The sequence below is a fragment of the Acinonyx jubatus genome, chromosome X (assembly GCF_027475565.1).
Source record: "Acinonyx jubatus isolate Ajub_Pintada_27869175 chromosome X, VMU_Ajub_asm_v1.0, whole genome shotgun sequence".
Classification (NCBI taxonomy): domain Eukaryota; kingdom Metazoa; phylum Chordata; class Mammalia; order Carnivora; family Felidae; genus Acinonyx; species Acinonyx jubatus.
This window is the reverse complement of record NC_069389.1, coordinates 39,193,322-39,337,500: the sequence shown is the minus strand read 5'-3', so window position 1 is coordinate 39,337,500 and position 144,179 is coordinate 39,193,322. Positions and strand designations below refer to the sequence as shown.

Here is a 144,179-nt window from a genome sequence, read left to right as displayed (position 1 = left end):
CGAAAAAGACACAACGAATGGAACCTCCATATTGTAAAGGGCTGTGAGGCCTGTGTGGGAAAGTGCCATACGAAACAACGAAAGGAAAAATAAGTTGCCTAGCATTGCCCAACCCCACACATACCTCTGTCCCCCTACTCCAGCCCGAAGTGATCGGAGATTATGGGGAAGCCACTGGGAAAATTATAGTAATTCCAATTACACTCTGCTTGATTCCAGTGTTCCTTCACGCCCCTGCTGGCCTAAAAATGGGAGTGAATAGACTCACTGTTAATTCTGCCGCCATCTTGGTCCTTGAAACGTGTTCATAGATCCTCCCTCCGTTCTGGTGAGCACCTGTAAAAAACACAGATTTTTTTTTTTTTCCAGTGATTACCCAGCTTGAGTCAGATTTTGGGCTTGCCTGTTCCCGCCAGCTGAGTGATGAGATGTTCCTGGAGGGGCTGCTCCCTCTACCCCAAGGTTCTCTCTGGGACAGAAGTGGCTCACTTTCCATCCTCTTCCCAGCGTATATTGTCTCGCTGACCCTATGTTTTACTTTGTTATGTAATTTTTGTTTTTCTTTTTTTAAAAATATTTTTAAGTTTATTAATTTATTTATTTTACAATTTTTAAAAATGTTTTTATTTATTTTTGAGAGAGAGAGAGAGAGAGAGAGAGAGACAGAGTCCGAGGCAGGCTCCAGGCTCTAAGCTATCAGCACAGAGCCCGATGCACGAACCGTGAGATCATGACCTGAGCCGAACGCAGACGACTGACCGACTGAGTCCTCCACGTGCCCCAGATTGCTGTATTTTTAATAGCTTTATTCTATTGAGTTATAATTCATATTAAATACGCTGCACGTATTTAAAGTACACATTTTGATAAGTTTTCGCGTATGTATAAACGTGTGAAGCCATCTTCACAGTCAAGATAACCAACATGTCCATCACCTCCAAAAATTTCCTCATGACCTTTTATAATCTCTCCCTCCCGTTCCTTATAGCTCTGCCTCCCCACACCCACTCCCAGACTGGGGAGACCAGGCACTATTCACTATTCCTGGCTCTGTAGGGACACTGGACACTGTTCTTTTCTGTATCTCTTGGGTGATTTTTTCCCCAGCCTCGTCTAGGTTCCTCATATGCTCATGTGGATTAGTAGTACTCTGTTCAGTACTCAAGGGGGACCTTCTGCCGCTCTACTGAGTTTTTTCTCTGTACGCTCTCTTCTCTATACACTGTCACCTCTAGTTGCCTTGATCTCCCCAGATTCTCAACTCTTTTACTTCAGCTCAAAGGGTCTTCTTCTCTCCTCTTTGGACTCCCCCTTCTGGCACTGTGACCGAGACACCTTCTCCAGGCAGTAAGCAGAAGCAATCACGGGACTCACCTCCCTCGTTTCTTATCTTTTAGGGGTCACTGTCTTTGCTATCCAACGCCTAGATAACCGTTTTGTAGATTTTGTCCAATTCCTTCTTTGTCCAATTCCAATTCCTTGTCCAACTGTTTTGTAGATTTTGTCCAATTCCTTCTTTGTTTAAGAGGAGAGGATACATCTTCTACCTGTTATTCCATCTTGACCAGAGGAGGAAGTTGCTCAGAGTGCTGCCAGCACAGAGCCCGAGACGGGGCTCAAACTCGCGAGGTCATGACCTGAGCCGAAGTCAGAGCTTAACTGATGGAGCCACCCAGGGGCCCCTGTAGAAAAATGGTTTTCATGGATTTAGTAAGCAGAGTTAGAAACCAAATTTAATCTCCCAGCTTCTTAGACTGTATTTAAGGGCAGGGGACATTAAGAAGATCAATATTCATTTTAACTGTGTTTGAAGGAAAAAGATGAGTTGGCTAAAAGATTAGAAGTGAATGAATGAATGAGGAGGTGTGATTTCTGGTTTCCTTTCCCTTTTCTCCATTTTCTTACTGTACCTTCCCTCCAATGTCAGCCCAGGCTCCTACTACTCAACCCATCCATCTACCCACTAATTCATTTATCAGATGCTATTGAGTAGTACCAAGGATAAAATGAATTACAAGACAGGGACCCTTTTGCAAAGCAGTAAGTGAATTGCAAGCACCTCCCTTCTACAGGGACCCTTTTACAAAGCACTCACGTAGAGCGGGTGAGAATTTCATTATTGCAGAGTGAACAAAATCCTGAGGCAACGTGAAGAGTAGAGTCATGACCTTCGGGTGGATCTGGGGAACCGGTCAAGGAAAGCCCTCTCCTGGGAGGACACATTTGAAATGGGTATTGAAGAATGAGTAGCATTTGGCTAGGCCAAGATGGGACGGGGGTGGCATTCGAGAGAGAGAGGGGGGTGACCGAGCCAGAGAAAGCGTGGAAAACGGGTTCGTTTTATTTTTAGGGCGGTGAAAAGCTGGCTACAGTCTGTGAGTACCGAGCCGAGGAGCCTGAGTTTTGATCTTCCAACAGCTTGAAGTTTCAGTTTCAGAGCAAGGAAGGTAGCATCCAAAAAAGGATAGGAGTCCCCGAACGCAGGCCGAGGGGATGTAGACTAGTCCGGGAGACATTCCTGCAAGAGACTCTGTAGTATATTGCACGCTAAGCATGAATAAGAGGGAGACATCGAAAACAAATAAATACACGCCTCTCCAATTTAGGAGAATTGACCATTATTGTGTCACTAGCTAAGACGGAGGAGACAGAAGGCAGGCGAGGCTTGAATTCTCGTTCAGCCTCGCGGAGTCTGGGGTGGCTAAGAACCATTCCGTGTGAAAAGTTAACAGCAGCCAGTTGGACCTTAAGAGAGGTCTGAGGGGCAATGGCATTATATCATAGTCAGAATGATCAAAATGGCTTTGACCATCATACATCAACGGACAAGAAAATAATCTGGCATTCTGGTTATCTGAAGAGTTTTGTACTTCAGATATCTATCAATCAAAAACATACATGCAGGTCCATTTCTGAGGATCTCAGTGCAGGGGATAAGATTCAGTGCAACCACCGGAACCAAAATTAACATACAGAAATCAGTTGCATTTCTATATGCTAATAACAAGCTTTCAGAAGGAGGAATTAAGAAAACGATCCCATTTACAATTACACCGGAAAGAAAAAAAATGCCTGGCGATACTTACTTTAATCGAGGAAGTGAAGGGCCTGTAGTCTGAAAATGATAAGACCTTGATAAAATAAACTGGAGGCAATGCCAGATGGGACCATGAGCTCCTGGATTGGAAGAATTAATAGTTTTAAAGTCTTCGTAGTGGCCAAAGCGATCTACAGATTCACTGCAATCCCCATCAAAATACCAACAGCACTGTCCGCAGAACTAGAACAAAGAATCCTAAAATCTGTATGGAACCACAAAAGACCCTGAGTAGCCAACGCAGTCCTGAAACAGAAGAACAGGGCTGGCTTCAAACTCTACTACAAAGCTATAGTAATCAAAACAATATGCACAGATCAAGAGAACAGGATAGCGAGCCCAGAAATAACCCCACACATATATGGCCGATTGATCAATGACACAGGAGGCAATGGAGAACAGACAATCTCTTCAATAAATGGTTAGGAAAACTGGACAGCTATGTGCAAAAGAATGAAACCGGACCTCTATCTTATACCCCATGCAAAACTTAATTCAAAATGGGCTGAAGACTTGAATGTGAGACACAAAGCTATGATAGTCCTAGGGGAAAAAAACAAAACAAAACAAAAACACAGGCAGTAAGCTCTTTGACATTGGTCCTAGAAAAAAAAAATTGGACCAGTCTCCTCAGGCAAGGATAACAAAAGCTAAAATAAATAAATGGGATTACATCGGACTAAAAGTCTTTGGCACGGTAAAGGAAACCATTAACCAAATGAAAAGGCAACCTACTGAATGATCACACGTCTGAAAAAGGGTTAATATCCAAAATATATAAAGAGCTTACACAACTTACTATAAAAAAAACCCAAACAACCTGATTCAAAACCGGGCAGAGGACTTGAACAGACATTTTTCCAAAGAAGAAACAGAGTTGGCTAATAGGTACATGAAAAGATGCTCACCATCACTAATCATCTGGGAAGTGCAAATCAAAGCCACAGTGAAATACCATCTCTCTCTCTCTCTCTCTCTCTCTCTCTTTCTCTTTCTCTCCTCTCTCCTTCTGACCCTCTCCCCCACTTGCATGTGTACCCTTTCTTTCTCAAGAAACAAAGACAGGTGTTGGCGAGGGTGTGGAGAAAAGGGAATCCTTGTACACTGTTGGAAGGAACGTAAATTGGTGCAGCCGCTACCGAAAACAGTATGGAGGTTCCTCAAAAAACTAAAAATAGAGCTACCCTAGGATCCGGCACTTCTGGGTATCTATCTGAAGAAAACATCAACACCAATTCAAAGAGATATATGCCACCACTGAGCTCGTTGCAGCATTATTTACAATAGTCAAGGCATGGAAACAACCAGGGCGCCTGGGTGGCTCAGTCCATTGAGCGTCTGACTCTTGGTTTCAGCTCTGGTCATGATCACAGGGTTTGTGAACTCGAGCCCCACGTGAGGCTGACAGTGCGGAGCCTGCTTGGGGGTCTCTTTCTCCCTCTCTCTGCCCCTTCCCTGCTTGTGCTGTCTCTCTCAAAATAAATAAACAAACATTAAAAAAAAAGACATGGAAACAACCTAAGTGTCCATCAATAGATGAATGGATAAAGGAGATGTGGCATATATATACACAATGGAATATTTCTGAGCCATAAGAGAATGAAATCTTGCCATTTGCAACAACATGGATGGACCTAGAGGGTATTATGCTAAGTGGAATAAATCAGAGAAAGAAAAGTACTTATATGTGGAATATATAAAAATTCACTTATACGTGGAATCTGAAAAAGAAAACAAATGAACAAACAGAAGAGAAACAGACTCGCAGATACAGGAAAGAAACTGTTCATTACCAGAGGAGGGAGGAGTTGGGGATGAGCAAAATAGGTGAAGGGAATTAAGAGGTACAAACCTCCGCTAATAAACTAAATAAGTCACAGGGATGTAATGTACAGCATAAGGAATATATCTCAATCTTGCAATAACTTTTATGGTGGCAGATGATAACTAGACTTATCGAGGAGATAACTTTGTAATTTATGAGAATATCAAATCACCATGATGTACACCTGAAACTTATAGGACATTGTATATCAATTATCCCTCAATAAAGTAGTTTCTTTCTTTCCTTTTTTTTAAAAAGTAAGCTCTACACCCAACATGGGGCTTGAATTCACTACCCCAAGGTCAAGAGTCATGTGCTCTACTGACTGAGCCAGCCAGGTGCCCCTGAATAAAATAATTTTTAATATTTCATTATTTTTATTTTTTTAATGTTTATGTTTGAGACAGACAGAGTGTGAGTTGGGGAGGGGCAGAGAGGGAGAGGGAGGCACAGAACCTGAAGCAGGCTCCAGGCTCTGAGCTGTCAGCACTGAGCCCGACGTGGGGCTCGAACCCACGAACGGTGAGATGATGACCTGAGCCGAAGTTGGACGCTCAACCGAGCCACCCAGGCGCCCCCTGAATAAAATAATTTTTAAAAACTGAATCCCTTCAACCAAGAAAAAAAAAATCTTCCATTAACATTCTCTCAGTGAGCAAAAGGACTTAAGGTATTCTTATTAGCCCTCATGAATTTTAGCATTTGATGTAGCATAATAATGTTCATCAACGAAAATGAAAAGATCAGCCACAAGGGATATATCATCACGGACTTTCTAAGCAGCGATCGCAGGAATAGAAAAGTCAGAAGGGAGGCTACAGGAGGCCCTCAGGAGTCAGCACTGAGCCCTTTTTCAAAAAAGTTGCTATTTTAAGGTCAGCTCGGATTTAGATATTTCTGCTACTGAATAAACAGGGGAACTCGGGTAGGCCTGAACCAGCTTCACACCCTCCACTGACTTCATCCACCGAGACACGTTCTAACCCGGCCATTTTATGAGACTGTGAAAGTGAGATCTATTTGAGGAAGAAGTGATTTGGTGTGACCTTCAAGCAGTGGAAAAGAAAACACTTGTCGCTTCAGGAGGACTTCCTCAGAGGAGGCTCTGCCTCAGACAGCAGAAAGCCACTGGAATTTCCCAGCCTCCTGAAATGTCAGAAATATTGGCTGTAAGGTTCCCATTCAGTTAGTCTGAAGCTCTTACCAAGCTCTTTCTGTCCTTAACTCTCATGGTCCAAAACGAGCATGTCATGAGGAGGTTCCTGGACACTCCCGTCTCCAAAGCTCCAAGAGGTGGGCGAAGAGAATGAAGAACCCAGGTTTCCTCAAGCTTAGGCTAGTCCCCCGGACGTGGCATGGCCCTATTACCCTATTCCAAAATCAGACATCCCACAGCAAAGTCACTCAGTCTTCAAACTGAGGCAAGATTTGGTGGTTTTGTGTCTTTCGGGGAAGTAGAACATCAAGAAACTTCTTGCTAGTCTAGTCCCACCTGGTATGAGTGATTCTTAGCCACGTCATAGATTCAAAATGGGCAAGACTCGCAAACAGGTACTTTTAAATACGTTCTCTTCTTCCTGTTACTGAAAGTAGCGTCAGCAGATATAAAATATGCGACAGTAAAGGCTCTTTGGGAACCTCTAGACTTGCGCACACGATCCCGAAAAGAGATCGTGCTGTCACCCATTCCAGAATAAGTGGAAGGTGTTTGATAAGGTAGAAGGTGATCTGCTAAGAGCTTAAAAACCTTTGGTAAGTGGAACCTGGCCTCGAATCCATGGCTTTCTGGCTTCAGGGAAAAGAATGCTTTAAAAAGATGGTGGGTGGGTAGCGATAAGACGTGAAAGATGCGCGGCTTATCGCTACCCATCCGCCATCTTTTACAATGACCGCTGACTGAAATGCACACAGTGCTCAATGGAGTAAAAGCCTTGAGTCATTTGTATCCAAATACACGCTGGGTGATGACGACTCACCTTAAGGATATGGTGCAAAAGGTTAGGGACCAAGAGTTTACACTCAAAAGTTCATCACCCTTGTCCCCAGCTGCTACTGATCCTTAATCTTCTACCACCAGTCACTCCCCAGCTTCCCTCCTCTTGGGGTCTATGGAAGAAAAACAAGTGCCTGCCACCAGGAAGTGAATTAATTAACGGAACCGGTTCCCTAGTTAATGTCAGGACCGTTGGTCTCCTCTATGGCAAGTAAGCAAAACCTCTATGGTTTTGCCTACTTCTTATGTGGCTATCTTTGGGGGATCCCTGATGAGCGATTGCCTTAGAAGTGGGTGTACCCCATAATACACTGCTTTTCGTGGGCACTTGCTTAGGTGTTGACTATGTGCCAGGTTTTGTGCTAAGCATTTAACGAACGTTATTCTTATAAAAAATCTCGAGAAGCAGGTACGCCTATTTTACAGATAAGAAAACAGAGTCCCTGAGGTTAAGCGACGAAACCAAGGTCCCCGAGACTCAAACCTAGGTCTGTGTGACTCCTCTGCCCTGTTCTTCCTGGACTTTGTTACATCTCCAAGCAGCCCTAATGATGTTTTTCTCCATATTTAAGGGTAAAACTATGACCCCTCCTCAAATAGCGTTTAAATGGTTTTCCACTCCTCCATTATCAGTGCTTGACTCAGTTTCTGTCGAGGCCAACTTGTGCCCTTGTTCACCTGGACCTGCCTTTTGCTCAAGCCAAGTTAAAACATTTCATATCCTCACATACCCCCCGCCCCCGCCACGCTTTCCAGTGTGTATTCTTTTGTAAGCGCAGAAAGAAGGGGATGGTGGGTAGAAGGAGCTGAAGGTTTCGAGGATCCTGTGTCAGACATGAGGCATGTCTGTGTATGACCCTAGAAGGCAAGAGGCCGTTCTCCCCATTTCTCCGTAGAATTAATACATCTTCAATGCCAAGAGTCAGAAGTGACTGTGATGCCTTCGCGGCCTCCACTGTGGCAGCTGTGGGGGCACGAGAGCAAAGCCTGGGCACATACCCCATGCTCGCAGAGGGGGCGGTGGCCCTCCACAGTGGGCACGACTGGGGGGCTTCCCCTTTTAGAGCACTGGCTAAAGGACAGAATGGAAGAATAAGAGAGGACAGTGCACGAGCACATGTAAAACACCCCTTAAGGTCCGAGAGGTGACCGAAATGACTAAGAGGGGAGACGGTTCTGGGGCTGAGGCCCAACGTCGTCTAGAGTCCTAAAAAATACATATAGGTGACCACCATTTTGTGATCTCGCCCCGATTTGTACCGTCCAGGTGGCGGGGCTTGGACAAGGCTGAGGTATCGTTCACTCATTTGGGAAACACGTATCAAATGCCTAATACGTGCCAGACATTGTGTCTGAGGGTCCAAAACAAAGAAGACCAGGTCCCCGCTCTCTGAGGACTTACGTCACGATGGCAAGTCTACTCCACAAGAGGTTTTGTGCTGCGTTTCTCTTCGACTTTTGCCCTAGGGTTGCCACCATGGCCACACAGATTGTGTTCTGCAGAGAGAATGTGACAGGAATTGTAACCCCTTGAATTGTGTATCACACGACCTCACGTGGCAGCCCGGTTGGCCCACGTAATCCCCAGCTGACATTTCTTCCCCTGCAACTTTGCCCTCCCACTCCTTCCAGACGCATCTCGGATCTGAATTCTCCTCTCCATCCTCGAATCCTCTCTTGACCACGACCCCCAAGGTGTTCCCCTCTCCTCAGGCCCCTTTTGGCATGTTCTTTCTGTGATGGAACCTGAAAAGGAAACAGGGCGTCCATGGGCACTTTCTCAGCCGTAAGGGTAGAAAATTTATCATATCCTTCTTCGTCCCTCCCTACAGGACTTGCACAGAATTGGAATTCAATAGGACAAAAGAAGAAAGTGTTATGTAAAACGAGAGACCTTTTAAAGAGTGAAAGATGCCAGCTGAAATAGAGTGTCTGTGACAAAAATCTTCAGTCAATACGTTTTTCAAATTCCTTCAGTTGTTGACTCTCAAATATTTATGCTAATGACAACCAGGAAAAGCACAGATTTTGGAAATGGACCAAACCCAGGGCTAATTCTAGCCAACTAATTCTTCTCACCAAACTTTCTGCAAGAACATCTAACAAGAAGAGGCTCAGACACCACGGACCCCCTGCAAGTGTCCCCTGGGGGAGTCAAACTTGATTTTTCTCAGGTTCGGACCATTAGTGGGAGGTCCAAAGTACGGTGATCTGAGGGTACAGGAGAAAGAGAGGAAGAAAAAAAAACCCACAAAGGACCTGACAATTAAAACATATAATTGATTGTGGATGCAGAGCTTGGATTTAGAAAGTTAGAAAAGATCAGTTAGAAGAGACCTTTAGAAAAGATCATTTAGAAATAAGGTTATTTCCCATTCATTACTCAAGTAATTTTATTCTTATAAAGAACAGCTGCTTTATCTACAGAAGACAGGAAGAAAGGAAGGGAGGGAGGGAAAAGAGGGAGAGAAAGAGAGGGAGAACGAAGGCAAGGGAGCAAGAGAACGAGAGAGAGAGAGAGAGAGAGAGAGAGAGAGAGAGAGAGCAAAGCAGTAGGGGGAAAGGAGGACTGAATCTCCAAACAGACCATGTTTGCCTTTTGGTATTTTATTCGAGCTCTGTGTGCTTTACTTGACATAAGAATCTGGAAGGTGCTGAAACTCTGACTAAGGGGATGGCCTTCCTGGGTCATTTAAACTTCCTTTCTCATTCATAACCTCAACCACAAGGTTCAACTGGCACCCTGTTCCTTTTTAATTTCATGACTAAAAAATGCACTGAAAACCATTACTCTAGCCAGGATGAGTGATATTTCCTCCAGATCGACTTTCTGACGAATAGCACATCCTAGACCAGGTAGCTGACTAAGTCCTTAGTCACAGAAACAGAAGTTTTTCATCTGAAGTCAGTATTTTTGTTCTCTGAGTTGGCCAGTCTGCCCCACCTGCTCTGGGACGCTGGAACCCCGTGAGTAAAGTAGAAACCTAACTTGAGGGGAGTGGGATACTCAGAGTAAAACCCCAGCATCCTGTACACTCTGAACGTAGCCCCACACAAGGACATTTAAGAAAGAAAATGCAAATAGGTTTGACGTAAACTAAGAATCAGTAGCCTCTGTGGTCTGACGCTAGGGAGTCTGGGAAGACCCTAATTTCACCCCCCCCCCCACAGGGCTGTGACCTTCTGAGGTTAAGGCTCTATCTGATCCCTCCTCAAAGGTCAAGTGATAAATGTTGTTAGTCACATCTGCGTGTGAATGTATAGCCTCAAAGAAGGTTTGGAGAGAAAGAGAAGGAGAGAACGAGAAGAAGGGTGTTGGTCAGTGGGTACACGTAGGGTTCTAGAGCAGAATCTTGGAGGGCCGGGTGCCTTTGGCAAAGTTATCTTGCTTCTTCTCTGAGCACCGTATGTATGCACACGGCAGCGATCCAATTCAGTGATTTTAACCCCCCTCTGCCCTTCCTTCCTTCCTTCCTTCCTTTCTTCCGTTCTCCCTTTCCTTCCCTTCTCTTCTGCAAGTATCCGTTGAGCCCCCACTATGGCTTTGTTGTAGGTATCGGGAATAAAACTGTCAACAAAATAGGCTAAGTCACCATTCCTGTGTTGCTCACGTTCTAGCGGGGGAAACAGAACCAGCAAATGGTCCTCCCTTTGCCTCGTTCTAACATGCATGAGTTTCAGTCACCGTGGTTTGGTTAATAACACTCCGCCAACAACCCAATTCAAATTTCGGTCACCGCCATGTATTAATTATGAGTTATTGCACAAGGTACAAATTTCACGGCCAGCTCTCCAGTCCACAAATTGCGACGATCCACAAACGACAGGTGCGTGTTATGGTCGGTGACCGGTCACGTCTCTCCTCTTCAGAAGCAACCGGTGACCGGTCACCGCTCATCTATTGTTCGGGTCACACAAAGGCAGTAAAGCGTGTAGCTCTAATGCCTTCTCATCTCCCAGTGGTGGAAAGGTACTACAGGCAAAAGAACTTAACTTTTATTCATTTTTTTTTTTTGAGATAGAGAACACGAGTGGGGGGGAGGGGCAGAAGGGGAGAGAGAGAAAATCCCAAGCAGGCTCCATGCTCAGTGTGGAGCCCAACATGGGGCTTGATCCCACAACCCTGGGATCAGGACTCGAGCCGAAATCAAGACTCGGATGCTCAACTGACAGAGCCGCCCAGGCGCCCTCCCCCCGCCAAGAATTTAACTTTTAAAGGACTTCTGCTGTTGGATAATGCTTTAGGTCACCCTGATTCTCTTGAATGAAAGTGTGAAAATTTGCCTTTTCTCACCCAACACAACTTCATCAGCCCATTCAACGGACCATGGAGTTATTTCAACTCTTAAACCCTATTGGATGGTCTTTCAGACAGGTTATCGATACTACAGCTTGGTGGCAACAGGCGGGGCAGGGGGGGAGGGAGAGAGAGGACAGGGAGGGAAGGAGGGCGAATTTCACGCAATTCCTTTAGCTGAGTTTTGAAAGAAATATGACATAAGGAATGTAATTGAAAGTATTCAAGAATACGGCAAGGAGCACGCACGCAGCATGTCAGGAGCCTTTACTGTGCTGTGTAAGTATATTTACAGGTTTCTAGTCAGAGGTAAATGGAGTTATAGACTTGCAGCCAGAGGAACTTAGCAAAGGCAAATACATGGGCACGCATGAAGAAAGGGCTGTGACGTGCGATGAGAACGATGACAATGTCCCGGAGGAAGGCACACCAGCGAAAAAATTCACATTTAGCGAATGCTTAGTGATTTTTCATGACATTGAAACTGCAAAGGGCAAACGGTTGGAAGTGGATCCAAACTTAGAAGGTACACCAAGGGATATAATTAATGTTGTCTCCATGTTAGGACAAAAACTTAGGAGTTTTACCATGAGAAGAAGGAGGCAAGCCCTGCCCAAACTACTCTTTATAAGTTTTTAAAGTGTAAAATGCGCATGCCATAAAATTTATCATTGTAATTATAAAAAAATTTTTTTAAAGTGTATTTATTTATTTTGAGAGAGAGAGAGAGAGACTGAGAGCGTGAGCGGGGGAAAGGGCAGAGAGAGAAGGAGAGAGAGAATCCCAAGCAGGCTCCAAGCTGTCAAGGCAGAGCCTGACAATGGGGCTCGAACCCACGGACCGTGAGATCATGACCTGAGCTAAAACCAAGAGTCGGACGCTTAGCTGACTGAGCCACCCAGGCGCCCCTTCTTTTTAAAGGCTGAATAATATTCCACTGTATGTGCAGACCACAGTTTGTTTATCCACCTTGGGTCATTTCCACCTTTTGGTTATTATGAATAATGCTACTATGAGTATTGCTGTGGAAATATCTGCTTCTAATTCTCCTTGGTGTGCACCCTGGATGTGGAAGTGGAATTGGGCCATAGGAAAATTCTATGCTTAGTTTTTTGAGGAACTGCTATGCTGTCTCCCTCGTGGCTCTCCCATTTTACACTCCTACCAACAATGCGCAAGAGTTCCGATTTCTCCACGCCCTCTCCAACACTTGTTATTTTCTATTTGTTTGGGTTTTTTTTTTTTTTTTGACAATAGCCCTCCTGACGGATTTGAAACGGTATCTGTTTGTGTGTTGATTTGTATTTCCACAATGGTTAGTGAAGTTGGGCATCTTGTCGTGCACCTTATGGCAATCTGTACATCTTCTTATGAGAAATACCCATCCAGCTGATAAGTTTTCTACCAAATAATGGAACATTTTCTTTTTAACATCTTTTTATTTATTTATGTATTTTCTTAAAAAATTTTTTTTCAACGTTTATTCATTTTTGAGAGACAGAGAGACAGAGCGCAAGCGGGGGAGGGGCAGAGAGAGAGAGGGAGACACAAGAGCCGAAGCAGGCTCCAGGCTCTGAGCTGTCAACACAGAGCCCAACATGGGCCTCGAACTCACGAACCGTGAGATCATGACCTGAGCCGAAGTTGGTGCTCAACCGACTGAGCCAGCCAGGCGCCCCTTAACATCTTTTTAAAATAAGCTCTACGCCGAACCTGGGGCTTGAACTCACGACCCCGAGGTCCAATCCCATGCTCTACCAACTGAGCCAGCCAGGTGCCCCAAGAATAAAACTCTGTTGTGCAAAGGGAAAAATTCTCAATACTATTAATGTGCAAAATTCTCAATATTATTCATGTGCAAAGGGTTTTAATTCTCAATATTATTGTTTTCAATCAACGTTCGTTTTGCAAGTTTTTTTTTTTTATTTTTAATTTTCCTATATGCGGATAACCAACAAGAGAAGAGCTTCTAATGGTTTGACCAAACCTTTTTAATGGTCATTCGTGGAGCAGTCATAATTTTCCTCATTTATTATTAAGGATGCTTTGCATGGTTTCAGCTCGCATGGCGGCTTTTATGGTCCCCCGCTATCATGCAAAATGCGGATTTCCTCTGGAGTGTTAGATTAGTGATAAGAAATAGGAGAATGAAGCAGGATGAGGGGCCAGAGAGAGGTGGCGTGTGATGGGAGAGTGGGCTATTTGTGCCAGTTGCCAGGAAATGCCGCTCCGGGAAAGTGAAATCTGAGCAAAAACAGACAGCGTTTTGATGAAGGATTAACGTACATTTTCTGCGAGTTGACCTTTCCAAAAAGATCTACGGAAATTTTTGTGAGACTTAGAAATTGTACACGCGCAGAGCTTTCTTGCACGCCTAGGAAAGCTCCGTATTGACACCAGTGTTTTAGTTTCACTTTCCTCTTTCTCATTTGTTTCAAAGAAAAGAGAAGTTTAAATGAGATTTGGTCATTCGAGGTTATGGTAGGAGAGAAGGGAACACGGTATCAGCCGTTCGGTGTTGTCCTTTTAAGAGATTTTTGTGTAACTGATAAAGGCAATTGAGTCCATCATTTCACTTGAAAACACAAAGTTTCGTATCTTAAAAAAGAAACCCCCATGATTGTTACTCTACTAAACTCGAAACGCCTGAAGAAGAACTTTTTTTTTTCTTTTTTTTGCGGTACCTTAAACCAGTCTGTTACTCAGTGTTTGGTTAGAAGGAAATCTGCAGTGTATGTTTCTTCTAGAATCTTCGTTTGATGTAGATAATTACTCTCAAATTAAGTGGTCTCTTCTACAAATATCAGCATCGCGTCTGTTTGGTTGGCTTCTATAGCAATCAATGATGGCAAAGCTCAAGCTAATGATAAATAAAACACATGTCCAGCCTCAGAAGTTGGGCAGCCCAGCTTCTCTTACAGGAATGGACCAAGAGGCCTACTTCTCACTTCTTCAGAGTAGCTCCAGGAAGGGACCTTGCTGTGTTTATTTTAGGGACACGTGAGAATCTACAGGGACCCGGAGAGGATCCGCTGTAATTTACCCAAGGACTCACGCCCACTTACATCCCGTTTCTGAGACGTTTGCTCCAGTGACAGGTTGAATTAAGTGATCTTTAAACCGAAGAGGCCACAACTCCACCTTTGAAACCCTCGCAGCTCTCGTTGTATTTAGTCGATGAATGAGTGCTGTGAGATGTTTTGTGCTTTCACAGAATTCCACTCACCGGGTAAACGGAAAGGTGCTCATCTGTGCCACACCCTTCACAGAAGAGACATGGTGCTAGCATATGGCACCTTTCTTTCTTTCTTTCTTTCTTTCTTTCTTTCTTTCTTAAATATAATTTATTGTCAAGTTAGCTAACATACAGTGTATACAGTGTGCTCTAAGTTTTGGGGGGTAGATTCCCGTGAATCATCGCTTACAGACAACACCCAGTTACAGCACATTTCTTTTTTTTTTTTTTCAACGTTTATTTATTTTTGGGACAGAGAGAGACAGAGCATGAACGGGGGAGGGGCAGAGAGAGAGGGAGACACAGAATCAGAAACAGGCTCCAGGCTCCGAACCATCAGCCCAGAGCCTGACACGGGTCTCGAACTCCCGGACCGCGAGATCGTGACCTGGCTGAAGTCGGACGCTTAACCGACTGCGCCACCCAGGCGCCCCTACAGCACATTTCTTTAGAAGAGAACTCTGGGGCGCCTGGGTGGCTCAGTCGGTTGGGCGCCAGACTTCGGCTCAGGTCATGATCTCACGTCTGTGGGTTCAAGCCCCACGTCGGACTCTGTGCTGACAGCTTGGAGCCTGGAGCCTGCTTCCGATCCTGTGTCTCCCTCTCTCTGTCTGCCCCTCCTCGACTCTCACTTTGTCTCACTCTGTCTCTCAAAAAATAAATAAATGTAAAAAAATTAAAAATAAACAAATAAATAAATAAAAGAACTCAGATACCTTTGCGTACAGCTAGAGTTAGTTTTTGATTTTGTCCTTTTTTCCCTTTGCACAACAGAGTCCTAGGACATTGGAAGTGACAACTACCAACCTGATGTCATAGAAGAAGTCAAACTAGGAGGAACGAGTGTGTAGGAGAAAAAGATTCTCTACAACATCTGAATGAATCAGTGCACAACCTTGCTCGCCAATTGAAGGAACCAAGTCATGAGGCCAACGGTCAGGCCAACTGTACGAGTTTCCTATTGCCACAAATTACCGCCAACTTAGTGGCCCCAAACAATACTAATGTCCCGTCTTATAGTTTGGGCGGTCAAAAGCCCCAAATCGGTCAAACTGGACTAAAGTTGAGGCATCAGCAGGGATGGTTTCCTTTGGGGGCTCAGAAGGCAGAATCTATTCCCTTGCCTCTTTTGGTGATTCTAGAGCTGCCTGCATTCCTCGGCTCATGGCCCCTTCCTCCATCTTCAAAGCCAGCAATGGTGGGATAAGTCCTATTCATATGAATTCACTCGGGCACTAACTCTCCTGCCTGTCTTATAAGGATGCTTGTGACTACATCGGACCCACCTGGATAATCCAGCATGATCTCCCTAACTCCAGATATTAAATTGAATCACATCTGCAGAACCCCTTTTGCCATGTAAGATACCATATTCATAGGTTCCCAGGATCGGGAGGGATGTGGACATCTCTGGGGGCTATCACACTACCCACCAAACTAGCCACACTACAAATTTCAGTGGGCTCTAGAGGATGGCAGTTTAGCAAGTAAACATTATGATTTCCTTTAAAGCATCAAGTTTAGGGGCACCATGGCTGGCTTGGTCAGGGGAACATGCAACTCTTGATCTCAGCATCGTGAGTTTGAACCCCACCTTGGGTGTAGACATTACTTAAAAATAAAATCTTTAACAAAAGGAAGTACCAAAATTGGGGCACTTTCTGGGGACTGCTGAGTTACCTTGGCTTCCTGTTATGCGTCCCCTTGTAGGGCCAATCTTGTTTTACATATGAGGAAACAGAAGCCCGAAAAGCAAAACGATTATCTCCAACAGCCCTCCGGTGGGAGCAAGGCAGGAGTAAATCTGGAACATGGGCTCTTGATGCCCGCCTGGCAAATTTCTCACCAGTCTCCAGTGCCTCTGTCAGGAAGTATGTCCTAAAGAAATGTTGGAGTGAGTCTGGCACCATGTTGGGTAGCATCGGGCAGGGTGGGGGTTGAGGTAGGTAAAGGAAGGGAAATGGCGTTCTACCCATTGGAACTGGACAAAGCCGCCATGCAGCAACTGTATTCCCAGGCACTGCTCTCCACTCTTACTTAGACTTTTAAAGAGTGTCCCTTTCATCGTACCTTCTAGACTTCAAGTTGGATGACGATACTAGGGGTGCTTCATTTTATGTATGTACATCAAGGTATTTGAAGCCACCTGGTTCCTTGGTATATAGCAGTGGAGTACAACATTTGAGAATTGGAACTAGTTCTGGGGTCAGACCCGGGGAGGCTCATGCCCCAGCTCTAGCATGAAGCAGTGGCTATGTGCCCACTGGAAATAGCACCAACCTCCTGAAACTAGATGTGACAAGAAGCTAACCCACAGAAAGTGGTTAGCGTGGTGCAAGGGTATAATGATGCTTACTGAGCTATTATTACTATTATTGCATCAGCTGGCCCCTGCCACCTCCCCAGCCTCGTCTCCCACCATTCTCTCCCCTCGTCCACAGTGTTCCGATCACACCGGCCTTCTTTCTGACCCTCAAGCAGGCTGTGAGAGTCTTTGCATTTGCTGCTCTTCTAACGTGGAACTCTTCCCCCAGATATTTACAAAGCTACCTGCATCTCATTGTTCAGGCCTTAGCTCAGATATTACATCCTAGAAAGTTCTTCTCTGACCACCCCAACTATAGTAGCTGTTTCCATCCTTCCCAGTCATACCCTGTACTACTGTTTTCTTTTATTCCGTTAGGTTTCGACCATGATTAAACTCTGAAATTGCCTTCCTTTCCCCCTCTCTGCCGTTCTCTTTCTCCATAGGCTTGATCATCATGAACATCATGTTCATTGATTTATATCCAGCACCTAGAACAGTGCCTGGAACATGACAGGGGTTTTAGTTGGCCAGCTGACCAACTGATAATAGACTACCATCAGAATACAGATCTTAGTTTAGCGTATGAATTTGAAATTTTTTTTTTCTAGAAGAATTTACCTCTTGGGATCCATGCCCCTCCCCCTGCCCCCACCTTGTTAATTTCACCCCCCCCTCTGATGTTTCTTCATCCCTTCCCAGCTCTTCCTCCTCTTCACCTCATTCCATCAGGGCCATAACGTGAGCTTCTCCTTCCTTCCAAGTACTTTAAAAAATTATGATACAGCACTCTTAAAGTCCGAGAAACTTACAAGACAAAAAAATGAATCATTACAAGGGAAACCCCACAGGCCATTGTCGGTTGATAAGGAGCCATTTTTGATCCCTTTACCTCCTTGATCTACAACACAAGTGCACAGTTGCTCATGGGCTCATGTAGGTCAAGGTCTTGCCCAAGTCTGTCTTGTTCCCAGTGTTTGACATGGTGACTTAAGCATACAACAAGCACTCAAAAATGCATGTGACATGAACGGGGTCTTCGCCTACCTATTCACAAAATCATTTGAAAGAAATGCAAATCAGTAACAATCAGGGAAGAATGCAAGAAACCTACCTTGGGTCCTGGCAGACCTCTTGACCCTTCTCAGAATGAGGCTGGGGCCAGCTGATCTACCAGTGGAGAGAGGGTCCAGTGAGTGGGGTGGATGAGTGCCCTGTTCCCAGACTCCGTCTTCTACGACTTGGGGCTTGGCAGAGCAACTGGGGTCCCCAGGTCACAGTCAAGAATTGTCAATAAGAACAGGCAATAATACATCTTGGTGTCTCTTTGAAAAGAGGAAGAGAAGCTCCATGGCGGTAGTCAAAAAACTTGGGGCCATAGAATTTCAAACTTGGAAGTGTCTTCAGAAGTCATCTGATCCATTTTCCCATATTCAATTAAATCACTAGCTTACAACAACCCAGTAGTGGAGCTGGGAATATAACTCAGGACTGACGCCCATTGCCTTATTGCGAGGAATGAGAAAAGAGACGGAACACGTAGGGCAATCGTCTCGTTCTCCATCATGATGTATGAAAACTCTCAGAGAACAAATATAAGGCTATGTAAATAGATAGGCACACCATTCTTTATTTCATACTATATACATATATATGTGTGTGTGTATATATATGTATATACACACATATATGTGTATATATATGTATATATATATATACACATATATACATAGCATTCATAAAAATTTCACCTTAACATAGCTGGAAAAGAGAAAAATGTTTAAGTTTCTAATCTCAAAATTCTTACCCTCAAAATAAATCCTTATTTACCATATGGCAAATGTTTATAGCGAATTAATATTCTGGGGGCTTTTTCACTCCAGTAAACAGTATTTTTTTAATGAGTGCTGGGGCTATACATTGTAATATACAAATTGGTACACATTCATACTTGGGGCTGCTATGGGGCAGCCTAGAGCACCTTTTGAAAGACAAAATATTACTGGCAATTATACCCTTTCTTCTCTTCATTCGTCCCTCTCCTCTCTTCTCTTCTGCTCCAAATTCGTCCTTTCCACAAACATCTCTTTAGAGACACAGGGAATGTTGTCACCCTGGGCAACGTATCAGCACTGATTTTTAGCTACCTACAAAACGTAAACTTTTGAAGACCACCTTGAGTAATGAGGGGTGCCTGAGTGGCTCACTCGGCTGAGCGTCCGACTTCGGCTCAGGTCATGATCTCACAGTTTGTGAGTTCGAGCCCCGCGTCAGGCTCTGTGTTGACGGCTCAGAGCCTGAAGCCTGTTTTGGATTCTGTGTCTCCCTCTCTCTCTGCCTCTCCCCTGCTGACACTCTGTCTCTCCCTCTCTCTCAAAAATAAATAAACATAAAAATTTTTTTTAAAAAAACCACCTTGAGTAATAAAACATTAGCTTTGCAAAGTTGCTGCACATTTCTTTCCTTCAAAATCTGAACATTTTAAGAAAAACTTTGAGACAAAAATGCTTAAAAAATCAATCCCCTCTTCATAAATCATGTATTTATTTTCCAGAGCTGTGGAGGGTGGGGGTGATGGCATTGTTTCTCTGTCTGGGTATTAATTTTCAGAATTTTCAGTGTGTCACTGTGTGTGTGTGTGTGTGTGTGTGTGTGTGTGTGTGTGTTTCTCCCGTTGGAAAAACAAAAGACGGGTTTCCTTGCCCACCATCGAAAAAAATATGACATATAACTAAATCCCTTCCTGGGAGCACAGACAACCAAAAGCAGGCAGCTTAGATCAGGGTGGTGAGGAAGTGTCGTCATTTCCAGAAGGAAGCATGAGTCATAGTGTGCGACATTTTGGGAAGCCTGAATCAGAGCTGTCGAGGAAGTCAGGTCTCAGACAGTTGAACTTAGAACCACAGTGTAATTCAATTTAACATCTTCAGTAGCTTGTCTTTCTCCAAGATGGCTGTTGACATAGATGTCCTGATGATTTCCCTTCCGGAACAAGAATAATGTAACAGATGAAGAATTCCACTAATCTACTTCTGAGGCAAACAGGTCTGGAAAATATAATTAATATATAACATTTAGAAAGGAGGAAAGAGAGCAGGTAAGAGAGGGAGAGAGGACACTGCTCTAAAATCTATTAATAAACGAAGAAGGGCCAAGTTTATATTGTTAGAAAAAAATTAATTATTATAGGTAAGCAAGCATTTTAACAAGCATCCTTTTCCTCTTTGAGCCAAAATGTACTCGAGAAAAAAAATCTTTCCACATATTCACATTTCATACTCTATAAGAATCTGATCTTTTTTGCAAAGACTTAATACCCAGAAAGGTTCCAGAATGCTAAAGAACACCCCATATAAGCATTCCAAAGATGATCGTGGGTGGGGTTTAGGATGAGAAGAAATGTTGCTCTTTGGGGCGGGGAGAGGAGTGGTCCTGGGTTGGGGTGAGAGCAAGCAAGCGAAGAAGTATAGAGACAGCAAGATGGGCTGCCTTTCCAAGATTGGTTTGGAACCATTACTAAGAGGTTTGGGGTACAATAAACAAGCGTTTTTAAATTAGAGGTGAAGAGCACAGAGTAATCTTGCTATGTTATGGTGTCAGGGTCCTGATGATTCAGAGGCCCAATAATATTAATTATAACATGCTTATAATCGAATAGATTTGGAGTGAATTCAGATAGACAATTTGGAGTTCTGCCCTGCTCCCAATCTCCGCCATTATCTCCTTGAGGCCTGAGAGCCGAGAAGGGCGTAACTTTAGTATGATAACTTCCTGTGGTTGGTTTCACTCTCAGCTAACCACTTAGCGGTCGCCAGCTGCTGTTAGGCCTGGGAAAATTTGCTTGGGGGCAATTACAGCTTCTAGCAACCCAATGAACATGAGCATAGATGGGAAAAGAAGAAAGAGAACATATGTTACACAATCTAGTAATTAGGACACACACACACACACACACACACACACACACACACACACACAAAGGCATGTGGCCCTGAGATCCATTTGGGATATCAAATGATGGCAAGAACACTAAACTTGATAGTAGCAGAAAACCTGTCCTCCTGATCTTCTCTATATATAGGTTGAAAAGAGACATTATTAATATCAGAACCTAAAAGACCTTTATAAAAGTTTCCCTCTGAGTCAGGCTTAAACTGGGCTGGTGTAATTAAATATTCTAGTGTGTGGATAGATAGATAGATAGACATCAATAGATAGATCTTCTTTATCCATTCATCCATCAATGGATACAATTTGACTTCTTCCTTTCTGATTTGGATGCCATTTATTTCTTTTTCTAGCTTATTTGCTCTATGATTTCCAGTACTGTGTTGAATAGCAACACAGTGGGCATCCTTGTCTTGTTCCTGATCTTACAGGAAAAGCTTTCAGTTTTCCACTAGTGAGTATGATGTTAACTGTGGTCTTGTCATATATGGCCTTTATTATGTTGGGGTACATCATTCCTTCTGTACCTAGTTTGCTGAGAGCTTTTATTATGAAAGGACATTGCATTTTATCAAACGCTTTTTCTGCATCTATTGAAATAATCATATGATTTTTATCCTTCATTCTGTGAATGTGGTATGTCATATTGAATGATTTATGGATGTTGAGACATTTTTGCATCCCAGGGATAAATTTCACTCGATCGTGGTGTATAATTCTTTTAATGTGCTGTTGAATTCACTTTGCTAATATATTTGTTGAGGACTTTTGCACCTATACTCATGAAAGATACTGCTGGCCTGTAATTTGCCTTTCTTGTAGTGTTCTTTTCATGTTTGGCTATCAGGGTAATGCTGGCTTTAGAGTGTTTCTTACTTTTCAATTTTTTAGGAAGAGTTTGAGAAGGATTCATATTAATCCTTCTTTAAATGGTTGGTAGAATTTACCAGCAAAGCCACTTGGTGTGAGTTTTACTTTATTGGGAGGTTTTTGATTACCGATTCAATCTCCTTAGTCATTATTGGTCTATTTCTTCATGATTCAGTCTTGGTAAATTGTATGTTTCTAGGAATTTATCTATGTCTTCTAGGTTATCCGATTAGTTGACATGTAATTATTCATAGTAGTCTCTTCTGATCCTTTGTATTTCTGTGGTGTCGGTTGTAATGTCACCTTTTTCATTTCTGATTAAAAATTTTTTTTTCAACGTTTATTTATTTTTGGGACAGAGAGAGAGAGACAGAGCATGAACGGGGGAGGGGCAGAGAGAGAGGGAGACACAGAATCGGAAACAGGCTCCAGGCTCCGAGCCATCAGCCCAGAGCCTGACGCAGGGCTTGAACTCACGGACCACGAGATCGTGACCTGGCTGAAGTCGGACGCTTAACCGACTGTGCCACCCAGGCGCCCCCTGATTTTAATATGTGTAACTCTTTTTTCTGAAGTCCAGCTGTGAGCCAGAGCTAGTAACTTTGCTGACATCTTCAATGACAATCTTTATCAGGCAAACTGGCCAAGATCAGGACTAGCAGCTGACCCAAAAGGCTCTGAGAGTGTGCTCTCTCAGTGAACCAAGGACTTATGAGCACACTTTACCTCCACTATCTTCCTCCAGTAGCACTCTTAGACATAGGTAACTTCCACCCTGCTCCATAGAAAGACCTGCTTTGGCCCTTCTCTAGCCCAGCCTCTGTCTATGTGATGACAAGTCCATGAATCCAAGGAGATGTGCCCATTCAGAGGCTTGATCCTTCTTTTAGATGAGGCTCTAGGTAGCTAGGACCCTGAGATTCCTTGCCCAGATGACCCCAAGCTGGCTTCTAGAACCCATGTAGTCCTCTTCCCTGGCTCTTTCTTCCTGAAGACAGATAAACCACAGGGGTGCTTCTCCTGAGGGTAGTGCTATAGATAGAGGTAGGACATGGAATCTGGAATGTCTTGTGTCTACATAGGTGTGTGCATGGTCCCTCACAGTGTATAGTTGTATTAGAGATGAGAAGAAAAGGACTGGCTACAGGCCTAAGACCTCACTGGTCCTTTTGTCCCAAATCCCACAAATGTTAAGGATGGATCCACTTTTTTCCATCCAAGGCTGAAAGCTAGGTTCATTGGAATCTCGCTCCATTCATAAGAATCTGATCTAAACCTCTGGTTTTGCTTCTCTCTGATCATAAGTTAATAGGTCGGGTCATAAGGTTGGTCACTGTCCATGGCTGGGCGAAGATAGTATCAAGGGTGCACGAGCTCCTGGTCAAAATGGATTTGGCTCTATCAAGAGACCTCGGCAAGGCCAAATGCAGCCTTGAGCTGCATTGACTGAAGTGAGCCATAGCGAAGCTTCTGCCTTGGTGGAAATTGCTTTCATGAGGATCCTTACACTAGGCCCCCAAACACCTTTCTTTTAACTCTTCAAGGGCAAGGGCTGTGTCTTAGCCTGTGTGGCGTCCCTTTCCCTTAGCATCACATCTAGGTCTCAGCAAATACACAACAAATGCATATTGAATCCTAGCGACTCTGCCTAGAAACTACCAAGTGGGACATTATCATGCTCACGTTAGCAGCAAAGAACAGGCTTCCCAGCTCTCAGGTAAAATGAAACAGAAGCTGTGGCCCCATTAACAGAGATACCATTCCTAGAGCACCTGTCAACCGTAACAGGCATTTGACAGAATATATGGAAGGAAAACCAATTCCAACATTAACAGATCTTTGTGATGGCTAGAGCTACAGCAATGCATTCAAGGAGGTCTCCATGGCACTTGTCATTAAGCCATGGTTCTCAAATTTTAGGGTTCATCAAAATTACCTGGAGGGTTTAAAAATTTTTTTTCAACGTGTATTCATTTTTTCGAGAGACAGAGACAGAGCACGAGCAGAGGAGGGGTGGAGAGAGAGGGAGACACAGAATCTGAAGCAGGCTCCAGGCTCTGAGCTGTCAGCCCAGAGCCCAATGCAGGGCTCCAACCCACCAACGGTGAGATCATGACCTGAGCCGAAGTTGGGAGCTTAACTGACTGAGCCACCCAGGCACCCCTGAAGGTTTTTTTTTCTTTTTTGAAAAAAAAACAAAAACAAGTATTCCTTGGCTGCTCTCCCAGAATATGTAATTCGGTAGCCTCTGGTGGGATCTGAAAATCTGCATTTCTAACAAGTTCCCGGGTGATGTTGATGGTGCTGGTCTGGACACCACACTTCAGAACCACTGTTTTAAACAAAAGAAGAAAGGTGCTTAAATTAGCAAATAAAGAGCTTAACACAAACCAGTGTGAGCTACAGAACAGTTTGGTAGATGACCCAAACCAGGATCGTGAAAGTAAAGGAGAATCCAGGTTGAACAAATGAGAGCCATTACACAAGGCTTAGGAACCAACTTCAAAGAGGCTCCTGCTGGCCAAAGGCTGGACAATTCGAGCTTCAAAATGGATAATAATTGCAATTGCAATCCATTAAGTACATCGAAATCCATTTGTTCTTAACATTTAAAAAAATTAATTGGTCACCACCAGGGCATAATAAAGAGAAAATAATCAGGCACTTATCCTGCTTTTCCTACGTGAACTCTCTCACTGAGTCACAGTTATAAATGAGAAGTAATGTCTCTTATAAAAGTATTTTAGCAAAAATAGGAAACAATAGAATTAGAAAATCACCATTTTACAGCCTCCAGTGAATTAGTGGATCCAGGCATTAAACGTCGACACTTGATAATATCATAATGGGAGAGACCATCAGATGTTATGAAATCTTACGAATGAAAGAACAGAGCACCCCCTTGCCAAAATGATTGACTATAATTCTGATTGAGCCTGTGGATCCAGCTGCCAATTCGCCTGAAGTACAAGGGACAGAGGAATATGCTGTATGTCATTACCACTGCACATGCAATTAACAAAATTCCAACCGGGACAGGAGCCTGGGTGGCTTAATCGGTTGAGCGACCGACTTCGGCTCAGGTCACGATCTCACGGTTCGTGGGTTCGAGACCTGTGTGGGGTTCTGGCCTGACAGCTCAGAGCCTGGAGCCTGCTTGAGATTCTGTGCCTCCCTCTCTCTGCCCCCCCCATAAATAAACATTAAAAAAATTCAAACTGTGGGAAATTCTGTAGGTCAAATGGTCCCAGTTCTTCAACAGGTAAATAAAAAAAAAGAAAGAGATGGAAAAGGAGATTGTTAATTAAGACTGCATTTTTCAATGGGTAAGATTAAACCAAAATACGTAGAAATGCACCGTTGGGTGAGAAGACTGTAAAGAGAGGTAAATCAGGATAGTGGTTGTTTTGTGGTGAAGGAAGGGGTTGGGATTGAAGGCAGGGAACTGAGAAGTTTCTAGAATGGCTAGCAAAGTTTTCTTTCTTGACCTGGGTGATGATTTCAAAGACCTAACTCCATTGTGTGGTGGGATTTTTTTGTATCCCTGTTTTATTTCACAATAAAAAAGTTTTTAAAAAGTCAATTACTATTGGAGACAAAGCAAAAGAGTGAGTACTGTTTGGGGATATGTCCCATGTGAAAATATTTACTTTATAGAGACCAAGATGCTTAAATATATTTTTTTACAGACCTAAGTCCACCTTGTCTTATGAGGTAGGTGGTGGAGAAGGATGAATCATAACCATTCAGGCCAAGCAGAGGGTTTCTTTCCGTTTTGTGCACTGTAGAAACTACTGGCAACATTAGAGCAAAATATCCTGACTTAATCTTTTATACTTGCAAGTAAATGATAAATAAATACGACTTCAGAAGACCAGGTATAGAGAGCTATAAAAACAAAACAAACTCTCGAGGTTGTGTTTCCAATTTGAGAAGGAAAATGTTGAATACTGGTTCGAGTTGCCATATTGTCAGCGAAGGGTATGTATTCTTTGTTGAGCCCCACTCGATACACACTTTGGGACCGCTGATTTGCCTCTGTGCTCTTGATGCTCTGGGAGTTTATCTGACTTTTTGTGCTGCCCAACAAGTTTAAGACAAGTGGATCAGCCCCTTGGTCTGATGGGCTCTAAATTTGGAGAGACCCTCCCACCTTGCTGTACCATCAGTCTTAGTATGGTCCACACACATCACAGAAGCTAAGAGTCTGTCAGTCAAAAATGAATGCCCTTCACGCTGGCCTCATTTCTAGTGTTCATAGAAGTTGACTCTCTTGGAAATATTGTCAAGACCATGCTTACAGAATTGTACCACATGATTCATGTCCTAAAATCATCTTGGTTTGTAGCGAAAGGGTAAAAACTCAGTATTTAACAACAGAAATAAAAGAAAAACTGAAGTCCCCAACATAAAACATGATGCACGCTCTGGGGCACCTGGGTGGCTCAGTCGGTTAAGTGTTCGACTTCAGCTTGGGTCATGATCTCACAGTCCGTGAGTTCGAGCCCTGCGTCGGGCTCTGTGCTGATGGCTCAGAGCCGGGAGCCTGCTTCGGATTCTGTGTCTCCCTCTCTCTCTGCCCCTCCCCTACTCATACTTTGTCTCTCTCTCTCTCTCTCTCTCTCAAAAATAAGCAAACATTTAAAAAATGGAAAAAATCTATGATGCACTCTCCTATGTGTTCTTTTCTGGAAGCATGGGCATAAATGCCTTAATGATTATAGCTAATGCTTATTGAAAGGCAAATATGTGGCCAGGTAATTCCAGGATGTTGTACATATATTAACCTATTTCACCTTCATCACAGCCCTATGAGGAAGCGACTATTCATCACCACGTTTCGCCGGTGAAGAAACTGAGACCCACAGAGGATGCATAAGCTGTCCAAGGTCACACATCCTCCCTGGCCCCTCTTCAGGCTCTTCATCAGGTGGCAGCCAGAGTGATTTTTCTAACAACAGAACACAAGCTATCAACGACTTCTGGCTACTTTTAAGGGCAAAGTCAAACCAAAGCCCTAAAATGGCTGCTGGTGCCCCTTATCTCTCAGCAGTATCTTTCAGCCACCCCTGCCTCCTCACTCTCTGTCCTTGAACAACTTCATTCACGTCCTTTAACATGTCCATCCCTCTTGCACCCCCACCCTTTCTCACCGGAACCCCTTTTCTCCATCTCCTTGGGTATCTAATGCCTGCTTTTTGTGGATATTCTCTCTACCTCGCCGCAAATACAAACCAGGTTAGGACCCTGTAGTGTGAACTCCCCTTACATATCTGATGCCCCTCGGTTCGTGTGACTGCTTGTTTCCTTATATGGGTTTCCTGCTAGATTGTAAGTTATGTGAGGTCGGGGACCTTGATTATCTTTTATCACTGTCCCTCCAAAATGGAGCCCCGTTTTCTGGTAAGTAGGAGGCACTGTATAAATATCTATTGGACTCTGCTTACGGTCAATGGGTTTTTGAGACTTGGGCCAGAAATGTTAAATTTGTGATGCAATCATAGAAACAAGAGCTTACTTGTGTCAAAAAGCTACACTACAAATTTGCTTCTGTCCAGATTCTACATGCAGGGCCAACATAGACCAGCCTGGGTTGTATGAGCTGGGCTAGGGATTCAAAGAAGAAAGTCCAGGATAAGGCAGAATAAAATGATCACTAGAATTTTCGTTTCTGTGTGTATCGGAGGGATGGACAAGAATTGGAAATCATGTACATCAGAATACTGACAGAGAAACGAATTCAATTGCTTTGCTGGTTCTGGGTCTGTTCAAGTTTTCTATTTATTCCTGCTTCAGTGTTGGTAATTTATCTGCTTCTAGGAACTTATTCATTTCTTCTAGGTCATCCAATTGGTTGGCATATAGTTTTTCACAATGTTCTCTTATAACTGTTTGTAAAATAGTGGCATAAAAACTAACCACTATATATATATATATATATATATATATATATATATATATATATACACACACACACAATGGAGTATATATATATATATATATATGTATATACACAATGGACACAATGGAGTATTACTCGGCAATCAAAAAGAATGAAATCTTGCCATTTGCAACTACGTGGATGGAACTGGAGGGTGTGATGCTAAGTGAAATTAGTCAGAGAAAGACAAAAATCATATGACTTCACTCATATGAGGACTCTAATAGACAAAACAGATGAACATAAGGGAAGGGACACAAAAATAATATGAAAACAGGGAGGGGGACAAAACAGAAGAGACTCATAAATATGGAGAACAAACTGAGGGTTACGGGAGGGGTTGTGGGAGGGGGGACGGGCTAAATGGGTAAGGGGCACTAAGGAATCTACTCCTGAAATCATTGTTTCACTATATCTTATGTAATTTGAATGTAAATTTTAAAAAATTAGAAAATTAAAGAAATAAAAACTAACCACAGAAGAACGGGGGAAGGATCTTGATAAGAAAGAAGATGATGGGCGTAGGGAGAAGGAATGGCATAAACTAAGGTTTGGGGACAAGAAAAGGTGTAACTTGTCCAGGGATGCAGGAAAGCTTCATAAACTGTAACGCAACTGAATTCTGAATGCTATAGCATTTTACTTAGCATCTCAGCACAAGACGGTGATCCAAGATGCAGACTAATTGTGCATTAACACACAGAGGTACTCATGGTAGACACCAACTCTGGATGACGAGCATCGAGTGGGTTCTGGTGTTCTCAAAATCAGTCCTGGTTTTACCGGGGAAAAGCTTGCATCAGCATTTATAGCGTCCTTGTCCATAAGAGAGGCAACCTGATTAAAGACAGTTGAGCAATTTCTTTGGTGGAGAAGGTGTCTTTAGTCTGAGGGACGCATGAATTTCAGACAAACTTGGCCCAATACCATGCAACCCCGGACTCATCAACGCCCTTTGTCTGGAGTCTATATTTTGCTTTGGCTATGGTCTGGCCTCCCATGGAGGGCTGCCTACAGGAAGAGAATACGCTGGTCAGGGAGGCTGAATAATCCCCATTCCTATGATTCTGATATCCAAAAGCACATTAATAAATCCCCTTCTTGCATACCCTGGGTTGATGAGAAGCTGTCTCGGAGAGACAAACCCACTTTCAGGAGGTTGTTGAGTCCGATTTCTGAGCTGCCAGTGATGAAGTTCAGTCCTCCCACTGCACTGGTGATCCAAGGCACTGAATAAAGGCCCGGTGTTGTCGTGGCTAGGCGTGCTGACCCTCGAGCTGATGGCCCAGTTCTGCCATCGTGGTAGCAACTTCCCCCAGGTCTCAGCTTTCTCGTCTGTGAAATGGGGATAATGACAGAACCTCCCACACAGGATCGTCGCGAGGATTGGTAAGTTAATGACAATGAAACCCTGGCGTCCAAGAGTGTAAGCTATTTGTATTGTTCAGCCAGATCATTGAAAACGGCAGCGTGCCCCCATCTATATATTATTAGCAGGTGTGGGGATAAATATTTCCAGCAGTCATGCTCTGGCTTTCTTGGAGGTAATAAGGTAAAATAGGATGCCTACACCTAAGCATAATTTTTGGAGCCGAGAAAGATGGGGGGGGGGGCGGGGAAAGAGGCATAAGCACTGGGCAGAAATAAGAGTCCTCTCGCTCAAAACATGTGTAGAGCTGATCCCATATTCTTGCTCTGAGCGATGCCATCTGCTTTGGGCGCAAGGACGGGGAGGTGCGTAAGACGGGAATAACGGCGTAATGGCAACAGGAAGCCTGGCCACCCCCAGCATCTCATTTGTGTTCTACACACCCTTTTTTTTCACAGTGGTCTTCCTTTTTCCTCCAGGACAGCCGGCGTCCTCAAGCTTTCTCACCCCTGCGCAGTTTATCAGAACTCCTTCTCAGCTGCGGAACTTACAGCCTCACCCACACTGGGGAATATATGGCGAATAAGCCGCCCGTGGTGGCTTTGCCAAAAAGCGTGCCTTAAAAAAAGTGATGATTTGCTTTTGTGTTTCTTTTTTTTTTTTTTTAATTTTTTTTTCAACGTTTATTTATTTTTGGGACAGAGAGAGACAGAGCATGAACGGGGGAGGGGCAGAGAGAGAGGGAGACACAGAATCGGAAACAGGCTCCAGGCTCTGAGCCGTCAGCCCAGAGCCCGATGCGGGGCTCGAACTCACGGACCGCGAGATCGTGACCTGGCTGAAGTCGGACGCTTAACCGACTGCGCCACCCAGGCGCCCCTGCTTTTGTGTTTCGATATGTTGATAATTTCAGATGTACAGAAAAGTTGCAACAATACAGCCTATGCTTGGAGTCACCGATTGTTTACGTTCTGCCTCATTTGCTTTCTTCTTCTCCTTCTCCCCTCCTCCTCCTCCCCCTCCTCTTTCTCCCCCTCCCTTCCTTCTCTTCCTCCTCCTCCCCCTCCTCCTCCTCTTCCTCCTCTTTCTCTTCCTTCTCTTCCTTCTCCTCCTTCTCCCCCTCCTCCTCTTCCTTCTCTTCCTTCTCCCCCTCATCTTCCTCCTTCTCTCCCTCCTCCTCCTCTCTCTCTCTCTCTCTCTCTCTCTCTCTAGCTTATTTGTTAATTTTGGGGGGAAACATTTGAGAGTAAGTTGGTGACATAAACCCCTTTTCCAAATACTTCAGCGTGCATTTCCTAAGAACACAGACACGTTCTTACGTACCCATGGCACAGCGACAAGAATCGGGAAATTTAACGCCGATACAGTGCTATTGTCTAATCCCTGCTCCGCATTCAGATTTCACCATTGTCCCGATGTGCTTTAGAGCTATTTTGTCTCTGCTGACCCAGAATTCGATTCAGGATCATGCATTGCCTTTGGTTGTCATGTAACCCCAACCTCCCTTAAACTGGAACAGTCTGTCAGCATTTCCTTGTCTCTTTTGGCCTTAGCATTTTTGCAGAGTACAAACTATTTTGTAGAATGTCCCTCGGCTTGGCTCCAGCTGGTGTTGCCACGTGATCAGATCCTCTGAAAGGACCACCACAGAAGTGAGGTTGCGCTTTCCCAGTGCATCATAGCAGGAGGCACACAGCGTTATTCTGTCATAATATCGGTGATGTTAAATTTGATCCCTTTGTTTAAAAGGGTGTCTGCTGGGCTTCTCCATCATATAATTATTATTTTCCCATGGTAATTAATAAGTGCTGTGGGGAGATTCTGTGAAACAATGTAAATATGTTCTTCATCCAATTTCTACTCATGAGATTTAGCATCTGTTGATGATTTTCTAACTCCATTATGCCTTCCACATTTATTGGTTGACATTCTACTCTCAGGGAAAGCTTTCCCCTTTCCCCCTGTTTATTGACAACAGTATACATTCCTAAGACTTTATTATATTCGTTGGATGAGAATCTATTACTGTAGTTATTTATTTTAATCTCAAATTATCCAAGATTTTACCAGTGGGAGCTCCTCCAAGCTGGGTTCTGTGACGTCCCCTCTATTCTTCGAGAACTTCCTTATTTTCCAGCATAACAAGATATTTCAGGATCATCTTCTGGTTTCTATGCCGCAGCCCTGGAATCACACATTTCTCCAAGGAACCCAGGTTCCGTCGAATGGAGAATGGTATTTAGAAAACAAGATATGGCACTAGACATATTCGTTGTTCCTGATGTGTCCGCGTTTCTAGAGCCTCTCAGAGAATAGAGCTAAGACATATAGGCATGTACGTGGACATCCAGGCACACGCACGGACACACACATATGTACACAGAAGATTGAGATTTGGGCTTAAGCCAAAAGGATGAAGCATTAGTTCAAATTTTGTTCTGTACCACGGTGAATGGAAGACGGCATTTTAAGGAGCAAGACGAGCCTTTTGCACCTGGGAAGGAGTTGGAGGCAAGCGTGACAAATGGAGGCTTTGTCTTTGGAAGTAGGAAGAAGGGAAGGAAGGGCAGGCGCCTGTAAAACTCACGGAGCCTAAAGTTAGAAATCTGATCTCAAAGGACGAAGAAAAACGTGGAGGGATGGTATGGAAATATTTTAGAAACAAGACTGTGCTGCCATCGGAGCGAAGCTGCTGATGAGTTGAAGAAGCCACCTGTGTAGAAGTGAGGTCACATTTCTCCTGAGATAGGAGATCACGTATCTTCGTGTGTGTTTATTATTTTCTTTGATTACCTGAGGACAAGTGGTCACTGTGTGTTGCTCAACCCTGTACCCCTGAAGCACTTACTACATTATGGTTGTTCAAGAAATGTCTGCTAAAAGTTTCTTACTTTGATTTCCATGGAATGTCTAAAGTGTCCTTAATTGGCATGCATCACTTTTTTCTTTAATGTTTATTTTTGATAAACAGATGGACGGAGACAGAGCATGAATGGGGAAGGAGCAGAGAGAGAGGGAGACACAGAATCCAAAACAGGCTCCAGGCTCTGAGCTTTCAACACAGAGCCCGTTGCGGGTTTGGAACTCACGAACTGCGAGATCATGACTTGAGCCGAAGTTGGCGCTTAACAGACTGAGCCACCCAGGCGCCCCCGGCCTGTATAACTTTTGAAGCGACAATTGTAATTTAATTTTATTAGAAACCTTTAGTTTTGTTAATGACAATATATCTAGGAAAAAGAATGATTATAATATCTTAGACCCATGGGCTGCCTTTGGAAAAAGAAACGCACTGAGTGAGATAAATATTAAGTTCTACACTCAAACACCTTCCCACTGGGGCACCTGGGTGGCTCAGTAAGTTGAGCATCCGACTTTTAATTTCAGCTCAGTTGATGATCCCAGGGTTGTAGGGTGAAGCCCTGCACTGGGCTCTGGGCTGAGTATGGAGCCGGCTTAAGATTCCCTCTCTCCCTCTGCCCCTCAACTCCACTGGTGTGCTCTCTCTCTCTCTAAAACAAAAACAAAAACAAACACAAACAACAACAACAAACCCATTTTCCCACTTAAAAATAGTCCAGTTGCAGAGAGAGGCTGCCATGCGATCATCATGCAAGCTGCACAGTGGAAGTCAATGTCATCTGCCCAGTAGCTCATAACTGCACGATCTTGGATAGATTCCATGACCTCTGGAACTCAACTTCCTTTTCTGTAAAATGGAAGCAACAATACCTGACTACTATAGCCTGAATGTGGCTCCCCAAAATTCATACATTGAAATCCTGCTGCCCATGTTGATGGTATTAGGAGGCGGGGTCTTTGGGAGGTGCATAGTTCATGAGAGTGGAGCCCTCATGAAGGAGAGTAGTGCCTTAGAAAGATTTTATTTTTAAGTAATCTCTGCACCCAATGCGGGGCTCAAACTTACAACCCTGAGATTAGGAGCTGCATGTTCTACTGACTGAGTCAGTCTGGTGCCCCAAGAGTAGTGCCTTATAAAAGAGACCCAAAAGAGATCCCTAGCCCCTTCCCTGTGAAGACACAGGAAAAAGGAGTTTGCTATGAAATAGAAAGAAAGGTCTCATCAGAATGTGACCATGCTGGAGCCTTGATCTTGGACTTCCAGTCTCAGAACGGTGAGGTATAAATCTCTGTTGTTTATTTTTTATTTTTTTTTTAATTTTTTTAAGCTTATTTTTTGAGAGACAGAGAGAGACAGAACATGAGCAGGGGAGGGGCAGAGAGAGAGAGAGAGAGAGAGAGAGTCACAGAGTCCGAAGCAGGCTCCAGGTTCTGAGCTGGCAGCACAGAGCCTGATGTGGGGCTTGAACTTGTGAACTGCAAGATCATGACCTGAGCCAAAGTCAGATGCTTAACCAACCAAGCCACCCAGGCACCCCTAAATCTCTGTTGTTTAAAAGCTACCCGGCCAGTGCAGTGTTTTGTCATAGCAACTTGGCAGATTGAGACATACTGATTTATAGGGTAGTTATGGGAATTAAGTGGGCTAATGTGTGCTGGAGATATTGCATGTCTCTTAACGTCCTCCAGGTTCAGTTGGAAGGGGTGCTGAAGGCGATGGGAGGAAAAGGTAGGGGGTAGATTCTTGGGATGGGCTTGGCCATTGCAAAGGAAACTTGCCCGACTATACAGATGTCCCTAGACATGTTGGAGTCTGTATTTTTCATGTTAGAGGGAATTAGTTTTCTAGGGCTGCCATTGTAAAGTGTCACAAACTAGGTTGTTCAGAATAAAAGAAATGTATTGGCTCACAGTTCTGGAATCCAGAAGTCTGAAATCAAGGTATTGGCAGTGCAATGATCCCTTTGAAGGCTCTAGGAAAGGATCTGTCCCAAGTTTTTCTCCTAGCTTCTGGTCACCGCAGACATTCCTTGGTTTGTAGAATGGGTATCTTCTCCCTTTGTCTCTTTATATTGGGCATGTCTGCCTCTGTGTCCCAATTTCCCATTTATGAAGACACTAGTAACATTGGATTAGGACCCACACTCAACATCTCTAAAGACCTAATTTTAAATAAAGTTACATTCTGAGGCATTAAGAGTTAACACTTTAACATCTATTTGTTGGAGGACACAATTCAACCCATAACAGAGGGGAAATGGAAAGTCAAGTCTGATCCAGGTGGCTGGATATTTAAGGCATTTGGAGGTGTGTTCTACATGAGAGAAAGGGTGAATGAAAGGAGGCATGCAAAGCAATAGGAAGCTTTCCATAGGGAAGATTCTTGCTGTCAATCCAACGTGCTGGATGAAAAATGGCCACAAATTCTCTGGCAGTTCTTTCATGGAGAAGTGAGGTCTGCTGCATCTTGGCTGAACTGTGATTGCTTTGACTAATAGAATATGGCAGAAGTGATGCTCTGTCACTTCCAGATGTAGCCTTTAAGAGGACTGACATTTTTTTTTGCTTCCTTCCTTTTGAAGCCGTGAGACATCAGTTAAGAAATCTGACTACCCTGAGGCTACCATGCTGTGAGGAAGCCCAAGCTAGCTTGTGGAGCGTTCATGTGAGAGGAGAGACATAGAGAACAGAAAGATAGTGACTCAGCTGGTCTCCCACCATTGTATCCACTAGATGTACAAATTGAGGGTCCAGACTTTATAGAGCCATAATAAGCTTCCTCTCTGTGTCCTGTCTGGATTCTTGACCCAGTATGAGCTATAACAATAAGTTGTTGTTTAAAGCCACATAAGTTGTGTTTAAAACAACATAAGTTGTTGTTCAAAGTCTGGAATAGTTTGCTGAGTAGGAATAGATAACTGGAGCAGCCAGTCATGGGATCTGAGAAATGGAAATATTCAGGGGCGCCTGGGTAGCTCAGTTAAGCGTCTAACTCGGTGTCGGCTCTCACGGTTTCACGAGTTCAAGTCCCGCAATGGGCTGTCAGCACAGAGCCTGTTTGGAATTCTCTCTCTCTCTCCCTCTCTCTCTGTCCCTCCCCGACTCACACTTTCTCTGTCTCTCTCATAATAAGTAAATAAACTTAAAAAAAGTGTTTTAAAAGAGAGATGGAGATATTCAGTGGATGTGAAAGTAAAGATGGGGGGGTCTGGACGTTGTTTTTTGAAGAAAGGGTCCTGACAGTGTGAGTTTCTCTTTGGCCTATGGACTGGGAGGCAAGTCCTCGCTGCTCAAAGCTGGAAGGGTGTGGGTGGAGGGATGGAGGGATGTCTACTGGGCTGGGAAATGGAAGGCTGGGGGGTTTCCTGGGACAGGAGGGGGATGCAGACCTTACTCTTGCACTTCAGGGAAAATAGAAGGAAGGAGATCTAATGGTGCCCCAGAAACACATGCAGAGGGATGGTTCTTCAGCCTGTCGTTCAAGCTGTCTTTAACCTGGCACCCACCTGCCTTTTCTACATTGCTCTCCAGGGTTGTTTTCATGCTTGCCGTGTTTTCTGTATATGACACCCACTTCCTTACTTTGATGCTTTCTCTCAAAATGGAATTTTTTCCCCCCCAGCATCACACGTCTGGACCTTGGATTCCTACAAGAGGCCCTTGGAATGCCACATGAAGATCGTCTCTGATCCCTCAGCGTGGAGGTAACCATATACTTTCTGAACTTCTAGGATGCGTTGTCTATACACTGTATGGATAAGAAAGTCTTGCCTTGTCCTTCCTTAGAGCCCAGAGACTTGGAAACAGACCTCATATCACTTCTGAGACTGCTCAAATGCTATGACCCTCACATCAATCCAAGGTCAAATAAACCCTCAGAACATTTTATCGAGTTGGTGGTGGGAAGTAAATGTCCCGACATTTAAAAGGCCCTGATACTTTAAAAAATGGAAATATTTTAGAACTCAAACAACTCTCCCATGTCCATACAGCTAGGGAGGATAGTTATAGGATGCAAACCCAGGGTGTGGGGCTCCAGAGCCAATGCTCTGAAACTCTGTCCTGTCTATCCGGAAAATATCTTATTTTGACCGCGGATGATTAAATTAGCTGAACCAGTTAAAAGCGATCACGCCCATTATAAGTTCTATCTGGTTAACCTTGACTTTCATTCATTTGCAAACTATGTGCAAGATGGGTGGGATGGCTCTGCCCTCAAAGATATTATACTCGAATGTGCTTGCAGAGGCCCATGCTGAATCATAGTTCTAATTTCTGGTGTGGGAAAAAAAAAACCCTCATCTGATTCAACCTGCTTTACTGCAGCTGTTAACAGCTTGCCTATCTCTGAAAATTGGCTGTGTCCATTTTTCCTCTTTGGAGACCCTCTAGACTACCCGGTTTGAGATGCCTGGACCCTATCTCAAGTCTCTCTGCATCACTGTTATTATTGAGGGGTATGGCTGGAAGCAAAAGAGAGACCAGGTAGAGGCTTTAATCTTTCCACAAAACCCATCTGGGGTAGGAGCTCCGCGTCCAGGGGGGAAAGGGAAGATGGAGGTAGACAAGAGCAAGTACAGGTGAGAAGATCAAAGAAAGAGCAGCAAAAACAAATGATTGAAGAAGGGAGCCCAATGAAAGAAAGATTAGAGATGGAGAAAAAATGGAAATAAAACAAAGTAGAGGGTAAGTAAAGCGCTTTGGAAATCAAATGAGAAGACTGAAAGGTAAGCCGACAGGCAACAACAACAACATTGAGAGTCAAGCGTGGTTTATTCATAGCAGTGTTGCCCAAATGTAACTGTCCATTTATTCACTATCTTGACTTCGTGAGATAATGTGCTTGCATCATCCCCAAAATGTTTGCACTTAGATGAATGGATCCTCCCTACAAAATGTTTCCATGTCTCTGGATTTGACTATTCTAGGCACCTCATATAGGTGGAATCATACAGTACTTGTCTTTTTGTGTCCAGGTTATTCACTTCGGATGATATCTTCAAGGTTCATACACATTTTCACATGTAGCACAATTTTATTCCTTTTTTAAAAGTTTTTTTAATGTTTATGTATTTCTGAGACAGAGAGAGACAGAGCATGCGTGGGGGAGGGGCAGAGAGAGAGGGAGACACAGAATCCGAAGCAGGCTCCGGGCTCTGGGCCATCAGCACAGAGCCCGACGCGGGGCTTGAACTCACGGACCGTGAGATCATGACCTGAGCTGAAGTTGGTCGCTCAACCGACTGAGCCACCCAGGCGTCCCACAATTTTATTCCTTTTTAAGGCTTCACGATATTTCATGTATGTATAGACCACATGTTGTGTATCTATTCATCCAGTCACGTACACTTGAGTTGTTTCCACTTTTTGGCTGTTGTCAGTAATGCTGCTGTGAACGTTGCTCTACAGGATGGCTTTCTGCCCTAGTGAAGTGGTAACTTTTAAACTTAGGAAAGAGATGCAAAGTGGGCTTTTAGGAAGCTTTGGTTCTAGAACATTGAAGCTAACTTGGCTTGGGTAAATGAGCCATCTGTGGAATCCAGCCTATTATCAGAGCTTCCTTCACATTTGGGTTTGGAAGCAAAATGCTAGTTCATAATCAAGTTTTACTGAGTCTCACTTTGCAAGTGTTTTTGTTTCTATCTTCTGAGGTCCTTGCAAGGATGAAAGACAGATGGGTTGAAACAATGTCCTTGGATCTCTAGCCCAACACCATCGTATCATGCCTTTGTCATATTCCATCGTAGCCCCAACTGCAGGGTCTTTCTGGAGCCAATAACTGCCCTTCTAGAAAGAAAAAGATGATTTTGACATCTACTCTAATATGTATTTTTTCGTAGAAAACAATGGATTGGACCCCGGCCCACCAAATTGGAATTGTGCGTCTACCAGATTTGGCCATTGTTGTGGGGAAAGGTTCTTTATTGGTGTGTGGGGTTTTCTTGTTGTTGTTGTTGTTCCCAGCGTTTCCCAGGATTTGGGTAGTTTATTCAAAAGTAAGGTGGGCCACTCATAATCTAGAGAGCTCCTGTTGAAGTGAATTTTCAAATTTCATCCATCCATAACAACATAGGAGTGATTCTCTCTTAGGTTGAATTGGGTCTCCCTTCCCGGTACCGCTGCAAATTCTTATGTTGAGGTCTTAACCCCCAGGGGACATCTGACTTTCACCTGGCCAGAGCTATCAGGAGCACCCAGCGCTTGAGGATTCTCAAACATGAGCTTGTATCTCTATGTTTATTGGAAAACGCCTAGCCTGCGCCTTCTCTTAAAAATTTTAATATTCTGTGTGACACAGTAAGAAATACGCACAAAGCACGTCTGTCCACTAACATGTGATAGTTGTCTGAAGAACAAGTAGTTGTACAATTGAGTCGTGAGCTGAACTAGCTGCCTTTTTCATGGAGGACCATTTTCACTTGAACAAATAACTGAGAGACAAATCACGGTTATTCGGACTTGGGTATTTGGCAGATACATTTTTTTTTTTTTGACAATGAACAAAGTGAGTCTGTTATTTCAAGGAAAACAACTGACGGTGTTTGTTGCCAAAGATAAAATTCCAACTTTCAAGAGAAAATTAAAATTTTGGAAAGCTTACATCCATCACCATGTGCCTGGCAGCTTCCCAAACTTTAAAGACGTTTGCTGTTGAGATTAGTGTTGATATTAACAAATACGATTTAAAAGTTTTTGTGTCATGAAATGTGTCAACATTTGGAATATCTGCATAACTTGGTGAACCAATATCTTCTAAATGACCAGTTCATAGTTTTCTAAAAGTATGCACGGGGGGAAAAAATGTATTCCACGTGCGAGACGTCCCGACGAATTTTAATGTGATAGAGAATGAAAAGCTCACTGACGGGGGTCTCGGATTCCATGTTGCAACGAACCTTTACAGGACTCTACACTTTGTTGCATTTTGGTGTAGTATCTAAAACAGCTATGAACATACTCCCTCCCTTTTCTAACTACATGTCTGCGTGAGCTGGATTTTGTTCATATGTATGCTTCTATCAAAACAACATATTGCAACAGCTAGAATGCAGAAGCAAATATGAGAACCCATCTGTCTTCTATTAAGCCAGATGATAAAGAGATTTGAAAACAAAATAATGCCACTCTTCTCACTGATCTTCTTGGTTTGGGAAGAGAAAAAAAAGTTATTTTTCACGAAAATATTTTACTCGTGTTAAATTGTAAAACGGGTATTGTTGTTATTTCAAAGATGATTTCTAAATAGATATTTACAATATTTCTCGGCTCTAATTTTTAATATGGTAAGAGTCAACAGATATAACCCACATAAGCCAAGGCTCATTGGGGTCCTAAATAATTTTTCGACCCTGTCAGGGGATTCTGGGCTCCAAAAATTTAAGAGGTGTTGGCCTAGGTGACCCAGGACAATGGTTCCCAAAGTAAGGTCAGGGAACTCTTTGTATCAGAGCCATCTGGGTAGCTTGTTATAAAATGCAGATTCCTGGGTCTTGTCCCAGATTGAATTGGGCTTCTTAAAGGGCCAACCTGTATTTGTTTTCACATATTGACCTTTCCAAACAAAACGAAACTTGGGTTGAATCAAGTTAGTGTGGCCAGTTTTTCCAAGATCCTATACAACCAAACTGAACACAATACTTGTTCGACCGGAATTCCAAACCTCAGGACTTAACGGCCACCCTTGTGCAAAGGCAGTGATGGGAATTCATTAGAATAATATTTTCTGCAGAGATGACTTAGATATGGAGAGAGAGTGACATATGGCAGTGGCATGCATTTGACACATTTTCTCCAGCTTGTTGTGGAGCCAAATATGTATTCCTTTTCCTTCTTTCTGTTCCAGTATTGAAGCCAACCACTGTGGTGGCCATTTGAGATGAGACGGGGCGGGGTGGGGGGGATGTGCAATGAGGCCGAGTTAAGCCCAGAAGAGTGGATCTTGGCAACTAAGACACACAGAAGCCAAGCTAAGGAATGTGTTTTTCTGAAAAGCCACATCTGGACCCCTGGTTAACATCCCGACTAATCTTTTGCCTCAGACAACAGGACAACCACAGAAAAACACAGAATATGGAGATTGGTCCACTCCTTTGATTTGTCACATAGAGTAAGTAACATGAATCCAAAGCACTTTGGCCATAGTCATGAAGAAGCGTGTGCATGTGTTGGAAGCTTCAATATTCAACTGGGAAACATGTTTTCTTGTAATCTGCTTCCTGGATCAAACCCAATCTCTTCCTTTATGAACTCTCAAAACAGACAACGCAGCAGGCTCTTGTCATTGGAATAGCCAAGCAACGGTACCGGCTAGAAGCTAGGGCCTGAAGGTCTGTTGTTGGTCCATGGTACAGGATTTCTCTTGCTTTTTTCAATGACCGTTTTTGTTATTGCACTGGAGCATGTTTACAGGGCAAAGCTTCTGACATGTGATTCTATCACACTCGATTCACTTGTCCTTTTCCTTTGTCTTACTCATGGATGTTTATCTCCCAGTCCTTCCTCGACCCTACACTCCTGTCCCTGCGTAGACCTCTAAAGTTGGTTTCATTCTGATCAAGGTTTCTCCTCTCAAAGTTCGCCTGCGTCCTGCACAGCACAAAGCGTAAGAGGTTCGGTTGGCTTTATTTTTTCCATAAAGCAAAAAATGTGGCTGGCAAGTCACTTACGTGTTACAGACGCAAGGGACGTGGGCAGGGAACATTGATTTGAGCGAAGAAATCCAGAAAATGGAGTCCATAGCGGCCAAACGTGTTGGAAAGATGAATTAGACTCGTGCAAGTTTAGGATGCGGGTCAGTATAACAGGCTGCGTTTGTGGGTTATTATCATAGTGCTTGCTTCTCCTTTAATACAGTATCCCCTCTGTACTGGCGGGGCTGCTGGCCAGAGAATGATATCTCTGGCTGCTCATGGCTTCCTCCTGCCTTCCCACCCTTGTTACCCCTCCTCTGAGAGGTGCTGTGTGGCCATCCCCCATGCCTCACCACTGCAGAACTGCCTCTGAGCTCCAGAACAGCTTTCCTTCTTCCCTCCAGGTTAAACTTTTACTTAAGGACAATCTCTTCTGGGCCGGACGTTTGTTATGTGTTACTTGACTTGATTCTCACCGCAATCCCATTAGTAGCCCCTTTCTGCAAGTAAGGAAAAGTGAGGTTACGACACCTAGTGAATATCAAAGAATTCTGGGTGTTCATTCCACTGGACGACCCTATCCACACCCACCTGGACACCTTCCCCTTTTCTCATCCCCGAAGTGGATGCAATGAGCTAGCATGATCTAAGCAGCTAGTGAGTGATGAGTTCTCAATGTGCTCCCCACAAGGGTGACTTTGCATTTTTTTTAAATTTAAATTTAAGTTAGTTAGCATACAGCCTAGTGTGTTCTGTGGCTTCAGAAGTAAAACCCAGTGATTCTTCTCGTACATACGACACCCAGTGCTCATCCCCCAGAGTGCCCTCCTTAATGCCCATGATCCATTTAACCCATCTCCCCGCCCACCTCCCCTCCATCCAGCCTCAGTTTGTTCTCTGTATTTAAGAGTCTCTTATTAATGAAGCAGCAAAAAGAGATATCAAGGAATCGATCCCATTTACAACTGCACCAAAAACCATAAGGTACTGAGCAACAAATCTAACCAAAGAGGTAGAAGGTCTCCACACGGAAAGCGACAGAAAGCTTATTAAAGAAATAGAAGAAGACATGAAACAATGGAAAAACATTCCATGCTCCTGGATAGGAAGAACACATATTGTTAAAATGTCGATGCTACCCAAAGCAATGTACACATTCAGTGCAATCCTTATCAAAGTAACACCAGCATTCTTCCCAGAGCTAGAACAAACGATCCTAAAATTTGTATGGAACCAGAAAAGACCCGGAACAAGCAAAGTAATGTTTAAAAAGAAAACCAAAGCTGGAGACATCACAATTCCGGACTTTAAGCTGTATTACAAAGCTGTAATCATCAAGACTGTATGGTATTGGCACAAAAACAGACACATAGATCAATGGGATGGAATAGAGGCCCCAGAATTGGACCCACAAACGTAAGGCCAACTAATCTTTGACAAAGCAGGAAGAGCATCCAATGGAAAACAGACAGTCTCTTCAGCAAATGGCGCTGGGAACACCGGACAGCGACATGCAGAAGAATGAACTTGGACCACTTTCTTAGACCGTACGCAAGAATAAACTCAAGATGGATGAAAGACCTCAATGTGAGACAGGAAACCATCCAAACGGAGAAAACAGGCAGAAGCATCGTTGACCTCAGCCGCAGCAACTTCGTACTTGACACGACTCCAGAGACAAGGGAAATAAAAGCAAAAATGAACCCTCGGGACCTCATCAAGACAACAAGCTTCTGCACAATGACGGAAACAATCAGCAAAACTAAAAGACGTCAGACGGAATGGGTGGCTTTGCACCTTGAAAGAAAGGTCGTAGAGCTGGGAAAGACTGCTGCAGACTTCCGGGGGAGTAGCATATGGTAGGGCACACGTTTGGGGTCCGAAGAAACCTCTCCGGGAAACTGAAGTTGTACCATATAGCGGACGGTCCCAATCCTTGGTCCGTGGCTGGCAAACATTTTATTTGACCCACACGGTGTTTTTAAAAACTTGAATATCTGCCAACATCTCAAAACTAGGCGATTCAACCGAGAAAGCTAGCTTTGTACTTTCTCCTGAAAAATCGGAGGACCTAACATCACCGTATCCATATTCTTCGGTGACAGCAACCTCCTGGAGCTGCCTTCCGGTGAGATCCAAGCTCTCCTGTCATCCCAAGCCCTACAGGTTTTCTGGTCTATTTTGCTCACGTCTGGGCTGCTGTAGGCATCTGAGTCGAAGGCCTCTGAAGTACATGACGGTCTCTTCTGCCCATGGGAGGGGCACCATCCTTGAAGGTTAAGTCTATGAAGAGACCTGGAGGCCAAAATACTGTTTGCTTTCTCTTCCATTTTCCTTCCAGAGAGCAGAGAATAAGTGCATCAGCCCTCATATTCCAAGGCTGGGAAATCTCTGACAAAATAAGGGCCCCGTGAAATAAAAAGCGCCCCAGACTTGTGGGCAGGGCTCTGCAGTCTGATGAGGCTGTGTTCTCATTAAGAGTCAGACCTTTGTCTCAATCATAATTAAGGTGCTGAGGCCACGGAGAGCTGGCAGCTAGCTACATTCACCACTACAATTTAGCTGAGAGAATTGAAAAGTATCCAGGCCCACGAAAATGGCCATAGGCCCATAAAACTCACAGGACCTTACCCACTTTTGTAGGCATTCTTTCTCCCCTAACTTGGTCTTCGCGATGTCCACTCATGGGGAAACCTACTCCCTCTGTTGATCCTTAACTAATCATAATGCATTTCCAATCGAGGGGGTCACCTAGGAAAAGTCATCAAAATTCATGCTATATTGTAATAATCACAACTGCAATTGTAGCTCAAATTCATCCAACTTCTAGTTTATATCCAGGCGCTGTGCTGAGCTCTTCTAATGCCATATCTCATTTGATCCTTGCAACGATCTCAGAACTAATCACCATTACTATTCCCTGTCTACAGATAAACAAACTGAGACCAAAGGGGTTGAGCCATTTGCCAAAGGTCGCACCGTTAACAAGTCTTGGAGTCAGAATTCAGGACCAATTACCAGGGATGGGTACCCTTCCCATGGGCAAAGACGGTCTCCATCTACACTATTAAGTTTGGAAATCTTTCATTAAAAACCCACACTAACTAGAGAAGACATGAGACCAGGCTAATTCTGTCGGCTTCCTTTCGGCAGCCAGTGCCTGATGCTTCTATCCTACTTTGTATTCTTCTTTGCACATGGCTGGTCATCGAGCCGCCAGAGTCCTGATCATATCTTGGAAATTTCTTTGAGCGCTTTTTGACTGAAGATCGCAAAAGCTGTTCCCATTCTTTTGCTCATTACCACTTGTGCTCAATTTGGCTCTGTGTTCAATCCCAGCGATCAAAGACCTCACCTCACTGCAAGTACACTTCGTTTTATATGCACCACATTAGGAAGCCTTTTCAATCAGAGTTTGATATGTGCTGAGAATTTAGGAGTGAGTGGGAGAACTTGAGCAGATCTGTTGAAGTCGAGACAGTACCGATGGTTTCCCCTTTAACGGGAAATGTCTTAAACTTTGTATCCGTGGAATATGGTGCTCGCATGTGCCTGGATAATTTTATGTCTCGGAGCGACGTAAACATGGCCATTATTCTACCAGCCACCATTCTTCTGTTTTATGCGGGACTTCATAGAATGGAGCAGTTCCATTCTCCTGTTCTCAGAAGGTTGTTATTTTTTTCTCCCCCGCCCAGAAGAAAAATATGGAGTGTGCTGAGTTATGTTTAGGTGGTAGCAAAGAACAAAGGTGCAAATGACAGTTTGAAAAATTTTGGTGTTGAGTGGGCAGCTCTAAAATGTCATAGAAATAAACTCAGTTAGATCTTTGGCTGGAAACCATCAAAATGGATTATCGCTGCTTAGGCTGGCTTCTTATAGCCTGAAACAACGTGGCACAGAAAATTGCTACCCCAAGCAGGGCTTGGGCAGGGTGAGTTTTGGGGATGGAGGAAAAAGAAACCTCTTTGTATATGGGCCAGAAGTTAAAAAGGAGACGGTGATAAAACCGAGACAGCACTTTTCTGTATCGAAGCACACACTTCACCTCTGAATTAGCAAGCAGGTGCCCTGAGCAGGTGGCCTGTGCGTCCACCATCAATCTCTATTGAGCTCTGCAAAGCGTGAGGGGAGCGTGAAGGGTGCCAGAAGGGCCAAGTTTCAGAGTGAGTTAAGGCATGCGGAAAGCACAAAGAACACAAAAAGGGCTCATTTAGTCATACACAAAAGAAATGCAAGGAAGGGAGCTGTTCACCAAAAGGGAGCAGGTCATGGGATAAAAGCAAAATGCCTCAACTTTTTTTTTTTTTTTTGCCTTCACAATTGAGAAAAAGGATCTTCAACCTCCCAAATATATAGTCAACAATACACGGAGGGACAAAAGCGTCAGAGAATTAGAGAGCTATAAAGAGCTCTTACCCAATAAAATGGATTTGAATTATACCCTGGACACTGAAAGAGGGTGTGAGAGGCTCCCGAAGAATGGGGATGGTCCTATGAGTCTAGTTCCCTGGGAAACAGACTCTGAGTCAGAGACTCACATTAGGGTGTGCCTTCAGGACCAACGCTGGTGAAGAAAGAGGGGAAGCAGAACAGGAAAGAGAGAGAGAAACTGAATGGAAATTCAGTTACAACAAAGACCTGGGTTGATCCCACGGTGGGCTCTGAGGCAAGAGAACCAGGTCTTTATAAACTCACTTCCACCAGTTGACAAATATGAAGATTAACCACCCCCTCCCCCCACCCAGGAGCGGGAGGTGGCCTTAGGAGAGGTGGCTTCTCTTTAGCAGGGGGCAGTGCCCAGAGAAGGATGCAGCTATAAGCTGTCAATAACCTAACTCCCAGAAGTTGGAGAAATGAGTTCCTTGGTCTTAATGGGGTATCCAGCCGTGGACCGTCAGAGTATCCCGATTTACGAAAGGAAGAGAAATTTAGATTCCAGAAACTATATACTGGTAGTCTTGATATTGTACCTCAACCAAATTGTAGAAGGATTATCAGATAGATGGTCTTGGGGCCTTTACAAAAGGAAGTGGGGACCACTAAGAACCTAGGTGGGATTGGGGTGCCTGGGTGGCTCAGTCGGTTGAGTGGCTGACTCTTGATTTTGGCTCGGGTCATGATCTCATGGTTCATGAGATCAAGCCCTGCATCGGGCTCCGTGCTGAGAGTGTGGTACGTGCTTGGGATTCTCTCTTTCTCATCCTATGCCCCTATCCCTCATGTTCTCTCTCTCTCTCTCTCTCACTCAAAATAAATAAACTAAAAAAAAAAAAGAGAGAACCTAGGTAGGATCATTGGGAACAGTGTTACATGCATGAATTTATTATTGTCCATCATGGTGACACCCTCCAGACTCCACTTAGCTTTGCCATTTTCAGCATTTTAAGTCAAATGCCTGGCAGAATACATATAAGACACATTTGTCAAATCTGCAGATGACCTAGAGTTTGAAGGCTAGCCAAACCCAAAACACGTATAACATATTTTTTTAAAACCGTGTCCAAAACATCAACAGAATGAAATTTAGGAAGAATGAATGTAAAGTAATTCCCTGAGGTCCAAAAGTGCAAGAAGGAACAGATTTGACATAACAGTAGCTCATAATGAAAGGTGACGTTGGCTTTCATATAATTTCAATCAGCGGCGTGACGTGATTGCCAAGAAGGTTAATGTGGTATTGGGATTCACCAAGAGAGATATGATGTCCAAAGCAATTGAAGTAAATCCCAATTTATCAGCAGCTCTATTAGAGAGAGTGCTCTATGAGAGATTAAGTATGTGATGTTTTTCATGTCTTTAGAGAGAGACCTTCTAAGATCATCACCATGGAGGCAGAAGCAAGGAACCTGCCTCAGAAGGAGTGGTGGCCTTGGAATCCCTGAAAGCAAACTTTCTTATCATGGTGGGACTGAGAACCTTAGAAAAAGGGTGCCAGATAGGCTTTAAGGTGGTGCCTATGATCCCAACCTTCTAGGATTCACACCTTTCTATGATCCCCTCCCCTTGAATGTAGGCAGGACCTGAGACTTCCCTCTAACTAATAGAACCCTAGCAAAGGTGATGGAATGCAATTCCTGTGGTTATATTTGGTTATATACCATTCCATCTTGCTAGCGGACTCACTCCCTTCCTCCGTTTCTGACTCTGGAGAAGCAAACCGCCATGTTGTTGGGGTGCCTAGGGAGAGAGCCACGCGGCCTTCAGGAACGGTGGGAAGTCTCTGGGAGTCCAGGGCTGCCTCCAGCTGGCAGCCAGCAAGAACCAAAGCCTGGAATGGATTCGGACAACTTGAGGGAGCCTCTCAATAATAACTGAGCCTTGACCAGCACCTTGATCTGAGCCTGACAGAGGATTCAGCTAAGTCAGGCTCAGACTCCTGACTGACCTCCATAAACTGATACCTTAAGCTGCTACACTCGTGGCAAATTTGCTTCGCTCAGCAATCAGTCAATAATACAGAAGGGAAGGCAGGGTGGAGGAAAGAAAGAGAGGTTGGGTTGGGGAGGCTGTGTTTGTGAGGTAACAGATGCCCGATCACGTGCCCATACTTGATCCAATCAGTGTGGCCACAGAAGGTGACACTCGGATTGATCAGGCCTGTGTCCTGTAACTACCCTGAACACAGAGTCTCAGAGGGCAGGTAGCGGACCCTGTTAATGCCTTTTCCCTCAGCCCATCTTTAGTCCACTGGTAGCTGAAGTTTTTCAACCTCAAATTCCTGAGCCTTTCTGCTTTTTTTTTTTTTTTGGCCTGAGAGCTTGCTCAGCCTTCCAGTAGGGCAAGCCAGAACTATTAGCCATGTCACACCCCCCCTCCCCGGGGCTACCTCCAGCTGCTGAGGGATGGGAGTCAACAGATAAATGCTGCGGCCTCCCTCGCCCTTGATGGAACAATTGTGAGGCATGTTTGACACAATTCCTGTGAGGGTCACAGTGGGATTGAGCAAACTACCCATTAACACACCCTTTATTGACTTTCCTCTCTTCCTGTCTCACGTGTGCTTCTGGGACCATCTCCCAAATCAACTACCTACACCCAAGTCCTTGTTTCACAGCCTGCATTTGGAGAAGCCCAAAGTAAGACAGAGGATCAAACCCACTGGCGTCACCTAAATTGACGGGAGGTGGTGTTGAAGAAAAGCAGAGAAAACGCATTCAGAGCAAACCTGAATACCAGATTTCATGGCAGGATTGATTTCAGGCATTTTGTTGACTTCTCTGTTCCTATTCCATAGGGAATGCCAGCATCAGTTTCCTGTACTTCTAACCCTGGCCATTCCCTTTACTGGAGAAGGCCACTGGTGACTAGAGAGGCCAAGTTAGAGTGTGGGATGGGTTGGAGAAAGCCCATTCTTTCACCTCAAAATACAAAAAGTCAAGATACAGGTTTAGTAGACAGTAGCTCAATGGTATCATCTTTTTATCCTTAAAGGTGAAATTTACAGTCAGTTTTCTGAGGTTGAGGCAAATTTTAACAAAGTGTGAAGATAATGTTATCTTGCGTACATATACATACAATCTTATTTTTAATGCTTATTTATTTGTTTTTGAGAGAGAGAGAGAGCACACACAAGCAGGGGAGGGGGCAGAGAGAGAGAGAGGATTGAGAGAGGGAGACACAGAATTCACAGCAGGCTCCCGGCTCCGAGCTGTCAGCACAGATCCCGCCCGATGCGGGGCTTGAACTCACAAGCTGTGAGATCATGACCTGAACCGAAGTCGGATGCTCAACTGACTGAGCCACCCAGGTGCCCCCAGAATATCTTATTTTGATGCCAATAACAAAATTTAGACAACATGTTCATGTTCCCTTGCTTTTATAAAATAATCCAGTGGGATTTAGAATTCAATACTCAGAAGACTGTACTGTTGATTACTAGGCATATTATAGGAGAGATAATATCCATTCTTGCCTTCTTTTACCTACTGGAACCCTGTATTAATGGAAGCAACTATGACCCTGGCTAAATGCTACCATCTGTTACAGATAGGGGCAGCCGATAAGGGGTGCTGATATAATTGGGAAATGTACCTTTCCCCCTCTTCCCCTTTCCTTCCTTTCTGATGTGAGATTGTTGGAGCTCTAGAACCATCTCTAATGATGAGAGAGTCTTAAAGGGAGCCGTGTGTTAGGATGAGTTACAGCCATGTGTTAGAGTCAAGGGACTAAAGGGACGTCGGTCTCTGACATCTGTAGACCCGTTATACCAGTTCTAGAGAGCTTATCATCACACTATAATGTGGGCAAGAAATCGGTGTTGCATCTAAAACATTGTTAGTTGGCTTCCGTGGTACCTTCAACCAACCTTGATCCTAGCTGCTACATATACCCGCACATAAAGTCAGAAGACAACAGTTGAAAGGCTAGTTTAAAATTATCAAGAGGGAAGATGGTTCATTAATATCAGCGATGGGTATGCTTGCACAATGCAAGAATAGTTCCACTGCAAACCGAATTATGATGTGCACAAACATATCCCCAAACATAGGCACAGTTGGATAACCCCGTTGTTTGGGAGTATGGTCGAATTCAACAGCAGGATGTTGAGAAAGGGGACCTGTTCTGGACAAAATATGTGTCCCCTCCAAATTCATATGTTGAAGCCCTGGCCCTCAGTGTGATGGCATTCAAAGGTGGGGTCTTTGGCGGGTCATTAGGGTTGGTTGAGGTCATGAGGGTGGGCCCCTCATGATGGGATTCATGCCTTTGGAAGAGACCAGAGTCAGTTCTTTCTCCTTCTGCCATGAAAGGACACAGCAAGAAGGCAGCTTTCAGTAAGCCAGGAAGGGACTTTCATAGGAACTGATCTGCCAGCACCTCGACCTTGGACTTCCCATCCTCCGAAACTGTGAGAAAATAAATGTCTGTTAGTTAAGCCGCCCAGTCTGTGGTCGGGTATAGCAGCCTGAGTTACACCACAAGAATGTGTGTGTTTTCAATTTTTCCCTTCCCCTTGATTATCCGAGACTCAGAGATCTTATATAGCTTCATGTAAACTCAAATATCTCTTTTAACCCCGTCCCTTTCAAAACGAGAGAGCCAAAGTAGCCCCCTCCAGTCCCTCTGTTACCAAGTTGCGCAAACCTTTTTTTGAAACACGGCAGATTTATCTTCTCTTTCTTGTGTCTTCTCCTCACATATCAAACCAGCTCTCACCACTTCACTTGGGAGAGTCCACTACCCCCTCACTGAACCTCCCTGTCTACGGTCTCCCCTTCCTTCAGTTAATTCTATGCCTTTCTCCTGTGCCAACGATCCTCACAAAACCCTACTTTTGCCCAGCGACTTCCCTTTCAGAGCACCTCCGACGGTCTTCAGTGGGCTAATCAACCCACCACCGTGGGTCCTGCTTTTCCCCAGCTCTAAATTTTATTCTTTCGCGTTCGACTGTGCCCAGAGAAAGCGTTTACATCAATCTTTACTGTTTCAATGGGCTCATTCATCAGTCTCAATAACGGATCCATCAGATTTAGCTGCCCCACTGCACACTCAGGCATTGGTTTGACTTGCAAACAGGCAGAGGCAGGTTGAGACAGAAAGCAAGGACAAGGAACGGAAGCAGTGTGTGCAAGGACTGCCGCGTCCACAGGGAAATGGGATTCACCACCTTGCCTTTGATCGTGCTTTGCCGACCCGGTGCTCCTTTCTTCTCTCCGACCATTCAAATTCTGTGACATCCACCCAGAGGAGTCAAGTCCCCCTCCTCTCTCTATGACTGTTGGAGGCATTTGGCTGGGGATTTTGTTTTATTTTCCAGCTTATTATATAGCCTGGTTTGGCAGTAGCATTGTCTGAGATATGCAAGGCCCATCTCTCCCAAATAATGTTTCCAAATAATGAGAACTAGTGGTATGTTGCCGTAGATAGATAGTAGATGATAGATAGATAGATAGAGAGAGAGATGATAGATAGATAGATGATAGATGGATGATAGATGATAGATAGATGATAGATAGATAGATGATAGATAGATAGATAGATAGATGATAGATTGATAGATGATAGATAGATAGATAGATAGATGATAGATAGATGATAGATTGATAGATAGATGATAGATAGATAGATAGATAGATAGATAGATGATAGATTGATAGATGATAGATAGATAGATGATAGATAGATAGATAGATAGATAGATGATAGATTGATAGATGATAGATGATAGATACATAGATGATAGATATAGATATAGATATATAGATACACATATACATATACATATATTATCACAACAGGGCTTGGCATATAGAAAGTACCAAAGAGATTGACTGAGATTATCTGAATGTAGACAAGATATATTTAACATATATAAATATGTACAGTTGAGAAAATTTTCTTCAATATAACAAATATTCTCTTCAATACAAGTAAATTTGATTTGTATAATATTTTACTAATAAAATTGAACATTCTGTAGTCATTAAAGCTCATTAAAGTCATTAAAGCTATACACACCCCGGAGGCACCTGAGTGGCTCAGTTGGTTGAGCGTCCGACTTCGGCTCGGGTCATGATCTTACAGTTCGTGAGTTCGAGCCCCACGTCAGACTCTGTGGTGACAGCTCGGAGCCTGGAGCCTGCTTCGGATTCTGTGTCTCCCTCTCTCTCTCTGTTCCTCCCCCACTCACGCTCTCTCTCTCTCTCTCAAAAATAAATGAAGATTAAAAACTAAAAAAAAATATGTAGACACCCCAATTCTTTAAATCGGCAGAAATTACATTCAACATGTTTCTCACCGTTAGATTGACAGGGACTTAGGGACTTTGATCACATAGATTTCTTTTTCATGAAAATTTACTATATATACACCAGCAGAGCAATTTCAACCAGGATGGTTAATCAGATCATGAAAATAGGCTCGTTATGTAGTTATGACAGTTCAGTGGTACTCATTAAGATCAGATTCCGCCTATAATATTACATTTTATAACATCAACACATTTTCTCTGCACAACAGAGAAATACAACGTCTGTGAAAGCATATTCCATGGACTGATGATGTTAATGGGTCTTACGTTTAAAAAAGAGGTTCCTTAGTCCAACAAGCTCGGGAAAGCTTAACTGACATCTCGGTGCCTTTTAGATAGTAATGTGCTTTTTGAGTCTCCAAAAAGAAATACGTAGCTACGCCAGCTATCCAAGAACAGGCATCAGACGTGTGGATAATGAAGTCATCTGAGACGCCCCAGCTCTAGCAAACGTCATGTGGAGAAGAATCCAGGAACTCGACCAACAGGTAGAGCCGTGACAGCTTTCTCCAGCCATTCAATCTACTCTAGCTAAGACCTTAGTTATTGTGGAGCAGAGGCGAGACCGTCCCACCGTGCCCTGTCTGAATTCCTGGCCCCAAAGGCTGTGAGATGAATACAGTTGCTGTTTTGTGACACTAAGGTGTAGGCTAATTTGGTAGGCAGCAGCAGATTCCTGGGCAGTTTTGGTGACATGAGTACAAACGTGAGGTTTACCTTGATATTTGGCATAAAATGGATGTTCACTAACATGAGTTTCTTTCCTTTTTTTCCTCCAGAAGCCTTCCATCATGTGGCCCACATGCCCATGGTTGAGTCTATTCTTATGTAGGTCGTGATGCTGAAAGAGAATAAAGGTGACGACAGGACAAAAGTCAAGATTCCAGATACTGAAAACACTGAAAATGTAGATATCCGTGGGGGTGAATATCTGGGCGAAAGAAGGTCTGTCTTAAGATTGACCGGCGCTCGGTCATTCTCCACAAGGAATGTAAATTGTCCTCCTCTACTTTCTGGTGTATTTGCAGTGATTTTTAAATATGTCTGCAAATTTTTTGACTCTCACCACATTGAGAGGTTGGATCTAGATCCCCACCCATTGAAAATGGGTGGGATTTTGTGACTGGGTTGACCAAACAGACTATGACAGAATTAATGTTATGTGACTCTCAAGGCTAGTCATAAAGACGATTCAGTTTCTACCTTGTGAGCTGGAATATTTGCTCTTTTTTTAATGTTTGTTATTTTTGAGGGAGAGAGAGAGAGAGAGACAGAGGGAGAGAGAGAGAGAACGTGAGCAGGGGAGGGGCAGAGAGAGAAGGAGACACAGAATCCGGATCAGGCTCCAAGCTCCGAGCTGTCAGCACAGAGCCCAATGCGGGACTCAAACCCATGAACCGTGAGATCATGACCCGAACGGAAGTTGGACGCTTAACCAACTGAGCCACCCAGGAGCCCCTGGAGTATTTGCTGCTGAAGCTTTCGGCAACCATCAAGCAGTCTGATAGTTACAACAAAATCCGAAGTAGCCCATGTAGAGAGACCACATGGAGAGTCCCAGAGACTCCTGGAAGAGAGATACCTGAACAGCCCCCGCTGTTTCCAATCCAGTCATTGCCCGGCTGCAACCACATGAGAAAACCAGAGCCAGAACCATTCTGATGAGTTCTTTCCCAACTCTCCTCTAAATTCCCGTCAAACAGAAACCATTAGCAATAATAAAATAATTGTTCCCTTAGGCGGCTAACTTTTGTGGTGGCATGGGCTAATAGCCAATTGGAACTGTATCCTTTCGGGGCGCCTGGGTGGCTCAGTCGGTTGGGCGTCCGACTTCGGCTCAGGTCACGATCTCACGGCCCGTGGGTTCGAGCCCCACGTCGAGCCTGGAGCCTGTTTTGGATTCTGCATCTCCCTCTTTCTCTGACCCTCCCCTGTTCATGCTCTCTCTCTGTCTCAAAAATAAATAAATGTTAAAAAAAATTAAAAAAAAAAAGAAACTATCCTTTCAAATACATTAGTAAAGTGTTAGACTCTTGTTAAATTATGATCACCAGGTGGTGCCCATTTTCCTTTGTGTGTGTGTGGTTCTATTAAATTTGGTACTTTTTTTTTTCTAACCACTCAACTATCTGTGGGCAAATGATATATTTACCCGAGGGCGGAAAGCCTCCATTCGTTAAGCTAACTCAAACTGCAAAAAACAGTTCTGACCTATGAAATAAAAAGTTACGGTGCAGGGGTGCCTGGGTGGCTTGGTCGGTTAAGCATCTGACTCTTTTTTTGCGGTTTTTTTTTTTTAAATTTTTGAGAGAGAGAGAGAGAGTGAGAGCGTGCATGTGAGAGATGGGTAGGGGCAGAGAGAGCAGAGGGCAGTGGGTCTGAGGCGCCCCTGATTCTTGGTTTCAGCTGAGGTCCTGATCTCACGTGGGATCGAGGGATCAAGCCCCCACTCTGGGCTCAGTGCCGACAGTACGGAGCCTGCTTGGGGTTCTCTCTCTCTCTCTCTCTCTCTGCGCCTTTCTTGCTCACCAACACGCGTGTGCTTTCCCTTCCTCTCTCTCTCTCTCTCACACAATAAATAAATCAGCCTGAAAAAAGTTCAAGCACATAATTGCTTTTTACATTTTCAAACACTCCAATCATTCTGTCTTCCAGTGGGCGCATACTTCCCCTGGGTATTAAGATTTCTGGCAGACCAGAGTCCAGAGTTTGTGGACACAAGAAAAAGCACTGAGGACGGTGTTACTCAGACTTCTTTTCTTTGATTCCTATTCAGGAGGACATGAATAAAAGGACTATTTTTACTCCTCTCTGGGCCATCTTTTATCAGTCTACTATGTATGGCGAGTGAGACGTGAATATTTTAGAGGGGAAGAAATTTCAAGGAAGGATGCACAAACTCTTAAGGGCTCAGCTAACACACATCTCCCCTCTTACTATCACATTGAAAACTGCATAGCTTCTCCATAACACTAATCACTGTTTGGCTCATTTGGCAGGGACCCCAAGTCCACAGCCTTGGCAAAACTCAGATTTTTAATTGCTCCTGAGCTGTACTTCCCAATGTGCCTCTCCGCTTTCCACATGATTGAAAGTGAAAAGACCGGCTGGCTTCTTTACCTGTTTTCACAGAAAATCACCTCCCAACTACGATGACCAAGAGTTCAGCAACTTTGCTGTAGATCTGAAAGGCCGTGGAGGGTTGTGAAGTCACAGAGGACAAGGTGTTCTTTCTCTCCTCTGGCTCTCACCCTCTTTCTCCTTATGTCGCTAGATCATCTTCTCTCCTTTTCACATGTACTGGTTTCTTCTCACCCAAAAGCCCTTTTGGATTTTAATTTTTGAAAGTATGCCTTAAAAACTATAAATCGAGGGGCGCCTGGGTGGCTCAGTCAGTTAGGCGTCCGACTTCGGCTCAGGCCATGAGCTCACGGTCCGTGAGTTCGAGCCCCATGTCGGGCTCTGTGCTGACAACTCGGAGCCTGGAGCCTGCTTCAGATTCTATGTCTCCCTCTCTCTCTGCCCCTTCCCCACTCGGGTTCTGTTTCTCTCTCTGTCTCTCAAAACTAAATAAACATTAAAAAAAAATTAAAACTATAAATCCAACTACAAACTAAAACTTTTGGCATCTGGAGAGAAATATATAGCCTTAAATGCTTAAGCTGAAAAAGAAGAAAAGAAAAATAATTAACGGGATAAGCATCCGACTTAATAGAGGGTTTATAAAACCAATAGTGAATTCTTTGAAAAGACTCATATATGTGCAAACTTGTGGTAAGATTGATCAAGAAAAAAAGCAAAAATACAAAAATACTAAGAATGACAAAGGATACAGGGGTGCCTGGGTGACTCAGTCGATTAAGCACCTGACTCTTGATTTCAGCTCAGATCATGATCTTATGATTTCTGAGTTCGAGCCCCACATCAGGCTCCGCACTGACAGTGTGGAGCCTGCTTGGGATTCTCTCTCTCCCTCCCTCTCTGCCCCTTTCTCTCTCTCTGTCTTTCTCTTTCTTTCTCTCAAATTAAATAAATTAAATAAAAACTTTGAAAAAAAGAATGAGAAAGGATACAGGAATTAAAAAGAAATTTGTCCAGGAACCCATGGGGGAGGGGAAGGAAAAAAAAGAGAAGAGAGAGGTTAGAGTGGGAGGGAGCCAAAGCACAAGAGACTCTTAAAAACTGAGAACAAACTGAGGGCTGATGGGGGTGGGAGGGAGGGGAGGGTGGGTGATGGGTATTGAGGAGGGCACCTTTTGGGATGAGCACTGGGTGTTGTATGGCAACCAATTTGACCATAAATTTCATATATTTAGAACAAAACAAAACAAAACAAAATCAGGAAATTATTCTGAATAAAGTATGCATTTTAATTAATAAAAAAAAGAACTTTGTCCATATGCTAAAAATTTCAGGCAAAAAATTAAAAATATGACCCAGCAATAGCACTGCTAGGAATTTACCCAAGGGATACAGGAGTGCTGAGGCATAGGGGCACTTGGACCCCAATGTTTATAGCAACACTCTCAACAATAGCCAAATTATGGAAAGAGCCTAAATGTCCATCAACTGATGAGTGGATAAAGAAATTGTGGTTTATATACACAATGGAGTACTACGTGGCAATGAGAAAGAACGAAATCTGGCCCTTTGTAGCCACGTGGATGGAACTGGAGAGTGTGATGCTAAGTGAAATAAGCCATACAGAGAAAGACAGACACCATATGTTTTCACTCTTATGTGGATCCTGAGAAACTTAACAGAAGACCATGGGGGAGGGGAAGGAAAAAAAAGAGAGGGAGGGGGCCAAATCATAAGAGACTCTTAAAAACCAGGAACAAACTGAGGGTTGATGGGGGGGTGGGTGATGGGTATTGAGGAGGGCACCTGTTGGGATGAGCACTGGGTGTTGTATGGAAACCAGTCAGACAATAAATTTCCTATTGAAAAAATAAATAAAAATATGTACAAGAAAATTGCAGGAAAATGCTCAAATCCCTAGAAAAATATAAAATTAACTCAAGATGAAATAAAGTGTCTAAAATACTACTTTAAAAACTCCTTTCACAAGGAGGACACGTACAAAGAACATACACATTTCTATAAGTGATTCCAGAGGGGAATTGCCCAACTCTTTTTATGAGACCAGCATAAGCTGGATGTCAAAACCCACCTTCGACACTATGAGAAAGGAGAATCATAGGCTATCTGAATGATTGATGTAATGCAAAATACTAAATCAAATACTACCCAATAGGACAGTGTAATGTAAAATAAAAGTAATACATCATGACAATATTGGGTTTATCCCGGCAATGGAAGCTTGGATGAAATAGAAAATCATCTGAATACACGCAAATGTGTTTAATGAACTATTAAACAATTCTGAGCAAGATTCATACTTAATGTAAGAACGGTAAAAGCGTTTCCTTAAAGAGCAGGAACAAAAGACAATGGACTGTGTTATCAGAAGTTCTATATCTACAATTGTCATAATGAGCACAGTAAGGAGAGAAATCAAAGATGCGAGGGCTCAAAAACAAGAAATAGTAAACTGCTGTTTTTCAAGAGTGAGATTACTGTCTCTATCGAAAACCCAATTTATTAGAATTTGTAAAAAGTTGAGCCCGATGCGGGGGAGGGGGGAGTCGTATTCAAGAATGGATTGCCCTCGACAATAGTTTGTTAATGGATAAACAATATAAAAAGGTGCGAATGGTGACATCCAAAGCATAAACAGGTGGAGACTCAAAGGGTAGAGTGATCCAAGTTAAGTTGCTATCAGCTTAAAATAAGCCATTATGTCTATAAACAGTGTTATGTAAGCTGCACGGGAACCAAAAAGAGAAAGGCTACAGTAGATACACAGAAGATAAAGAGAAGGGAACTAAAGCATATCACTACAAAAAATCAATTCACAGGAGCGCCTGGGTGGCTCAGTCGGTTGAGCGGTGACTTCGGCTCCCGTCGGGACCTCACGGGGTTCGTGAGTTCGAGCCCCATGTCTGGCTCTGCGCTGACAGCTCGGAGCCTGGCGCCTGCTTCGGGTTCCCTGTCTCCCTCTCTCTCTGCCCCTCCCCCATTTGCGCTCTGTCTCTCTCTCTCTCAAAAATAAAAGAAACGTTACAAGATTTTTAAAAAATCAAGTCACAAAAGAAGACATGAAGAGAGGAAGAAAAGAAAAAGCAGGCAGGGAATAATGAATAAGTGGCATTAATAAGTCCTTACCTATCAATAATTACTTTAAATGCACATAAATGGCTTCAGTTGTCCAAACAAAAGACAAAACTCAGCTATATACTGCCTACAAGAGACTCGCTTCTGTTCTAAGGACACATTTGTTAACATATCTGAAGGGAGAAATCAGCAGCGGTACCACAGTGTAAGACTTCAGTACCTCACTTTCAACAACGAATGAATCTTCCAGAGAGAAAAGCAATGCAAAGATGTTGGACGTGAACTGTACGTTAAACCGGAAGGACCTAACACATACACGGAACATTCCATCCAACGGCAACAGGTACACGCTCTTCTCAGAAGCACACATGAAGTATTTGCCAGGATAGGTCATGTTACATCACAAAACAAGCCTTAGCAAATTTGAGAAGATTAAAATCACGCCAAGTATCTTGTCTGACCACAATAATGTAAAGCTAGACATAAGGAGCAGGAGGAAGATAAGACAATTGATAAAGATGTGGAAGTTAAACACCACGCCCCTAAACAGCCAATGGACCAGGGAAGAAATCAAAAAGAGAATAAAAAAACATCTTGAAAGAAGTGATCACGGAAACAGAGCATACCAATACTTACGGGATGTAGCAAAAGCAGTTCTAAGAAGGAGACTTATAGTGATAAACACCTACATTAGGAAAAAAGAAAGATCTCAAATCAATAACCTAACGTTACACCTCAAGGAACTAGAAAAAAACTAGAAAAAACTAAGCCCAAAGTTAGCAGAAGGTAGGAAATAACAAAGATCAGAGCAGAAATAAATGAAATGGAGACCAGAGGACAATAAAAAAAAAAAAAAAAAAAGATTAACAACATGAAGGGCTTTTTAAAAAAAAACAAAAAAACCACAAACCAAATTGACAATGCTCCAGCTAGACTAATTAAAAAAGGGAGAGGACTCCAACATATAAAATCATAAATGAAAGAGGAGAGATTACAACTAAAATAAATGTGTGTGTCTATAATTAACCAAATCGAGGGTTTCCGGGCCATTGCTTTGTTGTTATAAATTTGTATTAGATTAAGAATCATTTTAGAAACGAGCAGAGCCAATGTAGCAAGAAGTCAGCACCTGAGAAGGCAGTTGGGATCACTGGATGGGCTGAGGGCCAAGAAAAGGACAATCCTCCCTGTGAAAAGAAACCTTAACCTCTCATTCCTTAACGACCCCCTAGGCCCCCCCCCAGGCCAGTCCCTGAAACAGCTACTCCCCAAAAAAACCCCAGGCCTGATCCCCACCTGTCTTGTCAACAGACCTTAGACCAACCCCTAGCAAAACCCGCAACTGCAAATCCCATTGGAGGGCAACGCATTCCGATGCACCTGCAACTTTTTACTCCTTGGAATTCTTGCCACTGACCCCTCTCTTGATCGATAGTACTATTTTTATCCCCACTGGCCACTCTCTTGATCAATAGTACTATTTTTATCCCCAGCAGCAGGCCAAAGTTCCCTAAAGGTTCTACCTTATAGATTCCCTTATGCGGGCACTTCCTTGAATTCTGACAGTATTAAATTTTCGCTAATTCTTCAAACTCTTTCTTCCTGACATCACGTCCCCATGATTTTTCTCCTACTTCTGTGTAGGAGGGGCATCCTCCTCTGGAGGCCCATCAATAGACTTTCTCAAGACTCTGTTTGTTTGAGGCCCCTTTTCCCTCTCTCTCTCTCTCTCTCTGTAACTCTTCCTATGAGGCAAAGTCATCCACATCCAAGGATGATTGTTATTTTTTTAAACATTTATTTTTATTTTGGAGAGAGAGAGAGCACAAGTGGGGAAGGGGCAGAGGGAGATTGAGAGAGAGAGAGAATCTCAAGCAGTCTCCACCCTCAGCACGGAGCCCGATGCAGGGCTCGATCCCATGACCCTGGGATCACGACCTGTGCCGAAATCAAGAGTTGGACCCTCAAGCTCCTGAGCCACCCAAGTGCCCCCACAGGTGATTATTAAAAACGGTATAACCCAATCCCAAATCTCCCCTTTGAGATTCAGACCAGTGCATCCAACGTCAGACACCCCAATTCAACAGGTCCACGTTGGACTTTATGCTTTGTCTCCAATGTCTGATGCTCTCTTAGTGCCCCTTACTGTTTTGATTTTTTCCAGTAGGCTCCATGCTGGGTGTGTCAAAGCTCAGGTCAAACTTCATTTCCTGAAGGAAGCCAGGTAGAAATGCTTTTCTACCCGCACCAGAGTACAGGCCAAAGGAGGCCTCCAGGGCAGGAAAGGAAGGCATTTGTAGAACCTTGTTTTCTCATTCTTCCCTACATCTGTTTTATATATTGGTAACTTGGGAGCTCTATTTTCCAAAACTCCCTGCATCTCCTCATATCGCCACAAGGTCACTGCCGTGTTTCCCTGGGAAACACGGGTCCATGGTTTTGCATCATGGCCAACTTGGCAGTTGACAACTGACTCAACTTTGAGATATAAAGGACAAAAAAATCCATCCTTCCCTTGTCCCCATTGATCTTGAGATCAAGGAGCTGTTATTCTTATTAGGCACTAAGGAGCAGAAACCAAGAACTTCCCTTTTTCAGCCCGGATGGACACAGATCTCCAACAGTTCAAGATTGGGTCTAAATTTAGAATTGCTAACGTTGGAGTGTTTGCTTAGTCCGACAAGTACGCTATTCTCCTGAGTCTAATATTTAAAGCCTACCTATTTGTTTTTCCCATTCACGAATCGCTACAGACTGTGACTGCTAGTCAGCTGGGAGTTCTAATCGTAACCCTTAAAAATGCTCAAGTCATTCTGACTTGGACCCTCTTCACCCAAAGACATAACCAACCTATTTTACTTTAGCAAAACGTACTTATCATTTTCCCCATGCGAGTCTGTCTTACATGTCTCCTGGTTTCTCCCCAGAATTTAGTAGTGAAACTGCCATTTATGGGAACACATTTTGCTAGTTGTCCCAATTTGGAAGAGTCACAGGAGCCGCATTGCTAAATTGTGATGACACATTGGGCTGTGGCTGAACTGCCCCAAACAGGAAAATATAAACTGTAACAATCTACTCCAGAAATGGGAGAATGGGCCACCTCCTTAGATTTGATTAGATATTAATCATGTCAATCATTTAGGGGCCCCCGTCCATTTTTCAATCATTTAGGCACCCCCCCCCCGTTTTTGCCAGCTTTCTGGAGATGTAATTGACATATGACGTTGTGTGAGTTTAAGGTGTACAATGTCGTGATTTTATATATGTATATATTGCAAAATGATTATCACGATAAGGTGAATTACCTCACCTCCATCACCTCACATAGTTCTAATTTGTGTGTGTGTGTGGTGGGAACTTTTACATTCTGCTTCATTAGCGACTTCCAAATACACAATACGGTATTGTTGTCATGCTGTCCATTACATCCCCTGAACTTAATCACCTTATAACTAGACGTTTGTACCTTTGACTACTTTCATCCATTTCCCCCACTCTACACTCCTTGCCTCTGGCAACCGCCAATCTGTCCTCTGTTTCTAGGAGTTCAAGTGTTTTAGGTTCCACGTATATGTAAGATCATACAGTATTGGTCTGTCTCTGTCTGATTTATTTCTGATTTAGTTCTCTGATTTCTTTAGCATGACGCCCTCAAGTTTCATCCACGCTTTTGCAAATGGCAAGATTTCATGAGTTTTTTTTATGGCTGAATATAAATACGAAGAGTATATCCAGGGGCGCCTGGGTGGCTCAGTCGGTTGAGCGTCCGACTTCGGCCCAGGTCATGATCTTGCAGTTCGTGAGTTCAAGCCCCGCGTTGGGCTCTGTGCTGATGGCTCGGAGCCTGGAGCCTGCTTCGGAGTCTGCGTCTCCCTCTCTCTGTGCCCCTCCCCCGCTCACACTCTGTCTCTCAAAAATAAATGTTTAAAAAAATTTAAAAATGAATATATATATATATATATATATATATATATAGTCTTTATCCATTCATCCAGTGATTGATGGACACTCAGTTTGTTTTCATGTCTTGGCTTTTGTAAATAATGCTGCTATGAATATGAGTTTGCAGATATCTCTTTGATATGATGATTTCATTTCCTTTGCATATACACCCAGAAGAGGAATTGCTGGGTCGTAGGGTAGTTCTATTTTTAACTTTTTGAGGACACTCCGTACTGTTTTCCGCAGTGGCTGCATCAGTTGGCATACCCACCAGCGCCGCACCAGGGTTCCTTCTCTGTACACCCTCCCAAGCACTTGTTACGTCTTTTTGATAATAGCCATTCTAACAGGTGTGAGGTGACGTCTCGTTGTGGTTTTGATTTGTATTTCCCTGCCGATGGGTGATGTTGAGCGCATTTTCGTGTCCTTGCTGTCCATTTGAGTAACTTCTTGGTTGTGACAGTTTCTATTGAATTTCTCAGTGAACTCGTTGCATTTCTCAGCTCTTGGATTTCAGTTTGGTTTTTTTTATGGTTTCTATTCCTTTGCTGAGCTTCTCATTATGTCCCTGCATCGTTTTCCTAATTTTGGTGTCTGCCTGTGTGTCCTTGTTGTTCGCTGAACGTCTTTATGAGGGTTATTCTGAATTCCTTATCAGAATTCCTTGGCGGTTGATAGATCTCTCTTTCCTCACCGTCAGTTATCGGAGCTTCCTTAGTATCTTTGGCGATGTCACGTTTACCTGATTTTTTTTCCATGATCTTCGATCCCTTGCATTGGTCTCTATTCATCTGAATAAGGGGTCTCCTCCTGTAGACATTACAGATTCACCTGGGCGGGGATAGTTCTGCACCACTAGGCTCAGCCTGGCGCCCAGGATGGGTCAGTCGGTGCCATCCTTGGGAAGGCGGAGCTTCCTTTTGGGGGTCTCTATTTGGGCAACATGCCGCAGCCTTGGGTGTGGGGTCTCACACGCTGTGATCCCCAACGGTGCTCTGCGATGAGGCAAGGATTCGTGCCGTGCCCCGGAGTCGGGCTGGGCTGTAGGCTGGGCTTCGTGATCAGGTAGGCCCCTGGTTGTGCTCGGTTGCTGGTCGGGCTCACTGGCCAGATCCTTCGGTCAGGAGGAGCGTCCAGTTGTGTCTTGCAGTTGGGTGGGGCCAAAGACTTGGCTCCACAGTTGGGTGGGGTCACTTTTCCCGGGCTTTTTGTGGTCGTTGTTGTGGGGAGGGGCCGCAGGGAATGCGTCATGACTGGACTGCATCACTGGCTGGGCTCTGGGGCTGGCGGGGGGGACTGTGGACTAGCTTCTGAGGCCGTCCAGTGTCACTGTTAAGGCTTTCCGGTTATTCAGAGCCAGAGGCTCTATTCTTCACTGTTGGGCTGCACCACCGGCTTCATTTCCTGCCCAAGCATGGCTATCGGATGGGCTCTGTAGCTGCCCAGATGCTCTTGGCAGGTGACACTCCAGGTGGCAGTTGGGGCTTCACGTTGGCTTTCCTGCCCGTGTGGCTCTGAACCAGGCAGAACTGCCCACTATGCTCCCTGGTCATACGGGGGCCACTAGCTCAGCTCTGGGGCAGAGTTGCTGGCCGGAAGCCCTTCTGGAGCACAGCCGGGGCCTTATTGCCATGATGGTGCACGTATCATCCATCCTGTGCCGGAAGGCTTCGACTTGCTCGTCCATAGATGCTAATGTACTCAGGCCAGATTCACTCACAAAGCCACACAGGCATTCCCGCAACACCACACTGCCAAACACACCAACTTGCGCGTGGTGGGGCATTATCCGCGTCTTTTGGTTGAGTGCAGTTATTTTAGGGAAGGCCCACCGACAACTTTGCGGCTTGCTACAGTGTAGGGCCTGAATCCGTAGGTCATACTCACACGCAGCCTGAAAGGGCACGACTGGATTGGATAAAAGAACCTGTCCCGACCAAACGGTTAAAGTCCCAAGAGCTTGGCAGAAGAGAGGAAGGAATCATGGGTGGCATCTTCTCAAGACTGGGTTTTCCGCTTGCCGGGTAATCATACACAGGTGAGGGCAATACAAATACATTTTTTCCTGAAAGGTAAGCTACGGTTACCAACGCCAAGGTAGAAAACAAGACGGGAATTGTTGTGACAAACAAAGAGCCATAAGCAATCGCAGCACCGCTAAACCCAGAGATCGCGCCAAGCTTCAGGTTATAGGGATGACTCCCTAAGGCCGGAAAGGGTGTGTTATTACTTTAGGTTCAAGTTCTGAGCGCAGTTTTTTCAAAACCAGAAATAACATCCTTTGCAGAATTCAATTTCAACTTGGCAGTGGAGTCACTTTGTTTTCGTGCTGATTCACCCAGAACATGCCGAAGAAAGTACCGGCAACGATGTTCATGAAGTTCTTGATAAAGCAGGAGACGGAGCGAGTGGTCTTTGAGGCTTTTCTGAATGGTTTCTCTAAATTCTTCTTGAACTTGAAAGACGAATCTGCACTCCTTCAGGCTCTGAAGGTCAGGCTAGACCAGTTACGACTTTTCCAGGAAATGAGTCATAGTAGGACCAGGGGACTCATTTCTAGAAGCCGGGAGGGACGTTTCATCCAGAGCCTGTAGGTGGGGTTTTCCCTCACAAAAGACTTCAGGGAGTTCCAGAGGCGTGTGCAAACTTGAGATGGGAATAGTCAACCTGACACAAGCTTGCCCTGGGGATTCTGCCAACTCTCTTAACTCTTGCTTTGGTTTTCCCCACCCGGCACAGCTGGTCCTTCCCATTCCTTCTCATTCTTCTCTCATTTTCAGCTCACTGTCCAACATTCCTCCCTACAAACTCCAAATCTTAAAACCTGAGAATTCTTAAATAAGCATCATTTAGAATTCTCTCTTCCTGGAAGACATGGGAAGAGGCTGTGACAGCCATGGAGAATTCCTAAGAATCATCGCTGGGTGGCGGGTGGGGGTAGGGGGCTGTGCATTCATAATTCTTTTGAAATTTGTCTTCTCTATAGAGTGAAATTTATAGTTTTTGCGTTAACATTCAGTTAAGTGGCTTCACCTCCTTCCTTCCTTCCTTCCTTCACCGAAAATGTATTATGAGCCTACTGTATGCCAGGTGGGGTGGCTGGGAGATCCCGCGATAGAAGACACAGTCGCTACCCGCGAAGATTTTTATGGCGTGGCGAAGAAGGTAAGAAACATGATAATGATAATTACCCAATTCCTGGAGCCCTGAAAGATGAGTAGTAGTTAATGAGGAGGTGATGTGTATGCGTGTGTGCGCTCTCCTTTCAGTTGTTCAATGTCTCTCCTTCTCATTAGGTTGTGATACTCAACACCGACAACATTGTTTCCAAGCAAAGCCTTGGGCTCAGGAGTCTCCATACGAGGATAGAGCGAACCGATAAGTCATGCTCTCCCCAGAAAAGGGTGAGGAGACAGCGGAGAGATCACAAGGAGGGGAGCTACTGGGATTTTCAAACGTGAGGAACTTCTGGGGTTGCTCAGTTTTACCAAGGCTCAAGTTATCACCCAAAGTCACTTTCTAAAGCTTATGACATGGCAGTAGGATTCTGTAGGCAGAAGAGTGAAGTGGACCAAGCTTTCCTCAGTCTACCTTTTCGTCTCTCTGGTACCCCCAAGTTTTCTTCTCCCTTCCCCTGCTTTCTTCCTAATGTTCAGGAAAGAAGCAGCAGGTTCAACTCTTCTTTGGGTTGTGATTTATTGCTTACCCCTCACAGGGACATATGCACCTCAGTAAATGGCAGTGTCTTCATTCAAGGTCGAAATCTGTAACGGAATGTATTTGGAAATCAGAGGTAGGTGGGAGGGAACCCTTCTGGTGTCTTAACCCTTGCCCTGGTAGGCAAACACCTCTTCTGCCCATGCTGCCCATTTCTTGAAGGAATGATCTTGGCACTTAATGGCACTGAGGAGCAAAAGGGAAACCTATCCTACACACCTTCAACTGTAGGTCAGGGTCCATGAAGGTGAATTCCAACGGCTACCCAAATTCCGTAGCTCTATTGGAATATAGTTGCATCTAGTGTTAGGCAAACTGAGTAAACTTTGCACTAGTTTAGAAATAGCTGATGTCGCGGGACGGATGATCTCTCCAGCTCCAAAGTGCCACAAATTCTATGAATTGTATCCCTATTAAGTTCTAGTTGTGACCTGGGGATAAGGCTAACAGAATAAAATTAAAAGCTTAAGTTTGTCTTTTTTCATCTAAGTTTGTATGACGAAGCCATGCACAATAATGTTAAAAAGTCCACCCTCTGATGAAGATACAAAATGTGAACTAAATCTCCCTGCCACTTCTGGTGTCTCTACCCAGAGTGAAACACTGTTAATAGTCTCTTGTAGATCTGCTCAGATATTTTCTGCGCATGCACAAAAATCTTAGTCTTTTTAAGAGAAGAATTTTTCCATTATGCAGGGCTGCTAGAAACAGACACAATGAATAATATATTTTCTATTTTAGTGTATTTAACTTATTATTCTTTCTACTGTTTCTCGTGTTAAGATTCTTGTTCTTAAAATGATTTGCTTCAAAAACGCATACATATAGGCAGCATAATATTCTCGGATCATTTACATAAACTGGAGAATTTGGGGAACATTCGATTTTTACTGGTAATTGAGTTCTTTTTCAAAACACACTTACATAGCCTCAGATATATTTACACTTAAGTTAAAAGTGAGCAAATTCATGTCAAGCATATATTTTTAATCTGTCTTCAGAAAGGATCACACATGGGGGCGTCTGGGTGGCTTAGTCGGTTAAGCGTCCGACTTTGGCTCAGGTCATGATCTCACGGTTCATGGGTTCGAACCCCGCGATGGGCTCTGTGCTGACAGCTCGGAGCCTGGAGCCTGGAGCCTGCTTCAGATTCTGTGTCTCCCTCTCTCTCTCTCTGCCCCTTCCCCTGCTCGCACTCTGTCCCTCTCACGCTCTCAAAAATAAATGTTGGAAAAAAAATTAAAAAAGAAAGGACCACACACGTCAGGTGGTTTGTATTCAAATGCTGATGTCTCATTCATGGATCCATATTACTTTATAAAATATATAGTTTCAAAAATTCTGTCAGTGTGCCTTCTCGAAACTGTGACTGTTTGACACATTCGTAACTTCCTGGCATGAGGCTTTTTTGAAGGAACCACCCTAGCTCTATTCTAGGTCTTACGAATGACATATTAGATGATATCGGGAAAACACGACAGCATAGTTAATAGCAATTATCAGATAAGATGTGCGTGATTTTTGTTTTGTGGATTTCTAAAGAGAAGAATCCCAGGGAAGTGATTGTTTAGCCTCCTGAAATGCCTTTTAAACAAGGTTTTTTTTTTTTTGTTTTGTTTTTTAGCTTTGTGGAAAGCCTAGACGCCGAGCTCTTTATTGTTACTAAATGCTAAACTCTGTACCTCCGGCCAGACCTCCTGCTGCCTGAATTGATCCTATTAACCAGATGGTTGCTAGGTTTCCATTTCAACCTGAAATGACTCCCCCAGAGATGAGGGAGGGGGTATTTTGAGATGAAAACCCCAGCCCCTGGATACAGTTTTTATATCAGCAACAAGTTATGTCCCTGAAGAGAGTGTGAAACAGCTCCTACGAATGAACAGCGGTTTGTCGCTTTGGCTTTCAGAATGCGTGTAGGCTGTCGGCTGGGGCCCTGGGGGTTTCCCTGCACCCACACGCCCCCTAGATGGCTCCAGCTGGATAGAAAACTCGAAACTTCTCCTTCCAGCATCAAGAGGCAGGTGATGAGCATTTGCTGAGGCGTGTGACACAGAAGAAGCGCTTGAATGTTAGGCGAGGACAGCCACCCTTGTTCTGTTCCCAGTAGGACGTAAAGGGAAAGCCCCACAAAATAGCAAGATCAGACCTGTGGAAACACCGAGAAGCTATAGTTGCAAACCTTATGTAAGTGCCTCTCAGGGATGCACCAAAGGAGAAAAGAGATGGGGAAAGAGAGCAGACTAAGTAAGGGAAGCCTAAGGAAACGTACTGACATTTTTGTGGGGTGGGGAATAGTACTTGGAATCAATCCGAAGGGATCAGAACGTTAGCGTGTTCAAGTAGTGTATTGGATCCAGGAAGACGAGGGGCCAAGTCAACAGTTAGGGAGAACTACAACAGAAGGGGAAAATTTGTCTACAGCGCTTTTTTTTGGGGGGGGGGCGGTTGAAGACAAAGGAATTCGACCTATGATGGCGTATGCTGATTCTGAGGAAAATCTGGAATCATGGTGGGGTAGACTGTTCCGTTGATGGGCTCCAATGAAACACACCTCGCGGCATTCATACCTTGTGTAGTCTTCTTCCAAACAGATTTAGGTTTGCCCATCTGACTGGCTTTGGCCAACGGAACATGAGAAAGCAAGATGACAAGGAGGCTGGATGAACCCTCTACGTTGGAACTTGCCCTATGGGAAGACTGCATCTTGGGGTGGAAAGAGGACACAGGGAGAGAGACCGTCAGTGGCGAGAGGCCACTTCACATGGTACTGTCCCAGCCAAACTCCCAACGGAATGCAGCTCCCTGAGTGACCTCAGCGATACTACGTAGAGCAAAAGAACCTTCCGGCTAATGCCAGCGAACCCACAGGGTTATGAGAATACTGAATTGTCATTTTAAGACACTAAGTTTTGATGGCTTACGATCCAGCAGCAGATATCTGAAACAAATAGTCATGGGAATGCCCTCCTTTTCCGAAGGGGAACCTGGGACAGAAAACGGCCAAGGAATTTGCCCAAAGTCCTGCAACTAGTTAGCGAAAGAATGGGGACTAGAACTCAGATCTCTTGACCAATCCAGTACCCAAAACACTACTATCAATATCTAACACTCCGTAAAGAATTTCTGCACGCCAGGCACTACGGGAAGCATTTTATATTCAGTGAGGCAGATACTACCATTATGCCCACTTTATAAGCCAGGGAACCAACGTTTAGAGAATAATTTGCCTGAAGTCACACAGCAGGTAAATGATAGAGCTTAGGCTTCTAAGCCTGCACTCTGGCTTCACAGATTTGTCTGAAGCAAGTCATTCTTCGCTTCAGATAAATTATAGGTTAAGTCTGAGTAAAATAAAACAGCCTATGCAACAGCTCATTTCATCCATGTCTGTCTTATTCGTCAACTCATTTGAATTAAAAAGGAGTTGATCCCCACTAACTACTGTTGTTGAGGATTAAATCAGCTGGGCCTTGATCCTGTTCAGATATATGGTCTGCCACTTTGGGGATTTGGAAACCAACATTAACACCTTGTCGCTATTTAAATGTTTGGCAAAATTCTCTCTTTCTGTAAGTTCATATAGAACTTAAACCCGTGGCTTTTTTTTTTTTTTTTTTTGCAATAAAAGTATCCATATGGTATTTTCTCGGTTACATTTGAATGATTGATATGTTATTTAGCAAGAACTGTTTGCTTCATAAGGAGCCTTAAAAATGCATATCTTTTATGCTTGAAAAATGTTTTTGGCAACTGAAGTAAGGCATTTAAGTATACCTCTTCTATGAAGCCTTTCTTGGCAAATCCTGGTCCTTAATGGCTCACTCTTTTATCCATTCTCCTTATTCAGTATATATTAAAGCGTTCTGGTGTGAATATACTAGACACAGGGGCACACAAATGAACAAAACAGAGCCCTGGTTTCACAAGTTCAGGGTAATGGCAATATATGTGGCCATGTCCCGTAACAAAGGTTCGGGTGAAGTCTTCTTCATTGTTCATGAAGCCAATTTTGATTCAGTGCTGACCTTGGGCCAGATAGAGAGCAGATAGATAGACACAGCTCCTGTCTTCAAGATCCCACAGCCCAACGGGGGAGGCCGCTCATGGTCTGGTAGACACATTGAGAGAAGTGACGGGAACAAAAATGAGGAGGCTGCTGGAATCAGCTGGGGAGAGAGAGCTGAAGAGGGAGTATTGCTAAGAAAGTAAGATGGGGGAAGATCTCGGGCATGGTAACATTTAAACAGCCAGACGTGTGAAGGAGGGGAGAGGGGAGGAGACGCATTACAGAGCCAACTGAAATGCAAAGGTGCCGGGGAAGAGGCGGGCCTGGGACTGGGGCCTGGGGAGCTCAAGTACTGGGCAGCGGTAGAGGACGAGCAAGGCAGGGAGTAGATCACGTAGGCCTTGAAAACCACGGTAAGAATTGTACTGTCAGTGGGATGAACGGCCCACAGGGGGACGGCATGGGGACGGTGCGATGCCGAGATCAAGGACTCCGGAGCCACGCTGTCTTGGTAGTGAATGCGCTCTCTTGGGTAGGCAACTTAACCTTTCCGTGCCTCATCGTGCTCATCCGTAAAGTGAGAAGAGGAATACATACTGTTGTGAATATTTAAGGCGTCAATAGACACAGGGCGCTTAGGAGTGCACCTGACATGAAGCATTTGGTCTGTTGTAGCAATTCAGCAAGGAAGGGGCCTGATCCGAGGCACGCTTTTTCAAGATCATTCTTCCTGCAGCGTGACGTCGAAATGTCCACCGACTGACGAATGGATCAAGAAGATGTGGTTTGTATACACGAGGGAGTACTGCCCGGCAATGAGAAAGAATGACATCTGGCCATTTGCAGCAACGTGGATGGAACTGGAGGGTCTTCTGCTAAAGTGAAATAAGCCATACAGAGAAAGACAGATACCATATGTTTTCACTCACAGGTGGATCCTGAGAACCTTAACGGAAGACCATGGGGGAGGGGAACAGGGGAAAAAAAGTTACAGAGAGGGAAGGAGGCAAGCCATAAGAGACTCTTAAAAACTGAGAATAAACTGAGGGTTGATGGGGGGTGGGAGGGAGGGGAAAGTGGGTGAGGGGCACAGAGGAGGGCGCCTGTTGGGATGAGCACTGGGTGTTGTACAGAAAACAATTTCACAATACATTGTACTTAATTTTCAAAAAGGAAAGAAAAGAGGAGGTTGGGGGAGAAAGAGGAGAGACCTACCTTTGCTATTTATCTGAACTGGAGAGAGGACTTGGACTGGGCTTGGACTCTTAACTGCTCTGCTCTCGTATTAGACCATATTGCATCTCCACCCATATGAGGTCACTTGACAGGTAGCTGAAAGGAGATTTACTCAGCATGGTCAGAAATGGACTTTGGTTGAGTTAGAACAAGCCAGACGCATATCCACCAGGAAGGTTAGTGAAAACAGAAAGATCTCTGAGATAGTAAATCATCCAGGGAGATGGGACTGGTATCTAGAACCAGAGGGACGCCTGGGTGGCTCAGTCGGTTAAGCATCTGACTTCAGCTCAGGTCACGATCCCGTGGTCCGTGAGGTCGAGCCCCGCGTCGGGCTCCGGGCCAACAGCTCGGAGCCTGGAGCCTGCTTCGGATTCCCTCTCTCCCTCTCTCTCTGCCCCTCCTCCGCTTGCACTCTGATTCTCTCTGTCTCAACAATCATAAATGAGTGCTAAAAAAAACTTAGAACCAGAGTGATCCAGCAGGGGACTAACTGAGCTTCCCACAGACAAGCTGAGGGAATTTGGTAGAAACCAGTGTAGTTCAATGAGAATTTCTGGGTGTCGACTGTGTGTATGCCCACAGTTGGGCACAATGGGGTATGGCATTACCCTGATGTTCAGCACAATCGTCTTCCCGGTGGGTAACAGGAGTCTATCCTGAATGCACTGACTTTTCGAGTCAGAAGTGAAGGCAGAGGCTCAAGTCTAAACACCGGCAATGACCATTTTACCCATGCTACAGCGTGACTTTCTTAAGAGTCGGGAAATGATCTTATGCATATTTTAAAAGCTGGTAGCTTTATTGAGATGTAACTCACAGAACATAAAGTTCAATATTTTAAAATATGAAATTCAGTGGTTTTTATGAAGCATACAGTATGCGTGGCAGTTTGTCTGGCTTCCTTCACTTAGCATAATGTTTTCAAGATTCAATCACGTTGTAGCAGGTGTCAGAACTTTATTCCTTTCTGTGGCCAAATAATATTACATTGTACGCTTATGCCACATTTTGTTTATCCAGTTTTCAGTTGATGGTTTTTTCCATTTTTTTTCTTTGAGGGAGAGAGAGAGCGGGAGCGAGTGAGCGAGAGAACAGGGGAGAGGGGCAGAGGGAGAAAGAGAATCTTTCTTATTTTATTTATTTGTGGATTTTATTATTTTATTTTTTTTTATATCACTTATGGACAAGTTAGTAAGTTAGTTAACATATACTGTATACAGCGTGCTTTTGGTTTTGGGAGTAGATTCCCGTGATGCATCACTTAAGTAAAACACCCAGGGCTCGTCCCAAGACGTGCCCTCCTCAATGCCCATCACCCGTTTTCCCCGCCACCCCCTTGCACCCTCAGTTTGTTCTCTGTATTTAAGAGCCTCTGATGGCTTGCCTCCCTCTCTGTTCGTAACTATTCTTTTTCTTTCCCTTCCCCCGTGGTCTTCTGTTGAGTTTCTCAACTTCCACATATGAGTGAAAACATATGATATCTGTCCTTTTTTTGGAGTGACTCATTTCGAGAAGGAGAATCTTAAGCAGCCTCCACGCTCAGGGTGAAGCCCCATATGAGGCTCAGTCCCACGACCCTGGGATCATGACCTGAGCCAAAATCAAGAGTCGGGTACCCGACTGACTGAGACACCCAGGCGCCCCAGGTTTTTTCCAGTTTCGATTTTATGAATGATGCTTCTACGAACATTCATGTCCGAGTTTTTCACGGACATCTGCTTTCCCTTGAGGATACGGCTCAGGATAGAATTTCTGGGTCGTGTGGTAACTGTATGTTTAATTATTGAAAGAACAGCTAAACTATTTCCCAAAGGGCCTACGCCCTTTAACATTCCCTCTGTCTATGTGTAAGAGTGCCGATTTCTCCACATCCTCGTCAACACTTATCCTTGTCCATCTTTTTTAGTATAGCCATCCTAGTGCCGTGTTGTTGTTGATTTGCTTGTTTTTGCAGAAAAAAAAAAAAGAAACCCCACTCCACGTCGCTGTATTTCAACCTTTATTGAAAAATGTGGGAAGTATTAAACATGTGTAGTCCTGAGCTTCCGATGCTGACCTCCGATCTCATAGGTAAAGTGGGGAAAGAGGGTCAGAATAGAAGTTCAGAGGTCCTGCCACCCAAGGAGGCTGGGGCCTGCCCCCTTGCCTCTTGGCAAGCAGGATGGGGCACAACTCGGCTTCCTCCTCCTCACTCCCCTCTTCACTCTCTTCTTCATCAAAAACGTCACTGCTTTTCGCGTTGCCCCGCGATCCGCGCAGGCCCGGAACCCGACTCCAGATGGAAGGTTACAGGGGGTTGGAGCTGGACGTCCTCCAACCTGAGCGTGAGTTGGACAACTCAGGACAACTCAGGACAACTTGACGTTGGCCACCGGGACTGCAGTCTCCTGGCGGCCCTGGTTCCCGGCCATGACTTCTAGGACATTACACTGACCTTTGGCCCCCTTGATGAGGCAGGGCGTGGTCAAAGCCAGCACATGCCCCACATCATCCTCTTCCTCTACCTTGAAGGTGAAAGAGCGGATCTGGCTGGATAGCTGACAGTCCACTTAGGAAAAGGAAAAACTGTCCATGGTGACAGGAGGCCAGACCTGCCCACCACCCTCTACCTTGCCCGGGCATGGGCTCGGCTCTCCTGATTCCAAAATGCTAAGGCAGTGGCAACACCGGCGGCCGTGCTGCAAGCTCACTGTGATTTTGGTTGACATTTCTTCCCTGATGACTAATGATGCTAAGCAAGTGCTTGTTGGCCATTTGTATATCTTCTTCGGAGAAAGGTCCATTCAATCCTTTGCCCCTGTTTTAATTCATTTAATTGTGCATGGTTTTTTTTAAAAATTGTTAAATGGTGTTCTTTACTTACTCTGGGCACAAGGCCCTATCAGATATATTATTTGCAAGTATTTTTCCACTTATGTGAATTGTCTTTTCATTTTCTTAAAGACATCTGTTGACGCGCAAAAGTGTCTAATTTTGATGAAGTCTAATTAACGTATTTTGTCCTTAATTGCTTATGCTTTTGGTGTGGTCTCTAAGAAGACGTTGCCTAACCCAGGGTCATGAGGTTTTACTCCTTTATTTTCTTCCAAGAGTTTTATAGGTTTGGCTCTTACATTTGGGTCTATGATCTCTTTTGAATTATTTTTTGTATATGGTGGGAAGTAGGAGTCTAATTTCTTTCTTTCTTTCTTTCTTTCTTTCTTTCTTTCTTTCTTTCTTTCTTCTTTCTTCTCTCTTTTTTCTTTTTTCTTTCTTCTCTTTCTTCTTTCTTTCTTCTCTTTCTTCTTTCTTTCTTCTTCTTTCTTTTGTATTTCTTTCTTCTTTCTTTCTTTCTTTCTTTCTTCTTTCCTCTTTCTTGCTTTCTTTCTTCTGTATTTCTTCTCTCTTTTTTTTCTTTCTTCTTTCTTGCTTCTCTTTCTTTTTTTCTTTCTTCTGTCTTTCTTCTCTCTTTTTTTCTTTCTTCTTTCTTTCTTCTCTTTCTTCTTTCTTTCTTCTCTTTCTTCTTTCTTCTTTTTTTCTTCTTTCTTTTGTATTTCTTCTTCTTTCTTTCTTTCTTTCTTTCTTCTTTCCTCTTTCTTTCTTGCTTTCTTTCTTTCTTCTGTCTTTCTTCTCTCTTTTTTCTTTCTTTCTTCTCTTTCTTTCTTTTTTCTTTCTTCTCTTTCTTTCTTCTTTCTTCTTCCTTCTTTCTTTCTTCTTTTTCTTTCTTCTTTTGTCTTTCTTCTTTCTTTCTTCCTTTCCTTCTTCTTTCTTCTTTCTGTCTTTCTTCTCTCTTTTTTCTTTCTTTCTTCTCTTTCTTTCTTCTTTCTTCTTCTTTCTTCTTTCTTTCTTCTCTTTCTTCTTTCTTCTTTCTTTCTTCTTCCTTCTTTCTTTTGTATTTCTTCTTTCTTCTTTCTTTCTTTCTTCTTTCCTCTTTCTTTCTTTGTTTCTTTCTTCTGTCTTTCTTCTCTCTTTTTTCTTTCTTTCTTTTTTCTTTCTTCTCTTTCTTTCTTTTTTTCTTTCTTCTCTTTCTTTCTTCTTTCTTCTTTCTTCTTCCTTCTTCCTTCTTTCTTTCTTCTTTTTCTTTCTTTTGTCTTTCTTCTTTCTTTCTTCCTTCTGTCTTTCTTCTCTCTTTTTTCTTTCTTCTTTCTTTCTTCTCTTTCTTTCTTTCTTTCTTCTTTCTTCTTTCTTTCTTCTTCCTTCTTTCTTTCTTCTCTTTCTTTCTTTCTTCTTTCTTTTGTCTTTCTTCTTTCTTTCTTCTTTCTTTCTTTCTTTCTTTCTTTCTTTCTTTCTTTCTGCATGTGGATGTCTAGCTGCCTTGGCACCATTCGTTGAAAAGACTATTCTGTCTCTCATTGCATTGTCTTGGCACTCTTGTCAAAAATCAATTAACCATGAGCTCATACTTACTTGTGATTTCTGCTCTACAACTTAGAGTACGGACTGAGCTTTGAAATTTCCTAGTTTAACTCAATTCAGACTTCCATCGTATTTGACCTGACATGACCTTTTAAGTCTGCCACTACTGTACCATGCTGATCCTTTGTACCACCAAGCTCCGGGACTCCCCCCCCCCCACCATTTACTCCTATCCATCCCCAAAGTTTTGTGTCCCTCTCTGGTGTGCATGTCGACAAAAGGAGCAGAGAGGTGGATGACCTCTGGTGGGGCATTTAAGGTTTACATATGCTTTTCAAGTATAGCAAATGGGTAGAGGGCTAAGCAGGAAATATTTATAGAAAGAAAATAAAAACTACATATGCCATCAATGATAATAATGGGAGACTTCACTACCCTATGTTTAATAGTGGCTAGAAAAAAAATAGATGATCAACAAGGAAATGGAAGATACGAACAATACTATAGACGACCTAGAAAAGCCATCTTCGGATCACTCCATGGAACAACGGTAGAATGCACATTCTTTTCAAGTGCACACAAAACACAATCCAAGGCAGACCATACGCAGAGCTGTATAACAAGACTCAATAATTTCAAAGGATTTAAGCCATACGAAGTATGTTCTCTGACCACAAAGGAATGAAATGAGAAACCGACAACACAAATAATGTGTGAAACTCACAAATACGAAGAAATCAAGTCACGTACTTTTAAATAGCCAATGGGTAAAAGAAGAAATCACAAAGGAAATCAGAAAATACTTTGAATTGAATAAAAGTGAAGATAAAATATACCAAAACCTATTGGATGCGGTGAAAGCAGTGACTAAAGAGAAATTTATAGCTCTGAACACCTATATAAAAATGATCTCGCGATCAACAACCTAATCTCCCACCTTAAGGAACTAGAAAAAAAGGGAAACTAACCCCAAAGAAAGCAGGAGGGAAATAATAAAGATCAGAGAAGACATTAATGAAATAGAGGATACAAAACCAATAGAGAAAATCAACAAAACCAAAAGTTGATTGTTAAAAAAGATCAACAAAATGGACAAGGCTTTAGCCAAATCGACCAAGGTGAAAAGAGAGAAAACTCATATTGCTAAACCATGTATGAAAGAGGGAATGTTACCTCCAATCTTACAGAAGTCTGAAAAAACTAGAAATAGAAGGGAACTTCCTCTTTCTGATAAAAGGTATCTACAAAAAATTCACGGCTAACATCACACATAATACTGAATACTTTCTCCCGAAGATCAGAAACAAAATAAGGGTATCTATTCTAACTACTTCCTTCCGACATTGTACTGGAGGGTCTAGTCAGGGCGATTAGATAAGAAAAAGAAATAAAAAGTATCTAGATTAGAAAGGAAGAAGTAAAACCATTTCTATTTTTACATGAACGGATCTTGTATATAGAATATTTCAAGGAATACATACACAGAAAAACTATTAGAATAAAGAAGTTCAGTAAGGTTGTCAGGTACAAGATCAATATACATCAATTAACTGTATTTTTCTAGGAAAGAAAAGAATATCAAAAAATAAAATAAAATACTTACGAATAAGTTTAACCAAAAAAGTGCAAAATGTATAGTCTGCAAGCTATAAAACAGGGTCGAAAGACAGGAAAGAAAATGTAAATAAGTAGAAAGCCATACCGTGTTCATGATTCAAAAAGCCTAATATTGTTATATGGAGATACTCGCCACGTTGATCTATAGATTTAATGCAATCTCAGTGAAAATCCAAGCAGGCTTCTTTGCCAGCTAATCCTAAAGCTAATCCCAAAATTCATATGGAAATTCAAAGTTCTCATAATAGCCTGAATGATATTTAAAAAGAAGAGCAAAGTTGGAGGACACATTCTTTCTGATTTCAAAACTTACTACAAAGATACACTAATAAAACCAGTGTAATGTTGGCATAAAGATAGACATATAGATCAATGGAATAGAATTGGAGTCCATAAATAAAGGCTCACACTTATAGTCAATTGATTTTATTTTTTATCTTTATTTTTAAAATGCTTATTTATTTATTTATTTATTTAGAGAACGAGTGTCTGTGTGAGAGAGCAGGGGAGGGGCAGAGACAGAAGGAGAGAGAATTCCAAGCAGGCTCTGTGTTGACGTGGGCCTCGATCTCAGAGTGATCCTGACGTGAGCTGAAATCAAGAGTCAGATGCTTAACCAACCGAGCCACCCAGGTGCCCTATAGTCAATTGATTTTCAGGAAGAGTGCCAAGTTAATTCCATAGGGTAAGAATCGTCTTCAACAAATGGTTCTGGGACAACTGGATATCCACCTGGAAAAAAAAAAGGAATTGACTACTTCACACCGTATACAAAAAATAATTCAAAAGGTATCATTAACTTAAATATAAGAGCTACAATTAGACAACGCTTAGAAGAAAATATAGGAGTAAATCTTCATGACTTGGGTTAGGCAAAGACTTCTTAGATATGACACCAAAAGCATGAGAGCAAATCATATGTCTGTTAAGGGACTTGCCCCTAGAATCTATAAAATTTTAGAATATATGAAATATAAAATATAATTCAGTAATAAAAGGGCAAGTAACCCAGTTGAACCATGCACAAGGATCTGATTACACATTTCTCCAGGAAGATATACCAATGGCCAATCAACGTAAGAAAAATGCCTGACATCATTCAACTTCAAGGAAACACAAGTCAACAACACAATGAGCTACCAATTCATACCCATGGGGATGGCTAAAAGAAAACAGATGGGCGAGAGTAACTGTTGGTGAAGATGTGGGGAGATCAGAACCCTCATATACTGCTGGTGGGAATGTAAAATATTTCAACCGCTTTGGAAAATGTCTTGCAGTATCCTTATATCACTGTGACAAGATTGAGATCCAAGGTTAAGTAACTTGCCTAAAGTCATACAACTGGTAAGTCGTGAGGCTAAAATTTGAACTGAGGTGTCTGACTCCAGACCCCATGCTTTTAACCATAAACTCCACTGCTTCCATATAAAAATAGGTATTTGAAATATGTGTATAATAAAAATCCACAGTCTTCTTGAAAGGCTTCTTGAAAAATTGTCCCTTGTACATGGTAATAAACCACCGGTTTTTAAAATTTTATCCTACGTGTCAGACACCTAAAAAAAAATTTTTTTTTTTAATTGTGACATAAACACGTCGGTGTGGATGCTACTTTTGTCTCATTTTGTTAGAGTAGTTAAGCGATTTGCCCAAGATCACACAGCTAGTTAAGTGTCAGAGCTGGGATACAAACACAGCTAATCTGGCTCCAGTGTCCATGTTTTGAACCATTAGGAAATACGTCTCTCAATAAGATCTATTGGGCTTAGGGGAGCCCCAATAATTGCCACCCTTCTTTTCCGTCTGAGCTCGCAGAACGCACACTATGAGATAGAAACGCCAGCTTTGTTGTGGCTAACGCTGTTGGGAGAAATGAAACTTAGGTGGGTTATCTGCCTGTCCCAGGCCTCTCCCACGGAAACTCAAAGCTCTTTGCAGGCAGATACCAGGGAGAGGCCGAAACAGTCACAGCGGCCCAGGTCTCTCTCCCAACCTCACCCACTAGGTAAATCTGACCACGGGCTGGACAGAAGCCAAGGAGTGTGACCACAGGCCCTCAGGAGAGGTCAGAAATTGTAGACAAATTCTACAGTTTGTTCACATTGTAAACCAAGATGTCCTTTTACAAATAGCGAAGCACGGCATCTGCAAAGCTTTCTCTACCCAGAAGGGAGGCAATACAGTGAAAAGAACCCCAGTTTAGGCATTAGGACACCTGGTGGCCCGACCCAGCTCTGCCTGTATGACCATGGGCGTTACAGTTCACTCCTCTGAGCCAGTAACTAATTACTCCATCCAAGATTCTGCCAATAACATACACTCTGCGAGAACAGTTTCAGAACAAAATAAAGGAAGACAAAACAAAACTGTCCACTTAGAGCAAAATTAAGACTGTTCTTTCTTTTTTTAAAAAAAAAGTTTATTTATTTATTTTGAGAGAGAGAGAGAGAGAGCATGAGTGAAGGAAGAGCAGAGTGGGGGTGGGGGGAGGGAGAGGGAGAATCCCAAGGAGGCTCCTTATTGTCAGCGTGGAGCCTGACACGGGGCTCGATCTCACAAACTGTGAGATCATGACCTGAGCCGAATCATGACCTGATCGTGACCTGGGTCAGATGCTTAACTGACTGAGCCACCCAGGCGCCCCAAGAATCTTCCTTCCTAAGTGATTTCCTTCTTCTGGATTTATTTCTCTAAGCTTACCAATTCTGCCATTAGTTGCTATTATCAAATATTTTAAACAGAATTCACGGGGTCTTTGGTGGTTTTCCTTCCTTTCTCCACTTCCTTTCCTACATCTTGTTATTCTTCTTCCCATGCTTTCTACTTGAGGAAAGTGTTCACATTGTCTTTTAGGTTTCCCTCACATTGATATATTCCAGTCTCCTTCAACCTATACATTCTCCAATAAGCAACAAGGGGAGGAGGAGGGGGCGGGAAGGAAGGAAGGGAGAAAAAGAAAAGAAAAAATTTAAAGCTACTTTGCATTCTTTTAAAAAAAATGCTTTTTCTGGGGGCACCTGGGTGGCTCAGTCGATTAAGCGTCAGACTGTTGACTTTAGCTCAGGTCATGATCTCACGGTCCGTGAGTTCGAGCCCTGCATCAGGCTCTGTGCTGACAATGCAGAGCCTGCTTGGGATTCTCTCTTCCTCCCTCTTTCTCTCTTTGCTCCTCCCCTTCTTGCTCTCTCTCTCTCTCTCTCTCTCTCTCTCACAATTAAAAAAAATGCTTTCTCTTCCTTTTTTAAGTATAAAGTAAATCACACTCATCATGTGTATGTATTTGTCTAATTATGTATTTGAACCCTCTCTCTTGTCATCTAAACTATCAGCTCCATGAGGGCAAAAATTACAATGGTTTGTTCAGTTTTGCATACCTATACCTTGCCTCATGTTGAGCATAAAAGTGAGTAGTTACAAACAAGTTCAGTAATCATTTTAAAGAAACCCAAAGTGTATGGGATTTCTCATTACAAACAAGTGACGATCTTCATCAATTGTGAGAGTACGATCATTTCTCTCCCGTTTTCTTCTCGGTGAGCATGCAACGTCTTCCCTCTAGCCCTCATGTTGCAAGTTGACTCAATCAATCCAGTAAAATAACTCGCCAATTCAGCTACAAATTACAAAGCCATCGTCTAAATGTATTGATCATGAAATTGATTGACTAGAGTAGCGCCTAAGTTCATCAATAGTGCCACGGAACATAGCACAGGGCTTAATGAAAATGCTTTACCCAAGCGCAGTGACACAACCAGGTCTAGGTACACACTGCCAGTGAATCTGTCCTTTCGGGGGCATCCGGAGACATTTGAAACGGAAGGAGCTATTTAGATCATCTTAACCTGATAAAGATGAAAAAGGTGCATCTTGTTGGTGTCCAGCTTTTCCAAGTCTTAGAGTTTATTCCTCTGAGATGTTCAACATTTGTTACACTTGAGAAATTACAAAAGGTAATTCATTGAAAGCTAAACGCTGTCATTGCCTCCTTTTTCTCTCCATACGTGTGTAAACTTCCCAAGAAGCTCTTGATACTCATTTTGGCAGTTAACAACAGGTAAGGGAACCTTTTTTCCCCCCTAATTTTTTCTGGGAGCAAATAGCAGTAATTCCTTCTGGAACCTCCCCTCTGGAAGCTCCCTAAGACTGGCAGTCGTGATGGGCTGAGATTTTCAGTCCTGCAGTATTTCCGCATTTGTTCTATTTATAGGGCTGTTATTTTTTTTTTAATTTTATTTTTTAATTTTTTGTGCTTGATGTATAGGAGAGAAGTTAAGTCTCTAACTAAGCAAAACATTTTTCCCCCCAAACTTCCAGCAAGTCCTTTGCATCATTTCTTCCCGTGCTGATCCTTCTTTTTGGAGTGCAAACAATGCCTTAGGTAATGCTGCAAACATTTGGTTCAAGCTGAAGATCCCTTGGTTAAAGTCACATTTGCAGACCTTGAGGGTACTTCATACCAAACCAATGCATCTCAAAGACTTCCATAGACCTCCCGGAAGCCCCTATACCAGTTTTTCACCAAGAAGGAGGAAAATGGGTGTGTGAGGAAGTGATAACAACTATGGTGGAAAGAAGAGGCAGAATGTGTGTGTGTGTGTGTGTGTGTACGTACATACTCGTGTACTTGGGTAGTAGGTGCCCAATAGGAGTCTGTTCTTTTTCTTCTTCTTAATACTATCATCATCATTATTATTATTAGTCACATGTGAAAAAATGTCTTCTTTCTAAAAGGATACAGATCACACAGGTCAAGGGTAATATTGGCCCTATGCTTCAATGACTGATAGGTCACTCTTTAATCCATTGCTTTTTTCTGTGTCAATAGCAAAGTGTCTGCCAACATAATGGGGAAAATGTCCAAGCAAACATGGTAAGTGCTCCTCATGACAGCTGAGGACATCTGGGTGTTCCATCAAAATTCGACCTCAAACTCTTGGAGTTTGACCTGAAAACAGAAAAATGCAAAGTTTAGATTATATGAATAACAGTATACTTGTTTCTAAAAAGTCCCAGGCGTAACAAACAATTGTTGCAAACATAGTCTAATCACTGGATTCTGTTGTATTTGTTCCTCATACGAGAGAACGATGTTTTAAGCAATAGTTGTTTTTTTTTAAATGTTTCCTCATCGAAAAAGAAAGCCCAGAAATGGCTTATTTATTAGCTTTCAACCTACAGTGAAATCACAGCTGAAGGAAGGAAAAAAGACTAACTTTCTCGTCCATTAAAATGAGATGGGGGTGTCTGGGTGGCTCAGTTGGTTAAGCGTCTGACTTCGGCTCAGGTCATGATCTTGTGGTTTCATGGGTTCGAGCCCCACGTGGGGCTCTGTGCTGACAGCTCAGAGCCTGGAGCCTGCTTCTGATTCTGTGTCTCCCTCTCTCTCTGCCCCTCCCCCGCTCATGCTCTGTCTCTGTCTCTCAAAAATAAAAAAAAAAAGTTTAAAAAAAATGTAAAAAAATAAAATGAGATAAAAATAGTTAAATGATGAAAACAAAACTTACTTATGTTTTAACTTTTCTCTCCCATTTTTATAACTGACTCATGCGACTTCATTTTTATTTCAACTTCTAATTAAATGAAATAATGTAAATTTCAGTCATAATACAAGTGGGTAAAGCAAGAAAATAAATAATTTGTCTTTCCATGATTGGCTCTGTTACCAGATTAGAGTGGGTTCAAAAATATGTGTATTAACACTTGAATGATAATAGTAATCATTATTATTATTTTTAATATTTTTAATATTTTTAATATCAATATTATTATTATTTTATATATTTATATTATATTATTTTACTTATATTTATATTTATATTTATGATATACTATATATTATATTATGTTTATATTACTTTTTATATTTTATATTATATTTATTTACATTATATTATTATATATTACATTATATTTTTATTTTTTATATTTATTTATATTACATTTATATTATTAATAATAATATTATTAATATTCTATATTTATATAGTTCCTCACCTTGATAAAGAATATCTACAAAAAGTCTATAGCTAACACCATACTTAATGGTGAGAAACTAGAGGTATTTCCACTAGGATCAGGTACAATGCAAGGATGTCCCTCCCCATCAGTCCTTTTCAACATTATCCTGGAATTTTTAGTGAATACAATAAGACAAGAAAGGGAAATAAAGGGCATACAGATTGGGAAGGGAAAATAAAACTATCTTTGTTCACAGAAGACATGATGATCAATGTAGAAAATCCTAAAGAATCAACAAAAAACTCTTGGAACTAATAAATGATTCCAGCAAGTGGGAGGATACAAAGTTATTATACAGAAGACAGTCATTTTCTTATATACCAACAATGAACAAGTGAAACTTGAAACTAATATCACAATGGCAATATTAGCAGCCCCAAAATGAAATACATAGGTATGAATCCAAAACAATGTGTATAAGATCTATATGATGAAAACTACGAAACTTTGGTGAATGAAATTCATGAAGAACTAAATAAATGAAAAGACAGTCCATATTCATGGATAGGAAGACTCAATACTATGAAGATGTCAGTTCTTCCCAACTTGATCTATACAGTCAATAGAATCCCAGTAAAAATCCCAGCAAGTTATTTCGTGGCTATCAACGAACTGATTGTAAAGTTTATATGGAGAAGCAAAAGACCTAAAATACCCAACTGAATGCTGAAGAATAAAGTTGCAGGACTGCCACTACTCAACTTCAAAACTTCCTATAAAACTACAGTAATCAAGACAGTGTGGTATTGGTGAAAGAATATACAAATAGATCTATGGGACAGAATCGAAAAAGCCCAGGAATAGGGACATATAAATACGGTCAACTGATATTTGATAGAGAGCAGAGGCAATACAATGGAGCAAAACTGGTCTTCAACAAATGGCGCTGGGGCAACAGCACATCCACATGTAAAACAATGAATCTAGACATAGTCTTTACATCATTCACAACAATTAACTCAAAATGCATTGTAGAACTAAACATAAAATATGAAGCCATCAAACTCCCAGAAGAGAAGACAAACCCTAAATGACTTTGGGTGTGGTGATGACTTTTTAGATCTAACGCCAAAGACCACGATCCATGAAAGAAATCGTTGATAAGCTGAACTTTACTACAATTAAAAATTTCTGAGTGACAGCACCAAGATGGTGCCACAGGTTGTTCCTGACTTCCTTCCCTATCACTAGAAGAACAACTGACAGCTCTTTAAAAACAAGACACCACTCGGGGAATTATAGTACGTGGGGGGTGAGGTGAAGCACCTTCCCGTATCACAGAAACCAAGGCAGACTGCATTCGAGGGGTAAAAGAAGTGGCTACACATTGGCCACATAGCCCCTCCCCCAAACCAGTGCAGCACCACGCAGAGATGTCTCCTCTAAGCCTCCAGTCTCTGTAGGAAAAGAGAGCCCAGGTGGACAACTCATCCTCCCAGCATTGTGAGTTACCCAGCAGTAGGTGCTACTCTGATCTTGCACCCATGGGGATTGTGGGGAGATCTATGAGGCTCCACCACAGGGCATCTGAGAAAGGGGAACACAGAGATGGGGGGAAGGGGCTCATAACAACTAGCGCGTGGATCTTAGTAGACCAAGTTCATATCTGCAGTGCCCCGAGTAGTAATCCCAACCAATGGCATTGCTCCTCCGCAGAACCAAGGCAGAGACACGTTCTGACCAGGGGAAGTGATGGGGTGTGGATTTGCCTGATTTGGATCCTCACATGAAAACTTTTGCCAGCTCAAGAGCCCAACTTGTCCACATGCAAGCAAGAGGCTGAATCACAGTCCCACCTTCTGCGGAGAGTGTCTTCTGGTCCTATCTTGACCAGAAGGGCTGGTAACAACTCCTGGAAGCTGTGCAGCCCAGAGGCACTCGAGCCAAGAAGTGAGCGGAAAGAGCTGGTAGTTGCTAGAAGGAATCGGCCTTGTTCGATTAGGAAACTTGGAGTGTGGGTCAGCTTGAGTTGAGACAACAAAGAGCTTTACCAGCCTTAGAATGACTTCTCCCACTACACCTGGGCAGGGAATCTAATTTATAGCCTTGCTCATCACTGAATAGAGCCTTCAGCCTGCCTGGCCAGGGAACCTAACTAGAGCATATGGGAAGCTGCATAGTCCATTCAACAGGCCTCTGTACAGTGGCACTTAAACAGAGAGCACATTCCATGGCTTCTCCCACCTGCAGAGCAAAACTGGTGACTTCACTTCACCAGGGAATATAGTACACTCTCTGGCCTGATTTGGATCCCCAAGCAATGAGCTGTACAGACCCTAAGTCTTATCCTACTGCCCCGCCCAGATAAGGAGGCTAGTTCATAGCCCCATCTATTATCAAATATAGTACCCAGGCCCAATCATCTAGTAAGCTTTACTGGAGAAACCAGGCAACTTCAGAGCTAATCCTATATCTTCACTTGGTTAGGGAGCCAAGCCAGCTGTCCTATCTAACTGTTCTCAGCAAGTGGCGCACACCCCATTTCTGTCCTTAGAGCTCAAACACTCATCTTGCCCCCAAATAGGCCATAATACCAGTCCCGACCTCCCCAAGGACATTACCAGAAGACACATCCAGAAACCCAAACTGAGCTAACTGGTGAACTGTCTCTTTCCAAGCAAACCGTTAAAGTCTGAAAGAGGAACCTGATTACCCAAGTGCACAGATACCAATGTAAGGAATCAAGGATCATGAAAAATCAGGTAAATATGACACCACCAAAGGAAATTAATAAAGCTCCAATAACTGACCCTAAAGAAATGGAAGTCTATGAGCTCTCAGACAGAGAATTCAGAATAATTCTCTTAAGGAAGTTTAGGGAACTACAAGAAAAAACAAACAGGTAACTGAACAAAATTAAGAAAACAATGCATGAACAGAATGAGAAGTTTGACAAGGAAAAAGCAAGCCACCAAAAAAAACCCATAGAAAAGTTTAAAAATGTAATAACTGAACTGAAAAATTCTATAGAAAGTTTCAAAAGTAGACTCAATCATGTAGAGGACTCAGCAACCTGGAAGATAAGACGCTGGAAATTACCCAGTCAGAAGAGCAAAAAAGAATAAAAGACTGAAAAAGAGTGAAAATACCCTATGAGAATTATGGATCAATGTGAAAAGAAACAATATTTGCATTATGGGAATTCCAGAAGGCGAAGAGAAAGAGAACAGGACAAAAAGTATATTTAAAGGAATAATGACTGAAAATGTCTTGAATCCGTGGAGAAAATGGGCATACAGATGCATGAGGCCCAAAGGACCCCAAATAGGTTGAATCTGAATAGGGCTGCCCCATGACACACTACAATTAAATTATCAAAAGCCAAACACAAAGAAAGAATTTTAAAAGCAGCAAAAAAAAAGAGAAGTTACATACAAGGGAGCCCCCATAAGACTATTGGTGGATTTCTTAACAGAAAATCTTCAGGCCTTTTCTCAACAGAAACCCTTCAGGCTAGGAGAGAATGCAATGACATATTCAAAATATTCAAAGAAAATAGCTGTCAGCCAGGAATTCTATACCTGGTGAAGCTGTCCTCCAGAAGCAAAGAAAGGATAAAGACTTTCTCAAACAAAGAAAAGGTAAGAGAGTTCATTACCATCCGACCTGCCTTGCAAAGAAAGATGAAGGGAATTTGGTAGAAGTAAAAGAATGCTAATTGACGTCATAAAAACATTAAAAGGTAGTTAATCTCACTGGTAATGGTAAATATATAGTCATAGTCAGATTAGCAATATGGTCATAGTGGGACATAATTCACTTGCGACTCTAGTTTGAAAGTTAAAAAAATGAATGTAATAAAAATAACCATCGTTACAATAATCTATCATTAGTTACACAATATAAAAAACACATAGATTGTAACTGCAATAACCTAACATGCGAGGAGGAGACATAAAAGTATAAAGCTTATGAATTCTTTTGAAGTTAAGTAGTTATCAGTTTAATAGGGTGTTCAAGTTTAAGATATTTTGTTAGCCTCACTGTAACCACAAGGGAAAATCCTGTATTAATTGCACAAAAGGATACAATAAAGAACACAATAAACACAACAAAAGAATACAATAAAGCACAGTGATACCAAAAGACATCAAAACAAAAAATCGACACCACGATAAGAAACAAGAAAGAACAGGTTTAGAAAACAACCAGAAAACAACTAACAACATGGCAATAGTAAGTCCTTATTTATCGATAATTACTTTAAAAGTAAATGAATTAAATTTTCCAATTAAAAGACATAGAATGGGCAAATGAATAAAGAAGCAAGATTCAACAATATGCTGCCTGCAAGAGACCCACTTTAGCCGTGGACACACACATAGATGAAGAGTGAAAGGATGAAAAAGACATTTCAAGCAAATGGTAACCTCCTCCCACGCCCCTCCCCCCAAGAGCAGAAGTAGGCTATACTTACATCAGACAAAACAGACTTTAGGTTAAAAATAGTGAAAAGAGACAAAAAAGATCATTATATAATGACAAAGGGTCACTATATCAAGAAAACATACCAATTATAAGTATTTATGCACTTAACTGAGAAGCACCTAAATATTTAAACAAAAACTGGCAGAGCTAAAAGGAGAAATAAACAGTAGTACAGTAATAGCTGGAGGCTTTAATGCACCACTCGCAACAATAGATAGATCATCCAGGCAGATAATAAGGAAACAGCAGATTTGAACAACACTACAGACCAAAAGGACCTAATAGATATACACAGAACATTTTAGGCAAGAGCAGCAGAATAGACCTTCTTCTCAAGTGCACACAGAACATTTGATAGGATAGACCATATGTTAGACCACAAAACAAGTCTTAGCAAACTCAAGATTGAAATCACATCTAATATCGTCCCTGAGCAACATGGCGTGAAATCAATAACAAGAGGAAAACTGGAAAATTCACAACACATAGAACTTAAACAATGCTCTCCTGAATGAAGACGAAATTAGAGTGGAAATGAAAGTTTCTTGAGACAAATGAAAATGGAAACATAACATACTAGAACTTGTGGGATGCAACAAACGCAGTTCTAAGAGGGAAGTTGATAGCAACAAATGCTTACGTTAAGAAGCAAGAAAGATCCTAAATAAGTAACCTAACTCTATGCCTTAATGACCTAGAAAAAGAACAAACTGAGGCCAAAGCTAGCGGAAGAAAGGGAATAATAAAGATTAGGGAGGAAATAAATGAAAGAGAGAGCAGAGAAACAATAGAAAAGACTAGCCAAACCAAAAGGTGGTTCTTTAAAAAGATCAACAAAATTGACAAACCTTGAGTTAGGCTAAGTTATCACAAAAGAGAAAGACCCAAACCAACAAGGTTATAAATGAAAAAGGAGACATTACAACTGATATCACAGAAATTTAAAGGATCATAGGAGGTTGTTCCGAGAAACTCTCCACCAAAAAACTGGACCACCAAAAGAAGTGAAAGTAACTGTAACAACATACAACTTACCAAGACTGAATCATGAAGAAATAGAAAATCCAAATCAATCAATTACCAGTAAGGAGATTGGATCCATCATCAAAAACCTCCCAGTGAAGAAAATCCTAGGACCAGATGGTTTCACTGGTGAATTTTACCAAACATTTAAAAAAGAACACCAGGTCTTCTCAAACCCTTCCAAAGGAAAAAAAAAAAATCAAAGAGAAGGGAACATTCCTAACCTCATTTTAGGAGGCCAGGATTATCCTGATACAAAACCCAGAAAAGGACACTACTAGAAAAGAAAATTACAGGTCAATATCACTGGTGAATATAGACGCAAAACTTCTCAGTAAAATACAAGCATATTGAATTTAGCAGCACATAAAAAGGATCATCAAACACCATGATGAGTGAAATTTATCCCTGGGATGCCAAAGATGGTTCAACATATGCAAATAAGTCCGAATGATACATCGCATAAATAGAATGAAAGAAAAGAATTATATGATCATCTCAATAGATGCAGAAAAAGTATTTGACAAAATTCAAAATCCATTCTTGGTAAAAACTCTTAGCAATTTAGGTACAGAAGGAACATATCTTAAAACATAAAGGCCACGTATGAAAAGTCCATGGCGAAAGGTCCAAAGCTTTTCCTCTAAGAAGATGAACAAGACACGCGTGCCCATTCTCACCACTGTTATTCAATACAGTACTAATAGCCTGGAACAATGAGGCAAGGGAAAGAAATAAAGGGTACTAGAATTAGGAAAGAGGAGGTAAAGTTGTCTGTTTGCAGATGATATGATTTGACATATAGAGAATCCCACTAGGAAACTGTTAGATCCATTCAATACAATTGCAGGACACAAAATCAACAAACAAAAATCAGTAGCATTTCTATACGTTAATGACGTATTATCTGAATCAGTCCCATTTATAGCAGCATCAAAAAGAATAAAATGCTTAGGAGTAAATTTAAGGGGGTGAAAGATCTCCCCTCTGAAAACTATAAGACACTGATTAAAGAAATTGAAGACACAAATAAATGGAAAAATACCTTGTGTTCATGAATGGAAAGAATTAATATTGTTAAAATGTCGATACTACCGAAAGCCATCTATGGATCCAACACAATTTCTATCAAGATTCCAATGGCATTTTTTACAGATGTAGAAAAAACAATTCTAAAATTTACATGACATCACAAAAGACCCTGAATATTCAAAGAAATACTGAGAAAGAACAAAGCAGTAGGCACCGCACTTTCCGATTTCAAGCTATACTGTAAAGTTATAATCAAAGCAGTATGGTACTGGCATAAAACCAAAGAGACCGGTGGAACAGAGTAAAGAGTCCAGAAATAAGCCCAAGGATATACAGGCAACTAATAGCTGACTAGGGAGCCAGGAATTCTCAATGGAGAAAAATAGTCTTTTCAGGAAAAGGTGCTGGGATAATTGGATATTCACATGTAAAAGAATGAAACACTCACAAAAAATAACACGAAAATGGATTAAGAACTTAAATGTAAGACCTGAAACTATGAAACTCCTAGAAGAAAACACAGGAATACACCTCCTTGTCGTGGATCTTAGTAATGATTTTTTGGATATGACGCCTAAAACACAAGCAACAGAAGCAAAAATAAGTAAGTGTGACGACATCAAACTAAAAACTACACAGCAAAAGAAACCATCAACGAAGGGAAAAGACAACCTACAAAATGGGAAAAGTCATGCAAGCCATGTATCTGATAAGGGGTTAATATCCAAAATATATAACGAACTCAGACTCATTGTGGTTTTGATTTGCATTTCCCTGATGATGAGTGAGGCTGAGCATCTTTTTATAAGTCTGTTGGCCATCTGTGTGTCTTCTTTGGAAAAATGTCTAGTTGGGGCCTCTGCCCATTTTTTTTTTAAATTTTTTTTCAACGTTTATTTATTTTTGAGACAGAGAGAGACAGAGCATGAACGGGGGAGGGGCAGAGAGAGAGGGAGACACAGAATTGGAAGCAGGCTCCAGGCTCCGAGCCATCAGCCCAGAGCCCGACACGGGGCTCGAACTCGCGGACCGCGAGATCGTGACCTGAGCTGAAGTCGGACGCTTAACCGACTGCGCCACCCAGGCGCCCCCCTCTGCCCATTTTTAATTGCATTATTTGGTTTATTTTTGGTATTGAGTTGCATCAGTTCTTTATATATTTTGAATAGTAACCCCTTATAGATATGTCCTTTGCAAACATCTTTTCCCATTCAGTAGGTTGTCTCTTTTGTTTTGTTGATGGTTTCCTTCATTGTGCAAAAGCTTTTTATTTTAATGTGGTTCCAATTGTTGACTTTTGCTTTTGTTTCCCTTGCCGTAGGAGACATATCTGGAAAAAATGTTGCTATGGCGATGTCAAAGGAATTATTGCCTGTGCTCTCTTCGAGGAAATTTATGGTTTCAGGTCTCACATTTAGATATTTAACCCATTCTGAGTTTATTTTTGTGTACAGTATAAGAGAGTGATTCTTCTGCGTGTAGCTGTCCAGTTTTCCCAACACCACTTATTGAAGAGACTTAGCGACCATTTACAGATTCATTGACCATAAATGCATGGGTTTTATTTCTGGGCTCTCTATTCTGTTCCATTGATCCACGTGTCTATTTTATGCAATGGAATATTACTCAGCCATAAAAAAACGATGAGATCTTGCCATGTGCAATAATCTGGACGGACCTAGAGGTCAGTGAAATAAGTACAGAGAAAGACAAATATGATATGGTTTCACTTGCATGTAGAATGTAAGAAAGAACAAATGAATACACAAATAAAATGCAGAATCAGACCTATACATGTAGAAAACAAACTGGTGACTGCCACAAGGGGGGGGTGAGGGGTGGGCAAAATGGGTGAAGAAGTAGGAGATAAGGCTTCCAGTTATGAAATAAATAAGTCATAGGAATAAAAGGCACAGCCTGGGGAATAGAGTCAGTGGTACTGTAATAATGTCGCATGGTGACAGATGGTCACTATGCTTGTGGTGAGCACAGCATAACGTATAGAGTTGCTTAACATCACGTTGTATACCTGCAATGAATGTAACATTGTATGTCGATTCAAATTTAAAAAGGAACTCAAAAAAAAAAAAGAACTCAGACAACTTGCTAGCAAATAATAAAATAATAGTGATAACAACAACCCGATGCAAAAAATGGGCCAGAGACCCAAACAGACGTTTGTCCAAAGAAGATACACGAAAAGCCAAAGGTACATGAAAAGATGCTCGACATCACCAGTCCTTAGGGAAATTCACATGAACAGCACCATGAGAAATCATCTCGTGCCAGTTAGAGCGGCCATCATCGAAAAGATTGGAGGTAACCAATGTTGACATGGATGTGGAGAAAAGGGAGCCCTTGCGAGCTGTTGGTGGGAATGCAAATTGGTGAAGCCATTACGGAAAACAGTATGGAGAATCATCAAAACATGAAAAATAGAACTACCATATGATTCAGCAATTTCACCTCTGGGACTATATCCAAAAGAAATGAAGGCATGAACTCAGAAAGGTATCTGCACCCCTCTGTCCATCACAGCATTATTTACAATAACCAGGACATGGATGGATGAATGGATGAAGAAGTTGTGGTATATGCATACAGTGGAATATTATTCAGCCATAAAAATGAGAAAAATCCTACCGTTTGCAGCAACATGGATGGACCTTGAAGGCATTATGCTAAGGGAGATAGGTTAGACAGAGAAAGACAAATCATGTATGATCTCACTTGCATGTGGAAAAAAAACAAATACACAAACTCATAGAAAAAGAGATGAGAATTGTAGTTACCAGAGGCAGAGGGTGGGGGGAAGTGAAGGAAGGTGGTCAAAGGGTACAAACTTCCAGTTATAAGATAAATACTAGGGAGGGTCACCTGGGTGGCTCAGTCGGTTGAGCGTCTGACTTCAGCTCAGGTCATGATCTCACAGTTTGTGGGTTGGAGCCCCGTGTGGGGCTCTGTGCTGACAGCTCGGCACCTGGCGCCTGCTTCGGATTCTGTGTCTCCCTCTCTCTCTGCCCCTCCCCCGCTCACACTCTGTCTCTCTCTGTCTCTCAAAAGTAAATAAACATTACAAAAATTTTTAAAAAGTAAGTACTGGGGATGTTACATACAGCGTGACGACTGTAGCCAACCCTACTGTGTGATATACTGGACAGTTGTTACGAGAGTAAATCCTAAGAGTTTTCATCACAGGGAGAAACTATTTTCCTTTTTTTCCTTTTTATTGCATGTAGGTTAGAAGATGGGTGTTAGCTGAAGCTATCACGGTAATCATTTCACAACGTATGTAAATCAAACCATCATATTGTATATCTGAACCTTAAGCAGCAATGTATGTCGATTGTTTCTCAACAAAACTGGAAAGAAAAGATACTTGTAGTAACATGTTTATAACAAGCTACTTACAAACTTCATCAACAGCAGTGTTATGTCAGTGGATGGAAGAGATCCACATTCTGTAATGCGTGTAGAGAAGTGTCTAAAAACACTTGTAATAGGGATGTTTCTAACAAGCTACCTGAAAGCTGCCTTCAGAACAGTGTTATTTCAGAGACGGGAACTCATACTCATTCCTTAATGTATGTAGTGAAGTGTAAAAATCTATCTTATTGAAGATTTTTAAGCGCCCACAGTTTTAAGCTGTGCTTGGCACAGTGTTATTTCAGTGAATGGAAGCGATCCCCACTCAGTGATGCAGGTAGTGAAGCGTTAAACAACGCTTGAGATGAACATGTTTTTAACAAGCAAAAAACAAAAACTAAAAAATAAATAAAAACTCTCTGCTCTGCCAAAGACAATGTCAAGACAATGAGATTAGCCACAGTGTGTATGTGTGTGTGTGTGTGTGTGTGTGTGTGTGTGGGTGGGTGGGGGGGGTAGAATATAATTTATATTTGAGAGAGAGCACAAGTGGGGTAGGGTTAGAGAGACAGAGGCACAGAATCCAAAGCAGGCTCCGGGCTCCGAGCTGTCAGCACAGAGCCCAACGCGGGGCTCGAACCCCCAATCCGTGAGATCATGACCTGAGTCGAAGTCGGGTGCTCAACCGACTGAGCCACCCAGGTGCCCCCCAGGAGAAAATATTTTTTAAAAAACACTTCTGATAAAGGGCTATTATCCAAAATGTACAACGATCTCTTAAAACTCAACAATAGGGGCGCCTGGGTGACTCAGTTGGTTAAGCATCTGACTTCTGCCCAGGTCATGATCTCGAGGTTCAAGCCCTACGTCGGGCTCCTCTCTGACAGTGCAGAGCCTGCTTGGGATTCTGTCTCTCCCTCTCTCTCTGCCCCGGTCCTGCTTTCGCTCTCTCTCTCTCTCAAAATAAGTAAATAAAGTTAAAAAAAAAAAAACCTCAACTATAAAAACAGACAATTAAAAAACGGGTAAAAGATTTTTATGGACACATTTTTATGGTCAAAAAGCAGTTGCAGAGAGCAGGCAAGCATATGGAAATATACCCCACATCCTATATCATCAGGGACATGTAAATTAAAACAATTGTGCTACTCCTGCATGCCTTTAAGAATGTAAAAAATCTGGAACACTGATCACTAAATGCTAGTGAGGAGGTAGAACAGTAGGGAACACTTATTCATTGCTGATGAGAATACACAGTGGTCCCGCCATTTTGGAAGACACTTTGGCAGCGCTTTATCAAAGTGAAATATTCTTTTACTATAGGAGCCAGCAACTGTACTCCTTGATGCTTACCCGAAGGAGTTGAAAACTCATGTTCTCACAAAAACCGGCACACAGACATTCACAGCGGCTTTATTCACAGTTGCCAAACTTTGGGGACACCCAGGATGCCCTTTGGTAGGTGAACAGATAAATAATCCGTGGCACATTCAGACAATGAAATATTAGGGCTAAAAAAGAAATGAGCTCTCAAGCCATGAAAACACATGGAAGGACCTTCAGTGCACATTACTAAGTGGGAGAAGCCAAACTGAAAAGGCTGCCTAACGTATGGTTCCAACTGCATGACCTCCTGGAAAAGGCGAAACTACGGAGACAATCTAGAGATCGGTGATTGCCAGGCTTCAGGGGTGAGAGAGCATTAAATATACTCTGTGTGGTACTGTAATAATGGATAGATGTCATCATACATTTGTCCAAACCCATACAATGTACAGCACCAGGAGTGAACCGGAAAGTAAACAATGGGCTTAGAGTGATGACGGTGCCTCCATGTAGGTTCCTCAGTTGTAACAAATGCATCATTCTGGTGGGGGATGCTGGTAATGGGGGAGGCTGTGGGTGTATGGAGGCAGGGAAGGGGGTACATGGGAAATCTCTGTGATGTCACCTCAATGTTTCTATGAACCTAAAACTGCTTTAAAAGTTTGATTTAAAGAAGATTTAGGGGCGCCTGGGTGGCTCTGGCAGTTGAGCGTCCGACTTCGGCTCAGGTCATGGTCTCGCACTTCGTGAGTTCGAGCCCCGCGTCGGGCTCTGTGCTGATGGCTCGGAGCCTGGAGCTCGCTTCGGATTCTGTGTCCCCCTCTCTCTCTGCTCCTGCCCTCTCTCTCTCTCTCTCTCTCAAAAATACATGAAATGTTAAAAAAAATCCTTTTTAAAATTTAAAAAACATTTTTGTCAGTCATTATGCTTCTCCACTCAGTGATGATCCTGTGGCAGGCGGCCCTCACCTCCTGACTCTCCCAGAGCTACCCACCAGCTCTTCCCAGCCCCAATCAGATCCTCTCGCACCATTTCTCTCCCGTTGTGCGTGTGCGCCTACATACGCGTGCATGCATGCATGCTCTTGCACAACGAAGTAGAGGATTGCTGGCTACGAGAGGCGCCTTTCCTTTTCTCCCGTTGCCTGAACACCTGGCACGGCCATAGACGTCAACCAGACCCCGTGGAGATGCTGCCGCGCCCTGGCACCAACATGCACCCGAACCTTCACCAGCTCGCAACCAAATCACTTGGGGGCTCCGGTTGAAGTGACGGCGGTACCAGATCTGGAGCCCGGGAATCTGTATTTCAGCCAGATTCCCCAGGGGCGTTGAATGCGCGTGGACGCTTGAAAGTGGATGTTTCAAACGTGGTATGTTGCTCATAGTCAATTTTCAACAGTACGCGTTGCCCGAAGGAGTATATCGTTAGTATTCAAACTTCATGTGTGGCGGTATTATTCTTTGAGAATATGCTTTAGAAAAGGATAACAAGTGAATGCGTTTAGGCTTTTAGACAAGCTCGAAAGGCAACATTCCGTAAGTTAATAATCCTTTAAACAGACAATCAAAAATGCATCGCGTCTTGCTATGGACTGACTTGTGTACCCCCCAGTTCCTGTGTTGCAGCCCTCCACCCTCAGTGTTGGGGTGTGGGAAGTGGAGACTTTGGAAGATAATTAGGGTTAGATGAGATCATGACAGTGGGGCCCTCCCGATGGGGTTAGTATTCTTATAAGAGGAGACGACAGAGAACTTGCCTTCTCTCTCTGCCAAAGGAAGACAAGCCAGCAGTCCAAGCAAGAAGGCAGTCATCTGTAAGCCAGCTAAAGGGCCTTCACTAGAACCCGAGCATGCTGGCACCTTGATCTTGAATGCTCCACATCCAGAATTGTGAGAAAATCAGTTTTTGTTGTTTAAGCTACCCCGTCTATTGTATTTTGTTACGGTCGCCTGAGCAGACTAAAGCCATCCATCGTCAATGTCAGATTTGACTCTCTCCTTGACTTCTGAGTCTCTCACTTCAATTATCCACCTCTCGAACCCTTTACTTCAGGAGATTGCACCACACCACATATCCTAGATCACTTCCGGGTTGTCTGGAACTCTGAAGTTGTGTCTAACAAACTCGGATTTATCATACTTTATTTCATCCACTTATCCTGTGATCCGTTCATTTTGAGACAATTTATTGAGGGCTTGCTATGGGCTGGGCCCCAACTTAAGTGGTGGTAAACAGAGGTGAATCAGATGTATGTGCTCCCTGCCTTTAGGGAGCTCCCGGCCCCATCAGGAGCCAGTAAGTTAATACACAGATATGTAATCATAAATCATGAAATAGGAAGGAAAGCAGGAAGGCCTCACTGTGACACTGATATTTTAGCTCGTTTCTGAAGGATGAGTGCATGACATTTTCTAAAGGAGAAATGACTTTGAACTGAAAGACACCTTGGCGGAATGCTTATCATGTACCATCTAGATCCCCTTTCACTGAAGGACTTATTGTCCCAACTTCTGGGAGTGCTAAGGGCAGACAAGCTCTCTCTAAAAAACAGCCTGCACAGGGGCGCCTGGGTGGCTCAGTCGGTTGAGCGTCTGACTTCGGCTCAGGTCATGATCTTGCAGTCCGTGGGTTCGAGCCCCGTGTTGGGCTCCGTGCTGACAGCTCAGAGCCTGGATGGAGCCTGCTTCAGATTCTGTGTCTCCCTCTCCCTCCGCCCCTCCCCCACTCACGCTCTGTCTCTCTCTGTCTCTCAAAAATGAATACACTTAAAAAAAAAGATCCTGCACAGTAAACTTCATCTCACGGTCTGCTTCCTGGGCAGCTCAAACTACCATACCCGTGTGTGATTTTTTAATTCTAGTGTACTGGAGACCTCTGAAAAATCTTTAAATAAGGCCTACTCCAATGCCTCCTTCCAATCATTAAAAAACTTCAGAAAAACCGAAACCAGGGGACATCTGACCAAAATAACTAACTATTACTCTTCAAATGTGTCAAGGTCATGAAAGAGAAGGAAGGAGTGAAGAACTTTTATAGATGGGGGGAGATTAAGCAGAACCAGCAACCAAATGCAATGTGAGATCCTGCATAGGATCCTGAAAGAGAAAGAAAAAAAAAAAAGACAGTGGGAAAACTACTAAAATTAGAATAAAGCATGTAGTTTAGTTAGTATTATTGTGCCTATGTGAATTTCCTGGTTTTAATAAGTGTGCCGTGGTTATATAAGATGCGAACGTTACGGAAACCTGATTGAGGGATACAAGGAACTCTCTGGTACTACTTATACACTTTTCCAATAAGCCTAAATTAGTTACACTTAAAAAACATAAAACAAATGTTATCCAGGCCGCTGTGTGGAGAATGGGTTGCAGGGAAAGCAAAAGCGAGAGAAGACAGACCCGTTGATAGAGTATCATAACGGTAGTAGCAACAGACAGTAGTAACAGTAGGTGTTAACTTTGACCATAGCAGCTAGTGGAGGGGGATTTAAGGGGGAAAAAAGAAGTCAACCGTGTCAACCACACCGCATCTTTTCTGTCGCAGACTTCTAGTCTGAAGCACGTACAGAGTGAGAGAGAAATGTAGTTTAATGCTACATCAAGCTTGGAGTTTTGACTCAACTGGGACTGAACAATCTAATTTCTCAACGTAGACTGCCCCATAGAGCATCTTGAGGTCTGTCCAGTCATGGTCAAGAGTCTTAGGCTGCTGGAAGTTTTCAAGCCTAGGAAGTAGGGACAAGGCTGTCAAGACAATTCCGTGAAGGTTTCAGATGGAACGTATTACGCGTATAAAGGACATATTTAACGCACACACATAGCTAAATGATAATTACAAAATAAACTTCTGTTTACCTACTGCCTAGCTTGGTTCTCAACCCTTGTTGCCTACCAGAATCAAGTGGAGAGCTAATAGAGAAGAAAGAGGTTCAAGTTCATGGAAGCAGGATAGGGCTCAGCCTTTGACCGAGTTTTCCTCCTGATTTTGACGCAGATCAAAGTTTAAGAACTGCTGAGCTAGAATATTACCAATACTTTTGAAGGCTTCTGTATACCTCTCCCTAGTCACATCCCACTCCTTCCAGATTCAACTATTGTCTTCAAGCTTTGTTAATCATTCCCTCATTGTTCATTATTGGTTTTTCATTTGCACTCATTCAGGTATCCCTAAAAATATTTTGCTCAGGGTTGCTCAGTCGGTTAAGCGTCCAACTCTTGATTTCAACTCCGGTCATGATCTCACGGTCATGTGTTCGAGCCCTGCCTTGGTCTCTGGGCTGACAGTGCAGAGCCCGTTTGGGATTCTCTCTCTCTCTCTCTCTCTGCCCCTCCCCTGCTCACTTAGTTTTGCCCATTTTCAAGCTTTATTTAGTTATAAGCACAGTATATGTTTTCTTCTGTGACTTGCTTTTTATTTGTCACATTATGTTCTTGAAATTCATCCATTTTGACGCACGTAGCTACCATTTGTTTGTGGTCATTGGTGCATAGTATTCCATTGTATAAATATGTCACAATTAATTATCCATTGTCCTGATGTTGAATATTTAAGTTGTCTTAAGTAACTACATATTGAGAACTTCGCTGGCTGCTTGGGAAGTGTTAGGACCTAATGAAGGGTAGCATCTCTGCCCTCCGTTACTCCCTTGCTGTCCTCTCCTCATCCACATTTTTGGTCCCCAACTGCCACCAAGGAATGACAAGGAGCCCCTTTCACCCAAGGGCTAATGGAAGCTGAATGGAGAACCTGAACTATCATCCTCACCCAATGGTAATGAGGTGACCCTCTCACTCACTGGAATGGTATCAGAAAATACATGTTTATTTTCATTCGAGCACTTCCCACTGATGCTAGACTATGTATTTATCTCTTTTATCTGTCCCCAACACTAGAATGTAAACTCTATGAAGCGTAAGAACTTTATATTGCTTATTGGTGAATTCTTAGATCCTACAGCTTGCCTGGGGAAAATCACCCTAAATCTGTGTTTATTGAATGAATGGATGGATGGATGAATGAATAAGATAATATCATTTAATTTTTATTAGGTGTCCATAAGCCACCTATTGTGCATAGAATATTCTTTGAAAGGTCTTTAAATGTAAATGTAAGTTTTGCGAGTTATGGAATTGCCCAGATTTCGTACAAGCGCACAACAGGTTTATTCTACTTTACTCTTTATTCAACTTCCACCAGTGGCTCCGCTAAGGAAAGGATGGAGAAAAGAGAGCTTGGATTGGTGTTGTCGATGTTTCTCTTGACTGTTGGATACCTTCCATGAAGTGCATTGGTGGAAGCTACCTCACTATACCTTTCTGTTACCTTTAAGCTTTCTGGCAGACCTCTGTTAATAATACCTCTCATCTTCTGCTTCTAGGGGGCTTCCCATAATCTCTATTCTTGTGGGGTCTTTTTTTTTTTTTTTTACCCCAGCAGGTAGCTTTTTTGGGTGGAGTCCTTTCAAGGATCCCCTTCATAGCAAGGACTTGACTTTGCTCGCCCAAAGGTGGCAGTACGGTTTGACCCAGTACTGATGCTCCTCTCCATGCCATGCCCTCAAGATCTACTCTACCAGGATCGATATCAGTTATCTACTGTTGCATACAGACTTAGTGGGTTAAAACACTCCAAATCTTAGTAGATGGAAACAACAACCACTTTATTTGCTCAAAATTCTGTGGGTCAATAATTTGGAAGAGGCTCAGATCGATGGTTTTTCTACTGGTTCGCCTTGGGGTAACACATAAAGCTGAAGATCACATTAGTGGCCATCTAGCCTCATATATATATTCTGAAGATTGGAGATGGGGTGAGTAACTGAAGGACCAGTTAGCCTACATCTTAGCAAACCTTGGGGGACTGTGCCTAATGGAGGCCTTGTACTCAACTTTGGACAAAATCATTCCATACCTTTTCATGTAACCTGTTACCCAAACTTTTCCTGGGCTGGATACATATACATGATTTATCTCTATATAAATAATCCATACTGAAGGATGTGCAGTCCTCCCATCCTAGAGATCCTAAATCTTATCCTTGAAATAAGCGAGAGCATCAGAGAGCCGTAAATCTACATGTTGGCGCTCTGCCGTTGGCCCACACAGACGCATGTGTGATTTAAAAAAAAAAAAAAATTAAAGCAAAGAGTTAACCATTCTATTTCCTCTCAGAACACTGCTTCACCCACGGGAAATGATGCCCCTGGCGCTTGCTTCTGCTGAACACCGAGAAGGCTTTATCTCACAAACACCGGAAGATTTGTAACAGGCCAAGTGTTTCATCTTGTTCTGGACATTAAAAAGTACAGAAATGCTTTCCCTTCTCTAGCAATTGTTCAAGGTCACGACGGTTTGCAGTTCCCGCATCATCTGATCCTTCTAGACTTCTGCTTTTTTCCTTTCTTCCTTTCCTACTTTCCCCTCCTTAACCTCAGCATTGTCGTGACCAGAGGCAGAGGGAGGCGGGGGCGGGGGGAGTGGAGGAAGGTGATCAAAGGTACAAACTTTCAGTTATAAGAGAATGTAACAGGGATGTAACATACAGCATGACGGCTGTAGCCAACCCTACTGTGTGATATTACCGGGCAGTTGTTACGAGAGAGAATCCCAAGAGTTTCCATCACAGGGAGAAAATAGTTTCCTTTTTCTCCTTTTTACTGTACGTAGGTTAGAAGACGGATGTTAGCTGAAGCTGTCATGGCAATCATTTCACAACATACGTAAATCGAATATGTAAATATTGTGCATCTGAAAGTTATGCGGTAACGTGTGTCAATTGGCAAAAATCTCAATTTCTTCACCTTTTTTATTTTTTATCTTGTTTTATCACTCATGGCTTCATAAACGGCAACAATTTTTTTTTCTTTCAACCAAGAAATATGTACATAAAAAAATCATAAAAAGACTACTCTCCTCGGAGTGTGGTCCACGGGTCATCAGCATCACCCGGGAGTGTTAGAAAATGCAGAATCTCAGGCCTCGCCCCAGATCTACTGAATTAAAACCTACCTTTAACAAAATCCCCCGGTGATCCAAGTACACATTCAAGTTGGAAAAGCACTGTGCTGAGGCACTCCCTCTGTTTGGTGCCTTGGAATCCTCAACAGTAAATTGCAGCAACGCCAGGGGCGCCTGGGTGGCTCAGTGGGTCGAGCGTCCGACTTTGGCTCAGGTCATGACCTCGTGGTCTGTGAGTTTGAGCCCCGCGTCGGGCTCTGTGCTGACAGCTCGGAGCCTGGAGCCTGCTTCCGATTCTGTGTCTCCCTCTCTGTCTCTCTCTCTGTCAAAAATAAATAAACATTAAATTTTTTTTTTTTTAATTGCAGCACGGTCACATCGATGGGTGCAGATTTCATACTCATGAATTTCTGTTTGCTTCTTCGTTCTCGGGACTTTCTATCTTCAAAATGTAAGAGCCCTGCTAAGTCCCTAAGACCACGTTCCTGGGAGCCCTGAACAGAATTCTGAGAATGTTCTACCGTCTGTGGGGTAGGTAGCACAAGTTGTTTGGCTACCAAGAGTATGGTGCTTTAGCCATGAAACTTTTTGTTTAACAACTTTCAAATAGACTGTCTGTCAAGCCACACAGATTTAAAATGGTAAATAATAATAGAGGACAAGAGAAACTGGGAGCAATGAGGGAGAAAGATGCAAGAGAGTTGTTCAGATAAGAAAGGCTATAAAATAGAAAGTTCTCACAGCAGGAACTTGACGTGAATTGACACCAGATTGATTCCTGATCCTCAACTCCATGCATTACAATTTCTAAGTGATGTGTCTGAATGATGTGATGTTGTTTTTGAAGCTAAGTCGTGGGAACATCAATCTTATAACTTTTGTAAGGTCCAATTTGGGGGGTGGGGTGGACTAGGAAAGGATAGTAAATGTCTTATCACCGATCTCCACTGTCTTCAAAATACGTAAAGCAATTTCACCTTTAAAACTGCAGGCTCAAAAGTAAGTAAATGAATGAATGAATGAATAAATAAATAAGTAAATAAAAATGCAGGCTCAACATTAATTTCGGAGTCATCTTTCTTCAACACGAACAGTGTGTAATGGGGGCACATTACTTTTACTCATCTTTGGAACTACATTAAATACCCACAGAACTGAAGAATGAGTACAAGCCTCCTTCCCTCTTCTAAATTTTAGGCAGAGATCTTTGATAGACCCTTCTTTGGAAAGCATACTTCTGGCCAAACCACTGGAAGAATGACCCTGTGACTCAGCATTTTGTCTCTGTGAGCAGCATCTTGGTGTACCTATGGCGAAGGGGTCACACATTCAAGAAACCATCGAATAACTCAAATATATACAAGTAAAAACTGATCTCAGCTCCCAGGCTTCAATGCACCTTGTCTTTCTTGTCTTCCATACATACCTGTTCGGTGTCTACCATGGGCCAGGTACTACATTTTGAGCTGGAGAGGGAGGGACAAATAAAATAGTCCCTGGCCAAAGACTCCTATTCTCAGCGGCCATTTTAAGAGATTTTTCATAATGAAGAACAAAAGACCATGTTTTCTGGGGGTGAATGAGTTGTTGAAGAATGTCCATCCTTCCAAATAGGATCTAGTTTTTCTCCATGGCCTTGAAGATTCCAAAACTTAAGGAGAGGGTCTCCGTCGTCATGCTGACATGTCCAACCAGATGGAAACCTAACAATGAGAACACCAAGCTCTTCAAAAGGGATGTAGAATAGCATGTAGAGTAAGAGAACAGTCTTGAAGACATGGCAAGAGACTATTACATGCAAGCAGTATTGATTTTAGCCATCCCTTACATATGGAAAGCCCTGTCCTAAGGTTCCTACTTAAGAAGCCTGACATACAGGCCCATTACATTGACCTAAACCACAGTCATCAGAGATAAAGGTGTCATAGAGCCCTGTATTATGAGTCAGTGTGCAACCGGAAGGTGAATTGTGGGGCCATTACGTGCCTTACCCTTTTAGAAGAAACTCGAGATCTGCAGGGAGTTGGGGGTCAGCCTGATGACAGTTCAATAAAGGTTTTCACCTGAGGCCACAGGGTCTCCAAGGAAGAATGGAGTAGAGAGCCAGAGCCACGCAGGGTTACTGAGATTCCGAAAGTCAGGAGGGATGTACAGGGCTGGCACAATCAAAAGAGGCCAGAGACAAATCACCGGAGTAGAGGCTGAGACTGAGGATCTAGAACGATGATTAGAAATAGATGCTGGGGGCTGTGGCTGGCTTTTAGACTCTTCAGCAGTCTGAAACCATAGGGTCAGGAACATAACTGGACTGGATGCTTGTTGGGAAACGTGACCCCACTCTGGATGAATGGTGTCCCCTGCAAATTCATGTTACAGCCCCAAACCCCAAGGTGACTGTATTTAGAGTCAGGAAGCAATTAAAGTTAAATCAGTTCATAAGGGTGGGGCCCTGATCTGATGGGATTAGTGTTCTTATAAGAAGAGGCACCAGAGAGTTCCTTCTTTTCTCTTTGCCATGTGAAAATACAGCAAGATGGCAGCCATCCGCAAGTCAGGAAGAGAGCCCTCACTATCAAGTGAGTCAAATGGCACCTTGATCTTGGACTCCTGGCCCCCAGAACCACGAGAAATATGTGTCCGTTGTTTAAGCCACCCAGTTTGTGGTATTTTGTCAGAACAACCTGAGCTAATACAGACCCCATTACAGATACCATCCAAATGCCTGTTCATCACCAACAAAAACATAAAGAGCATAGTAGTAGAGGAAGAGCTGGCATTGATCAATGGAAGAGAAAGGAAAATCCAGAAATCGATCTGATCACAGATTACATAAAGGAGGCATCTAAAATATTGCAATTCAGGTAAGTGGTGGGCAACGTAGAAAAAGAACAACTTAGAAGTGAATGTCACAGAATTCACCAAAATAAATTATAAGCATATAGGCAAGTTACGTAGAAGAGTATTCGAATATCTTTCAGGTTTCTGGAGGAGAGTTAACTTTAAAAACTTTAAAGCCTTCGAAGGAAGCACAAGAGGAAAGATAGAGTCAATCATACAAACATCAAGACCATCGTTTTGAAAAGCAAGATCAAACAGCAAGCCACATACTGAGAAGAATGCTTCAGGTAATGATTTGCAGGGATGTGAGTTTTAAACCCCCCCACCTCCAAAAGTAGAACTTGACCAGAATATAAAACATGCAGATATCAATAGAAGATTGGGACAAAGAAAATTCACACAAAAATTCCCTACTTTAGAAAATACAAATAAGATGAAAGTCTCAACTTTGGTTCCAATTAAAGACGGGCAAATAAAAATCAAACAGAATGGGGCACCTGGGTGGCTCAGTCTGTTGAGCGTCTGACTTCAGCTGAGGTCACGATCTCATGAACTTTGTGAGTTTGAGCCCCACGTCGGGCTCGCCGCGGTCAGTGCAGAGCCCGCTGCGGATCCTCTGCCCCCCCCCCCCGCCCCGCCCCACTGCTCCTCTCCCGCTCATGCTCTCTCTCTCAGAAATAAACATTAAAAAAATCAAATAGAATATTTACACAAAAGCCTGCACATGATATTTACAGTAGCGTCATTCATGAATGCCAAACGTACAAGCAACCAAAATGTTCTTCAGCAGGTGAATGGATAAAATAAACTATGGTGCATCCAGCTAATGGAATATTATTCAGTGTTAAAAAGAAACAAGCAGCCAGGCCATGAAAAGACATGGAGAAAATCTTAAATACATGGTTACTAAGGGAAGAAGCCAATCTGAACAGGCTACATACTGTCTGATTCCAACTATAGGACATTCTGGTAAAGGCAAAACCATGGAGACCGTAAAAGATCAGTGGTTGCCTGGGATTGGAGAGGAGGAAAGGATAAATAGGCAGAGTGCAGAGGATTTTTAGGATAGTGAAACTGCTCTGTGTGATTCTCTGATGGTGGATACGTGTCATGATACGTTTGTCCAAATCCCTAGAATGTACGATATCAACAGCGGCTCCCTGATGGAAACCATGGACGCTGGGTGATAATGACAGGTCAACGCAGATTCATCAATTGTAATAAATGTACCACTCTACTGTGGGATGTTGATAAGGGGGGGAGGCTATGCATGTGTGGGGCAGCGGGTATATAGAAAATTTTCCTCTTCATTTTACAGTGAACCTGTTCTAAAAAATAATAATAATAATAAAGCCTTTAAAATTAAAAAAAAAATCAAATAGGTGATGGCATAGAATACTAAATGAGGCCACGTCTCATCTACTAAATGGGCCCAAAGCATGATGATTAAGAGAATCATGTGCAGGAGTGCTGAGGAGAATGTGGCAGATCTGGAAGGTACTTGACGCTGAAAGGTTGTCATTTGATTAACGGTACTTTCAGAAAGCGATTTGACAAGACAGGTCAATTGCCATAAAAGCACTCATATTCTATTAGGGATTTATCTTAAGGAAACGATCGAAAGAGAAAGTGAACGCTGTAGAGGTGAAGAAATTTTTTACACGATTTGCTTAATGTTGAAAAATAGGGAGCAATCTAGCTGTTTAATGGCAGAGAAATTACGCCATGGCCACTTTATTGGATGTCATCTTAGCACTAAGAATTATAACGTTGGAAGTAGGCACTTACACGATGAGATATGTAAAGGTGAGTAAAAAGCCCCCACTTGCACACACTTTGGGGCTATGTAAAAACGTGGGGCCACGAACAGAGGCTGGGAAGAAATGCACAGAATTGGACAGCGCCATCGTTGTAGGATGGTGAGATGTTCGATGGGTTTTCTTCATCGTTTTGCCAAACTTTCTGCAACGCTTTTATATGGCCTTTCAGTGGCAAGGAGAGAATAAGACAGGATCTGCCTCATTGGGGTAATATTGTGAGCATTCTATTCTATAAAAAGAAGAAACGACTGGGAAATGAAGAAAGGAAAAAATAGTTGCAGTAAGAAATTCTCAGTGACAAAAACAGCCCAAGGGGACATGGGCAAAATGGTGCTAATGCTATTCCTTTCTAGTGCAAAAGACTCTCCTAGTGTTTTCTTTCTTTCTCTTCTGAGTTTGGAATGAGCTTCATTCTGGAGTAAATGTCAATTTCCTTCCTTCCTGTGAAATAGAAGATACTCTGAAATAAAAGTAGTTTTATAGCCCTAGAGAAACAACGCTTCAGGAATCAAGGCCAACCTCAACTTACATTCACTATAGAGTAAACCCTTTGAGTTTTGATAATTCAAAAAGAAAAAACCCCACCCAAACCCTCATAATGGAAATGGTTTTCTTGCATTTTAGTTTTTAGAGAATGAGACATATTACACATTTTTTCATCCTTTCCCAAGATGTATTCTATTTTTTTTATATTAAATGTAATTTATTGTCAAATTGGCTTCCATGCAACACCCAGTGCTCATCCCAACAGGTGCCCTCCTCCGTGCCCGTCACCCACTTTCCCCTCCCCCCCCACCATCAACCCTCAGTTTGTTCTCAGTGTTTAAGAGTCTCTTATGGTTTGCCATATTTTACACATTTTTAAGAGACTATCAGGTATTTTAGGAATGATCCCCAGAGACTGAATATTCAATCCAATGTTATGCCTTCTCTCCAGTGGCAGTTGGATATTGTTGCTAGAATATCCAGAATTTTTAACAGACATTACAGGAAACCTGGGGCTTTCTGGGCAGCATTTATGAATTTTAAGGGGACCGAAATAACCCATTTTTCTGGGAAGCACTCGCTTAGGTAGAATGGACTCTTCTTAATGATGTGTTAATGAGGCGGTGGCAAAGGCCTGATGCTGTGGCCTCCTGCTGCTCCCCCTCTGGGGCTTTTATTCAGGAGACCGCTCCTGCGGTCAAGTTCCTTGAATTCCTCCACTCCTTCCCTCTTTGGGGCTGGACTTCTGTGCACATACACGCGTCCTGATGTATACACCAGACCCCTCCCTGTCGCAGGCACAATCAACCCAAGCTGGGGTGTGGCCCATACCTGGTTTCAGCACTTGTTGTTCGACCTCTAAAACACCATCCCCTGAAACACCAAATTGCACATTTGCTTTGTGCAGTTAACGCCCTACTGACGTCTAATGACAAAACCCAGAGACGTTTCCATCCTGCGAGACATGTGTTCTCCATTATGGAAGGATGGACTTGGGGATTCGGAACGGGACCTTTTTCTGTTTTCTGATCACCCTGCCTCCTGCACCAGGGTTAAGATTTGAGCACAAAGGGAAACCCTTCCACCTGGCCTGCTCTCAAATGTTGCACCCGCTGGGAAGGTAGTATTTTTGGAGTAACTTTTTGTATGCGAATTTTTTACTTTGATTTGGTTTCAAGTTCCATGTATAAGTGTAAGGATCTCTCTTACGTTCTTCACTCAGATTCACCGATTGATTACATTTTGCCCCATCTGTTTTACTCTCTCTCTCTCTCTTTCTTTTCTTTTCTTAAATGTTTATTTTTCAGAGAGAGAGAGACAGACAGAGCGCGAGCAGGGGAAGGGCAGAGAGAGAGGGAGACACAGAACCCGAAGCAGGCTCCAGGCTTCGAGCTGTCAGCACAGAGCCCTACGCGGGGCTCAAATCCGTGAACTGCGAGATCATGACCTGAGCTGAGGTCCGCCGCTTAACTGACTGAGCCACCCAGGTGCCCCTCTCTCTCTTTCTGTCTACGTGCATGTGCATATATGCTTTTTTCTCTTAAAATTTTTAATGTTTATTTATTTTTGAGAGACAGAGACAGAGCATGAGTGGCAGAGGGGGAGAGACAGAGGGAGACACAGAACTCCTAACAGGCACCAGGCTCCACCCTGTCAGCACAGAGCCTGACGTGGGGCTCGAACCCACGAACTGTGAGATCCTGACTTGAACCAAAGTCGGATACTTAAGCGACTGAGTCACCCGGGTGTCCCTATGTGTTTTGTTTCTGGTTTTTTGTTTTCTGAACTGAACACTCTAAAATGAAAGTAAGTTGGCAACATCAAGCCCCATTACTGAATACTTCACTGTACGTTTCCTGAGATCAAGGACATTCTCTTAAATAACCACAGTACCACAGTCAAAATCCTCCTTCTCCTCCTTTTCTCCTTCTTCTCCTCTCACTTCTTTTCTCCACCCCTCCCTCTCTCTGGGTATCACAGGCCTATAAATTTTTACTTATTTCCTGCTACAGTAAAATACAGCAATTTTCTCATTCATGCCCAAATTGTCAAATTGCTTTATCCTACAATATATTTCAACCAAACTGATAGTATTGACAATAAATCTACGGAGTAAAGTTTAAGATATATATATCTTATATATATGGAAATGGTTTTCTTGCATTTTAGTTTTTAGAGAATGTATTATATATATATATATATATATATATATATATATATATATATATATATATCAGCTCTTTTTACCTTTAGAATATATGCCACTAAATATATAGCGTATTGGAGTCAGAGAACAGTGCTCATAAGTTGCTTGAAAGGATTTATGGTTTTTTTCCCTGTGTGATTATATTATCAAGTTTTTTAATGTTTGTTTATTTTTGAGAGAGAGAGAGAGAGAGAGAGTGCAAACGGGGGAAAGGTGGAGGGGGGGAAGGATGCAGACGATCTAAAGCAGGCTCTGCACTGACAGCAGCAAGCCCCAGGTGGGGCTTGAACTCACAAACCTGAGATCATGACCTGAGCCAAGTCAGACCCTCAACTGACTGAGCCACCCAGGTGCACTATCTATTCTTTGATACACAGCAAGGTTCATCGGTTTCTGCTTATGGTCCATATTAGGATTTGATTTTTTTTTTTTTGCTTTTTTTGATGTAATTTTAGTCTTGAATATGTAAGATATTAATAGATTTCAAAAGCGAGAACTACACAGAAAGTCATCCTCAAACAAGTCTCAGTGCCATCTTGATACCTTTCTCTCCGTTCATACCTCCATAGTAGCAATTTTTATGTTTCTGATGGTCCTTCCTGCATTTTTTTTTGTTTTGCAAATATTAAGCACATGTACATGTAACTATACATATGGGGTTATATATTGTTTTATGTTTTATATATATATATGCACATATATATATATATATATATATATATACACAATGTAAATAATGTGTATGTGTGTAGACACACGTTGTTATACCTATGTGTGTGGCAGGTGGTATTTTCCCCCTTCTTTCGTACACAAAATGTAGCCGACTGTAGACTGTTCTATACCTTGATTCTTTTTTTTTTTTTTTTTTTTTTTTTTGCTTAATACATCTTGGGAAGTACTCAGGTTTTTTTTTTAAGTTTATTTATTTATTTTGCGAGAGAAAGATTGAGAGAGAGAGAACGAGTAGGGGAGGAGCAGAGAGAGAGACCTGGGGCTTGAACTCACGAACCAGTGAGATCATGACCTGCGCTGAAATCAAGACTTGGACGCTTAACTGACTGAGCCATCCAGGAGCCCCGGAAAGTACTCAGTTTCGATTCACGGAGTTTGTCTCCATTCCTTCTTTATAGCTGTATCGTACTCCATTGTGGGGCTAGTTTGTTCGACCACTCTACAGAAACAGAGATGCATTATTTTCAGTCATGTGATAAATAATACATGACTAATAAACTTAGGAATATATTGTGTTAGTCTTGTGGAGGTATATTTTCAGTACGGCTGAGTAAAAGAGTATGTATGTATTTAATTCCATTCCATATTGCCAAAATCTCACCAAAGCGTTTGTGCCGTTTTGCACTTCCCGTCATTATGCATTATGCATATGCAGTGTGCATATGCTTGGGCACTATCTTGCAACAGAGCGTTTGGTCAAGCATTTCATTAAAAAAAAATTTTTTTAAGTATGCTTTGCACCCAGTGCAGAGCCCAACAAGGGGCTTGAACTCACAACCCTGAGGTCGAAAACTGAGCTGAGATCAAGAGTTGGATGCTTAACCGAATGAGTCACCCAGGTGCCCCAAACATTTCATTTATGCCAATTAATAAGCATAAAGGATCTTTGGGTAGTAGTAATTTATATTTCTGAGTGATTTTAAGCATATTTTCCTATGTGTAAGTGCCGTTTTATGTTTCTCCCTGCAATTTCTCTGTCACATCTTTTTCTCGTTTTTCTGTTGGGCTTTTGGTATCTTTCTTCTCAATTTGAAAAAAGTTCATATATTTATTTATTTTCCTATTTTTATTTTATTGTGGTAAGGACACTTAATATGAGATTTAACCTCTTTACAAAATTTTAAGTGTACAATATATTGTTTACTATATGTACAATGTTATACAGTAGATCTTTATTTTATTTAAATTTTTAAATGTTTATTTATTTTTGAGAGAGAGAGACAGAGCACGAGTGGGTGAGGGGCAGAGAGAGAGAGGGAGACACAGAATCCGAAGCAGGCCCCGGGTTCTGAGCTGTCAGCACAGAGCCCGACGTGGGGCTCAAACTCACGAACCGTGAGATCATGACCTGAGCCGAAGTTGGACGCTTAACCGACTGAGCCACCCAGGCGCCCCTGTTGCATAGATCTTTCGAATTTATTCATCTTGCTTAACTGAAATGTTATATGCATTGATTACTAACTCCTTATTTCCCCCTTTCTCCAGCCTCTGGAAACCACCATTTCATTCTTTGATTTTATGAAGTTGACTATTTTAGATACCTCAAATAAATGGAATCAGGCAATATTTGTTTTTCTCCGACTAGCTCATTTCACTTAGCATAATGTCCTCAGTGTTCCTCCATGTTGTCACATATTGTGGCATTTCCTTTTTTTCAAAGACCAAATAGTATTCCGTTGTATGTATATACCATATATTTTTTAAGTCATTTCTCTGTTCATCGACATTTAGGTTTCCACATCTTGGTTACGGTAAACAATGTTTGAATGAACATAAGAGTGCTAATATCTGTTTGAGATCCTAATGTCATTTCTTCTGGATAAGTACCCAGAAAGAGGATTGCTGGATTATATGGTAGTTCTAGTTTTAATTTTTTGAGGAACCTTTATACTATTTTCCAAAAAGCCTGCACTATTTTTCACTTCCACCAACATTGTGTGCAAGGGTTTCAAGTTCTCCACATACTTGCCAACATTTGCTGCCTTGTGTTTTTTTTTTTTAAATAATAGCCACCCTGACAGTTGTGACCTTATTGTGGTTTTGATTTACATTCCGCTGATAATTAGTGATGTTGAGCATGTTTTTTTCATATTCCTGTTGGCCATTTGTATGTCTTCTTTGGAAGAATGTCTATTCAAGTCCTTAGGCCATTTTTAAATTGGGTTATTAGTTTTTTTACAATTGAGTTGAAGGAGTTCGTTATGTTTTGGATATCAACTCCTTCTCAGATGTGTACTTCGTAAATATTTTCTTCCCTTTTGTAGGTTGCCTTTTCACTCTTGATTTTTTTTTCCTTTGCTGTGAAGAAACTTTTTAGTTTAATGTGTGTGTGTGTGTATGTGTGTGTGTGTGTGTGTGTGTGTTTTGGCCTGTGCTTTTGGTGTCTTATCCATGAAACTGATGCCAAGACCAATGTCATGAAGTGTTTCAACCTATGTTTTCTTCTAGGAGTTTTACAGTTTGGGGTCTTACATTTAAACCTATAATTTATTTTATTGATACCTGTGTATGGTGTAAAATAAAGGCTTAATTTCATTATTTTCCATGTGGATATCTCACTTTCCCAACACCATTTGTTGAAGAGACTTTTTCCTCCATTGTGTATTCTTGGCTTCCTTGTCAAAGACCAGTTGACTATATATATGGGAATTTATTTCTTCGCTCTTTATTCTTTTCCATTGGTCGATACGTCTGTCTTTATGTTAGTCTCATACATACTGTTTTGATTATTATAGCTTGCTAATATATTTTGAAATCAGGAAGGATGATGCCTCCAGCTTTGTTCTTCTTTCTCAAGGTTGATTTGGCCATTCATGGTCTTTGTGGTTCCATATAAATTCTAGGAATATTTTGTTTCTGTGAAAAAAAAAATGCCATTAGAATTTTGATAGGTGTTGCATTAAATCTGTAGAAAACTTTGAGTGATGTGGAAATTTTAACAATATTAATTCTTTCATTCCTTGAACATACAATGTCATTTCATTTGATTTTGTATTGTTTAATTGTTGTCATCAATGTTTTGTAGTTTTTAGCATACAAGTATTTGATCTCTTTAGTTAAGTTTATTTCCAAGTGCTTAATGCTTTTTGGTGCTATTGTAAATGGATTGTTTCCTAACTTCTTTTTCAGACAATTCATTGTTGGTGTGTAGAAATGCAACAGATTTTTGGATATGATTTTGTGTCCTGCAACTTTACTAGAATTCGTTTCCTAGATATAATGTTTTTTTAATGAAGTTTTTTTAGGGTATTCTGTTTATAGAATCGCTTAACTGACTGACCCACCCAGGCCCCCCTACTTATGTTTTATAAGAAAATTTAATTTTCATTTTTGTGTAGTAGAATTTATCTATCTTCTCTTTTCACTCCTTTATTTTTTTTAAATGTTTATTCATTTTTCAGAGACAGAGAGAGACAGAGCGGGAGTGGGGGAGGGGCAGAGAGAGAGGGGGAGACACAGGATCTGAAGCAGGCTCCAGGCTCCGAGCTATCAGCCCAGAGCCCGACGTGGGGCTCGGACCCATGACCCACGAGACCATGACCTGAGCTGAAGTCGGACCCTCAACTGACTGAGCCACCCAGGTGCCCCATCATTCCTTCTTGATTTTAAGGCCTATGTCCAAAAGCTTTCTCCACTTCTGTATTATAAAGGAATTTATCCATGCTTTATTTTAGTACTTAAATTGTCCATGTGTTTTTGTTTTTAAAATACATTTTCAATTTTAGCCTCAAAATGTCTATCGAACTGAATTTCCCTTTAATAGCCATCTGATTTCCTGTCTTGAGCTCCCCAAAAGCAGACCCGACGTTGAGGATTCATAAGTATGTGATTTATGTAAAAAGGGCTCCCAGAAGAAATTAGGAAGGAAGTGGGGGAAGCAGGACAGAGAAGGGGAAGAAGCCAAAGCATAGTGAAACGTCAGGCAAGGTGATCCCTCAAGGGAACTTTATGGTTAAGTTATGCCTCCAAGATGTCCCGACTTGCGGCAAGGAAGCTGAGCTTTCGTATTGCCCCATCCATCAGTCACTGGCTTAAAGCTGTCCCAGGCAAAGAAAGCAGGTCATCAGAAGAGCCTCAGATGTGGCCTTTGGAAGCAAACACACATCCAAACCAGGAGGGGGGGGTGCAGAAACAGTAAGAGAAATCTGAAGGGATCTGAGTACGAGTCATGCTTTCGCCACAGCTGGCAAAACCTAAAAAGCTTTTAGGTTGTGGGAGGGGCATGGCCGGTGTTGAGAAGGAAAGAGAGAGAGGAAAAAAACAAACAAAACCAGAGAAGCCATCATCTCTGGTCTCAGCAATCCTGTTACGTGTGACATTTTCTGAGGGTTCCCCAGGGGCCTGTCCGCGACCTCCTCCTGCTGGCCGATCATCTGGAAATCCGAGGGCAGACTGCTGACCCTGACCGAGGGTCCCTTCCAGCCAGAAGAACTCATGAACACACTTCTAGGTTTTCAGTGAGATGAACCCATGAAGTCTCCCTGGAGACCAAGGAGGTCATTGGAGGCCACTGACCAAAATGGGAGCTTTTCCAGCGCCCACTCCCCTTCTATCCTTTCGCTGATTGAAAGATTAAGCCTCGAAGTCAAATATGGGAAAATTGATTGGATACGTGACTTTAAACAAGTTTCTGCGTGCCCCCATTGTCCGTTTCTTCATATGAAAAAGAGCGATAATGCCTACATTGTGAAGTGAGGGTAGTAATGAAAGAAAATAAATATATAAAACCCTTGGCATGGCTTCTGACACACATTATTATTATCACTCGTGATTGTCATTCTCCCTGGATATTTCTCACACTGTTGCCTTCCCTCCAATACTTTCCCCAAGGTCCCTCATTCTCCTCTAAATAACCTCTCTTGTATCCTCAAACACTTCGCAGAGCACTGTCTCCAGGCTCTCTCCAGAGCACAACGTCTTCCGTGAAATTTCCAAGCTGCTTCTATGGGAAAGGCTGATTCTTCCACACCCGCTTACCGTATGCTGTGGCTTGATGAGGTCTCCTAACACTCCCAACACGACTGGCAGATTATTATTCCTCCATCCTGGGGCAAGAAATCCTCAGGGCCGTTTTCAAAAACGTCTTCAACACCAACGGTCGTCTCCTGTCACTGCCTCAGTGACCCACTTTGATTGTCGTACCCTAGACCTCAGATCACTTGGAACCGCTCTGCCTCTGAACTCATATTCTAATGTACCATTATGGACCTTATTCTTTTATGCTTCTGGCCTTCTCTCTCCCTTCAGCTCTTTAACCTCACACACAGAGACATCAAAGCCATTTTATGACCAGTCCATCAGCCCTGTTGGCTTTACTTTCTCATCTATCCAACCTTGATTCCACTCTACTCAACCACTGCACCCTGGAACTCAGAACCAAGCCCATCATCTTTTCACCACATCTCTCCTACAGTCTTCAACCTTAGATCAACCTTACCATCTTCCTTTGCTGCTCCCATATCTGGGCAGCTGAACGCCACTCCAGAAAATCACATCCTTGAATGGATTAGGACCGCCATGGATGTATGGCTTCCAGTCTCTCCTAGACCCTCAACGTCCCTTATTAATTTGTTACCTACTTTCTGACCAGTTTCTCCTCTTGTCTCTCTGAATGGTTGCTCCTCTAAATTCAAGTACTCCATCACTTCGGTGCAGATGGCCTTACCTCCAATTTCACCCAGAACATCAAGTCTATCAGGTATTGAACTTGTGTAATTTCCCACCACACCGACGAGTCATTTTTATCTGCACCTACTTTCAGATTTGGTCACTGATGCTCATGAAGGAGAAAGTAGGCTGTGGAGGCTGTCCTTTCTCTTGCTCAAGGCAATTCCCTCCATAGCCCCCTCATCTATGGATTCAAGGCATTATTCTGCTCATTACCATCATTCTTCTCTATTTTCAACTTAGCTCCTTTCTGAGGGACTTTTCTGTGGCTTCTCAATCTTCCAATAACACTATATCCTCCCTCCTCTTACACTAGCCTTCTCTGTCCCAGTCTTTTCACAGCCCAAATGCTAACAAACAATATTCTAGACTTCCCTTCTTTCTCACTTCCTGTATATGCTCCAACCTGCCCTAGCCAGGTTTCAGCCTCCACATTTCACACGGACTGATCTGCCCAAAGATACCAGAGGCCTCATGACTGCCAAATCCGTGGACTGTTTTTCAAAATTATGTCACGAACTCCGCAACATGAAACACTACTTGTATGGGGCAACTGGGTGGCTCAGTCGGTTAAGCGTCCAACTTTGGCTCAGGTCATGATCTCACGGTGAGTTCGAGCCCCGCGTCGGGCTCTGTGCTGACAGCTCAGAGCCTGGAGCCTGTTTCAGATTCTGTGTCTCCCTCTCTCTCTGCCCCTCCCCTGTTCATGCTCTGTCTCTCTGTCTCAAAAATAAATAAACATTAAAAAAAAATTAAAAAAAAAAAGAAACACTACTTGTATTAAATCTCTCTCCTCCTTTGGCTTCTACTGTACCACTCTTCTTCTGTTCACTTACTTTCATCACTTTCCCTCCTTTATTAAAGTATTTTCACAAGCTCTCCTTCCCTTACACTTTCTTTATTTTTTCTTTAATTTTAAACATTATTTTCTTTATTTTTTTTTTATAAAATAAAGTTTGGGGTTACGGACAGTCAACAACTCATACTCTTTTTAAAAATATAATTTATACCTTACACTTTCTTAATATTGGAGAAGCCAAGGATTTTCTTCTCTTCTCTCTATGCTCTTCCCAAAAGATCTCATCATAGCCAGGACTTCAGTTACTGTCTTCATGTATACTCATATCCCAAATATACAGCTCCATTCAGGCCTCTTTCCTAAGCTCTAGAACATATATCTAATTACTTATAGATGAGTATCTTGAATGTCTCACAGGTACCCTAAACTCATCATGCTCAAAGTAAAACTCATGCTTTATCTTAAAATCTGATTTTCTACAGACTCAATGCAATCCCTAAGAAAATTCCAGTGTCTTTTTTTTTTGTAGAAATGGAAAAGCCAATATTCAAACAAATAGTATTGCAAGGGATCCCCAATAACTAAAACAACCTAGAAAATGAACAAAGTTGGAAGACTCACATTTCTCAATTTCAAACATTACTACAAAGTTATAATAATCGAAACAATGTGATATATATAAATCAATGGAATAGAATTGAGAGTCCAGAAATAACTCCCCAATCAGTTGGTCCCCATCTATGGCTAACTGATTTTCACTAAGAGTTCCCAAACCATTCAATGGAAAAATAATAGTCTCTTCAATAAATGGTTCTGGAGGGGCGCCTGGGTGACTCAGTCGGTTAAGCATCTGACTTCGGCTCAGGTCGTGAGGTCACAGTTCATGGGTTCAAGCCCCGCATCGGGCTCTGTGCCGACAGCTTGGAGCCTGGAGCCTGCTTCAGATTCTGTGTCTCCCTCTCTCTCTGACCCTCCCCCACTCACGCTCTGTCTCTGTCTCTCTCAAAAATAAATAGACATTTAAAAAAATTTAAAATAAATAAATAAATGGTTCTGGGACCACTGGATATCTACATGCAAAAGAATGAAGTTGGACACCTACCTCACACCATATGCAAAAGTTATCTCAAAATGAATGGAAAACCTAAATATAATAGTTAAAACCATAAACTTTCTATTAAAAATATAGGAGTAAGTCTTTATGACTTAGGATTTGTACAATGGAATCTTAGATATGACATCAAAATAGCATGAGCAACAACAGAAAAACAGATAGATTGGACTTCTTCAGAACGAAAAACTTTTGCGCAACAAATAATACTATCAAGAGAGTGAAAAGACAAGCCACAGAATGAAAGGAAGGATTTACAAATTATATATATATGATTAAGGTCTAGTATTTAGAATATATAAAGAACTCTCACCACTCAAGAACTATAGGATAGACATCCCAATTAAAAAATGGGCAAAGGACTTAAATACACATTTCTCCAAAGAAGGTAAACAACTTGCTAATAAGCACATGAAAAAATGCTCAACACCACCAGTCATTGGAGAAATGCAAATGAAAACCACGATGAGATTTCAGTTCACATCACTAGGATGGCTATAACAACAACAACAAAAGGAAAATAATAAGTGTTGGTAATGATATAGAGAAATTGGAACTCTTATACATTGTTGGCGGGAATGTAAAATGATGCAGTCACTGTGGAAAGCATTTCGGCAGTTCTTTCTAATGTTAAACAGAGTTACCATATAATTCAGCAATTCCTCTCCTAGGTGCATACCAAAAAGAACTGAAAACGGGTATATGAAAATACATGTTCATTAAGCGATGAATGGATAAATTGCGCTATACACATGCAGTGGAATATTAGCCATTAAAAGGAATGAAATACCGATACATACTACTATGTAGATGAATCTCAAAAAAATTATGTTAAGTGGAAATAGCCAGACACAGTAGTTCACATACTGTACGATCCCATTTGCATGAAATACGCCAAACAGGTAAATCCCTAGCGACAAAACACAGATTGGGGGTTTCCCAGGGGCTGGGAAATGAGGGAATGGAGCGAAACTGCTTCATTGGTACAGGATTTCAGTTTGGAGTGACGGAAATGCTTTGGATTTAGATATAGGTGGTGGTTGCTTGGTTACTTTTCTGTTACGTGAGTTTCACCTCGGTCAATTTTTAAAAATCCACTTTTCCTGCTATACTTCTCCCTCCAAGCTCAATTCACCCATTCATCCCAGTCAGAAATCTGGACATAACTCTGGATCTTTCATTTTCCCCATTGCGAACATCCTATTAATGACGCAGTCCATTTGGCTCTGGATTCACTGAATTTCTTGAATTTTTTTCCTATACTCTATCTCAGTTAGAGTCAGTTTAGGCCCCTCAGTTTAGGCCATATGCTAGTGTAATCGTGTCCCAACTGGATTCGTTGTCTTTAAACTTACACCCTTTAACCTCTCATCCTTCCACCACACAGCAAGAATTATGTAGAATAGTTACTCTCAAATCTTAGAGTGCGTCAGAATTATATAGAGTGCTTTTTAAAACATAAATTGGTGGACCCTATGCTCAGATGTTCTGATTTGGTAGGTCTGATTCAGAGGAGCCCTAGAAGGTGCATTTCGAACAAGCTTTTATGTGATGCTTATAATTCTGGCCCAGAGGACTACACTTTGAGAACCTCTACTATATGACTTTATTGATTGATTACTTTCTAGTTGAAAATCCCCTTGTCGTTATCCTAAGAGACTCCAGGGTCTGGCCCTTGTGAATCTCCCCAGCTTCAGTTTTATCTAGGGCCCATCTGTACCATATCCATGTTAATAACTTCAGCACCTTCTCTTCCATAAAGCTATACCATTTAGGGCTCTTTAGAAGCACCTGCAACTGACTTGGGTTTATTTAGGAAAAAAAAAAAAAGGAAATTTATTAGAAGTGGATCACAGATATAATTGCAAGGTTGGAGTACCAGATTCAGAAATAGACAGACGTCAGGACAGATCCGGGATCTAGGGAGCAGGAATTAGAATATGACCATCTGGCCCAAGAGGTAGTTTTGGAATAAGCCAACTGTATCTGTTTTTCCATCCTTGAATTTCTCAAGATGAAAAACCCATGGAGAAACCCTGTATTCCAGCCTGGGTTCTATACAGTCCTCTTGGTCAGGGAAGACACAGTCGCCTTAGACCCATAGTCATGCTGACACAGCACACAGTGGAGAAAGGTAATTCCCCAGAAGGAAATCAGGCTGTGGTTACTCGATTAGTGTGAATGAATACTCAAGGGACACAAAACCAAAAATACCCACTACTCTTTCCTTCTTTGTGCCCTATTGTGTATTGTGTAAACTTCTATATTACTTAAGACTTCTAGTAATTTTTGTATATGTGTCTTTCCACCCTACTAGACAATGAGTTCCTTGGCAATGGGAACCATGTTTCTTTTTTTTTATGTCTAGAACTTAGCATCGCATGTGACATCAAGCAGGTGCCCAACAAATGTTTGTTGAATGGATAAAGAAATGAACAGAGAAATGAAATTGAATGGATCGAGGGCACAGGTGAATTACAGATGAGAGAGGAGACCAAGCACCAAAAGGAGAGGAAAAAAAGAAGAGTACAGTGGTTTGGGTGGTTCCTCAGAAGTGGGAAACACACAGAAAAAGAAGAAAAGTCACCTTGAGCAAGAGGAAATTTGCTGTTTCCTCCCAGGACCAGAGATGTTCAGAAAAGAAGAAGAAGAAGAAGAAGAAGAAGAAGAAGAAGAAGAAGAAGAATGGAACTTTTTAAAAAATATAATTTATTGTCAAGTTGGTTTCCATACAACACCCAGTGCGCATCCCAACAAGTGCCTTCCTCCATGCCCATCACCCATTTTCCCCTCTCCCCCATGCCCCCATCAATCCTTAGTTTAACCGCTTCATTGAGGCATGACTGCCTTACAACAAACTTCACATATTTACAGTGCACAATTTTGGGGCGCCTGGGTGGCTCAGTCGGTTGGGTGGCCGACTTCGGCTCAGGCCATGACCTCATGGCTCCTGGGTTCGAGCTCCATATGGGGCTCTGTGCGGAGCCTGATTCAGATTCTGTCTCTCTCTCTCTCTCTTTGCCCCTCCCCCACTCACATTCTGTCTCTCTCTCTCTCTCTCTCTCTCTCTCTCTCAAAAATAAACATTAAAAAAATTTAAAAAAAAATTGAAGCGTACAATTTCATGTTTTGACACATATATTAGCTCGTGAATCACCACAATGAAGATAATTAGCATGTCCATCACACTGAAAGGTTTCTTCACGCTTCGTTATTATCCCTCCCTCCAATCACTCCCAGTGAATCTCGTCTATGGTATTTTCTGTTGCTACTAGTTAGTTTACGTTTTCTAGTAGGTTGTATAAAACCAATCATAGGGTACGTGTGGTTTTTTTTTTTGGTCTCACGTCTTTCACTTAGTGCAATTATTTTGAGATTCATCCATGCTGTTGTGTGTATAAATAGTTCACCCTATTTCATCGCTGAGTAGTATTCTGATGTACTGATATATCATAATTCATATATATATTCACTTGTTAATGGACATTTGAGTTATTTCCAATTGGGGACTATTACAAATAAAGTTGTTGGGAGCATTCGTGTACAAGTCTTTGTATAGACATATGTATTCTTTTCGGTAAATAATCAAGTGTGGAATGGCCAGTTCCTATGGTGGATATATATATTTAACTTAAAAAAAATTTCTAAGAATGCCGCTTCTGACATGACAACATCATAGGCTTTGTGGATATGCTTCTCAGTTAAACTGGTAAAAATTAGTTTGAAAACAACCATTTAAAGTCTCTGAAAATTGTTCTCAGGACATATGAGAAATGAAGAAATGTTTTTCAAGAAAATCTACAAAAACTCAGTGAGAACTGCAAGACTCTATGGTATCTGAACCAACACCTATGCCCATCTTCCCCCCTCCCAGCTCAGTGAGGTGGAAACTATGCTCCAGATATGTGCGCCTAACAACAGAAGCAAAAATGGACAGAATTGAAGGGAGACTGCAATAAACTACCTTCGACAAGGAATGGAACCACCGAGCAGGAAATCAACAAGGAAATAGATGACTTGGGAAACGCTATAATTCCTACAGCTTTGTAACAAAACTTGAAGTCTGGAACTGTGATAACTCTAGCTTTGCTCTTCCTCTTCAAAATTGCTCGGGCAATTCGGGGTCTTTTGCGGTACCATATAACTTTTAGGATTTTTTGTTGTTACCAAATGTTGTTGGTATTTTGATAGGGATGCATTAAATCTGTAGATTGCTTTGGGTAGTATAACCATTCCAACGATATCGGCAGTTATGCACAATGGAACATTATTCATCCATAAAAAAGAATGAAATCTTGTCATTTGCAATGGCATGGATGGAGCTAGAGGTTCATGCCAAGCGAAAGAAGTCAGCCAAAGAAAGACAAATACCACCTGGTCTCACTCATATGTGGCATTTAAGAAACAAATGAGTAAAGGAAGAAAGAGAGAGAGAGAGCAAACCAAGAAACAAACTCTTAACTATAGAGAAAAAAATGATGGTTATCAGAGGGGAGGTGAGTGGAGAGATGGGTTAAATCGGTGATGAGGATTAAGGAAGGCACTTGCTATGATGAGCACCGGGTGTTGTATGGACGTGCTGAATCACTATATTGTACACCTGAATCTAATATAACACTATTAATTCTATTGGAATTTAAAATAAAAAAAGAACAACACTGTAAACCAACTATACCTAACAGACATCTGTAGAAAACTCCACCTCAAGACAACAGAATACACATTCTTCTCACATGCACATGGAACATTTTCCAAGATAGACTCTAAAACAAACCTAATTACGTTTAAAAGGATAGAAATAATACAAAGTATGTTCTCAGACCACAAGGGAATAAAATTTAAAAACCAGTAGTAGGGTAACTTGCAAAAAGATGGAAATTAAACAGCACTCACATAAATCTCACATAAACGACCAATAGTTCACAGAAGAAATCCCAAAGAAAATTAGAAAATAATCTAACATGAGTGAAAATTAATAACTTTCTGCCTGAAGGCATTGGAAAAAAGAACAAACTAAACCTAAAGTGAGAAGAAGGAAGGAAAAAATTATTAGAGCAGAAATGAATGAAATAGAAAATATAAAAAAATAAAGAAAATCAGTGCAGCCGAGGACTGGTTTTTTGGAAAGAATGAGCTTTAATAAAATTAATAAAATTGACAAATGTTTAGCAAGGATTATAAGTACAATGAACAATTGTATGAAAATAAATTAGGCAACACGACTTAAATGAAATGGCTAAATTTCTAGAAAACTCACGAACCACCGAATGTGAGTCAAGAAAAGCTAGACAATTTGAGTGGACTTACGGCAGTTAAAAGATTGAATTAGTCATCAAAAAACTACCTAAAAGAAAAGGCCAGGCCCAGACGGCTGCACTGGTGAATTCTACCAAACAGTTAAAGCAAACGAATGGCAGTTCTTTACAAAGTCTTCCAAAAGAAAGAGAGGAAGAACACTTCCCAACCTTGGTACCAAAACCAGAAGAATGTATCACAAGGAAACTGCAGACCCATACATCTTATGAATATACATGTAAAAATCCACAACAAAATAGCAGGAGACCAAACTCCGCTACATATAAGAAGGATTATGCAACATAACCAAATGGGATGCCAAAGTGGAAAGTTGGTTTCAAATCCAAAACATTAATTAATATCATATAACAAAGAACAAATGATCGCCTCAATAGAAGCAGAAAAAGCATTTGAGAAAACACAATACCCATTAGAAATAGAGGGGAGCTTATTCTGATAGAGGGGATCTCACACCTGTTGTTTGGGTTTGAGTTTGGTATGTTCTTTATAGACTTTGGATACTAGCCCTTTATCCGATATGTCATTTGCAAATATCTTTTCCCATTCCGTCGGTTGCCTTTTAGTTTTGTTGATTGTTTCCTTTGCCGTGTAGAAGCTTTTTATCTTGATGAGGTCCCAATAGTTTATTATTGCTTTTAATTCCCTTGCCTTTGGAGATGTGTCGAGCAAGAAATTGTTGCAGCTGAGGTCAAAGAGGTTGTTGCTCGCTTTCTCCTCTAGGGTTTTGATGGTGTCCTGTTTCATATTTAGGCCTTTCATCCATTTGGGGTTTATTTTTGTGTATACTTTTTGATTTATTAAGTCTTCTCTAATTTCTCTTGATGATGGTTTATACGTTTCAGCGTGCCAGTCTCACATATATTTTGTCACGTTTATCCCCAAGTATTTTCTATATCTTATTGTGAATGGTATTGTTTTTGAGTTTCAGTTGCTGATTTTTGTTGCTTGCCTATAGGAATACTGTTGATTTTTGCACATTAATATAAAATCCTGTCACCTTGCTAGGCCATTTATGCATTCATGCTACATTTTTATTTATAGGATTTTATTCACGAATGACATATTGTTTGCAAATACAGTTAAACTTTTCAGTATGGATGTTCAGTTTTAAGGTGAATACATGTTTAGGATTGATGTGTTCTCTTGATGAACTGACCCACTTACAAGCTTACTGTCTTTATCCCTAGTAATGTTAATTTTTCTGAAATCTACTTTGATATGAATGTATCTTCAGCTTTATTTTGATTAGTGTTATCATGGTCTGCCATTTCACACTTTGAATTTTTAAGCTATTTATAGGCAAAGCATAGTTTGATCCTGATTTTTTAAACCTAATCTGAGCCTTTATGAAGTTTTAATGGGAGTGTCAAGATCATTTATATTTTATTTGATTATTGATTGTGTTTAAGTCAAACATCTATTTATTTTCTTCGAACTGTTCTTTGTTCAGCTCTCTTTTTCGCCTTCTTTTGGGTTGATTTTTTGTGATTCTGTTTTATCTCCTTTGTTGAATTATTGACTATAATGCTTTGTTTTGTTATTTTGGTGGCTGCTCTAGGTTTTATAATGTACATCCTTACGTTATACTAGTCTATCCTCAAATGCTACACTTCACGGGTAGTATAACAGCCTTTCTGTTACATATATTTTCCTTTTTCCCTTCCAGTCATTGTGCCTTTTGGGGGGCATCTATCTTATGTTTATATATGTTATAAACCCTCCAATATATTGTTATTTTTGTTTTAAACCAAGGTTTGGTAAGCTATAGCCCATGAGTCAAGTCCAGACCACCATTTGTTTTTGAAAATAAAGTTTTATTGGAAAGTAGTGACACGTACTCATTTGCGTATTGCTTATGGCTACTTTCATGCAAAAACAGCAACATTAAGTAGTTGTGACAGAGACCATATAAGCTACCAAGCGTAAAATACTTTGGACTGGGCTCTGTACAGAAAAAGGTTTCCAATTCCTGCTTTAGACCATCAATAATATCTTAAAAGGGATTTAAGATGGGGCGCCTGGGTGGCTCAGTCAGTTGAGCGGCCGACTTCGGCTCAGGTCATGATCTCACGGTCCGTGAGTTCGAGCCCCGCGTCGGGCTCTGTGCTGACAGCTCAGAGCCTGGAGCCTGTTTTCAGATTCTGTGTCTCCCTCTCTTTCTGACCCTCCCCCGTTCATGCTCTGTCTCTCTCTGTCTCAAAAATAAATAAACGTTAAAAATTAAAAAAAAAAAGGGATTTAAGCAATGAGAACTTATTTTTAATATTCATCCATGTAGTTCTTATTTCCACTGATCTTCCTGACTTCGTGTAGATCCAGATGTACATCTCAAATCATTTTCCTTATTCTTGAAGGAATTTACTTTTTAGAGCACAGCTTTTATGTGTGTGAAAATGCCTTTATTTTGCATTGAGTTTGAAATATATTTTCACTGGGAAAGAATTCTACGTGGACAGTTGTTTTTCTTTCAATGCTTTGAATATGTCGTGCCTTTGTTCCTCTGGACTTAATGTGTTTTTTTCTCTGGGTACTTTTTAGATTTCTTTTCTTTATCAGTTGTTTTGTGAAATTTATTATGCCCCTCGATGTAATTTTCTCTCTGTTATTTGTGTTAGGGATTTGTTGAACTTTTAAAATATGTTCACCTATAGTTTGCATCAAAATTTTTTTGCTCTTATTTTTTCAGGGACTTTTTTCTCCTCCTTTCCCCCAAATCCTCTCCTTCGAGGACTCCAATTTCACATACATTAGGCTGCTAGAAATTGTTATACAACCCCTTAACGTTCTATTATTTTTCCCATCTTCTTGGACGTTTTTTATTGCTATGTGTTCAAGGTCAGAACTAGACATTCTGCAATGTCTAATCTGCCATTAATTCTATACAGTGCCTAGAAATTGTAGTCTTTTTATCTCTAGAATTAAAAGCCCAGTTGATGTCTTTGTTTTATCTCCCATTTTCAACATGTCCAATCTGTCATCTAGCTTCTTGAACATTTGTTAACAAGTTAAATGTCTTTGTCTACTGAGCTCTATCAGAGATCAGCTCGGATCTATGGATCAGTTAAATTGGCTCTGCTGATGCAGGCTGGGCTCCACTTGATGGTTCGCCTTCATTTTCTCATGGCTAGGGCAGCTCTACCCTCTAACTGTATGTCTTTAAGTCAACTGGCGTGGCTCTACTCCGTATGTGTTCATTCTGGGACCCAGGATAAAGAGGCAGTAACTACTCGAGGAAGCTCTTCTCATCGTAATGGCAGTGGTCCAACATGGCAAATGGAAACTGAGAAGTCAGGCTCTCGGTCAAACATCTAAATGTGATCTTTCAGGCCCGGCCATTCTGGCCATTTCGAAGGGCCTACCTACCAGGCCTCATTGGCCAAAGCTGTCGTCTCTCCACACCAGACTTGGTGCACAGATAACGCGTTACAGTCTGTAAAGGGAGCTGCAGTCAGGGATTCAGGCCTCCCGACCAGCCATGTTCTTTTTTTTTTTTTAATTTTTTTTCATGTTTATTTATTTTTGAGAGAAAGAGACAGAGAGACAGAGAGACAGAGCATGAGCAGGGGAGGGGCAGAGAGCGAGGGAGACACAGAATCCAAAGCAGGCTCCAGGCTCTGAGCCGTCAGCACAGAGCCCGACGCGGGGCTAGGACTCACAGACCGCGAGATCATGACCTGAGCCGAAGTCGGACACTCAACCGACTGAGCCACCCAGGTGCCCCTCAACCAGCCATGTTCTTATGCATATCTGCTTTCCTAGCCAAGGCACCTCCATTCGGAGCCCTCTTTATTAGGGACCTTTGGCTAGTGCATCTCTCTGTCACCTCTACGGAGAATATTTTTTCAGGGATTCTAAAGAATATTTTATCCACTCTACCTCAATATTCAGTACTTTCCACTCTTAACCTTTCCATCTCTTTCTTCCCCTCACCTCCAGATCCATTAATGGAAGGAGGTTTTTTGCTTGGGGCTCCCTCAGCAATAAGATGATTCCTTTTTTAAAAAATCTTTTTAACATTTATTTATTGTATTATTGAAAGAGAGAGAGAGAGAAAGAGAGAGTGAGTGCAGGAGGGGCAGAGAAAGAGGGAGGCACAGGATCCGAAGCAGGCTCCAGGCTCCGAGCCATCAGCACAGAGCCCGACGCGGGGCTAGGACTCACAGACCGCGAGATCGTGATCTGAGCCGAAGTCGGTCGCTCAACCGACTGAGCCACCCAGGCGCCCCTTTGGGCTTGTTAACTGACTACCTGGAAGCTCAGATTTTTTTTCCAGTTTGGCTCAGCTCTTCACAGAAACATGCAAAGGCTGTTAAGGTCTGGGCTCAGGATTGACTCAGCATCACTTCAGCCCACGTTGGCCAAAGCAAGACATGACTGAATCTAAAATCAAAGGCCACAGAAAGCACGAGGATAGGAAGGGTGAAGAATTGATTTCCATGATTCAGTCTACCATAGGTGGCATAGGGGCAAATTTCTTGCCCACAGAAGGTTAGACAACCTCTTGGCTCAGCCCAACATCCTCAATTCAGGTGGCTAGTGATGTTTCTGGGCCATATGTACAGATAAGTTGTCACCCTAGAGAGCCATCCGTAAGTGGCAGAACCTTGATCACCAACCTTGTATTAGGTCACTTACCTAACATTCAACAAGGATTTATTGAGCACATGCTATGAGCCAGAAACTGTCACTGGGAGTGACACCAAACCAGGAGCAACAGAGTTGCTGCCCTGAGAGAACGCAACCGAAATTTAAATGTAAGAAAACAGACATAACAATGAGTTCAGACGTTATAAGCGTGACAAATAATGTGCTGAATCAAAGACTAGCTGAAAGTCTCCACCAGCTAAGGTGGCTGAGAACAGCACGATCAGGTGAGTTGTTTTAAGCACAGCCAGAATTCCTGCAGGGAGGCTCAAGAAGGGACGAAGAGATTATGGGATTATCTAAGATTATCCATCATGGGAAGAAGCGGACCTTGTAGCAGGATCCAGGGTTTCCCTTTGTTTTCAGGGAAAACCTCATTTTTTACTATTTTTTTGTAACTGCATCAGAACGGCTCATCCTAATATATACAGAAGAGCCCTCTTCTCTAGGAAGAAAATCTCTGGGGGGGGGGGGCAGGAAACCACACCATGAATTATGTTTCTGGAGAAGAATGGACCTCGTCTTTGAGTAAGGGGGATCTACCTTTTTTACATTAAGGAAAAATTGGGCCTCATATTTAGTGGGCCATCAAAGCATCTCTCAGTAGCTGTCAAGAGGAATCATAATGAGAAGAAGAGAGTAGGGACTATGGGGAGCGGTAAACGATGCGTGAGTGGGAAGCAAGAAAGTCTGGGAGGAGACTGAGAAGAAGATCCCAAGCAGGGAGAAAATTTCAAGAGTGGGACCATTGTGTGGGAGACACAGAGAGAAAGCTGGCTGAGAAGGTGACTTCCCAGGATGCATTTTGGGCCAGAGACTTTGGTATCTAACTGCCTATGTGTGGGGAGGGAAAATATTGTCCAGGTAACTCTCGGGCTTTCCAGATTTGTAGCTGAAACAATGGGGCCATCTAAATATTATTCCTGGCACAGATCAGGTGAAGAAATCACAGATTCCGAGTCACTTCCTCGTCTGTATACATCCTTTAAGAATCTAGATCGATTGGCCCAATCCTGTTAATAATTTCTTGATTCACTTTCTGCTTTACGTCAAGCAGTGGAGCCCGCTCTGTAGAAATCACGTGGAGATTTGGTTGCCGGCGTCACAGAGCTCTACAATGTTTCAAAAAACCACTTATTCTGCAAACCTTCCCTGGGCCTTCCTTTCCTCGTCTGTACAATGAATGGCACAGGGAAGGTATATGTGGAGGGTTGCATTGTCCGTGCTTTGAGGGGGGTGGGCAAAATGACCACTACCCCCAAGGTTCTGACATTCTAGCAAGTTTGCTCCAGATCTAATGTACCTTCCATTTCCATCATGATTAGTTTGAATAAAATTAGATAGTTTAATGAATGATATTATTGTGCTTTCTTCCCCTTTGAGCACAAAGTATAACTTTTGAAGCCCACATCAACGGTGAAGTGTTCCTTGTTCTTTTTGTATTCTCTATTCTCCATCCCCTTTGTCTGTGATCAAATCAGGGATCCTTCCATTCTACAGGCTGATTCATTATTTCAGCTGTATTTTCAATGCTCTCTCATTACCCCTCTTCTGTGTCCACCCACAACTCCACCTACAGTGTCTATAATGTGCCTTCTATCTACTGTAGCTTAATAAAAGGGAAATTATGCTAATTTTATTCCAACTTTAGAAAAGTAAAACCTGTACCATTATTCTTCTGCCCCTCTTTCCCTTTTATTTATTCATTTCAAAAGAAAAAGTGTCTAATCATCTGAGAAAATTGTACTTGCACAATGTTAACCACTTTCCTATTTAATTAAGTAGGTTTTTCCAATTGAGTTTGGATAGATTAAGAAAGCCAGTCTTCGAGTAGCCAGGTTCTGATGCAATTAGGGGCTGGGTCCAAGGCAACTTCAGTGTCAGCTAATAATTTTGGTGCCTGGGAGGTAGCCTGGAAGGTCTGTTGCATGTGCTGCATTGGGGGTGAGGGGCACCATTTCTGGAGGCAAAAGTCCAAGGCTTGGTACAGAATTGAGACCTGAGCGTCAAGCAGGCTGCTTGCACATTAAATACAGCCATTAATAGGCAAGGGATCTGTGTCTGCAAATGCCTACAGGTGCAAAAGTTTACCTTCAAATTCTTCTTCAAGAAGAATTTCTTTGTAGCACAGACCAGCTTTGTTGAAAAGATCCTTGAGTAAGGATACAGAGAGGGAGGATTGAGTTTCCGAGGCCCAGAGTCCCTCAAGGAGGAGAGGCGAACTACGCACTATTTGGGCCAAGTCTGGGGAAGGAGAGCTAGCCAGCGGTGGAAATCTCAACGACGAGTCTCGGAGCAGAGGTGGTTCTGTTTGGGAGTATTCACGTGGAACACTGTGTGTCATCTAACCCGCTTCTCCCCTGTGGCCCCCCAAAATCTTCCATAAAACCTAGGATATAGTCGGTATGATTGGCTTTCTTGCAGAGAGGGATTAAGGGGCCAAGACTTCATCAAGTTCCGCTCAGGAAAAAATCATGCTCAAGACTCCCGGATGAAAGCTGCATCTGACATCAAGATTTTACAGAGACGTCTTTTTCCTTCCAGGGACATGTGTTTTATCATTGTCAAGGCGCTTCAGGAGTCTCGATGTGTGCATAATGTTACGTTGCGGGGGGGGGGGGGGGGGGGAGGGGTGCTGTGTGATTGGGTCAGATTAACAGAGATTGTGTCTCCAGGTTGCCAGAACAAACAAGCGATTGTATTCCACTCTGAGAAAAAGTTCATCACATCAGCTACGGTAACTCATCACGTAACTGAATATTCAACTGAAAGTTTGACATTTTCACAAATTACATAAATCATCTTTGTGCTTCTTAACACATTTAGATCTCAGCACAATTCAAATCTTTCGTTTTCTGGATGAAAACAACAACAGCAACAAAAAACAAACCAATAAAGCTTGCCCCAAAGCAAGCAGTTGGCTATTGGCAAAGCAGAGTTAGACTCTGAGGTCCTTTGACTAAGGTATCCTCTTAATTTGTGTAAGTAGAAAACACATTTACAAATGGAACTTACATGAACTGAACTTTACAAGCCCACTTTTCAAAAGACGCAGAGATAAAGGGTAGGAGGAAGAAAGATTCGGAAGATTTTGCGTGTTTCTACCCCCGTTCTAGCCACAACGAGTAGGCCATGGCATAAGCATAAACTGTGGGGTTAGAATTTTTTTCTCTTTGCCTGTCTCAGACGCGGCTTAATATCTCATGACGGGAGCATCTTAGCCCATTGAGTGTAATCATGTCTTTAAAGATACAGATTTTTATAAATAACAGGATCACTAAAATCACAGCGACGCTTCATTTGATTTTAAAATGTAAAAACAATGACATAACTCTCATTGTTGGAGGAAGGGCTATCTGTGTTGTTGAGCTTAGTGAGTCAGTCCTTTGTAACTTCTTTCAAGAAAATGAATGAAGGAATGAATTACTTTAAAAAAAATTTAAAGTTTATTTATTTTTGAGGGAGGGAGAGAAAGAGAGAGAGAGAGAGACAGAGACAGAGCACAAGCAGATGAGGGGCAGAGAGAGAGGGAGACACAAAATCCAAAGCGGGCTCCGGGCTCCGAGCTGTCAGCACAGAGCCGACGCGGGGCTCAAACTCACGAACGTGAGAGATCATGACCCGAGCTGAAGTCGGACGCCCAACCGACTGAGCCACCCAGGCACCCCAGAATGAATTACTTTTTTATAGATACAAAATATCAAACACTCCCAAGAGGTTAGAAAATAATGCAACATACATCTATATACCGGTCACTCAGAGCTCAGATTTAACAGTTATTTTGCCCTAATAGAACTGTTTTGTTTTGTTTTGCTTTGCTTTGCTTTTTTAAGATAAGGTTAAGGAGACTATGAGAGTTCCATCCCTAAACCTTTCTTCCTGTCTCCCTCCCTCTCTGGAGGTAATCACTGTCCTTGAATTGGTACATAACATTTCCATGATGTTTCAGGCTTTCACTACCTACCTACCTATCCATTAGCTATAATTGATGTGTATAATGGAAACATATGTTTATGGATCGACTTACGTTCCCTCCCCCGAATTCACATATTTAAGTCCTATCCCCCAGTACCTTGGGATGTGACCTTACGTGGAAATAGTGTCATTGAGGATGACACTTAACTAGTGAGAGTTAAGAGGAGGTCATATTGAGGTAGGATGAGTCCCTAATCCAGTATGGAACTGGTATCCTTATAAAGAGTGGAATTTGGGAACAGACACACATTTTCCAGCTTTACTGAGATACGGGTAATATATAACATTGTGTAAGTTTAAGGGGTGCACTGTGAGGATTTTGTATTCCTATATATTGCAAAATGCTTACCATGGTAAGGGCAGTTAACACATCCTTTGCCTCCCATAAGTACCATTTGGTTGTTTCTGTTCTTGTTGTTGTTATGGAGAGAACATTTAAGAATCAGTCTCTTAGCAACTTTCAAGTATACAAGGCAGTTTTGTTAACTATAGTCCCATGTTTACGGGACGTCCCCAGAACGTACTCCTCTTATAACTTCAAGTGTGCATGCTCCGGTCAACATCTCTTCATTCCCCCCAACCTAACCTGCCTCCCCCCGGCTCCTGGTAAACACTGGAGTTGGGCTTTGTTAGATTCCACATATAAGTGAGATCTTACAGTATGTGTCCTCCTCTGTCTGACTTACCGCACTTAGCATAATGTCCTCACAGTTCACCCATGTTGTTGAAAATGACGAGATTTCCTTCATGTTTATAGCTGAATAGCATTTCATTAAATAGATATAATACATGCGTGTAAGATATAATATATTTTTTACCCATTCATCCATCAGTGGACACTTAGGTTGTTTTCATACCTTGGCTATTGTCAATAATGCTGCAATGACCCTAGGGAATTTCTGGATTTACTTGGTAGTTCTATGATTAATTTTTTTTTTTTTTAGGAAACTCCATACTGTTTTACTCAATGATTGTACAAATTTACATTTCGAAAACAGTGTAGATGGGTTCCCTTCTTTCCATACCCTTGCCCACACTCATTTCCTCTTGTCGTTTTTCTAATAGTCATCCTGACAGGTGTGAGGTGATATCTCTTTGTGGTTTTGATTTACATTCCCCTGTTTATGTCCTTTGCCCGCTTATAAATTGGATTGTTATTGTTTGTTTGCTTCTGCTCTTGAGTTTTAGGAGTTCCTTCTATATTTTGGATATTAACTCCTTTCAGGTATATATCTATTTCAGTCTTCAAATATTTTCTCCAATTCTGTAGGTTGCCTTTTCACTCTATTGATTGTTTCGTTTTGGTGTGTGCAGAAGCTTTTTAATTTGATATCTTCCCACGTGTTTATTTTTGCTTTCGATGAATGTATTTAAATTCTAGTTAGTTGATCTACAGTGCAATATAGGTTTCAGGAGTAGAATTCAGTGATTCGTCACTTACATACGATACCCAGTGTTCATCACAAGTGCCCTCCTTAATGCCCATCACCCATCTAGCCCATCCCCACTCACCTCCCTCTGTCAACCCTCAGTTTGTTCTCTATCGTTAAGAATCTCTTGTGGTTTGGGGCACCTGGGTGGCTCAGTCGGTTAAGTGTCCAACTTCTGCTCAGGTCATGATCTCATGGTTCATGAATTCGAGCCCCGCATCGGGCTCTGTGCTGACAGCTCGGAGCCCGGAGCTTGCTTTGGATTCTGTGTCTCCCGTTCTCTCTCTGCCCCTCCTACACTCACAATCTGTCTCTCTCTCAAAAATTAATAAACATAAAAAAAGAAGAAATTTAAAAAAAGAGTCTCTTGTGGCTTGCTTCCCTTTCTTCTTTTTCCCCCCACTTCCCTTATGTTCATCTGTCACTTCTCTCAAATTCCACGTATGAGTGAAATCATGTGATGTTTGTCTGATTTACTTATTTCGCTTAGCATAATAAGTTCTAGTTCCATCCACGTTGTTGCAAGTGGCAAGATTTCATTCTTTTTGATGGCTAATATTCCATTGCATATCTATACCACATCTTCTTTATCCATTCATCAGTCGATGGACATTTGGGCTTTCTCCATAGTTTGGCTATTGTTGATAGTGCTGCTATAAACATCGGGGCACATGTACCCCTTCGAATCTGTACTTTTGTATCCTTTGGGTAAATACCTAATAGTGCAACTGCTGGATTGTAGGGTAGATCTATTTTTAGTTTTTTTGAGGAACCTCCAGACTGTTCTCCGGAGTGGCTGCACCAGTTTGCATTCCCACCAACAATGTAAGAGGATCCCCCTTCTTCACCATTCTCACCAACACCTGTTGTTTCCTGCGTTGTTAATTTTAGCCATTCTTACAATGTGTGAGGTGCTATCTCATCATGGTTTTGATTTGTATTTCTCTGACGATGAGTGATGTTGAGCATCTTTTCCTGTGTCTGTTAGCCATGTGAATTTTACAATAGACAATTGCAAAATTGTCTATTCATGTCTTCTGCCCATTTTTAACTGGATTGTTTGTTGTTTTTTTTTTTAAGAGGGGGTTGAGTTTGAGAAGTTCTTTATAGATGTTGGATACTAACCATTTATTAGATATGTCATTTGCAAACATCTTCCCCCATTCCATAGGCTGCCTTTTAGTTTTGTTGATTGTTTTCTTTGCTGTGCAGAAGGTTTTTATCTTGATGAAGTCCAAAGAGTTCATGTTTGTTTTTGTCTCCCTTGTCTTGGGTGATGTGTCTAGTAAGAAGTTGCTACGGCCAAGGTCAAAGAGATTGCTGCCTGTGTTCTCCTCTAGGATTTTGATGTTTTCTTGCCTCATATTTAGGTCTTTCATCCAGTTTCATTCTTTTGCCTGTTGCTGTCCAGTTTTCCCAACACCATTCGTTGAAGGGACTTTTTTTCCATTGGATATTCTTTCCTACTTTGCCAAAGATGAGTTGACCATATAGTTGTGGGCCCATTTATGGGTTCTCTATTCTGTTCCATGGATCTATGTGCCACTACCGTCCTGTGTTGATAAGCACAGCTTTGTAATATGGCTTGAAATCTGGACTCATGATGCCTCCAGTTTTGTTTTCCTTTTTCAGGATTGCTTTGGCAATTCAGGGGCTTTTGTGGTTCCATACACATTTTAGGATTGTTTGTTCTAGCTCTGTGAAGAATGCTGGTGGTATTTTGATAGGGATCATATTAAATGTGTAGATTGCTTTGGGTAGTATCAACATTTTAACAATATTTGTTCCTCCTATCCAGGAGCATGGGATCTTTTTCCATTTTTTTGTGTCGTCTTCAATTTCTTTCATAAGCTTTCTAGAGTTTTCACAGTACAGATCTTTTACCTCTTTAGTTAGGCTTATTCCTAGGCATCTTATTGGTTTTGGTGCCCTTGTAAATGGGATTAATTCCTTGATTTCTTTTTCTGCCGCTTCGTTACTGCTGTATAGAAATGCAACAGATTTCTGCATGTTGATTTTATATCCTGTGACTTTGCTGAATTTGTGTGTTAGTTCTAGCAATTTTTTGGTGGCGTCTTTTGGGTTTTCTACATAGAGTATCATGTCATCTGCAAATAGTGAAAGTTTGACTTCTTCCTTGCCAATTTGGATGCCCTGTATTTCTTTTTGTTGTCTGATTGCTGAGGCTGAGACTTTAATGTGGTACACCACATTAATAAAAGAAAGGATAGAAACCATATGATTCTCTCAACAGATGCAGAAAGAGCATTTGATGAAATACAGCACACATTCTTGATAAAAAAAAAAACCCTCAACAAAGTCGGGATCTCTGGGACATACCTCAACATCATAAAGGCCATATGTGAAAAGCCAACAGCTAATATGCTCAGTGGGAAAAATCTGAAAGCCTTTCCCCTATGGTGAGGAGCAAGACAAGGACGCCCGCTCTCACCATTACGATTTTTGTTCTTGTTGCTTATGCTTTTGAGGTCCTACCCCCAAATCATTGCCAAAACCAGTCTCGAGGGGCCTTTTCCATATGTTTTCTGAAGGAGCTTTATGGTTCCAAATCTTACATTTAAGTCTTTAATCCGTTGCAAGTGGATTTTGTGTTTGGTCCAACATAAGGGTCCAATCTCGTTCTTTTGTTTGTGGGTACCCAGTTTTATTGAACAGACCGCTCCTTTCTCACTGGGTATTTAGCACTTTTTGTCCAAGATGAGTTGACTATATATGCACTGGTTTATTTCTAGGCTCTTTATTCTGTTCTATTGGTCTATGTGTCTGTTTTTATGGCAGTAACACACTGTTTTGATTACCGTAGCTTTGTACTATAGTTTGAAATAAGGAGGTGTGATGTCTCTAGTTTTGTTCTTTTGTTTCAAGATCGCTTTGGTCATTTGACATCTATTGTGGTTCCGTACGAATTTTAATATTATTTCTCTACTTCTGTGGAAGATGCCACTGGAATTTTGATCGAGATTGTATTGGATCTGTGGATCACTTTAGGTAGTATGGGTATTTTAACAATATTAATCTTTCTAATCTTTGCACATAAAATATCTTTCCATTTATTTGGGTCTTTTTCAATTTCTTCCATTGAAGTCTTATAGGTTTCAGTATAAGGATCTTTCACCTCCTTGGTTAAATGTGTTCCCAAGTATTTTATTCTTTTCAATGCAGTTGTAAACGGCATTGCTTTCTTAATTTCTTTCTAGATAGCTTATCATTAGTGTATAGAAACATAACTGACTTTTGTGTGTTAATTTTGTATCCTGCAACTTTACTAAATTTGTTTATTCTAACATTTTTTTTTTGGTGTGGTTTTTAGTGTTTTCTATGTCTAAGAGCATTTCGTGTGCTAACAGAGACGATTTAACTTCTTCCTTCCTGATGCTGGCTAGGACTTCCAGTACTATGTTGAATAAAAGTGTGAGGCTGAGACATCTTGTCTTTTTCCTGATTTTAAAGGAAAAGCTTTCAAGCTTTTATTACCGAGTATGATGGTAACTGTGGCCTTATTATGCATGGCCTTTATTTTGTTGAGGCTACTTCCTCTGGCCATGAGGATTCATTCAAATTTAGAGGTTCAATGTCCCCAGTTTCGTCAGGTCTTCCCATACATCCCATTCCAATTTTCAGGATCTCATTCCTTTTCAATCAATGCCTTCACTTTGATGGCAGGCACCCTGGGAAGTTGTGAATTCGATTCATTTTGTAGTGCCACAACTCATACATTGGGCTACAGGCTGGAGACCTCAGGAAGAGAGGCAGTCGGAGTTCAAAGGCAGTCTGCTGGCAGAATTTCTTCTTGCTCAGGACAGTTTTTGTTCTAATAAGGCCTTCGGCTGATTGGATGAGATCCACCCACATTATGGAGAGTAACCTGCTTTATACAAAGGCCATCAACATAACTATTACGCCCATTCAGAAAACACTTTCACAGAAACATTACGAACAATGCTTGACCAAGTATCTGGGTGTGATGGCTCGACCAAGTTGACACGTATAATTAACTATCACATTGGCCTTTTCGGTTTCCAGTAGTTAGTTTTGGTTTCTGTGTTCTCTCGTAGTTCTCTGAGCATCTTTAGATCGATTGTTTTAAATCCTTTCTTGGGCAATTCCTGGACCTCAACTTCTTCGGGATCAGTTACTGGAAGGTTATTATGTTCCTCTGGTCGTGTCATGTTTCCCTAATTCTCCGTGATCCCTAGAGCTTTGCACAGATATCTACACATTTGAAGAAGCAGTCACCTTCTCCAGATGTCATGGGTTGACTTCATTAAGGGAGACTTCAGGTGGGGGCGTGCTGAAGCGTGCTGTGACCCTGGGTCTGGTGGTATAAGGCACCAAGTACAAGGGCATGTGGCAGCACCAGCTCTGGGGAAAATCTGGTGGCTCGTCCACTCAGGCCACTGACAACTGCATGGTCCTTGGCAGGCCCTGCAGGGGATACACAAAGGCTACAAGAGCTGCTGGGGTCTTTAGCCATCCCTCCAGGCCCAGTAGCTAGGGACCGGGACAAGCAGTGGTAGTAGCCAGAGTTGGCGGTGTGCACATCCTTGGCTGTAGGTGCCTAAGAGTGGCAGCGTCCAATTGTGAACGCACACGTTGTGAGGTGTTCCAGGGCAGGTGGCAAGGGACAGGGCCGCCTACAGGTGCACTGACGGCTGTGGAGACCCCGGGTGTCAGCGTTAGTGATGTGCACTAATGTGGCTGCTGAGTCCGGCCGTGCTAGCACAACAATGGAGGCTGGGGACGGGGTTCGTGCCAAGGGCGTGCAAGTACCTAACTGGAAGGGCCCGATTTGGCCCCAGAAGCAGCTGCGGGTCCCCTGCTTGTTGGCAGGCTGTCCTGTGGCTGCAGGCCTCCCTCCAAGTGTGCTCGGTCTGGCAATAGAGGCTGGTCATAGTAACAGGCCCTCAGCATGCGGGTACACAGCGGCCCAGCCTAGCCCAGAGCACTCATCCAGCAGTGTGGGTCGTCCACACAGGGTCTAGGCTGATGTCCTGCTCTTATGCAGGGGGATGGCATGATGAGGGACTCAGGCAGCTGGTAGCAGGGAATATAAATGCCCGTGGGGGCCAAAGCCAGTGTAGTCTGCAGCAGGGGGGGGGGGTTTCCTCAGTGGCAAAACCTGCTGGGCTTGCCTACATAGCTGGTCACTGGGAACCCCAGTTGCTCCCAGTGAGTCCCTGCTCTTGGGAACCCCAGCTTTTCTTCCTTGTTCCTAGCCATCCCTATACACACCAGCTTTTCCAGTCCCTGGGTCGGGGAAAACCAAAGTGGAGCCCTCTCGCAGGGCCTTCCAAGGCTGGGGAAGACGATCGGTCACACCAGTCTTTCTTTCCCCACCAGGGAAGCTCTTTCTAGCTGGGAATTTCCTCTTGACCCTGAGCAGTGCTGGGGGGGCAGCTTGCGGTAGGGGATGATGGATGCAAAGCAAAGCTGTCTTCCTTCCCTTTTGTGTATGGGTGCTCTTGAGTTTTTTTGGTTCTACTCTGTCGGTCCATTCCATCTACGTTGCCGAATTTATGTGCATAAAGTTGTTTGTAATGCAGGCATGCCTCGTTTTATTGTGCTTCGCTTTGTTGCGCCTCACGGATACTGCATTTTTACAAATTGGAGGCCCGTGGCAATCCTGTGTTGAGTGAGTCCACTGGCACCATTGACCCGCTTCGTGTCTCCGTGTCACATCTTGATAATTCTTTCAATGTCTCCAAGTGTTTCATGATTATTGTATTTGTTAAGCTTGTCTGTGATCAACAGTCTTTGATGTTACTGTTGTAATTGTTTGGGGATCCCATGAACCACACCCATATACGATGGCAAATTTAACACCCAAATGCGTGTGTTCGGACTGTTCCCCTGACCAGCCATTTCCTATATTTCTTTCTCCTCGGGCATCCCTCTCCTTTGAGACACAGCAATGTTGAAATCAGGCCCGTTAGTAACCCTCCAACAGCCTCCAAGTGTTCAAGTGAAAGGAAGAGTTGTACGTCGCACTTCAAATGAAACACATAGACATGATTCAGCTTGCTGAGGAAGGCATGTTGCAAGCTGGGATAGGCCAAAAGCCAGTCTCTCGTGTCAAACAGCCAAGCTGTGAGTGCAAAGAAAATGTTCTTGAAGGAAACTGAAAGTGGCCCTCCAGTGAACACACAAATGAAAGAAAGGGAAATCGCCTTCTTGCTGGTAGGGAGAAAGTTTTAGCAGTCCAGACGGAAGATCAAATTAGCCACCACATTCTGTCAGACCAAGAGCTAATTCAGAGCAGGATGACAGCACATCTGTTTACAACATCGTTTACTGAATGTTTTTAAGCTCACTTTCGAGACTTACTCAGAAAAAAAAAAAAAGCTTCCTTGAAAAGTATTACTATTCATTGACAATGCACCTGGCCACCCAAGAGCTCTGATGGAGATGTACAATGAGACTAATGTTGTTTTCGTGAATGCTAACACAAAATCCCTCCTGCAACCCATGGATCAAAGAGTAGTTTGACTTTCAAAACTTCTTATTTAAGAAATGCGTCCCATAAGGCTGTGGCTGCCATGGATTGTGATTCCTCTGTGCAAAGGAAATCAAAAACCCTCTGGAAAGGATTCACCATTCTCGATGTCATTAAGAACATTTGTGGGGCGCCTGGGTGGCGCAGTCGGTTAAGCGTCCGACTTCAGCCAGGTCACGATCTCGCTGTCCGGGAGTTCGAGCCCCGCATCAGGCTCTGGGCTGATGGCTCAGAGCCTGGAGCCTGTTTCTGATTCTGTGTCTCCCTCTCTCTCTGCCCCTCCCCCATTCATGCTCTGTCCCTCTCTGTCCCAAAAATAAATAAACGTTGAAAAAAAAAATTAAAAAAAAAAAAAAGAACATTTGTGACTCACGGGAAGAGGTCAAAATGTAACCATGAGCAGGAGCTTAGAAGTTGACACAACCCTCATGGATGACTCTGAAGGGTTCAATGCTTCAGTGGAGGAAGTAACTGCAGATGTGGGGGGGGAACAGTAAGAGAACTAGAATTAGACGTGGAGGCTGAAGATGGGACTGAATTGCAGAAATCTCATGATCAAACTTTATGGGGTGAGGAGTTACTTTGTATGGATGAGCGAAGAAAGTGGTTTCTTGAGATGGAATCTACTCCTGATGAAGATGCTGTGAAGACCGTTGAAGTGACCACAAAGGATTATATTACACAAACGTAGTTGATAAAGCAGTGTCAGGGTTTGAGAGGGTTGACTCCAATTTTGGAAGAATTTCTACTGTGGGTAAAATGCTATCAAACAGCATTTCACACTACAGAGAAATCATTTTGAGAAGAAGGATCCATTGATACGGAAAACTTCATGGTCTTCACCCTGATCAGCAACCATCAACATTGAAGCAAGACCCTCCACCAGAAAATGATTACGACTCACTGAAAGCTCAGATGAAGGTTAGCATTTTTTAGCAGTAAAGTATTTTTTAAGTTTTATTTTATTTATTTTGAGAGAGAGAGAGAGAGAGACAGCGAGCACATGCAAGTGGGGGAGGGGCAGAGAGAGAGGGAGATAGAAAATTCCAAGTGGCCTCTTCCAAGTGGCCCAGGTGGGGCTTGATCTCATGAACCATGAGCTCATGACCTGAGCCTAAATCAAGAGTCAGACGCTTAACCAACTGAGCCACCCAGGTGCCCCAGCAGTAAAGTATTTTTAAACATTTTTAAAAAATTATTTATTTTTAAGAGAGAGAGACAGACAGAGAGAGCGTGAGTTGGGGTGGGGGGCAGAGAGAGAGGGAGACACAGAATCCAAAGCAGGCTCCAGGCTCTGAACTGTCAGCATAGAGCCTGATGCAGGGCTCGAACTCACAGAGTACAAGATCACGATCTGAGCCGAAGTCTGACACTTAACTGACAGAGCCACCCAGACACACCAAGCAGTAAAGTATTTTTAAATTAAGGTATGTGTATTTTGTTTTTAGACATTATCCTATTGCCTACTTAGTAGACTACAGTATAATGTAAACATAACTTTTACCTGCACTGGGAAACCAAAAATTTATTTGACTTACTTTATTATTATGTTTACTTTAGTATGGTGGTCTGGAACCCGCAATATCTCTGAGGATGCCTGTGTCACTTTAGTATCCTTATGAATGGCTGCAAGTCATATCCAGTTTTATTCCCATTTTTGGTGATAGGGTCTTCTCTCTTTGTATTTATAACTCTTGCCAGAGATTTGTCAACTTTACTGATCTTTCTTGCTTTTTGTTTCATTGATCTTTTTTCTCTTTTGTTCTCTTGTGTTCAATTTCCTTGAGTTTTGCTACCTCTATTACTTACTATTTCCTTCCTTCTACTTGTTTTGCTCTTCTTTTTTTCTGGTTTCTTTAGGTAGGAAATTACATTATTGATTTGAGACCTCCTTTCTATGTAAGCAATTAGTGCTATTAATTTCCCTCTCAACACTGCTTTAGTTGCATCGTACAAATCTTGATATGTTGTATTTTCATTTAATCCTGTGAATTTTTAGATTTCCTTTGATTCTTCTTTAACCCATGGGTTATTAGTGTTTTGTTTAATTTCCAACTGTTTAGAAATTTTCCTGTTATCTTTCTGTTATTGGTTTTTATTTTATTTTATTTTATTTTATTTTACTTACTTAAAAAATTTTTTAATGTTTATTTATTCTTGAGAGAGAGATAGTGTGAGCAGGGGATAGGCAGAGAGAGAGGGAGACACAGAATCTAAAGCAGGCTCCAGGCTCTGAGCTGTCAGCACAGAGCTCAATGAGGGGTTCGAACTCACGAACTGTGAGATCATGACCTGAGCTGAAGTCGGATGCCTAACTGACTGAGCCACCCAGGTGCCCCTCTTTCTGTTATTAGCTTTTAGTGTGATTCCATTATGGCCAGAAAGTATACACTGTATGATTTCAATATTTAAAAGTTTGTTAAGGTTTGTTTGGTGATTCAGAATATGGTTTATCTTAATAAATATTTTATAGGCACTTGAAAAGAACGTGTGTTCTACTATTGTGGGGTGAAGTATTCTATAAATGTGAATTAGATCTTGTTGGCTGATGGCAGCATTGAGTTCTATATTCTTGCTTATTTCCATCTGTTTGTTAAGAAAGGGCTTTTGACCTCTCTAGCTATTATTGTGGTTTTGTGTATTTATCCATTCAGTTCCACCAATGTTTGTCTCTTACACTATAGTAAATACCCTTTTTTATTTCTAGTATTGGTTATTCCTTTTTTCTTTAATTTATGGATGGTCTCATCAGACTCATCAGAGGTCTATAAATTTGGTGTTTTCAAAGGACCACCCTTCTGTTTTGTCGATCTCTATATTTTTTCTGTTTCATTTTTTTTCCTTTTTTAAATTTATTTTTGCTTATTTTCCTGAGATCAATTTTCAGATTTCTTTTTCAATTATATGCATTTACAGGTCTAAATTTTACTCTACATCTTGTTTCACCTAGTTTTTATTTGTTTTTATGTTGTTGGGTTCTTTTGGTAACAGCTTTGTTGAGATATAACTCAACTACCACACCATTCATACATTTTATTTTTATTTTTATTCTTTTGACCTATTTATACCCATGTATGCCAATTTTATTTATTATTTATTTATTTATTTTAATGTTTATTTTTGAGAGAGAGAGAGAGAGAGAGACTGAGCGTGAGCAGGGGAGGGGCAGAGAGAGAGGGAGACACAGCATCCGAAGCGGGCTCCAGGCTCCGAGCTGCCAGCACAGAGCCCGAGGTGGGGCTTGAACCCACCAACCTCGAGATCATGACCTGAGCCGAAGTCGGACGCTCAACCGACTGAGCCACCCAGGTGTCCCTAATTTTTTTTAATTAATAGAACTCGTTGTCAGATTGGCTAACATACGGTGTGTAAAATGTGCTCTTGGTTTTTGGGGTAGATTCCTGTGGTTCGTCGCTTACATACAGCACCCAATGTTCATTTTAAGGTCTACAAGTCAATGTTTCTTAGTATTGTCACAGAGAAATGCAACCATCACGACAGTCAGCTTTAGAACATTTTTATGACCTCAAAAAGAAGTTCTATGCTCTTTAGCTCTCACCTCCACCTCCATAGCCCCCCGCTCTTGGCAACCATTAATCTCCTTTCTGTCTCATTAGATTTGCCTGTTTGGGAAGGTCCGTATAAATGAAGTATATGTGGTCTTTGGTGACTGCTTTATTTTATGTAGCATGTTTTCAAGGTTCATCCATGGTGAAGCATGTATCAGCACATTTTTATGGCCTCAGTATCCCGCTAGATGGGCATACTTCACTATGTTTAGCTATTATTCATTCATGTGGGTTGCTTCTACTCTTTGACGCTTACGAACAATGCTACTATGAACATTCATATATGTGCAAATATATTTTCATTTCTTTTGAGTATGTACCTAGGCATTGGGAATCGCTGAGTAAAATAGTAACTCTGTGTGTAACTTCTTGAGAAACTGCCGGACTATTTTTTGCAGGGGCTGTTCCATTTTGCATTCCTATCAGCAGGGCATGAGAGGTCCAGTTTTTCCAAATCCTCACTAACACTTGTTATTTTCCGTATGAAAACAATTATACCTATCCTGACGAGTGTGAGGTTATAGCTCACTGTGGTTTTGATTTGGATTACCCTGAGGACGAGTGATGTTAAGCATGTGTTTGTCAGCCATTTGTATGTCTTCTTTGCGAGAGCATCTATTCATATCTTGTGCCCATTTTAAAGTTCAGTTATTTTGCCTTTTATTGTTGAATTGTAAACCTTCCTTATATATTCTATTTTTTTAACGTTTATTTATTTTTGAGACAGAGAGAGACAGAGCATGAACAGGGGAGGGTCAGAGAGAGAGGGAGACACAGAATCGGAAATAGGCTCCAGGCTCTGAGCTGTCAGCACAGAGCCTGACGCGGGGCTCGAACTCACGGACTGTGAGATCATGACCTGGGCCGAAGTCGGACGCTTAACCGACTGAGCCACCCAGGCGCCCCTTTCCTTATATATTCTAGATACAAGTCCTTTACGAGATATATGATTTACAACGATTTCATGGTTTGCTTTATTCCTTTCCTGGTGGCGTCTTTTGAGTCAAAAAAGCCCGGCAAACCCCTTTTTTTAATTTTGATGAGGTCCATTTTATCTATTTTTTCCTTTGGTTTCTCATGCTTTTGATGTTAGACCAAAGAAGGCTTTGCTAAATCCGAGGTCACGAAGATTTACCCCTACCTTTTTTCTAAGAGGCTTATGGTTTTAGTTCTCGAATTTACCTTACGATCCATTTCGAGTGAATATCTAGATATGGTGTAAAAAACGTGGATGGAGCTGGAGGGGATTATGCCAAGTGAAATAAGTCAGGGAAAGACAGATGTCATGTGATTTCACTCCTATGTGGAATTTGAGAAACTTAACACATGATCATAGGAGAAGGGAAGGAAAGACAAAAGAAAAACAGAGAGGAAGGCAAACCATAAGAGACTCTTAAGTACAGAGAACAAACTGAGGGCTGATGGGGGTGGGGGGTTGGGGGAGATGGGGAAAATGGGTGATGGGCATTGAGGAGGGCACTTGTTGGGATGAGTACTGGATGTTATATTTAAGTGACGAACCACTAGATTCTACTCCTGAAGCCAAGACTACGCTGTATGTTAGCTAACTTGAGAACAAATAAATTAATTAAGTAATGAATTAATTAAGAGATCTAAATCCATTCTTTTGCATGTGGATGGATAGTCATTTGTCCCCACACCATTTGTTGAAAAGACTATTCTTTCCTGAATAGTGTTGGCACACTTGTCAAAATAAATTGATTATGGATGTATTTGTTTATTTCTGGACTTTATTCTATGGAATTCTATTCCATTGTTCTTGATGTCTGTTCTTACATCAGTACCACACTGTCTTGACTACTGTAGCTTTCTGGTAACTTTTGAACTTGGGAAATGGGAACTGTGAGTCTTCCAATTTTGTTCTTCTTTGTCAACAGTACTTTGGCTATTTTCAGTCCCTCGAGTTTCCATATGAATTTGGAGATCAGCTTCTCAATTTGTACCAAGAAGCCCAGTGAGATTCAACAGAAATTGAACTGAATTTATGGATCAGTTTGGAGACTCTTGCCATCTTGACAATATTGCCTTTTAATCCATGAAGCTGGGATGTCTTTCCGCTTATTAAGACCTTTAAAACATTTCTTTCCACAATATTTTGTAGTTTTCAGGGGGTAGGTTTTACACTTCTTCCGCTGAAGTTACTCTTTTTGATGCTTCTGTAAATGAAGTTGTGTTCTTAATTTTATTTTTGGATTTTCCACTACAAATATATAGAAATCCAAGGAACTTCTGTGTATTGATTTTGTATCCTGCAACACGTTGAACGTGTTAGTTTTCCTAACTTTGTAGTGAATTTCTTGATATTTTCTATTTATAAAATAATGTCATCTGTGAATAAGGAGCGTTTTACTTCTTCTTTTCCAATCTGGATGCCTATTGTCATTTTACTGACTAAATGTCCTGACTAAAATCTTCAGTAGATTAAGGGAGTTCCCTTCTATTCCTAGGTCATTGAGTGTTTTTATCATGAAAGAGTATTGTAATTAATCAACTGCTTTTCTCAGTCTATTGAGGTAATCATATGGTTTTGGCTTTTATTCTATTGATGTGGTTTATTATATTAATTTATTTTAAGATAGTAAACCAACCATGCATTCCTGAGATAAGTCCTGCTTAGTCATGGTGCATACTTCTTTCATATATCGATAGATTCTGTTGGTTAATATTTTGTTGAGAATGTTTACATTTATATCCAAAATAAATATTGGTCTATAATTTTCTTTTTTAAAGAATAT

General features: G+C 42.2%; 1 pseudogene; it reads right to left on the bottom strand.

Annotated features, from left to right (window-relative positions):
• Window positions 1-72,273: 72,273 nt before the first annotated feature.
• Window positions 72,274-135,530, bottom strand: LOC106972811 (nucleoplasmin-3-like; annotated as a pseudogene).
• Window positions 135,531-144,179: the final 8,649 nt, after the last annotated feature.